We start from the raw sequence: 143,161 nt of genomic DNA on the forward strand, positions 1-143,161 counted from the left end.
AGAAGTGTTTTTTTTTAATGGTTTTTAAATGGTCTGTTTTGCTTGGACAATATAGATAGACATATAACATAGATAGATAGATAGATAGATAGATAGACTTGTGTGTGTGTGTGTGTGTGTGTGTGCGTGTGCGTGTCTTCGTGTGCGTGTCTGCGTGTATGTGTGTGTGTTGATAGTGTGTGAGGGGGAACAGTGGAGACCGATGTTGTATGAGGTGTCCTTGATCATGGTTTGCCTCCATTGAAATTACATGTGAGAATTCCTCTCATAGTTTTGGTTCCTCTCTCAAGGTTTCTTCCCACTTCAGCCAAAAGGAGTTTTTTCCTTTGTTGTCGTGACATTAGGTTAGTTCTCTCTGCAGGCCTACAGCCTGGAACACTGTAAAGCGGTATTGTGACTGCTGTTTCATATGAGAAGCACTGTAAAAATGAAACCGAATTGATTTGCGCTGAAGCGTAACAATGCGCCCTGATATTACATGTGATCAAAGAAAAAAAAAAAAAACAATGCGAATGACATTAATCGAGAACACGTAAACACGTGTTTCCTGAGCGTTTCTATCAACGCAGAGGGTTAAACTGAGTAAGTGAAACAAGACAAAGAACTTGAACCTGTTATAAACATTTGATTGTTGCTAGGCTCTCATCATTGTCACTTTACGGTCCCGTGGACGTTTGAAAACAAATCTTGAGAGGGTTGACATCAGTCTTAACCATTGATTGAACAGGGAATCACACAGTCTGGTTTTCTCAGAACAAGCTTTGCATTTAGAGATCTTATGATTGGTGAGGCCGTTTGTGAGTCGCACGCCTCTGCCTCTCTTTTCTTTTAAATTCCCAGTTTTGCGGGAACTGAAACCGAGCTGTTCCTGTTTCTTGAGTAATGTGTTTCTGACAACACGTCAAGTTTCAAGATGTGTCTGTCACAAGGGACGACAGGGGTGGGGGTGGGGGGGGCCCTCCAGGTGAGCAGACTGTTTTTTAGGGCGATGCATTTAATGCGCACGAGAGAGCAGCGCGGAAGTCTACTGTGGGGGAATTTCGACTTTTTTATTTTACCTTTATATTACCCCAGTAGGCACTCTCTTGTCCATGCAGTGGTTCAGACGTGAAGCGGGGAAGGGTAGAGGAGAGAAGGGTTTCCCGTTGACCCGTCTACTCCAGGAGGACTGAAAAGAGCTGAGATTGTCTTAGAGTTCTACGGAAAGGATGGCGACGTATATATACAGGAGTGCGTGGTCACAGTCACGTCACCTGTCCGTCTTGCCGAAAGCTCACCAGTTTGAATAATCGTTTGTTTGTTTGTTTGTTTGTTTGTTTACTTGTCAGCATTACGTCGTTCGACTCATGTTTGTTTTTGTCCTTCTCTCGCCATTGTTCTCTGTTCATTTAGTTTATAATGGCTCCCATTGCACTGAAGGAGGGCAGTCGGTATTTCGAAATAACGTATTTTATCTTTATTTTAGACCGTCAAACACTGCAAAACAATTAACATCCAACCGGTGGCTGCGTACAATAAATAGCACTGCATCTGAAATTACATTAAAAACTCTAATAATAAAAAACAAAATCTACTATCTGCACACAGTTCTTAAGAAATCAAACTCAAATTTACTCCTTTCCTAAGACATCAAGGCTTCCGTGGAATCAAACAACACCCATCTGTGCTATTTCACAGAATCTTTCCATAGTGTCACAATGGGCTTTTACATCATCTGAGAGAGAAGTGTGTACGTAACAGGGAAATAACAACACCAAATAAGGGAATAAGTTAAAAAAACAAAAAAAAAGCCTCTTCATGTAGTATAATATTTTCTTTTTTTTCCTCTTCAGATTCATCGTGGCTCTATTTCTTAAATAAAGTCAGTGTTCTGGAGTCGGGGTGTTGTTTCTGGGGCCGTGATCAGCGTGATGAAACGATTGTGATCCACCCACGCAGAATCCTCAGAAACCACCGGAAGGGCCAAAATGTCCCTCATGTTTATCTGAACAGGAAGCTCCTTCGACTGAGAGGACAACATGGCGGCCGGTGCTTTTGGTCTTTGTGCTGCAGGCCTGCCATGCGTTTACGACTCCCGCTGAGTCCGTCTGTTCGTTCCCATCCAAACTTACCCCCCCCGCCTCCCATCTGGAGGGTAGACCCTGATTCTCTTATCCTTTATAACAGCTGTGATATTCCACTGTGTGTTTTCAGTATTTTCAATTTTGAGTCCATCAGGGTGAAAGGTTTGGCGTAAATATTGGTCTCAATTTAAGCCCTCCGTTTTACAGCAGCTGGCTGGCAGCTTCGGTGGGGTTGCTTTTGGTTTTTTGGTCTTTTGTATGTGTGTTTCGTTTTTTGCTTTTAGTTTTTTTTTTTTTTCCTTGGGCTGTTCCGAATTTTCCAGTTTTTAGAGCTTATTGGAGATTCTTCCATTCTTCAGCCATGAGCGGCTTCTGCCGCCAGTGACTCCAGGAGGGTCCGGTACATTTCGGATCTCAAGAACCGGGGGTAGGAGTCTCGCTCCATCAGCCCGTAAACGATCTTTTGGGCTTCGTCAAAACACTGCACTGTCGGAGCCTTCACATTCTTCTTGATTTGCTCCCTTGTGTGATAGTCAATGTTTATCTTAAACAAAACGAGATACAGTCAGACATGGTCACATATTGACTCTCAGCCAAACAATGTCTGCTTACAAACACATAAATGTAAATGATAACTTGTATGTTAATTATGGGATATAGCACACAGTATCTTCACTGGGAGTTGTCTTGGTCTCTGCTGCTTACCTCTCTTGGAGCTTCTGCTCTGACAAACTGCTCGTAGATTTTCTTTGCCTTCGATGTCATCCTGAAAGAGGATTTGATTTTCTTGTAGTCTTCACACGTCAACCAAAACTCGATGTTCTCATCGCTGAATTCTGATTTCAAAAAGGTTCGGAATGTCGCTAGACCATCTGCAGGAACAAACAGAAAACAGAAAACACCAAACAATGCATCTTCAGTTCAGAGGCTGAAATGGGAAGTTGAAACCCTTTGGTTTGGCGAACTCTTACAAGTGCCCAGTCCAGAACAGAGACCGAAGCTAAATGAATTTTATGAAACAAAACAAACGAACAAACAAAAAAAGACTCACATTTTGATTCAAGGAGTCGCTCTAATGAGTCAGACCATTGTTGTGTTTCCTCTAAGCTTAACTTGCTGTGAAAAGAGAAGAAAAATCTTTCATTACAGTTGTAAGTAGTTGAAAGGTTGTAATGGTGACTGCAATGATACATGGACAGAGTCATGTGAAGACTTTGGATGTGATAGATACCTGGCAACAACAACTCAGAATAGAGGTCTGTTTGGACAAATTTGTCTCTTTCTTTCTTTCTTTCTTTCTTTCTTTCTTTCTTTCTTTTTTTTTTAATGGGAAAAAACATTAACATTCTGGAAATTCTCTAGCAGTCTCTGACCTGGCATGTCTCCAGGGGGTATCCAAAATTACTGTAACACTTATACGACTGTTGTTTATTCTCATATAATTCTCTCTCTCTCTCTCTCTCCCTCTCTCTCTCTCTCTCTCTCTCTCTCACACACACACACATACACACACACACACTAAAACTATGTACTCCAGAACCAAATACGAGAAAGGGCAGATTTGACCTTACCTCTCTGGGGTTGCGGAGGAGGAGAACATGCACTGTAGTCGACACATAAAGTTCTTTCCACTGTGGAGAAACAGGACAAACGCTTGTTTGAGAGTGTTGGCTCTTTTTAAAACAATCTTAACCCACCTCACACGAGGTCGTACACATACAGACCGCGCACGAGTTTATCATTGCCAGTTCCAAAAAAAAGGAGAGCAGTCCGCTTTCGCAGACGTACAGAGTAAAAAAAAAAAAAGAAAGAGTTCCACCTTTCAAACAGAAGTGGAGTGTTGAGAGGGAGAAAGATGTTTACGGTAACTTACATGTTCTGCTTCCTCTTCCGATCATCGCTGTCCATGCTGGGGTGTTTCACGGCGAGTGACTCCCTGATTAAACTGGGCATGTTAGTTTACGGAGGGCTAGCGTGTTGAAATCCACGGGTGACGTGCGGCTTGTTTTGTGGTCATAGTGCAACTGTTAGTCTGTCGATTCCTCCTCTCCATCCATGGCTGTTTTATAGGCTCTGCTGTCGTTGCTATAGGGGGGTGGGGGAGGGCGGTGGGGGGGGGGGGTTTGCTGGTGTCACTGGCTCTAATTCTGTAAACCACATTGCAAATAGGAAGAGTCCTGTCTCGCACCACACACACACACACCCTGTGGCACCTCTGCCCCTCCCCTTCCATTTGCCTGTTACCCTCCTAGTGACGCAACTCATGCTCTCAGAGTGATGTTGCGTTCGTCATATTTTCGGCCATGCAAACGAGCTCTGAGCACAGTGAACAGCAGATAAGCAAATGACATGACTTTACATGCTTTGTTTTTTTTTTGGTTTTGTTTTTTTTTTTGGTTTTTTGGAGTCTTCTGTTTTTAGAGAAAAGAGACATGGAGAAGATGCTGATATATAGATTTAAAAATATTTATTTGTTTGTCTTCAAAGAAGAATTTACAATGTTGTGGGATCATTTTTTGCATTGTCCTAGGTTCCACTGTTATGAACCAGTTTTGTTGTTGCTGTTGTTGTTGTTGTTGCTGTTGTTGTTGTTGTCGCTGTTGTTATTCGTTCCCATTTTATGCTTTTACAAGCAAAGCAAATCGAAAGAGGCATAACTGAATATGATATTTTTACTCTTCCAGTTAAACCTGGTACTTTTAAGTGAACAACCGTCAGACTGTAGCAGGGATTACCCATCTGCCCAGGGGTAGTGCAGGTCACCTCATTAGCTGATTGGTTTTTTTCCCCAAACCCATCCTAAAATGGACATGTGCAGTAAAGCGCTTCAACAGGACAGCCACTGACCCTCTCAAATCTACCACAAACGCCATACAATCCACTACAGCGACGAAAGAGGCCACGGCGCAGGGTCAGCTGACCGGTGAACTCAAAAAACCAAGCAATCAGTAGGCAGATTTACTTTTCCAGCATAAAGTGCTTGAGCAACTGTGCGTCTCAGACATGTCGGAGAGTACAGATCATTACTCATTTCCCCTGTGCTGCCATGGCAACAGTTGTGGTTGCTGGAAACTATAGCTGATTCTCTGACTGATAGACCTTTTTTTTTCTCAATGCAGCTGTGAGTTACGATATTCAAACCCTCCGTCAGTGCTGAGGTACATCCGCTTAACACACCACACACACTTTGGTAAGAACCTCGGTCAGATTATTTTTACTTTGACAGGGTTTTTTCTTTTTTTTTTTTTTTTGACACATTTCAGAACTGCTATTCATATTGCAACAAAACATTACACAAATCTCCATCCTGTGTCAGAGAAACTGGAAGCACAAAAATGACAGGACAGCACTAAGAACCATTTGCTAAAGGTTCCAGAGCTTGATTAGGAGCTTGACGTCCGTCTGTCCGTCGATCCGTGTGTCTATCCCAAACAAGGTCACGTTCAGGGTGATTTGTCACAGATCAGGGGCCAGATGACACCAGGCCTGTGGGTGGGTGTGTAAGGCCTGTCAGACACTTCTGCTAAATTGCCTTTTTAAGCCCGGGATTCGGACAAAAGGGCTATTTTCGGACGACGGGGCCAAGGGTGACACAGTTCGTTTCCTCGCTCACACACGTTTCTAGTTTAAGCAATGCCTCCCCATCAGATAACAGGGATACAGCAAATTATTAAAATGATAATATATCTATATATATATATATATATAGTGTATATTTATGATAAAATTATATATATATACATACATACACACACACTCACATGTGAGGAAAAACAGAGAGAATTTTTAAAAATTAGTTAGTGTTGCAGGGCACTGTTAAAGCCATGCATTTGCAGTTAGCCTTCTAGTCCTATGGCAGTTTTGTATCTGCTGTAAATTTGAATGATTGGCTTTGTTCCAATTGCTTTCCACTGCTCTCCCATTAATCTTATTTGAATGTGAAAGGGAAAGCGTGATAAAGATTCTGTAAGGCATTCATGTGAGGGATGGCACTGTCTCACTGCATTTGGTCCTGGTAAAACCGCAGTCAGCCTAAGCAGTTGCTAAACACAAGGTATATGAGTAGTATTTGATAAAGAGCCCAGTCATGAACAAACCTCATCTTTTTTTCCTTTTTTCCTGCACTTTAACCGTCATTTGTAGCCTATTCACACACACGCACGTACACACACGCGTACACACACACACACACACACACACACACACACCTACTCAGTTATCACCATCAACACACTCAAAAGATGATGAGTCAACATTCTGTCCATTGATCACCATTTTCTGTCACTCATAATTATTCAGAATTTTGGTTCATGAAGCTGATCATTAATAATAATATATTGATCTTTCCTTGTTGAAACACCTTTTTTTTAAAAAATGAAATGATTGGGGGTTGGGGGGGGGGGGGGGGGGCAAGTTGTGTGAAAGACAAACTATACACCGAATTGAATAAGCCACTAAAAACAATTATTGCTGTGTTCTGGGTATTTTTTTTAATCCGCTTTTATTTTTGTTCCAGACGCTGACGTAACACGTATAAGCTGTCTGTCCGTGTTGATGCATGTCTGAGTGTGAAGTTCCTTTCTTATTTCATGTCCCTGTCTACCACAAACGTTTCCTCTTAAACACAGGACAGGCTTTCGACTTTCAAACAACCAACCTTGTAGTCTTATTCTCATCAATCAGTGTTCACCTAATCACTCCAATCACTTAATTTGTGGAATATAAAACACAAAATCTGTCAAATATCTATATATCTCATGTCTATATATAATGTGGACCCTACACGCTTTGTCTTTTCAACACTTCCCTTTCCTCTTCCTGTCTGTGGACGTCAGTTCTGCCAACAGCCCGGAGGTCTATCAAACACGTTTTTCTCCCTCTCTTCCTTTTCTCTCCTCCAAGACTGGTAGCAGATGGTCAACAGGACAAGCTCCTGGGTTTGGTCTGGAGTTCCCTGTAGACCTGCGACTTAAGAAACCTGGGGCACGAATCCTTTTCCATCAGCCTGTACACGTGAATTTCCGCCTCGTCGAAGCAAGAGAGGTCAGGATCCAGCAGTGACCTCTTAATCTTCTCCCGAGTGTGGTAGTCGATGTTGACCTGTGAACCACACACACACACACACACGCATACATGCACACACACACACACATATACACATACATGTTCCACAGTCAATAAAAAGTCCTTGTAAACAACATGTAAAATGAATTGTAAACATTTTATGGTACAGGTAATTACATTGGTTACGTCATGTTTGTAAACAGTAAAACCCAAATCGAGAGTGTGTGCTTGTATATAGGACTTGCAGTCATAGACATCTGATGTAACGGTTGTCATTATTATATTGTGCCGTGTTACTGTAAAGACGTTGTTTACAGAAGTGTCTATACTCTATTTCACCTCGACTCTCTTATCAACATCATCAGAGACAGTTTCTGTTGTTCTGTGTGATTTCTGCCCACACAGGCATAGTCGTTCACCAACCTCTTTCTTTGACGCCGGGTGGAGAAACTCATCGTAGATTTCGGCCGCTTTGTGGGAAAGCTTGTTCGTTGAAGTAGCGTTCTTATATTCTCTGCAGGCCAACCAAAACTCGATGTTTTCCTCGCTATACTCTGACTGAAGAAACAGCCTAAAAGCAGACAAGCCCTCTGTGTGGGGGAGGAGGGAAGGGGGGGGAAGGAATTTTGAAAATCAAGCACGTGGGGCTAAGTGCATCCAAGATTCATCCAAAAGCGTAAACGCGGGGATTATCTTACGTTTGTCGTTTAGGAGATTCTCCAGAGTTGGCACAGATGTTTTATCTTGATGTCTGGAGAAAGGGAGAGAAATAAGCAGGTAGTTTCCAGATGGAGGGGGTCTTTTTTTTTTTTTTTTTGAGTGGGAATGAAAGGCCTGGACTTTTGCTGAATACGTCAAGTACTTACTCACCTGGAAACAGAGGAAACTGACACACAAGTAACATCCTGTACAAGAACACACTGAATATCACTTTTTTGCTTTTTCCTGCTCAGAAGAACATCCAGCCTACAGTAAAGAAAAAAAATAAAGAAAAGACAGAACAAATGTATGCCATAAGAAACTGGTATTTAAACAACCATGCTACGTTTTTAAAACGTCTAAAGCGACATTCTACAAATACACATTTTAAAGCTCTTTTTTTCTAGACGTGGAACATCAAGACAACAACATTTTTATTCACTACTCATTCATAAGGCCGCATAATTCAACATTTCTCGAAGTGTGATACCAAAACAGTTGTGCCTCAGAAGTTATCTTCTCTTCGTATTTTGGAATCCTATCACTTATCACAATCTGCAGTTAAAAAACTAGGCCTTGGCACAAAACACAATGGTTTACTTACGTTTTTGGTCTTTTCCTGCTTCGAATCAGGTCTTTAAACTCGTAAATCTTTATCTTTGAGAAAAGTATTTTTGGCATTGTAAAACTCCTGGTCTCCTGGTTGTCTTTTTTTTTTTGTCTTTACTCTGTGCGGGAGTCGAGATATTTGAACCATCCCTCTTCCCGTTCTGTTTTTTTTCTGGTATTTAGAAGCTTGGGTGAGGAGTGATGCTATGACGCTGAGGCGTGCATGTACAAGTATCAGATGCCATTGACACTACAGCATCAGACATTGGTATCTGTCCGCATGCACTCACTCCCTTGTCAGGTTTTTTTTTTTTCTTATGGAAAACTACAACAATTTATGCATTCATTCTGCATTAATTACTACTCAAATTAAATCCTTTTTTGTGATTAGCTCGTTCAAACTCTGTCATTCTGGTTGTCATTTACCAAAATGACGTTCATAATATTTCCAGCATACATGATATTACAAACACGACCATTAAAAAAAGAATTTGTGGCAAAAAAAAAAAAGTTGTTTTTTTTTTTTTTTTTTTAACATTTTCTCAAGACCCAAAACCAGCATTCTGGTTTTGTTAGTCTGATGCATGGATCCGTTGTTGCCATATTCTTCTTTGATGATGATTCATGTTGGTGTGGAGAAGTACACTGCAGCTCAGAGGTTCTCGTAGTCACCTGCGGGTGGGGCAGGCAATATTACGTTTACTCTCATGCCAAGTTTACATAATGAAATCATCCGTGTCTATAACCCGAACAATGGCTCCACTGATAGACACTGCTAAGACAAGAATTATTCATTCATTCATTCATTATCTAAACCGCTTATCCTGATTAGGGTCGCGGGGGGTGCTGGAGCCTATCCCAGCGCACATAGGGCGAAAGGCGGGGAAACACCCTGGGCAGGTCGCCAGTCCATCGCAGGGCAGACACACAGACAAACACACTCACATTCATACCTAAGGGCAATTTAGTGTCTCCAATTCACCTAACCTGCATGTCTTTGGACTGTGGGAGGAAACCGGAGCTCCCGGAGGAAACCCACGCAGACACGGGGAGAACATGCAAACTCCACACAGAAAGGACCCGGCCGGGAACCGAACCCGAAACCTTCATGCTGTGAGGCAACAGCGCTACCCACTGCGCCACCGTGCCGCAGACAAGAATTAGGAAAAAAAAAAAAAAACCTGAATCATGAGGTTTTGACATGTCTTACATGACTTTAACTATGCACCATCAAAAAAAAAAGGAAAGTATGAGAAAATGCCATTCAACAGCCAAATCTGTCAGGTGATATGAACACATATCGGCATTCGACTAAGCTTATCTTCTTAAGATAGCATCCACACCTCTTTCACGCACTTCCTCCTCCTGTTCCATTCTCTCTGTGTTTATCACTCGAATTGGGAGACATCTGAGCTGAGTGCTGAAAATAAATTGACAACGAGATGTCATCCCAGTCAGAAGATGATATTTCGCAGTATTTTATCAGACTTTAAAGCGGAACCATATTGGTGAGTCACAGAGGATTGTATCACATATGCTGATTCACCTGAAGATTTTTGTGTGTGTGTGTGTATGTGTGTGTGTGTGTGTGTCTGGGTCTTAGATGATGAGTGTTTGATTGAGATAGAGTTACATGTCTGTTACTCCACCAGGTGGCACCTGTGATGACAAGCCATTTCAGACTCACTGTTACAGAAACACACTATTTATTCACCATACAGGAGCACACTCTGTTTATTTCTGACATGCAGTGTTTACACACAAACAATTGCAAAGTAACTCCATCAGAATGGGAACCCATATACTTTTTTAAGTCTATATCCCCCCCCCCCCCCCCCCCCCCAAAAAAACCCCACCAAAAACACTTCAAACTAAAAAAAATTGTAATGCACAAATGCTTTGGGAAAACCTACATTATTCCACTGGTGATTATCCACAGAAATACACCTTATCTGATATATGTCTATTAATGTGTAACAACAATAAACTAAAATAACAATAAAATTATATAGTAGACAAAAGCTATTGAGCAAGCATTTTATGGCAGGATGTTAGTCAAAGCTGCAGCTCACATGATGACAACAACAGCAACAACACAAATAATGATGATGATAATAATAATAACAATACTACTACTACCACTACTACTGATACTACTACTAGTAATAGTCATAGTAATAATAATAGTAATAATAATAGCAACAACAGCAGAGCACAGGATCAATTGCTACAGTTTGTCATGGAACTTCTCCCATCTTCCATAAGTAATTTTTTGGTGTTTCAGTCTAGACAGAGTTCCCAGATTGCGCAACTCTTGGTCAAGACGGTACAGAGCATACAAGGTAGCCACAATCAAAACTACACCAGTGGCCACAAGGACAATGTGGAGGGCCATTAAGAGCCCACTGATGGTTCCCCTGGATGGCACCGTCCACAGATAAACCCAACCATTGTGATGATTGTTGTGAATGATATGAGACCTCCCCTCGTCAAGGACGACAACCTTGTCAAAGGCTTCAACGACTTCAACGATTTCAAAGATGTCCTCGGCAGTGCCATCCGAGGGGACATTTGTGGAGATGCTTGTACTGAGAGAGACCCTAGATGTGAAGGGAGTCGTAACAGATTTTGGTGTGCTTGCTGAGAGGGCTGTACTGAAAGGGACCGTAGAAGCAAAGGGAGTCGTAACAGATTTCGGTGTGGTTGTCAAGGGATCTGTACTCTTTGCTTTGAGAGACGGTGTGGTCAACATCTTGCGTCGTCCTTCAGTTGTAGCGATGGTCGTAGCAGGAGTTGACGGTGCTCTGATGGTGGTTGTCGAATCACAATTGAGAAAATCATAGGTTATTGATGACAGGGTGTGGTTTTGTAAGTTCAAGGGTTCGTGGCACAAGACCTCCGCATTGTCTTTAACCAGCTGTCGGTTCTCGCTGGTCCATTCCGCAATTCCAATTATGCTGCAGTTGCAATTCCATGGGTTTCCTCCCAGGGTGACATTCGCCAGTATGCTGCTGCCTGCAAAAACATCCCCCGGAAGATTTCGCAGAAGGTTGTTTTTAAGCTCAATTCTTTTCAATTTCGAGAGGTTATGAAAGATAGTCACTGGGAGAGAACGAAGTTTGTTGTCATGGAGCAGCAGATCTGTAAGGCTGGTCAGAGAGGAGAACACATCAGGATGCAGATCATCCAGGCTGTTTTGTTTCAGTGAAAGTGTCTGAAGGTTAGGCAGACAGCAGAAAACATCTTTCGGCAGGAAGCTCAGCCGATAGTTGAGATGAAAATTAAGTATCTTAAGCCCGGTCATGTTAGCAAACAGGTTCCAAGGTACGGTGGTAAGGTTAGTCTCGTACAGGTAGAACACCTCCATTTTTGGCATGTGGCCCATCAGTTGGTCAGGCAGAGAAAGTAATGGATTGTCGTAGATGGTGAGTTTGACCAAACTGGGCATGTAGTAGAAACTTTCTTCTGGGATGTACTGGAGCATGTTGCGGGAGAGGGTCAGAGTCGATAGGTTCGGAACATTCCAGAAGAGTCGTGGAGGGATAGATCTGATCTGGTTGTTGAACAGCTGCAGCTCTCTCAGCTTGTGCACTTGGTCAAAAGAGCCAGCCTCCAGAGTCTGTAGCTGGTTGTAGTGGAGATGAAGTTGGCGGAGTTCTTTGAGGTTGTGAAACACGTCACGTGGGAGATGCGTCAACATGTTCCTCGCCAAGTTTAGAAACCCCAGGTTGCCGAGGCTCCGGAAGGCATCTGAGTCAAGGTGAGCGATGCGGTTATGGCTAATGTCCAGTTCCGTTAGGTTCCCAAGACCCTCAAACATGCTGGAGCTGATTGACGTCAATTGGTTACCCCTCAGAAAGAGTTCTTGTAGGTTGGAGAGCTCGCCAAAGACTCTGGGCGGGAGATGTGAGAGGGCATCATAGGACAAGCTGAGAGACTTGAGCTGTGATGCGCCTTTGAAGGCTTCTGGTTGAATGAGGTCGAGAGGGCTGTAATGGAGCGCGAATCGCAGCGTCAGAACAAGAGACTCAAGGCATCTGTCCTTGAGGACGGTGATCTTGGTGTTCTGAAGAACCAGGTGGAATGTTGTCTCAGTTGCCAGAGGAGGGATCTCTGTAATGTCACCCATACATTTGACTTGCCCAGACGGCAAGCACACACAGGCTGTGGGGCAGACTGGATTCAGGTTCGCCTCAGACTCCAGGAGGAGTCGGAGGAGAACGCACGATAAGCACCAAACTGAGGAATAAACAGTAAGGCAGTCAGTATCTGCAGAGTATTGACATCCTACCACCCATACCCCCCCACAAAATCGGTAGGATTACCCCACCCCCAAATTAGCATATAAAGTTACAACCAGACCCGGGATCCTCAATGACGTTCAAACTTTATATTTAGTTTTACTGTGCTGTTACACTGCGTTACTGCTGTGCTCTGTCCGTTACATATTATATGGTTCCCATTTTAAAAACAAAGGAGGTACCAGCTTTCGTTAATTCTGCAGAACATAAAGCAAATCTTAGAGACACAGCAAAGATATGCACCCCTACAGGCAACCTCTGTATGTTATGGTAAAGTTACTTCTCATATGCCTAACATTTTTTTTTTAGAGAGACATGATGCTGTCTGTTTTTAATTATTATTGTCAGTACTGTCTCCGCCTTCGTTTATGGGAAGAGACGCTAAGACGTATAACATTTAATAAACCACCATAACAAGCTCAAAATGTGCTTACCTTTCAAAGACATTGTCCCACCGCTGTCTGACGGCAGAAATGAAAGCTACTGTTTGTAGTGGAAGATGTTTGGGAGGGGGTTCAATATTTGCTTCCGCATTATTTATCACAGCTGTCAGTGCCGGCCACATGGAAGCCCGTGTCCGGCGAGATTAGCATAGCGAAGAGACGATCGAAAGCACAACACGTTGTTCTAGGCTCCGTCAAAGCTCACAGAGTTCTGAGAGTAACCGTTATTGTTGAGTAACGGATTTTTCGGGCGTTTGGAAAATAATTTGGACACACTTGGTTATGACAGTCCTCAGTGACGAGGAGTAGCTTGTGTATTTTCATAAAACGCATGGGATACAGTGACCAGTGCAACAGTTGTGAATGCTGACACAAGAGCAGCGGTTCTCTTCATTCCCATTCACAGTGACGCTTTAGAATTGACAGGCCGTTCCAAATACATGTTTTAAGCTGATTTTTTGGTTCACGTCCACTTAAAACTGAATGCATTGTCACGGTTCTGTGCGTCAGTGATAGATCTTTTTTGACTGTGGCTTTGGTGTTGTGCCAGAGTGTCTGTTTGTTGGAGATAGAGATAGACACCCAGCTAAGAAACCGTCCAAACTTAGCCACAGGGAATGACTCAGATCCTATTCGATCTCACGCACATCAGCACAGCGACAGCAGTGTCAACAGCGCAACAAAGAATGTTTCCTCGAACAACAGAAATGGAAGGCGGTTTATTTCGGACTCAACTAAGCATCTCTTTAATTCACCCCACATCAGTGCGTCGCGAATAGTGTAATTGCCTCTTGAAGTGAAGTACGTTGTTAAATAAGACACCGTCTTCGTTCAGTATCTGTCTTTAAGAGTTAGTCCGACGTAGGATAGTTTAATGCATTGACTTTTATGCTTTTAATCATTTTATCAGAAATATTTTTCAATATGCCACGGAAGCCCTTGAGACAAGACAGGCCCTTATATTGTCCCTATACATAATATGCAAAAACCAAACACAAGTTCTTCAGTGCAAAACAAACATGATGTACCCTATACATCATGTGGAGATGAAAGAGAGCAGAATAACACAGGTGTAACCCCCTTAACGTTTCAGTGTCCTTGAAATGAACTTTCGGGGGGGAAACGGTATGTTGTCGTTCTCAAATTTTACCACCAGATGTCAGCAGTGCCAAATTTTTTTGCTGTCAAATTGTGGATGAATTCCATGGTCCTGTGTGTTCAGCGATTCTCAATCCCAAAAGCACAATCCACCTGTACCACTAACATTATTTTTAATCATTTAAATTTTAATGTATGCAAAAGCTGGACTTTTCGTTTGTTCAGGCTTCAGGTGATCTACGAAACTGTGAATCACTAAATCACGTACCTGTCCGTTTATAACTTTGATGGATTCCATGAGAGATTTTCAAGCATTGTTCTGTGATAAACTAAGAGAGAATAAAGAAAAGCAATGCCAGATTCACATCGAACTTTTCAAACGTAACATTTTTATTGATATTAAATATGCAAATACAGAGACGTGAGTGAACAGAATTGTCGTTGCTAGGATGACAAATGCATTGGACCGTCTGGTCCCTACCATTGGAAAATGCATTGGACCTTCGGGTACGCAAAGGTCTCAGTTCTACTACGTTTCTTTTCCACAGTGGATAAGGACTGCACCAGTATTGGCTTGTCTTCCTGCTGTCTCATTTTCTATCACACACAGTACTTCCAGAAACAGGCTGCAACAACAGAGAATGTTTTTTTTTTTTTTGTAAAAATCAATCCGTCAATGAATAAATTCACAAATAAAGAACATTTTCGTTTGCCCTTCTCAAATGAAAGTTTGAATATTCCTGAAACTGAATAAAGTAATCTTTGTCACTGAGAGGCAGTAATCCCTCAGTGGTAGCTACAAATTCAAGCGGTGTCCAGTTTTGGTGTCAATTTGCAAATACAGTTAGTGTAATTAGACTGACAAAAAAAGAAAAATTACATAAAAGAGACACACTCACAGTCCCCTCTTTTGCCAAGCAGAGCCACATCTTTGGTGAAAGCATTCATGGCAAGTTTTCCCTCCAGGCTAGGGTCTTCCTCTTGGGCCTCAAACTAAAAGAGTGTTTAATAGAATAAGGTTAGAACCCAGCACGTGCTGGGCGGAGTCAGGAAAATAAGTGTTGTTGACAACACAGAGTGTAATTAAGGGGTCTCCAACCTCAGTCATATTAAAATAGCATTTATGTGTGCAAAGCCATTTTTATATGTTTGAGATAATATGTATGTATACACACATAAATACATACATACATACATACATACATATATATATATATATATATATATATATATATATATATATATATATATATATACACATACATATATATATATATATATATATATATATATATACACACACACACACACACACATACATACATACATATAAATATATATATATATATATATATACACACACACATAAATACATACATACATATATCTATATCTATATCTATCTATATCTATATCTATATATATATGTGTGTGTGTGTGTGTGTGTGTGTGTGTGTGTGTGTGTGTGTGTGTGTGTGTGTGTGTGTATATATATATATATAAACACATACATACACACACACACACACACACACACACACATATATATATATATATGTGTGTGTTAGTTTGTCCATCTACTATAATTTTTGTCTGTCTGACTGTAATTCGTTTAATTCGTTTTGTTCTTTGGCCAGCTGTGCCGAGACAACGGCAGGAAGAATTCCAGATGATAAACTCGGGTCTGCGTTTTCTTACAAACCTTTAATTCACAGATTCTCACTGGGTAGCTTCCTTGTGTCTGATAAAAATAAAAAAAGATTACCCTGACGTAACCATACCTCTTCCATGTCAGCAATCTTGTTTGGCCATCCAAATCCTGTGGAAAATAAAAGAACTGTTGTAAGAATTGGTGTTTCAATTCGTATGTAATATGTATTAAAAGGCTTTTATAAAGGGCTTCTCGTAACAAATAGTTTATTTTACCCCCGTCATCAGCTCCATGGTCTGGCAGCATTCTGTTATGAAGCAAAAATGCCATAATTTTGTTCTGAATAGTTGAGTCATCCTTTCGAAAAATATGATTTCCTGCTAAATGAAAAAAAAAAGAAAAAAGAAATATAACAGTTTGTGTTCCATGATAACAACAGCGTCCATTCGATCGAGTAATTATCCTTAGAGTGACGCTCCTGAAGTATCTCAGTAACACTGAACACACCATTATACACTCACTGCAAATGCTAATAGAACAAAACTGAAATTCTCACAATTACTTCTGTTGTCTCTCTGTGTGTATTTGTTTATAAATGGAATTCAAGCAATGTGGTGGATATAAAATTAACTATATTACCAACCGAAGGTATGACGGTAAGAAAAAAAAAGTGATTTTCATTTATGGCTCGGGTCAAGCTCACCTCTCACTGTGTGCTCATTCCATCTTTCTTTTGCAGTGGGGAATGTTCTATGTCTATAAGTGTTGTTACGGAGAAGAACGTCTCACTCACCAGGATTCACGATGCTCCTTGCCTGGACGTCCAGGGCCTGATGCAGGAGAAGGAAACCCAGGAGTCCAAGCGCGAGGTTTGTATCAGGGAACCTGCCCATGACACCGGAGAAAAGGTCCCAACGAGCGTCTTTTGTATCTCAACTCAACCAAACACTCTTCTGCGACTGAACCATCACCTGCGACATTTTAGACCAAGGTGGTGGGGGTGGGGGGGCGGGGTCAGATGGACCTCACAGCTTTAAATCAGCAGACAGTTGTGATGCATTGTATTTCCTTCAGAGGGACAATATAACGGTACTGACTGACAAAAATATGCAACTTTTTTTCAGGGCCAACGGTTTCATATCAATCACAGTGGTATAAAAATAGCTGAGAGAAGACGCAGATAAATCAAGGCATACGAGTAGATGTTACTTACATTCTCGGTGTGCCGGTCCGCTTCCGTTAATCTTAATAAGTTCCCTTGCAGCCACAGTAAGTGTCTGTGGCTCGAGATGAACGAGAGAGAGAGAGAGACTTGTTTATGCAGGTTCGAAAGTTCTCCTAGCCTGGAGAACAACTCCACCTCACATTAAAATATTTGCCCAGCCTGGTATTGCCTGAGTGTACAAGTAAGTGCCAAAATAAAGAGAAAACATCTGAGTGAATGACAAAGGGATGACAAAGTACATTGAAAACAGGCGTCTCCATACAGATGTTGCTAATGAGTTCATTAAGCTATTAATACTCAGACACGTATCAGGCCCTGCTGAGTACGCCCAGTCGGTGATTACTTTGGCTAATGGGGATAGAGGAATAATCCTTTGGGAATGTTGGCTGTTCGGACATGTTTTGTCGGGATCTTCAGTGACGAAGACTCTTCAGACTCTTACGGATGTTCCACGTGGATCATCAGAGAGGGCAGAGGGATAAGCAGCGTCGGCTGCAGTCGACGGTGGTCATCTGTGGCCCAAAGCATATAGTGCGACTCAGCCGTGATGTCTGTGCCAAGTTCTGTACAAAGTTCTGTACAAAGCAAAACAGATGAGCAACTCTGAATCTAATGGCTGGGAATATAACGTCAGTCTCAGGCAGTTTCATGGAGGACAGTTTGTCTGGAACTTCACAGAGACTGTTGTATGTGGCCAGTTGCAATTTGTCATTGAGTTGTGTGTATTGCCTCAGCATTGTTTAGGCACCAATGCACACCAAGCCATTATGAGTGATCTCGGTCATCTGAAAGTGAAGCATTTCTACCCTACTGGAAATGATCTTGTCTAAAATGTCAATGCCCCTATCCACAGTGCTTCCACAATGGTTTCTGAGTGATTTGATGACGTAAATCGTTTTGCCCCGGCTGTCTTTGTCACCAGATCTCAACCGAACTAAACTCTCATGGAGGATTCTGGAACGGCGCCTGAGACATGGTTTCCACTACCATCAGCAAAACACAAAATGATGGAATCTCTTGTGGAAGAATGGTAACCTAACGTTCCAGCAGAGTTCCAGGATCTTGGGAAATGCATGCAAAGCATACCAAAGCTCTGGAGAGCAGCTCTGGTGGTTTGTGGCGCCCTAATAGCCTATTAAGACACATTAGGCTTGGCACTTACCGTCATCCCCCAAAATCAAGCCAACAACTTCAAACAGAATAGTCACAACATGACATAGCTTTTCTCATTCTTGCCAGGCAGGCTGATCTGTTGTCGAACAGGTTAGCGTCTGATTTCACCAAATTCCACAAAACTGCAGAAAAAAACTATTACATCTGAGATATTTAGACGCAGTGTTTTATTTTGTCTTGTTTAACCGATTTCAAACTCAGAGACTACTTTGGATAAATGATATATATTACGTTTATGACTCATGTCTCATTTCATCATTACAAAATCTGCAGTAAAAACATAGGCGTGCGCGTGAGAGGAATTTAAAGCCATCCATTACAGACAGCCTTGCCTTTGCTGTGGCGGTTAGGATTGCTTTGGGAACTCGTGCGCAGGCAAATACACAGATTTGCGGCTGTGGCGAAAAGAGGGAGGGACAGAGAGAGAAAGAAGGAGACAATCTGATCGCTTCCTGCGTTGAACACGGAAACCCAATCAAAGGGCCACCTAGTAGCAGAGGCATCAATCGGTAAACTTGACAGTAGCAGCTGTAAATCTGCCCTGCTGTAACCTTCCCTAAAAACCTGGAAATATTATTCAGAGGCTTTTTTTGAAATATAGCTGACAGCATGGAGGATCCTAGTAACGTTATCGATCAGAAAAAACTGCCCGGAGTCAGAGAGGGTGAGTAAGCTAGCCAGCTATGCTAACATTCGATATTTTGACAGGTGATTTCATTGAACGTGTAACGACCCACCGAAATTAAAAGATAGGCCTATATTTGCTACCTTCTCTATTACTGAGTCGGCTTTAGCTGTGTGAACGTATAGAGATTTCGTCACGCATGTCATGTGTTGGTTTGTTTGGCACATCGTTATTAAACCTTTTGGCAAATGTGCTGCCCTGTTTCGCATGCGTTTGTATTAACCTTGCTTTTGCCGAAATCGCCTTACCCCAACCACGCGTTCTAAGTCGCTTGGTTTTGACTTGGTTTTTATGTTTGCTTTAGAAAACGTAGATGTTTATCTTAACATCTAGTACGTTACTCTGAAATGTTCTTGATAGCAATATTGTCCAGCGAGGTACTGACCTAAACACAACAGAACCGTCATTTTTGTGTAGTACTGGCCCGTATGCTTAACGTCAGTATTTAGATACAATGAAATGGATGTAGTAACATAACGATTTTTATGAAAACCATTAGCAGGTTTGTTTGTGTCATTAGTAAGCATGGGGTAGCGAAGAAATGTTAGCTCTCTCTCTCAAGAGCTTCATTGTTAAATAACAGTAAACCCATTTTCAAGCATAACAGAGAACATATTGACGGACGTATCTTGAAAGGTTTACAGCTTTAAGACTAGATCCTAGTACATTGTATCTTCTAAACAGTCATTCGCTCGACCTTATAATGTACGAAGTCTAGCTTTTAAAATCGACACCCTAAGCTCGAACGCGTGTTCAGCTGGTTTGACGAATTATGCAGGGACAAAGCCGAAGTCTACCACGGTACAAGAGTCTTAATCTTAAGCGATATTAGACAGTGTGGACATGACCGTTTGTTCTGAATCTGCCCAAAATGTTGTCTTTTAAATTCCATTGAGTTAAATATACCGCAGTATTGCGTGTTAGCGACAGTAGTAAACAGTTTCTCAGAAGTCTTAAAGGTGACATGTTTAATGTAGGCTTACGTGTCCCTTGACCAATTCTAGAGGGACATTGTGAAGGAGGAAGTGTTTATAGACACTATCTGCATTTCTCTGTATAAGAGCCGTTGAGAAAATCTGCCCGGACTCCGTGAAACGCTGAATATACTGGCCTGGAAGAGAGCAAGCCTGGAAAATATGTAGCGTTTACTACTTAGCCCAGGTCCCTGGGAGATTGGATGTATCCGCTGAATCTGATACTAGCGCTGGAAATGCTTCAGTTTTTCCCATTTGCTTAATTTGTTTTGCACAGCAAAAAAAAGGCCACTCACTTGCCAAACTAAGCTTGTGGGACATCGCTGCACTGTACAAACAGTAGCCTGGATGTCTGTATCATCGGTGGATTAAATAATTCCCCTCGGGGCATCTGTACTGCAGAAATGATCAAACCGCAGCATTTTTTTGCGGTACCATTTGTAACAGCTGTGGGGGTTTTTTTTGGTCTGCCGCAGAAAATGTAGTCAGTAGATTGAAAGTATGAACAACCTTGTCAGTGAAGATTGCAACCGCCCCCCCCCCCTTCTCCTCCCCCACTAAAACCTAATCACAGGTTGCACTAGAAAGGCACGCTTGAAAAACGTTTTTTGCATTAACACGGGACTGGACGTTTTGCATTGGCTGGAAAGTCTGTTAAACATTACTGTCATTGTGTGCAAAGATTATTAATGACTCGATTTCATTTTAGTGTAACCTAAAGTAAACCACACACAGCACTGAATACAACAGTTTATAAAATCCCTGTCTTTCCGGGAAATGCCGTTTTGTGTAACCACATTGGTTTTCTCCACTGAGTAGCCTACTATTTTAGAGAAGATATAAATGCAATGGAAGTGAATGCAGAGTTGTGAAACGGTAAGGATTTTAAGGAGATTAGGTATGTCTGCATGGTCTGAAAATCCAGAGCAGCCTGTCCAGTCACAAGCAGGACTGTGCTATTGAACAACCTACATTTTCCATGCATCTGCTCCAACTCTTTGGCCTTGACCCAATCCTCTCTCTCTCTCTCTCTCTCTCTCTCTCTCTCTCTCTCTGTCTATAAGCTCCTCTATAGAGCTGCTTAACCCTGGTCTGTCTGCCTACACTGTCCACACGTTTCCCCCTCTCTGTCTGATCATGGGGGTGGGGGGTGGGGGGGGCAAACCCTTGTCTAGAAAGGGTTTAGGGTGTATCTTTTCTCTAGGCTGTATGAGTTTGTTCAGTAAGCTAGCCAATGCTCCATTGCACTTGCTAATTCACCACCTGTTAGTTTGAATGCACCTCAGGTAAAATCCCCTGCTGAAACTGATCTAAATATAGTCCTTTTTTTTCTCTCCATTTTAGCCTTCTCCATTTCAGATGCTTTTTCAGCCTAGCTGCTGGGGATTATTTTCATCTTCACTGATCAGTTTTGGGTTGTGAACATATAAATAAATAAATAAAGTGATTGATATAAGTTTTTAACAGTGACTGTCCTTCAGCCATGCGTTAGCACCGGTGGTGTCTAGCGTCTTTCCTGTAGCATTTTTAATTTTGCAAAAAAAAAAAAAAACCTCTTTATTTTGGGTTTTGGCTCCTTAAGCAGTTTCCCGTTGAGATGCTAGCAGAACCTATATAGCATTGTCCTGATGTGACAGTACAGTGGAAATGAGACACTGGCTAATACAGTGTTACAGGCAACAGGGTCAGATAAGTGTTTAATCATGGCTCTGTGAGCAGGGTTTGCTGTGGCTCACCTCTCACACCAGCCACAACAACAACAACAACAACAACAAAACCCCAGCATCGGTCACAGTAATATTTCTAACCTGAGGTTACAGAGCCGTGTTTTTGTAGCAATGACCGATTTCAGCGAAACATTAAAATTACAGACTCGCGCCCCAAGTCAGAATATAGCCATTGGCAATTGATTCAACCAACAAAGGAGGATTCAGTGCGGCTTAATCAGCTCTGTGAGCCAGACGCTCGTCAGCACGATGTTGAGGAAGCTGCCAAAACCAGGCGTAGTTCACACCCTTTGAGCGGTGCTGAAAATACGGCTATATTAAAGTGATAAAATATGCTTGGCAATCATCGCATGCTTCCCTTTACAAGAAGATCCACTTGCTGATGGAGGCTGAGCCCTAAGCTGGTTACCTTCATGATGTCATAATGCAGGTTCCTAAGTAACAAATATTCACCACGGCAACAGAATGAATTCTACCATATTGTGTCATAATGCCCAAATATGTCACAGTGCTTCGGGAGGTTTTTTTACATGGCTAAATTAACGTAAGTTGTGGCTTGGTTATGTTTGTTCCAGCAAGTGTGTGGGTTTGAGCAAGTCTCGCTTGTACTTCAAAACACACTTGTGCCTGAGTGATTCAGCTTTTACCTTATTTTTACCGAGTGCAAAACACATCCTGCCTTCCGTTGTTTCATTATCTGGGTAGCCACTTCATTTGACAGCCCACCTCAGATTTGAAAATATCGTACTGCATTCTGGTAATCAGTTTCACTCAAAGCTTCCTGTTTTCCAAAAACATGCTTTTTTTTTTTGTTTTTCTCCCATGTGCAAAACGTGTGCTCTGTCAGATCAGAAAGGCTCGGAAGATATGCTCGAAGTCGAAAAAGCAAAATTAATTTAGGCCCTTACTGGGCTGTGGTCGACAAAACAAAGAAGGCAACTGCAAGTTTTCTCCACAGCACTTTCAGTTCATAAATTCTAGGGGTATTTTTAGATGCAGACCAAGGAAACCACACTGCATTGACCAGAAGCTGGGCTGCTGCAGTCTTGTCTAGTCTGACACAGGCTTGTATCTTACTTAACGTATGGCACTGACAGGACCACCATAGCCCTAAGTAATGTTGTTTTGTATTCTGCCTGTCTTGGAAATCGCTTCGGATTGAAGCATCTGCTGAACATATAAATGTAAATGTAGAAATGGAAATGTTTTCCTTCTCTCAAATGGAAACCCAAGTTACTTTTGGGTGAATACAGATTTGAAAGGCAGGAAACCAAACAGGCTCCTAACTTTCCTCACCAAGTAGCGCATGTGATCGTAAAGTGATTAAATGTCTCCTGACACGAGTCGTTTAAACGCGGTGAATTTTTCATGTGCTACGCCACAGTCCCCACCTCAGTCAAAAGTGTTATCAGGGTTTCGTGCACAGCATGGGCGACAGATTCAGATCGGCCAAATAATATTAGTCATTGTCAGTAATGAGGGTTTGTCTCCTGGTTGCATTCATTCGCAGGCCTGCAGAGCAGATCTTGCCTGCGGTCTGTTTGCAAATAGATGCAAATACCACGTACCCAGACCACAAATAGTTCTACCGCTTTGTGTGCATACTTGGTGAAATTTCGGCCTGACCCTAATCAAAGGCGTTTGGTCGATTCCCCCATGCACCCCTCGGCAGGGCGAGCACCAGAGTCACATGTGTCTGTAGTGGGTTGATGCGAAGTTTGTTTATGCGACAGATTTCTTACACAAGGAATTGCATTTGTTTGGGGTTTTTTTTTTTTACCCTCAAAACAGTTAGTTTGAGCACATGTCTGTTCCACTGGCCTATGTAAGGGAAATCTGGGGTCTCCTGATGGAGAGTTTCTAAGTCTCAGAGACAACAGATTTCAGATGTGGTGAATCATGTACCTTTATTCCAGTAGCGTGATCATGGGAGAGAGCACTCTAGTCAGCTGTGAGCACAGTCTCTCCGCACAGAGAGAACGACAGAGTATTTGTACAGTGACACAGACAACTTTAGATGTGGCGTGATGTGGGAGCGGGACCAGTCCGTCCAGCCCCCGAATTTCAACATAACATGTTCCCGAAGGAGAACTGCAGAGTTAGCCCGAAACGCTCCCTCACAACTTCCCTTTGTCTGACATATGATTTTATCTTTAATACAGACGTAATTTTAGACTGTGACAGATGATCACGGCCCGACATCCCTTTAACAGTTTCACTTGTCTAATTTAAGATACTTTCACCCAAGGTTACAGACAGTTCAAGCAGTGACCAATACTTTTGATTATATAGATCAATACAACAGATCAATAATACTACTTCTTCTGGGCTTGCAGGCACATTCCTGCATACACTCAACCATCGCATTCTCACATAACTTCCTCTTTGTTCTTTTTCACTGTTCAACCTAAAATGACACTTAGTATTGCAGCTTAACATTGATTAGGCAGAATGTATGTTCAGGCAGTGTTAATGCTGAAATGTTTTCCACAACCAATAGCTTAACAATGTTAAAATGCAAAAATTAAGTGTTTTCTCAATGCTTTATGTGGTCATTTCTGCTTATCTGCTTTGGGGTTACCCTCCATTTAAAAAAAAAAAAAAACAAAAAAAAAACTCTCCCCTAACTAAAATTCACACATGGAAACAAAACTTTTTTTGCATGGAGGGGAAAGATTTAAAACTTTCCTGTCACGAGATTGCTTGCGTTTCGGGAAAAAAAAAAATTCTGACCACAGCGACTAGATGAGTGTATCTGAGAATTGAACATTTGTCTTCTCTCTGTCTGCCCACAGTTTGCCGGGATTTTGCCGTGTTGGAGGATCACTGTTTGGCCCACAACCTCCAGGAACAAGAAAGTAGGTGAACCCCATACCCTTTCCCTGTTCTCTGTGTCTGTAACAGCACCGTGCGTCGGCAGGAGCCAGCAGAAAGATGGATTAATTGCTCTTTAATCCTTAAGTGTTTTGTCTGTGGTGAACTAACTTTACCCCGCTCCGGAGTGACGGGGAGAAGACAGCTTCTGTTGAATGCTGCTCGAGCAGCAGCGAACGAACATGAGCAACTGTTTAGGGAAAAAAAAAAAAAAAGCTTCACTACAGTAAAAACGAAATCCTGTCAGATGTCAGTTATTGCTATGTCAGAGAAGGACACAAGGTGAAGGAGTCATGAGCGAATATTGGAAGAAGGCCAAGCCATTCAAATTAAGAGAGAATTCATTCAGAATGAAGCCCGATATTGCCACATTTTCTATACCGATGTTTAACTCAATATCTGTGACTGTTCATGTAAAAAAAAAAAAAAAACCCCAGACAGAGCGTGTTTTTTGTTTGTTTTTTTTTTTTTTTTCCCCCATGAAATTCAGAGAAATAAACTACAGTGTCAGCCACCTCAGAAAGTACCAACAGTGCTACTTTTGTGTGTGCGTAACGCAGAGAGGCCCAGAAGGTGGTTTGGCGGTCGGAAAACCACAGTGTTCCTCTGGAGCTGCTGTGAGGGTTTGGGCCATTGGTGCAGCAGCCTCAGCGTCTCACTGCGAGTCTGGATTACATTAGCCACTGTCTGCTTTCGGCCCCCCGCCGATGTGAATTTGATGGATGTAAGACTTCTGGACTTCGTTTTTGGTGGGGTGGGGGGGGGGGGGGGGGTTTCTTGTTGTCGTTGTTGTTGTTGTTTATTTGTTTTCGGGACGGTTCTACCGATGTTCTAAAAAAAAAAGACAATGAGGAACGGTGCACGAAAAGACTTTGTTGTGGTAACCTCCTGTCTCCCCCCCCCCCTGCCGAACGCACTGCTTTAAGGTTTCTCAGCTGTGCAGCGGTTTGCGGAGACCTGCGTTGTCGTGTATTTTAAAATTCCTTTAATCGAAAAAAACCCCAAAACCGTCGTATTCTGCAGCGAGAGGCGTGGCAGAGAAGTAACTGCGCTATAAACATCCTAAAAGTTAGAATGACTAAAAAAAAACAACCAACCATGTGGCAACCGTTTGTCTGAAAATGAACAAAACCCTCAAACACTTGAAGTCCGTATGAGAACAAAGCCGCGCTTTTTGAGAACGTTATGTATTTGTTTAGTGAACGTTCTGGCAGGTTCTTAGTGCGATCACAGTGGGTAAACTGGGTGTCAGTGGGAAAATCTCCGCGTTCACCGTGCGGCAACCTTTAGACCGTCCTTGCGTTCAAAACGTCAGACGGTCCCCTGGACTTTCTTTGTTTAGTATGTTTCCCTTTCCTCCTCAAGGTCACTGCAGCTTTTCTAGGCAGAAACAAAGACCATCTCAGACAAAAACAGCCTGCATGGACGAGCTGAAGACAAAGCATCCGTTACAGTATCCTTCACACATGTTTTAGACGGAAGCTCTGAGTCAACTTAGAAAGAGAACTTGTTTGAGGCACATGTTCATTCACCCCCTTCGAGATGGGAGTTTCCACACCAGCTGGTCTTTTTCCATAGCAGGTAGAGCAGGTAGTCTTCTCACAGAGGTTCAGAGTGTGGAAATTCAGTAGGATGGTGTAAAGACTGTATTGTCAGTACACTAACACAGGTTTTTGAAAATGTCAAACAAACGAACTGCTGGAAAGGTCAAACGGTAAAAAGCCTTTGGATGATGAGATATGGAGCTCACAGTCTGTCGTCCCTGGTATTTTGCAGCAAGATTCAAACTGAATGTATTTTACTGGTGTCAAGGGGTTTGATGTTATACGTCAAATAAACTTTGGTTGAGGGTCTTTTACTGGAGCATACTGGTGGATGCAGACAAAGAAGAAGAAGCTGTGTGTGTGCGTGTGTGTGTGTATATGTGTGTGTGTATGTGTATGTGTATGTGTGCGTGTGCGTGCGTGTGTGCGTGTGTGTGTGTGCGTGCGTGTGTGTATATGTGTGTGCGTGCGTGTGTGTGTGTGTGTGTGTGTGTGTTGCTCGAGGTGTTACAGGGTGCAGACAGTGTCTTGGGACAGAGATATGTTCATACTTCCATGACCTTGGTGCAGTAGATCCCAAATACCCTACATTCACACTCAGGCGTTCCATACTGAAAAAGTAAGTGTAACCTTACCTAACCCTCCAGTCTGTGCGTGTGTGTGTGTGTGTTTTTAACCCTACATATTCTACTTGGTTCGGCACTGGTATAAACTGGTAAAGACCAGGACTAAACATTGTTCACCACTCCTTCGTTGACCAGCCTCTTATTTCAGAGTTCCTCTGTATGTATTCTTCAGAGAACCATGAGCTTTGTTCCCAGGTTTTGTGTCGCCATGGAGTCTGCCAAGGCAGCAGAGTAAAGGAACTGGAGTTAGAGTCCAGAAAAAAAAAAAAAACACATTAAATCTTTAAAACAAATTACTAAACGTTTACGCCTCGTGATCTCAAAATCAGCAGATGTGATGTTTGTTCCTCACTGGTCAGGCCTCATTACCTCAGAGGGCTCTTGCCGGAACGAGAACGGTTAAACTGTGTAAGATATGATCTTCATTTCTTCATTCTCACCCCTGCAGGCTTTGCTTTTCATCCACGTTTATCTAGAAATTTCTTGTCATAGTCCACTCTGTTTGTAGCAGGGAGGCCTCTCCTACTGTAGTCATCCCTGTCAGAATATTAATTGTCTCGGATTAGGTGAAAGGTTCACAGGTGGTTGGCAGTTTGTAACCAGGAGGCCACACCCACCTCTCTGATTGGTTGGTCTTCTGTGCGCTGCATTGTGAGTGGGGAGGCAGATATGTGTTTCTGACGGAAATGTTGGCGACTGGGCAGCCGTGGTCTAAAGGGTAGAGAACCGGGCTTGTGACTGGAGGGTTGCCGGTTCCACGGCTGTGTGCCCTTGAGCAAGGCACTTAACCCCAGTGCTCCCCGGGCGCTCACCAAGGAAGGCTGCCCACTGCTCCTGCGTCTGGTGTGTGTTCACTACTGGTGTGTTGGATGGGTTAAATGCAGAGGACAAATTCACTGCTCGCTGTTCACAGTGTGTGTGTGCAATCACTGAAACTTAACTTAAAACTGAACTTCATCTTAACAGCAGCGCTGCCTTGGCCAAGCTCTGTGTGCGGTCTCTATAAAAATGTTTATAATTCCAGTCTACAGTCTTTTTAAACCTCTCTCGACATTAAGGGTTTCGTGCCTCTCTGCCACATACCGCATATCATATAGTAATGTTATCAGATGGGCTGCGAAATGCTCACTCATCAAGCGCTGATTCATCTCCCAGCAGCAGCTCCGTGACTGTCGAGACAGGATCTCATCTGTTGCTTTTTTGTGTTAAATATCTGTAAACATGGACCCGAAGAGATCCAAATCGCCGTAACCAAAAACGCATTAAAAGAAAGGTAGATATAAATGAACTTGCTGGTAGGGTTGGGTATTGTCTGTCGATTTTTCTTTTAAATGAACTGGGAGCAAGAGGTTCGATTTTACTAGAGCCAAATTATTTTACACATTTTGATGCCTTATTCCGACTCCCTGCCTGTATTTTACTACAGCCTGCTACGTGCTGTGTTGCTTCTGCGTCTGTCAGACAGTCCTCTGCATGCCCAAACGCCGAAAGCAAAGCGTTTTTTTTAAAGTTTGGGGCGTATTTCACTTCAGAAAAAGACGGCAGCGCGACGAGCCCTAAAGTAATATCACGCAGCGACTCTAATTAGAGTCCAAGAGACGGAAAAAAAAAACAAACAAAAAAAAAAAAAACCACGATTTCATCGTGCAGCTTGCGCTTGAGGGCAGAGAAACGTGACGTATTTGACTGTTTGAAACCGACTCTGCGTATTTGACTCCACGGAGCTGCTCTGCAGACAGCACAACAGCAATGACATCTGCTGCCGTGGGTAGAGATGAAGATGACACAAGCGTTGTTTATGACACGTTGTTCAAAGTGAAATGTTCCTTCTGACGGCTCATCACTGCTAGTTGTTTGTTTGGTCCTTTTTTTTTCTTTTTTTTCTGCTCCTGATCTTGAAATGCTCTAAAAGGAGTTTATGCTCTCTAAGGGTTTTTTTTATTGTTGTTGTTGTTTTTTTTCTGTTTCACTGTAATATGGAACAGTCGATGCTCTATTTTTCTCCTACTGCTTTTTTAATTTGTTTGTTTGTTTGTTTGTTTGTTTGTTTGTTTGTTTGTTTTGTTTTTTGTTTTGTTTTGTTAAAGCATCAGTTTAGGAACCATTTAAAATAAAATCGTCAGCGGTATCGGAATCAGCACATTTCAAACAACGCCCAGCCCTACCCCACCCGCTGGTCATTTCGGCCCTGAAGCTAGCTGGCCAATCTTCAAAACAAATAAGAGATGAGAAGATGTGGCATCAACAAAGCAACAGCCCAACCAGTCTTAGAGGGGTCTCTTTTCTTTTTCTTTTCTTTATTTCTTTTTTTTTTTTTTGCATGACAGTCTAATTTGTCTGATTTGTGTAATCTGCTTTTGGGAGGTTTTCCTGGTGCGCGCTGACACGATATGCCCAAAGTGCACTGATGCCATTGAGATATCGTCACCGTCACCAGTCAAGCGTAATCTGAAGCGCACGACTACACCAAACATGCACGCACACACACACACACACACACACACACACACTTGGACGACCACCAGCTCCCTGTGCCTTTACCCCATTTTGTAAAATCCCAGTTAGCTCACTATCAATCGCTGTCAGATTCAAGCATCAGAGGTTGTCCAGTGCACCCCCCCCCCCCCCCCCCCCCACACGCACACACACACACACACACGCACACACGCCAAAGTCCTGCTGTTGTATCTGTTTCCTCTGCCTTTCTGAGGCTTATCAAGATCCATTAGCATCTCGCGGTGTCTCTGCGGCCAGAGGAAACCCTTCTGGGATTTGAATTCCATCCAAACCCACTGAACAAGTCAGCCATCACGTCTCTCCCTGTCTCCTCAACGTAATGATTTATTTTATCAGCAATGACGACGGCTAATTGTTTTGTTTTTGTCGATTCCTAATAAGCTTTTAAGAGTGGCGTTGACTGAGGTGTTAAAAGCCTGTTTGGTTTTGGCGGGTTATTTACCAGCGGCCTGATAAAGGCAGGCTTGCGGTAATTCATCTCCTCTGTAGGTGATTTGTGACTTGAGTGTTTTTGTGAACGGTGGCCATGTCCTGGATCTGAGGGTTGATTTTTGTGTTTAACTGGTCACCGTAAGCAGCCTTCCCACTGGTCTGACTGGGTCATAACTCTGTGAATAATGGTGGTGATGAATGAAGTGCAATGCCAGTGTGTCATCGGCACTAGAATTTACTGCACGGTCAATTCTGCCGCGACCTTGAAACGGACGGATTTTTCAAATTCGTTAAGTTTGACTGCTTGGACATCTGTTTCAGAGTGATTCTGTCTGGCTCCATGCTACACAGTTAATCAGATTATATCTTATGCTCAGGAACAGCAGTATGGATTTGAGTTTTGCCCGATTAGTTTAAGCAATAGTACGTGTGTCCTCAGACTATAGGCTACGTTTTCTCAGTGACTTTACCTCAGTGGTGAGCGTTGATTTTCACCTGAGCCATAATATATCCATGAAAAAAAAAAAATACACACTAATATCTTTTTTTTTTTCTTTCTTTCTTTCGTTCTTGTTTTTGTTCTTCCCATCCAGTCGAGAGCCATTTGGCGTCCAACGTTCACAAAAGCAGGCTTGTGCAGCAGGACCTGAGGGTAGCCAAGCGTCTGCAGGAGGAAGAGGACTTAAGAGCCAAAGCACAGAACCAGAGGCAGAATCAGGACATGTAAGTCAACATAGCCGACCCCCCCCCCCCCCCCCCCCCCCCAAGGACTGTGGGTACAGCGGATAATTCCATTAAGCTTTGGGCTGAGGAAAGGAAGGTGTCTTTGCATCTCTGGTGCACTGTAAGCCATCCAAGTCACAGATTCCGTATAGAGTTATGTAACTTTGTTTGTTTTTTTGATGTTCTGTCTGATGAAAGAGAAAACCATTGAGCCAGCTATGCAGGTTGGTAGAGTTGAAACATGTGATCCAAGGATAAGAAAGCATTGACCATGGAAGACAGTCAAGAGCAGATGGCAGGCAAAAAAAAAACTGCTGAATACCAGAATACCAAGAGTGCTGCCAGTTCTGTAGTCCGTTGTAGCGAAGTCACAGAGTTCCTAGCACCGCTATGGTGTTGTTAGCAAAAAACAAAAACAGAAGTTTCCCCCTCTGTCCTCACCAACATTAATCCATAACTGTTATTCACACACCAAAAGTTCCAACAGGGGTACTTCCAAACTCAACAATGAATTGAAACAAAAATTTCAGTGAAGGAGTTAGCAAGTGTGGCTTGCTTACCAAGTAAGAAGTACGAAAGTACACAAGCGCTTTCCGGGCGGAGGTGGTCTAACCACAAACTGCGTGGTCGCTGTTAGCTTATTAGCAAAGTCCTGTTCAGTGTCTCAAAATTAGCCTAACGTCAACTTAGTCTGGTAATAATTAGCATAACTACTGCAACTGTGAGGTGAGGCTTTGCCCAGAGAGAAACTATAGTGTTGTGAGTCATGTGTGCAGTTGTGTTGTCTGATGCCGGGCTCAGACTACACAAATTCAGCCTGATTTTCACACGATTTTTCGTCACGGACAAACTTCCGGCATCGAGCCCGAATATGAATATCGGAAAAGTTGAACGGGCGTCTTTACCCCTTGTAGTGTGACATAATCTTAAGAACAGCGATGTGGCGTCTGGGACGCCCAACGAGACCCCGACGAAAAGTCTAGAATGTCAGAATGGTTTGTATTTTCCCCGCGTAGTTTGACATCTCCTACCACATGTTCCTTCACATTGACCAGTAGGATGAATGACAGATGCCCCCCAAGACACGGCAAGAATTTATGACACTATGCTTGCCTTATCTGGCATGGTGACTGTCGTGAGAGACAAAAATATCGCGTAGTCTGATCCCAGCGTTAGTTTGGTAATTGAGTACTTTCAGTGTGAAACGACCGTAGCTATTCAAACTGTTATGGATTGTTCCGTTTACATACTATACACAAACTTCAGTTTGTTTGGGGTTTTTCTACTTTGTTTTTTTTTTTTGTTTGTTTTCTGTTTTGGTTTATACTTCCTCCATGTGTTTTGAATGTACAATGAAGCTTCCAAGACCTTCGTAACTTTCCCTGTCAAGAAGGAAGAATTTTTCCAAATGCTAGCGAAACAAACAGTAAAGATGGCAGACAGATCCAGTCAGTGATAACTTCAGATGCTGTTTCCGGAACTCGAGGCACTCGGCGTGCGAGGAAATACAGGTGCTGATAATCGTTTAACTGTGGCGAGCCAGAAATCGCATGTCTCTGTTCGTTTCCTGTTCTGAAGCACAAGGATGTGACCTCGTCGTAGGGCTAGTTTTGCTCATGGGGCGCCTGCGGATCCAGAGAGGCTCTCTTAGATCTGTCTTTCAACCTTGTCGTTTTCTTATCGAGTGGAATTTCTTACAGCGCTATAGACGCGGTTTTACGTTACTTTGGTTTTTCGCTTTCAGAGTTCGTCGTGTGACTGTTAGGCTCTTGTTAGTAGGTCATTCACCGGTGAAAACACAACCGCAAGTGAAGCCAGGGTAAAGAAATTCAGTAGAGAGAGTTCCATTATTAATACATTAATCTCTTTCACCTGTTTGTTGTTCACTCACTCTGGCCCTTCTTCACTGAAACAGAACCGGATGTGCTGAGCTCTGGCTAGCGCCGCTGTGCTTTGGGGGAATTTGCTGAGTAAATGTGGGAAACACGTCCGTCAGCACTTCTCAAATAGGGCTTAGAGAGAGAGAGAGAGAGAGAGAGGAAGAAAGAGAATTGGGGGATACCCGATTGTGAGGCAGGAAACCGTATCATTGGAAGGCATTGTGGGGCGTGCCTTTTTTTTTTTTTAAATGTAAAATAATATTTAAAAACATTCTGCTGCAGCAGAAATAGTGTTGTTCACCCAGGGCCAGCTTCCGCTGTCGGAATAGCGTTGTAGCCAAACTAAGTGAAGACGTTGTCGGCTTCGGAAAAACATTATAATGACTTCGTAAACACCACTCTGCTCACTTTAGAAGTTTCAATGACTTTTGAAATCATTCAGACACACTCATGCTTTGAGTAGACGGTAATACCATACGCATTCAACCGAAACAGACGTTTCACTCTCTCTCTCTCTCTCTCTCTCAGAGCGTCCTTTGCGACGCGGTTTGACGGCATGAATGAATTCCAACGGCACTCCGTGTTCCCTGCTGGGTGACAGAAGCTGAAATATTTTGACATGGAAACCGTACAGCGTTTAGATAAAGTGTTTTCTCGCGTTGGGTGACGTCTCAGGGCTGTTTCTGTGGGGTAGGACCATCAGAGCTTTGACAGGGAGCAGAGCTAGACTGATGGCTACGTCGAGAGAACGGCGTCGCTCCGCTAACGGCTAAACGTCTCTCCGACACGTTCTCGGCTGGCGTTTTTACGGTCATCTTTGCGGGGAAGATCGATTGCCGCTGTTTCTGCTGCACGAATTTCAGAAACCCCACCACACGCTGTTTTTAAGACACACGCCAATGAAACATACACACGGTTGGACGTGATGTTTATGTAGACCGTTTGACTTAGAGTAGTTCACATGGAACTGGTTTTGAAATTCAAGCTATGTAGGAAGATGACACAAGACCAGCTTTAACCCCAACCAGCTGCACAATGGAAATTTTCTTTTTTTCTCTTCTTTTTTTTTTTGCCCTTTTTGCAGAGGTTAGGGTTAGGGTTAGGGTTAGCAGAACAGTTGCCTGACAAATGGCAAACATCTCTTCACATTACCACCTGCACTGCTGTTTTTGGGAAAACCTGAAAACTTTTCTTGTGTCAGTAGGCTGAGTGTGTTCAGACTGTGTGTGTGTGTGTGTGTGTGCGTGTGTGCGTGTGTGAGTAGTTTCTGTGGAACAGGTACTAAGATAATTTCAAACTGAGGTTATCATGAGTAACAGTAGAAGCCACATCAGTTATTCACAGTTACACACTCAGTATTTACAGAAACACGCTTTTAGCACAAGACTATAGTTAGTTCTTATCACAGACAGTAATATTGACAGACAGTAAGTCCCTGTCTGAATCCATAGTACACTCTTCAATACCTCTACTGTGACCTGTACCTGCTACCATTAGCATAGCTCATCAGTATTTGGACTCGTCGCCACTGTGTGTGTGTCTGTGTGTGTGTGCGCGATTGCGTGAATGTGTATGTGTGAGAGAGTGTGTGTGTGTGTGTGTGAGAGAGTGTGTGTGTGTAAATGATCCTCTCATTCATTTGATGCGTGTTTGTGCAGATTTGTTTTCATCTCTTGGTTTTTGTTTTTGTTTTTTTTTGGACTGTTGACAGAGAACGTACTGACAGCGAAATAGCTCAAGAGATACAAGAGCAACTGGTCAGGCTGGCAGAGCAACAGAGAATACAAGAGGAGAGAGATGAGGTAATACACACACACACACACACACACACCTGTTCGTATCAATGGATATGATTTACATACATTTCACACCTCATTGAAACTGTACCTGTTTCCACCTACGGTGGATGATGATGGCATTAGTGAGTTTCACTTGGAAATATTCACGTGGTTAACCAAACGATTTGGTGCGATTTGGAATCGTTGGACTTACGATCAAATCATTCTGCGAGTTAAATTCTAGTTTGAGTCACATGAATGACTGGAGTAAAAGTGGAGCTTCTGCTCTTTCCAAACATTCTGCATTCAGTCAGTTCAGCCGTTTTCCTTCCCTCAAGATGCAGCTCAGCTGACTGTGTGTTTGTCTTTTTTCTGTGTTTGTGTGTGCGTGTGCGTGCGTGTGTATGGGTGCGTGTGTGTGTATGTGTGCGTGTGTGTATGTGTGCGTGTGTGTATGTGTGCATGTGTGTATGTGTGCGTGTGTGTATGTGTGCGTGTGTGTATGTGTGCGTGTGTATATGTGTGTGTGTGTGTGTATATGTGTGTGTGTATATGTGTGTGTGTGTCTGTGTGTGTGTGGCTGTGTGTGTGTGTGCGTGTGCGTGCGTGTGTATATGTGTGCGTGTGCGTGCGTGTGTATATGGGTGCGTGTGTGTGCGTGTGTGCATGTGTGCATGTGTGTATGTGTGTGTGTGTGTGTGTGTGTGGCTGTGTGTGTGTTTGACCAGGCTATTGCCCGTAAGCTGCAGGAGCGAGAGATGAAGGAGGAGAGGAAGAGACAGAAGCAGTTGGAGGCTAACTTTGAGGATGAGCCCTATGAAGAAAAAGGAGGTGTGTATGGCGTCCCCTGACTGCAGAACAGAGTGTGAACTGGGATTGGTCGCAGATCCATACTGGTTTATGAGTCCCCTACCATTTTGTTACCCGTGTGTGTGTTTGTGTTCACTGTAATACTATATTGTTTTGCTAACAAACACCTGGCTCTTAGCAGAGCCTGCGGGTTTTGAAAGAAGTGATGTAAGCAGTTCTCACACACACACACACACACGTTCCTGCGTTAGGTGTGGTCACATGTAAAAGCCCCTCCTGTTGAAGGCCCATTTATCATGATAATGTGTAGGGGAGAGTGTTCCACATTGTCTTCTATAGACGGTGTCGTCATCTTTAACGGCCAGTCTGACACTTGTGAAGAGGTTACAGCTGCAGTGACGGGCTGTAACAGTATCCTGTCTGTCTACAGGAGTGTTTATCCTCTTATTACAAAGGGCCGCATCCTCAGACCTTTAACCCATCTCCACTGTCTCTGGCCTTCGGCCCACGACAGGTTCAGCTCTGTGACCCCGCTGACCTCTCAGCGTGTACCTGTGTGCCGTTCAGCCTGTCGGCACGCCGTCTAAAATCACCGTTCACGTCTCAGCGTTTCTCTGACTCCAGAGTCTCACAAATCAACAGGCGCTTGATCCGGCCGTCTCTGCCCCGAGCCCGCGTGACGCGCCGGTTCGCAGAAAACATTCCATCGCTCAGCGAAACGCTCGACTTTGTAAATACCTGTGCGAGAGCAGAATGCGTAATACCATCTGATAAGTCGCCGCTTTGGTCGGCGCAGAGGAACGTAACAGAGCTGGTGACACACCAAAAGTCGTTTTCTTTATCTGCTTTTTTGTGAGTTGTTATTGTGTCATTTAGACTCAGTCCTGTGCAGTTTTACCTCATTAGCCAAACACGAGAGGGCGAAATGGCATTGGCTGCCACGTGGTCACGTGACCTGACAGAGTCGCTGCTGTCTGTTAAGAGCCCTGGCCCAAGCTTCTAAAAAAAAAAAAGAACCTTAAAAGGCTGCGTGTCTCTGTCAAGGTCTAGCATGTGAAAGATTCAAATTCGGAGAAACAGGTAGGGCAGGATTTTTCGCTTGCTGTCTCTCTCTCTCTCTGCCCCTCATGACATGCCCTCAAGGCTCCTGTCCTGACTCCGCCCCCTCCACCCCACTTCACGCCCACCATCGTGACTGTATTTATTTAAAATGTTTGCTCTCTCTGTTACGTAACCGTTCCTCCATGTAGGGAATGAATAGACCTCCTGTGTGTGTGCCTGTGTGTGTGCCTGTGTGTGTGCCTGTGTGTGTGCCTGTGTGTGTGCCTGTGTGTGTGCCTGTGTGTGTGTGTTTCTGTGTGTGTTTCTGTGTGTGTTTCTGTGTGTGCCTGTGTGTGTGTGCCTGTGTGTGTGTGTCTGTGTGTGTGTGCCTGTGTGTGTGCCTGTGTGTGTGCCTGTGTGTGTGTCGTGTGTGTGTGTGTCTCTGTGTGTGTGTGTGTGCCTGTGGGTGTTGGTACTCCATCCATGCTGGCCCCGTGTGAAGTTTCGACCACTGGGCATTTCCTCAGTTTCGCCTACTCCTGCCCAGCTTCTGTAAACACAGCCCTGAGTCAAAGCGTCAGAGAACCCAACCAGCCTCCTCACTGCAGTTTTTTCCCTCTGTTTGTTCTGGTCCAAACCTGTCCGGTCCTCTGTTTGTGTGTATTATATATTAACTTAGAAATGATCTGTTCTCATTACACTCTGAGCTCATTAACATGCCTGTGGATAGTGTCTCCCCAGACCCGTGTGTCTGGAATAGATGTACGCAGAGACGGTAACAGTGGGCTCTTTTGTTTAGCGTTGTCATGAGTCAACCGTGTTTATATCTTTTGATGCCACTCTCGGTTGTAGAGCTGGTTTCGCTTTGCTTTAAGCTGGCGTGCGTGCCCGGCGTGGGCAAGTCCCTCGACAGCCTTCAGGAAAAGTCTTTAAATATTTACAAACACAGACACAAGTTTTCAACAGACTATTAATAGTTTGTAAGAAAAGCACTCTTTTTCTTTTTCTTTGTCTTTCTCTGCCTCTCTCTCTCTCTTTCTCTCTTTCTCTCTCTCTCTCTCTCTCTCTCTCTCTCTGTCTCTCCCTTCACTCCTCTCCCTCTTCTGTCTTTCTTCTTCATTTTTTGCTCTGTTCTTTTTTGCGCTCTCTCTCTCTCTCTTTTCTCCACCCTTGATCTCTCACTTCCTCTCTGTGTTTGACTCCTCACTGTGGTAACATATGCTTTGGCTAAGCCCCATTTACACTATAATACACACACACACACACACACACATACACACATACACACCACCCTTATCTCTCGTGTAGCATTTCCGCTGAGTTGTATATTTAGGTTGGGGGAGCCATTGTGTTTGAGTGAATTTCCAGCCTTTTCTTCTCTCAGAACTGAAGGAGAGGCGTGGGTGTGTGTTTCAGTGAATGTTTCGTGTGTTTCAGTGAGGCAGTGTTTCGTGTGTTTCAGTGAGGCAGTGTTTCGTGTGTTTGTGAGGCAGTGTTTCGTGTGTTTGTGAGGCAGGAGAGGAGAGCTTGTGCATCATTAACATATTCCCTTTGACATTAGAGAGACTGAAATGGAACCGTCTTGGCTAATTCCATCCTTTGATTTTTTTTGTGTGTGTCCGTGTGAGAATAAACAGGGACGCAGCACAGGCTGAACGTACCGTACCGGAATGGCCTAGACATTCCCGGCATTCCCGTTTAATGACATCAGATTGGACAGGACGGCACTGACGTGGGGTTTGCGATTTCGTATGCGTTAGTAATGTTACTGTTCTGTGGAGACGGGAGCTCCGTGTTCCCCTTTGGTTTCAGTAACTCGTCCTGTAAGCATGGTAATAAAAGTGTTACGTTATGCACAACACCAGTGACCTCACACAGGGTTGAATTGCGTCGATTTCGGATTGAGTTTCAGGGTTGTGTTGTGACAGAACTACGATCTTTTTCGTCTGTTCTATTTCTTCTCTTTTTCTTTTGTTTTAGTTTTGTTTTTGTAGAGAAAACTGTTGCCCTCCTTTTTGGTTGGTTTTTTTCGGGGGGGGGGGGGGGGGGGGGTGGTTTTGGTGTTGGTTTTCATTTCAGCGCCTGATGAAAAATATGTTTGCAAAATAACCATCTGGTCTTCTGACTCGTTCAGCATCACAGTCCTCTCATTAACCCCGTAGTGCATGTAGCTCTCTGGGCCTGCTCGCACTTAACCCTCGCCCTGTCCGTAGTGTCTGGAAGGTTCTGCCATAGTTTGTCACTTTGACCTCGGTGTTCTGGGTTAAAATGACAAAATGAGGTGCACAGGAGATTGCTCACAGATGACTAACACCCCCCCCCCCTTTTTGTTCATGTGTGCTAGTCCAGATCATCTTGTCTCTGTTAGATTGTTCACTGTGCTTCCTCTCCTCGTCCCATACTCTTCCTCTTGACACCCCCCCCCCCCCCCAAAACCTCCGCTTCTCAGCCTGCCGCCCCCCCTCGGACCCCCAAGAGAAGTTCCCGCGCTCCGACTCTCCCAAGCAGGAAGGGCGCCTCAAGGGTTCCGGTTCCCTATCTCCGGAACCCGGCCAGAGAAAACCCCCGGACTATCACCACGCCACTCAGAGGAGATACCCGGAACACGAGCTGCCCCCTCCCGCGGAGCCCGGGCGCTCCAGGTACCCGGAGCCTCACGTTTCGGAGCAGACGACCAGGCCGAGACGGGAGGGGAAGGGAGGGAACGCCGAGCCGTATCCGCCAGACGCCCGACCGAAATACCCGGAGGAGCAGCTGACGGAGAGGAGCAGGCAGCGCGGGGGAGAGGGCGCAGAACGTCGCAGAGGGAAGGAGCATCAGAGTTTGGAGTGGTGGGAGAACCTGCAGGGACCTCCGCACGATGAGCAGGAGCCCGTGGTGCGCAGAAAGGAGAGACCTCCCAAAGGACCTCCGAAAGACTACGACCTGGATGAAGACAGGACCTGGGAGAAAGGGAGGGACAGGGATAGGAGGAGAGACAGAGACAGAGACAGGGACAGAGACAGAGAAAGGGACAGAGAAGGAAGGAGAAACAAAGAGAAGACCAGAGACAGAAGCCAGGACCAACTGCTGAGCAGAGAAGCTGAACGGGACGCAGAGAGACGACAGCACCAAAGCCGAGACAGAGACCTGGACGCAGACAGACACAGGCACAGGACGAGAGACAGAGACCTGGACGCAGAGAGACATGGACACAGGACGAGAGACAGAGAGTTTGACACAGACAGACACAGGCACAGGAGCAGGGACAGAGATCTAGACTTGGACAGAAACAAATACAGACTTGGCAGTGGTGACACGAGGGACAGGGCAAAGAGCAGAGACCGGGAACTGGCAGACCCCGGAGGAGTCTGGGCAGGAGAAGAGGAGGACCACCGGAGCCAGCAAAGGCTGCTTCTAGGCCCTGACGAGGTCTTTGAGGAGTCAGGCTCCAGGAGCCACAAGAGAGGAGGGGACAGGAGAGAACCTTTGGATCTCTCCGAGGAAACTTTCGGTGGCCGAACTCTTTCGGGTGAACCCAGTTCCCCGGCTCAGTCACCCAGGGACAGAGGTATGGAGTCTGACCCTGGCGTGTTCCTCTCCGTGCGCGTGTGTGTGTGTGTGTGTGTGTTTTGGGTTTTCGCTTTCCCGCCGGGGTCTCCTGAGACGTAATCGCCGCAAACGATTCTTCTCCGATTCTTCTCCGATTCTCCTTCCTCCTCTTCCTCCTCTTCCTCATACCTCTGTAACATGGTGATCAGGGTTTCAGTGTAAATTCTGTCTAATTAAGAGCATGCAAACTTTCACTCTCTCTCTCTCTCTCTCACTCTCTCTCTCTCTCTCGCTCTCTCTTTGGTGTGAATCTGTGGGACGTGACACCGGAATCGGCCGAATCGGGCAGGTGTTTGTGGTCCAGGTGTGCAGTGGGCTGATTTTGGAGCTTGCGTGTGATCTGAAAAGGGTGAACAGAGGCAAAGCTTGGTCCAGCAGGGTTGCGGTAGCTTCGGCTGTTTTTCCCGTTCCTCACGTAGTCTTGCCTGTTTACTGATGTGTCTCTGGCGCCCCCTGCAGGACGGATTCCTCGAGGAGAGTACGGGGTGAGAGAGGCCACGCAAGGCATGGCTCAGATGGACATGCGAGAACAGGAACTCAGAGATATGGAGGTGGCACGCAGACTACAGGAGGAAGAAATGAAGGTTTGTTGTTTTGTTTTGTTTTGTTTTTATTTAATATCCAAAACTCCACAGGGTTGTGAGTCTTAAGCCACAGACATGCTTATTAAGAATACCGTACACAGAGTTTAATCAGATTTCAATGAATTTACCTTTAATAATGTCACATATTTAATAATGTCACATATTAGAACAAAAAAGCTTGTATTGATGCTGTCAGTCACTTATATTTCATTTTTTTTTGGGGGGGGGGGCGTGATTGTAAGACAGCTTCATTTATTTATTTGTGCATTGATTTATTTGGTGATTTGTTTGTTTGTTTATTTATCTTCTTGTTCATTTATATTGTTGTCTCTCTCTCTCTCTGAAGGCGGGTCACGTGGACAGAAGGGCTGCCCAGGTGGCCCAGGATGAGGTGAGTCCTGCTCTACGCTCTCCACTCTCTTACCAGGAACATCAACATTCATTTAACATCACCACCCTGCTTACTCACTTTCCTTTGAGTTTTCACTGAGGGGAAGTGTGTGTGTGTGTGTGTGTGTGTGTGTGCGCGCGCACGCGCTTTAAGTCTGAGGTGTACCATGTGAATGAATGCAATGCAGTGAATGCAATGACTGTTTTGGTTTGTGTGTGTGTTTGTGTTTGTGTTTATTTAGAGATATGCAGCTTGACCAAGGCTGATGGAGTGTGTGTGTGTGTGTGTGTTTAGTCAAAGGTGTGCTGTGTGAGTGAGTATGTAATTGTGTGTGAAAGTCGGCATTGACTCAGATGTATATCGCGTGACTGAGGCTAGTCTTGTGAATTCATATGTGTGTTTAGTCAGATGAATACGATATGTGTGTGTGTGTATAGTCAGAGGTCCATGGTGTGTGTTTTGTGCGTGTGTGTTTGTGTGTGTTTGTGTATAAGTGAGGTCCGTGGCATGGGGTTTTTGAAATGGCGGCATTTTGATCATGCAGCAGAAGGCCTCCCAGTGCCTGACGGAGTCTGTGTTTTGTTTGTGTTTGTTTGTTTGTTTGTGTTGTAGGAGATTGCCCGGCGTCTGATGGAAGAGGAGAAGAGGGAATATAAGAGGGCCAAAGAAAAAGAAAGGATGGCGATGGAGAGGAAGAGAGCTGAGGTGGAGTGGAAGGACACACACACACACACACACACACACACACACACACACAAACACACACACACTCACACACACACACACACATACACTCACACACACACACACACACACAAAACCACACACTCACACACACCCCCGCACACACACCCCCACACATACACACAACCACACACACACCCCCACACACACAACCACAACCACACACACACAACCACAACCACACACACACACAAGTATTCATTCCCTGTGTTTTGTGTTATGGACAGTCTCTTTTCTCTTTCTGATAAAGTGTGTATGACAGTGTATATTTCATAGTGAAATATCTGAACGCTGGATCAGTGCAGCCGTTGGTGCAGGTTGTTTTGTGTGTTCACAGATAGGAAAAGCTAACACACTGTCTTGTGCGTCTCTGCTCCACAGGGGGCGCCAGAGGAGGTGGTGCGGCCAAGAACGCGAGAGGAGTACGATCAACAGAAGGCCCGGAACCACAAAGCAGCCAGGTACCAACTCACATACACAAAACACGCCTCACCACGACTGTTTTTCCTTGTCCACTTTGGCCTCACGAAAGAGTCAAGTTTAGCTTTTTTTTTTTTACTCTCTCATGAATCCAATGGATGTTGGTCACTCTATTTTTTTATGTCTTTTATTTGCATCCATATTTTAATGTTACAAAAACCTCTACCTCACCTCTACCTGCTCCTAACACACCAGATTCACCTGATTCACCTCTCATTGCACCTGACACACCTGATTCACCTCTACCTGCTCCTAACACACCTGATTCACCTCTACCTGCTCCTAACACACCTGACTCATCTCAGCAGCTAATAATCAAACCCCTTGACTGGCTGAACCAGGTGTGGGATTTAGGATCAACACTGATGGAAAAATCGGGTTAACTCCTTAAACACAAGGGTCGAGAACTTATATATAATATTACGGCAGACATGTTTGTTTTTCTCTCCTGTCATGAGATGTGGCAACCCTGTAGTTCATTTCATGAAAACACACAGCTGCCCAATGTCCTTGTCTACATGTTCATCTTCGGTTTCTCTCTCCCCCCCCTCCCGCAGGCCTCCTCCTCCTCGCGGGCACGACTACGAGAACGTGGAGCCGAGATACCCTTACTCAGAGAGCCCGTACGCTGCTCGTCCCACGTCCCGACCCGAGGCCGCTTACAAAGGCAGGTTGACCTACGGTTCACCCTTTTCAAAACCACTGGCCCCCCTGGGTGACCCCTCCATGTTTACTGCGGTTAACTTATTTATTTAGCGATTAAGACGTACGTGATGGCAAATCTGGGCCGGCGGTTTGGGCGCGAGGACAGGTCCTACGACTCAAACGCAGATCCGGCAGGTCTGTTCCCACTGAAGGGAGTGTGAGACCGGATTAGAGTTTCTCGCCTACAGCCTCGGTGGCCTCCGTGGGCCACAGGACGATTCAACGGGCTTCAGCGGGGACTTGATGGGGCTCGAGATTAAACGAACGCGCGACGCCGCTGCGGTGGCGGTGACGGTGACGCCGTTTCTCCTCCACCGCGCGGCTGAAACTGAACATTGTCACAGTCCTGATTGGCCCAGCGTTTTTCACTCCTCTCTGTTTTGACTCCCTCTCTTTCTGAGAAAAACAGAGGACCTGCTATTTTATCGGGTAATGTGACATTCTGGAATGTTCCTCCAGTGAAATGTAATAATCTCTCTCTCTCTCTCTCTCACAGGTGCCTACTACAGACAGTGACTCAGGGCCCTTTTCTGTTACCATCCAATGTTCCCCCCTGTTTTGTTTTTTTTTCTTTTTTTTGTCTCTACTTTTTTAAGAGCATCATTCCCACATTGACCAAGGGCCAGTTTAAATGGACTGACTGTTTGACTCGACCAGTAAACTCATGAAGCTTTCGGGGGAAAAAAAAAAAAAATCTAAACTGACATTTTATTGTTTTTCTGTGTTTATTTGATTAAACACCAAAACAACAAAAAAAGATTTAAAAAAAAAAAAAGAAATTGAGCTACGAAGACTCCTGTCTCCTGTCAGCGAAGACGGTCTCTTTTCCTGGGACGGACAAAGACCTGTGGGAAGTGGATCGTTCCGTCGCTTTGCTGTTGTTCACGTCCTCTTTCTTTGGACTGTGTAAGGAGAAGGATGAATAGTATTGTTAAATTGTCCTCTGTCTCTCTCTCTCTGTCTCTCTCTCCGTCTCTCTCTCTCTGGACCTGTCTCTCTCTCTGTCTCTCTGGACCTGTCTCTCTGGACCTGTCTCTCTCTCTCCGTCTCTCTCTCTCCGTCTCTCTCTCTGGACCTGTCTCTCTCTCTCTGTCTCCGTCTGTCTGGACCTGTCTCTCTGTCTGTCTCTCTGGACCTGTCTCCCTCTCTCTCTGTCTCTCTCTCTCTGGACCTCTCTGTCTCTCTGGACCTGTCTCTCTGGACCTGTCTTCTTTCTCTGCGTTGTTGTGTATGCCTCGTGTCTCTCTCTCTCTCTCTCTCTCCCTCTCTCTCTCTTCATCGCTCTTCTCACGTCACTGCTAAGGGAAATTCTCTGTCGTTTTCTCACCTCTGCTGGTGTTTTGGGCTGGTTTTTTTGTTGTTGTTCTCTTTTCGTAAGGACAACTTTTAGCTCTTAACCACGGCAGAAGAAGAAAAAGTTAAATGTACATGCTGGAATTTCAGCCATAATTTTTGCTTAATGGTATTTATTGATTTGTCTTGAGGAGACGGTTGTGTCAATTCTCAAGTCACTTTCCAAAAAAAAAAAAAAAGAAAAAAACCTGTAAAGTCGTAACGTCCCCGACGTGATTTCGACCAGACAAATGATTGATTGGCCGTATAACCAATCATCTTGTTTGGCTGAGCTGTCAATCATTCTTATCAAGCCAATTCAAATTCACAAAGAGAGGGTGTAAGGAGGATACTTAGATGAACTGAATTGTTCTAGCAGATTCCTCAGGCTTCTGCTCTCTTTCTCTCTCTCTCTCTCTCTCTCTCTCTCTCTCTCTCTCTCTCTCTCGTTCTCTCCGTGCTGCGGCTATACTTGATGCTGTCGTTTTTTGTTTTTTGTTTTTTTTTCACTGCGTGCTATGGGATGCACTGCTATGTCTCACTGTTTCAGTATGCATGCTGGCTAAAACAGATATCCCTACTGTCAAATAACTGACGTTTTCTGGATATATATTATATATATATATATATATATAGATATACACATACACACGTGCATATTTTTAACCTTCTTATCTCTCTTAAAATCAACTTGAAACGATCACAGTATAAAAATCTTTTGAAACATCACTTTCTTTAAAGGGATCCATATTAGAAGTGTCATATCAGTATTCATATCGGACATGAATTACACAACTACAGCATTGATCAGATTGATACATGTGCCAAGCTCTTGCGTATCGCTGTATTTTGCCAAAAAACTCTACCAACACAGTCACTGGTTTCTGACAGGTTAGGCTGTAATTGCACCTTAGTCTCCGCAACTGTTGACTTAATCTGGATTAATCTCTACGTTGCTTGGCATTTTATTATTTGTCTAAACTGTCGATATAGATAAACGCGGCAAAGAATGAAAAATCAAGAGAGGGAACTGTATGGTTTTGGTCGCGTTTTATCATGAATCCCTCTTAAAGGGGCATTCCTTTTTTTTTTTTTTCTTTTTCTTTTTAACGTACATTCCATTTAGTCTGAACTACAGTCTCCGAAAGGGATTGTCCACGCCCGTAAACTAGACTGACTGGCCGTTGTCAGGGAGGACACCACGACACACACACACACACACACACACACACACACAAAAACAGGATTTGCAAACAAGCTTTATGTGAAAAGACGCCAGGGTTTTTAAAGAAGGTATCACAGTCTGAGTCAGGGTAAGCGGCTCGCCTTCCTGTGTCACCCAGCAGACCGGGGGGGGGGGGCGTGTTTTGTCTTTCCGTGGATGAAACACGAGTCTTCGGTACTGGGGGAGACTGAACAATCAGCTCCCGATTAACAAAACATCAGCTTAGCACTTCACTGAAATTTCTCTCTTTCTTTGTTAAGTCCCTGTTTCCCCTGACACGGCCGCGTTACCGCATACACGGAGATTCAGTCTTTGCTTTTGGGAACAGTGAGTGTGTGTGTGTGTGTGTGTGTGTGTGTGTGTGTGTACACATATAGCATCATTCACAGATTCAGCAGTTTTTTTGTTGGTGGTGTTGTTCTTGTTTTTTTGTTATTTAATGGCCAGTACTGAATAGCATCTGTGTAAGACCATGAAGCTGATGATGAACAACACAACTGCATTTTTTTTCTCACTATCATGGGCAGGATGAACAGTCAATACTATTATTATAAAATTTAATGCTGTATTCTCAAAATTCTGTCCCTACTACTAGGCTAGGCTGAAATATAAGGTTTTTAAAACTCTACACAGATCTGCCAGCCCCTGGAACTGTTCTTACAATCAAACATTGCCCTGTGTGTGTGTGTGTGTGTGTGTGAGTGTGTGTGCGCGCGCGCGTGTGTGTGTGTGCAGTGACATGTTATATATGTATATGTATTTGAGGTTTATGGTGTCTCTGAAGCCTGCTGACATAATATTTCTGAAAGCTTTTGCTGTGGGGGGGGGGGGGGGGCTGAGGTCTTGGTTGCGTTTTTCCACGGAGATCTTTAAATGAAACCTGTGGGACAGAGGTTCCCATTCTGATTGGCTGGTTGGGACTCGGGCCAAACATTCAGTTTTCAGGGACCTTAGAAAACATCTATCTCTCAGTGTTGGTTGGAGGGGGGGGGGGAGGTTGTGTGGGGTAACTTTTCAGCCTCTCTCTGATATGTGGAGTGTACAATGTATCATGTTTACTGGCTTTTTTTTTTTTTTTTTTTTTTTTTTTTTTTTACACAAACGCTTTATTCTAGAGGGTGAATCTGTACCCTGATCTGCTGGTGCGTCTTCATGGTTTCTGTCAGCTTGTTTTTTTCTTTTGGTTTTGTTTTATTTGTTTGTTTTGTTTTGTTTTTTTAAGACTTTTAGGTAAAACTGAAGAAAAATTGATCCTAGCTCCAGCTGTTGTCTTCGCGTCATCTAAAAGACAGTTGTGTCAAACATTTGTCATTTTGTTTTCATTTCGTGAATTTTATGTTCAGCTGCTGTCTGGGGATGTCTGTGAGTTTACAAGTGGGTTTTTTTTTTGATGTTGTTATTTGTTTGTTTGGTTGTTTTCATTTTTGTATCTTGCACATTCTCTCGTAGCCTCTATAAAGCCATTGGCGAAATGATGTGAATATGTAATTAATTACTGACTTTAAAGAATAGTGTTTTTTTCTTGAGCGTTATATATTCACTAGCCATCTGTAAGGCCAGTGTACCTCTGAAACTGACTTAAAGTGACACCTTTAAAAAACAAAATGGGCTTCATATAGACGTCATAAAGCCTTAACAGAAGTTATGCGAGTATTGTACGTGTTTTGGGAAGGCTTTTATACGCTTAGATTATGCAGTTTCCAGTTTGTGTCTGGTCGTCAGAGACTAGAGCAAGAATTATAAGCCAGACAAGTAGAGAATTGTCGGTTAAATGTCCTTCTTAACGTCAGTCCAGAAATGAAACTGTTTGTCGTTCTTGAACCCATGTCCATTTTTCTGATGAGGTGTTTTTTTTTTAATTCATCCTCCTATCAGCTATTCTGGTACCCTGTAAACCAGGTTTTCCCTAGATCCAGTCTTGGAAGGCCGTAATCCTGCTGGTTTTGACATTAGCCACACATACCTGAGCAAACACGGAGCCCACGTACCTGTCTACCAGGTAAAACATTTTACATATATATCAGCCTTGACTCATGGGGTAGGAAGAGGAAGCAGCAGGACCTCGGCCGTCCACGTTTGGATTTGGGCAGCTGTGCTGTTGACCGTCAGAATCACGTGGAGATGATGGAGAACATCAGTTCTTTACTCTTTACTTACTGGTTCATTCTGGTTTGGTGGGAGTGTGTCCAGTTAAAACGCATGTGTTTACGTGCTTTGAACAAATCTTCCTCGCTCTTTGTTCTGTCTGTTCCATATCTCTGATCGTGGTAGCTCTGTGACAGCTTTGAGACATGTCATCGGAAAAAAATAAGCAGTTTTATTCTAATCTCTCTGATGAATGAAACATCAACCAAATGACTGCAGTGTCAAACTTAACAAGTGCTTCAGCAAGTTCTGTCCCAAAGGGTTCATCAAACTCCACAGCACTTACCAGAAATCTGATGATGTTTTGAGGAATGGCTTTGAACCTCTTTGAAAGAATATATATACACACACACACATATATATATATATAAATACACACATACAATGTCTCGATTTGTCAGATATCTTTTCAGATATTCTTTTTTTAGTTTTCTGCCGCTTTTTTTTTTTCATTCCCATAATTTATTGTCATAATAAAAATGGATCAAAACCACAATTTTTGCAATGTGTCACGGTTGTAGTCACGTGTGTGTTGTCTTTTCGCTCATCTCGTTTGAATTACCGTGAGCGACCCAACACCAGGAATAACGACCAAACGCTGACGGACTTTGTTGAGGGATATACCTTTACTTTTCAACCTGCCCGTACACTCAGCCCTGCTTCTCGTGCCGTCTTGACATAAAGTTGGGTCCTATACCGTCCTGTTCGCACAGTACCTAACACAATGAGTCCATTCTCCGTTTGCACAGGTGCATCTAATCCACTGTGAGAACTCCTGTTTCCGTTCTCCGCCGCCAGAAACAGTGTACGAAGGTGCTATCTGATTCTCGTGATGTTGTGTCATTCATGTTAAATGTAAAAAAAAAAAAAAAAAAGCTCTTTATTTCTTGTCAAAGGTTTTGTCCGTATTTATTTTGTACATAGGTGCAATGGTGTACAGAGGATAGTGGTGACAGATAAACAGCACGAGGGGAAAAAATACTCTTCACAGTTTGAAAGCGCTAAAGCTATGCTGTCCGGCATAGACACTGAAGCCAAATTGAAAAAAAAAGGCACTACTGTATTTTCCTTTTTTTATGAACAAGGAAGTGGTAGGCCCAATCAGAAGAGCGCTTCTGCTGAGCTGGTTCACCTACATAGTTCAGATTTTAATGGTTCCCTGCAGGTGGTGACACTTTTCCAGAGCCTCTCTGGTATGTTACGTCACACGTTTTTTTTTTTTAAAGTTATTAGTTCTTTTTAATGAGTGTTCTCTGGAGTTCATTCAGTTCAGTTTACTATAGTATCATGTTTTAATACACAGCGTTTCCGAGTTGAATGTATCTTCTGGTATAAGAGGGAAAGCGTACAATTTGGCCTTGTGGATGACATTCGCTGATAAGTCTGTCGCACACACTACTAGAAACAATGACTGAAATTCATGCGCACATCTCAGGCAAAGTTCCTAGCAGCGAGGGCTGCAGCATCGAGCCGTGGAGCTGAAGAAGCCGAGGTCTGCTGAAATAAAAGGGTTTTTTTTTGGAAATACTCGTAGCGGTTTTAATTCGTACTGAGGAACATTAAACTATAAACGTTTGTCATTGCTGTAACACACTGAACAAGTTAATAACATGCCATGTAATTTAGTGTCCATTTATATATATGTGCTTAAACACATGTTTAAGGTCGAAAACGCTGCATGCAACATTAAACGTTATTAACGTATTTAACTTAAGATAATTTCAAACAAACAAGAACTGATACCTGACTGCTTGTTCGACGTGAGCACAGCACTGCGCACAAATTATAGATTTGCGTCTCAGAGTAGTGCATCCCAAATTATTCTCAACGTAACCTACTTATGCACGTTACTGGTGGACCAGTTCAGAGATTCGAACAGTTTGATTAAAGTTCTCCTCCTTACTTTAAAGTGTTTTACTCCGCGAAAAATTGCAACAATATAAAAAAGGTTCTCACCGTGCATTGCTTCCAAGTCACCCCACTCGCCGGTTTAACTAAAAAAAAAAATTTCTTTAAATGCATGAGTCTGGAGCGGCTGCCTTGGCGGTTGCTTACCCCTGGAACATGACAAGTAGGTAGGAGCTGTCAGGAGTTCTCCACTCAAAGAGCGCTTCATGTTGAAACACGGAACGACACACACCCCAAACGAACATAGCTTCAGGTTTACTCCGACTGTACGCATTTGATAACCGTTCTCTAAAACTTTTTGACGAAAGCAATACCTTCTGTTCAAAGAGCAGTTCTTCAGCCTAGTGTTGCCTGGCCGCAGTTGTGGGCCGGCACTGCCATATGGTTCGCTTTAATTCGCGCGATTTTACATGTGTGTTTTTCATGGGCCGATAACCCTGGGGCACATCTTCAGGAAAAACCGGTAGAGGTGGTCACGAGGGTGTGTCGAGAAAGTTTTAATTAAACCTCACACTAGTTTAGAAACACAGGCTTGATGTGGAGGGAGTTAAAAAAAAAAAAACTATTAGGAGTTATGAATGTGTAATCCACCAACAACATTAAAAAAGATTATGCCATTTTTGTATATTGTTCTTGAGTCTCAGGAACAACTGGGCCGTGCAACCAAAGTAAACAGTATTTGTTCACAGGGATTCAGAACGTTTCCGCGCGAATAGAGCGTGCGTTTTGCCTCGTCGCGCAGCACACCTTTTTTTTTATCATTATTATTATTCTGAAGATGATTTGAAAACAAGTTCTTGATGATTCACCTTCACTTGGTCGGAGGCATTTTCACTTGGCTTTAGATTAAGGTGTGATTAGGTACTGACATTCTGTCGCGCGTATCCCTTCTCTCGTGGTGTGTTATCGGTCCTCTCTAACCAGCCTGCTGCGAAAACTTACGGCGGATAGACGTTAGATGACTCTGCGCAGGCGAGGTGGCAAAACCTATAGCCATTTATGTAGCGTCATTTACAGTTGTGTTTTCAGCACACACTTGACTAAAGGTATGCGGGTTCGATAAAAAGCAAACATTCCCATAGTTCAGTGTAAAAATAGGCCAGCCGTTGCGCCTGGGGCTCTTTACCAAGCCAAGGAATGACATCAGACAGGTTTCCCGCTGGCAATCGGCAAACGCACTGGGACTCACCCATATTAAGCCCGTAGCTAAGACTGTTCCGCATTTCAACACCGGTCCAAATCCTCTTCCAGGCCTAGCACAGGCCCGCATGGTACAGTAGAAAGTACTGGATGGGTGTCGGTGCAATAACGACGCAGCGCTCCACCTTTTTTGCTTCACAATGCATCGGAGCATTCTATAGAACACTTAGAACCGATCTCATTCCAATCTAGAATGTCTGGGAGCCAGAGCGTGTATAAGAGACAGTCATGCTTCTAGTCTGTCTTTAGAATGAATCCCTCCCCAATTGCACATTGTGTTGTATTATTACACTGCACTGTAGTTAATTGTATAGTTTTCTCAATACTTGTTCTGCAGTTCTTAGAATAGTTGTTTTTTTTCTCTCTTTTTGTTTGTTTGTTTTGTTTGTTATGCAATTTATCATCATATGTGAAATGTCAGCTTCTTGTGAGAGTGTGACAAGCAATTCATTTTACAGTGTACAAGTATGAGCAACAGCAAACCCAAAAGGAATTGAATTGAACTGAACTGAATTGAACTGAACTGAGCAGATCCAAATTTAATTGGTCTGAATGACAGCGAATGGGTCAGCGAAGGGATCCTGAGATACTGTCATTTCTACCCACAAATTGACATATAAATGAATAACACTGTGGCAAACCTGACATCCGTCTGTGTCATACGCGGATTAGACTTGTGTCTGTGAAGAGTCCTTTCATTTGTAAAACATAAAATGTTAAATTAGTTTTAAGTTTTAAGTTACTACATAACTTCATTTGGCAAACCTCACTTTTCGGACCAACTTGTGAGTCGGGTTTGTCTAAAAAGCTGTCAAGTCAGTTGCCATGTGATGTAAAGTTAATGAGTCAAGTTAAAAAAAAAAAAGAAAGAAAGAAAGAAAGAAAGAAAGAAAAAAGAAAGAACGAAAGAAAGAAGAATGAGCAGTTTCCTTCATACAACTCTGTAATTTAATCCTAATCTTTCGAGAATACCTGCAGGCAGCTCTTCCACACCGTTACAGCGTTTGATTTTCAGCGCAGGTTCAGAACAGCGAGAGATTTTTTCCAGAACACGGGATGCGTATCCAGTCCTTTCAGTGGGAGGGGAACGGACTGTCCACATTCCTTCAGGTTTTACGTTCTAATTAATTCAGATCGCAGGTGTGTAATTACTAAAACTCGACACTAGATGGCATTCTGTGACTCGGGAATGAAGCACTCGTCCTCCCGTCACAGAATCGGAGTCAACTCGGGGTCAGTCTATTCAGAAAATTCACTTTACGGAATCCTCTACGTCACTTTACTATTTTTGGAAGTATTTTTTCCCGCAAAGATTATTTAAGGAGTGAATTGCCGAAGAAATTAAGGAGTGGCTTGTATCTTAAAATAAATATTTGTAAGTAGTTGTACTGAATATTATTTTTATATCGGAATTTGTTCATTATATATTATGTGTATTTGAAAATTCATTTATATTTTAATATATTTTGCAATGCATTAATGGCATACTTGCATGTCTTAATATTAATGAAATTATTTATTGACCCCAAATTTCATTAAGTGAGTGGAAGAGCTCAGAAGGAGTTTTATTTCCATTTCCTATTTGTGTGTGTGTGTGTGTGTGTGTGTAAGAAAGAGAGAGTGAGAGAGACAGACCCAGCTTTGAACAGACCCAGAAATTCCGTTTGATTAAATCAGAGGCGAATTTGGAGCTATTTCACAGACGACTGTGAATGAGAATAAAGTGGGTTTTACAGAGAGTGAGAGGCCGGGTCGGGCCGGAGCGGCTCTGTTCGGCCAGAGAGGAGAGATGATGATGATGATGATGATGATGATGATGATGATGATGGGGGAGCTGCGAGGGATGGAGGAAGACCAGGGTGTGCAGACATAATTGCTCACTCAGGGAGGGGTCTGGGCCACCGGTGGCCCCTCTTCAAACTGCCGAGGTGTCAGGGCAGCATGATGAAACTCCGCGTGGCCCCCGGACTTTGCTCCGAGACCGCCTCTGCCAAAAGGCACATCAATTTCCACTTTATAAATCTGAAACTGATGAAACATGAGGGCGCTCTCTTTGTGAATGACTCTGTGTGTGTGTGTGTGAGTGTGAGTGTGAGTGTGTGTGTGTGTATCCGTGTGTGTAAGAGTGTGTGTGTGGGTTTTTTTCTTAAACATTTGATGAACTTTCTTTGTTTATGGATTCTTGGGTAGTTGTCTGATAAATTGTCCACCAGTTATCTCCGCTTTCCATAATTTTGTGATTGATTTAAGAAGCCGACGCCTTTTACCAGCAGTCATCCACAACGTTACCAGAGAATCTACTAATAAACATTAATTTCTCGGGAAGTTCTCTTTCACAGGTGGAGTAATAATTCAGGAAATCTATTGTAGACATTACACTGGAATTGGCATATGGCCCTCCATTCTTGTGCTCATTGCTTTTTATTGTGTACTCTGCACAGTTTCCCCAGCAACCTGATTCAACCTTCCTTCCAAAAAAAAGTCAGTGTTCGACCCCAAGGAAAGAATGGAGGTTGCGTTTCAGTGGTAGCGCGAGATGCCGGGTCCATATCCTGGTACCAGTGCTTCCAGGTCAGCCAGGTGTCCAAAAGGACACAGCTGGCGGCGCTCCCGGGTGGGAAGACTTGTAGGGGATCGTCTCCCGGTTGCACCAGTAGCGACTCCCACTGGTTGGTCGGGGGCACTAGATTAACGGTGACAGGGATTAAGGGAGTGGGGCTTGCACTTTCACATGCATGCACCGCAGCTTTCCGGAAGAGTCCTCCACGGTCAGGTGAGAAGTCGTGGTTCACGGCTCCAGATGTTGCAGAGAAGGATGTGGTAATCTGTGCCCGTCTCAGCCCACGTGGGTGTCCACTGCAAGCCACGGGAACTAGATATATAAGGCATTTAACCATGATTAGATTGGGAGAGAAGGTGACGAAGAGAGAGAGAGAGAGAGAGAGAGAGAGAGAGAGAGAGGAATAGCTGACCTGGGAAAGAAGAGGGAAGTGTCCGGATTTCCAGAGAATTAAGCGCACGTTGGTTTCCACAGGATACGAGCGCATTGTCTGTCCCGAGTCTGAGTGAGCGCGTTAAGGCTGAGAACCGACGCAGGGGCGATGTTTCTCAGGCCGAATGGAACACGTAACCCAATGTATGTGAAACCTCTGGACATACTGCAGAGTGTCCTCCCGCACTCCGCCCCTGCTGATACCACTGTCCGCCCCTCAGGCCGTAACCCACGGCAACCACAAACTCCCACACCTCTCAGAATCAAAATCACCTTCAGTGCTTACTCACAGCTCTGTGGAAAATATCAGAAAGTTCTAGATAACGTTATGGGACCTGACCAGGGGTACTCAAGAAGCAGGTTATACAACCTACACGTTGTGTTCTACATAACGTAAAAAAAAAAAAATTATACGTTTAAACATAGTGAACATAATGTGTATAACTATTAAACATGGTAAATAATATGTTATTTTCCTCCAAACCTAAAATGTGATGGGAAGAACTCATACTATTTACGCTGAGCTGAATAAGGATACTGGTGATCTTTCTTATTAAATTAACTCAGTGTTGCGTTACAGAGAGTGTCTCTGAGAATGTTATATTGGGGGGGGTCTTTTAACACCCCCCCCCCCCCCCCAAACTGTCTGTTCACACTCAGGTCTCACTGGGGGATTACATCAGTTCACCAGCTGCACCAGCAGGCCCCGCTGGAGTTAAGTGCCTCATGTATGGTGGTCAGTTTTACTGTGAGGAGCTGATGACCAGTCACTGGTTTTGGGGATTGGGGTGAGGCTGGGTCGACAGGAGTACGGGGGGGGGGGGGGGGGGGGGGGGGGGGGGTCGGGGGATGGGGGTGGCTGGGTAAAAGGGGCTTCGGCAACTGCATTTGTTTTGAGATGACGTTCATTCAGTGACGTTCACTCTGTGAACAGCAGTGACAGGCTGAAGTTCATCAGATAAACGTGCCTTCTTCTTCTTTTTTTTTTTTTTTTTCTTCATCTCTCACAGTTCTCAGGAGTCAATTAAAATCTGGTTTCAGCCAGAATTTGGTTTCATATGAGTTACGAAGTCACAAGACGATGGCCATCGCTCTACAGTGAGCAGTCACAGTGAGCAGTCAACACAACTCAGCTGTTTTTTTCTCTCTCTCTCTCTCTCTTACCCAGACAGTCATTCATCTCTGAATCCAGGAATACAGAGCACAAAAAAAGGAACAGGGAGGAGTGTGTTTCAAAACTGGTGGATTTTTTTTTTTTTTTTTTAACCACACACAGATAATCTGCTGACTATCACTAACTTTATTCAGCGCCTCTGAATAGACAGGATAAGATAATGCCTCTAATACTACTACCAGTCGCCATAACACCGATACTCTTTATATTACTCCTTTTCTGTGATGTGTCCACACAAAGACTTTCTCAGTTTTCCCTATGTGGACTGTTACATGGCTTTCAGGTTTAGATTTACACATTCAGATTGTGCATTTCAGGAACAAGTTATTTTTCTATTTTTTGGAAAAGACTTGATGTCAGAATAAGCAGTAAGTAATGGGTAACAATGTGAATCACAATAAGAATTAAAAATAAATTACAAGGCATGTGAAATACAGCATATGTATGAAATCATATAAAGGCTACAAGAGATACTGATGTCTAAATTAGTTATAGATGTTCTGTAAAAAAAAAAAAATCAGTTATATATGTCCATGTTTTAGCTGTTTTACAGCTCACTCCCTGTGCTCTAATGCAGGACCTCTCGCAAGCAGCAGCATGAAGAGTATCGGAAACCCAGGTGTTAACCACCCTTGGATTACTGTACTTCAGACTGTTACATGGATCACTGTATTTTAAACTGTCACATGGATTATTGTAGATTAAACTGTTGCATGAATTACTGTAGTTTAAACTGTTACATGGATCATTGTACTTAAACTGTTGCATGGAATGCTGTGGATTAAACTGTCACATGGAGCACTGTAGATTAAACTGTTGCATGGATTACTGTAGTTTAAACTTCAGCCCCATACAGTTGACAAAGATCATATCCAAACTGTAACAGCTCTTATAACACGGAATAGGGGAAAGCGCTTTATCCTGAAAAAGCTTTGTGCCTTTAGTCCAGAGCATGTGTTGTTACATGTGTTACAACCACAAAATGAGGCGTGGCCTGAGCACAACGTGAACATATCAGAGGAACACTCATTGCATCCAAGGTCAAAACAATGTCTTCACATGCACGTCCTCCATTGTGACTCAGTAACTTCTGATTCTGATTCTAATTCTGAACCTTTTGTGAGTTGCTGGGGGTGGAATGAATAGACAAAATTCCGTAACACACCAAATGATGTGTTATCCTATCCGGTCTGTGTTCAAACCACGCGTCCCAGGGTGCCTGCTCAGGACTGCATCCGCAAGACATACAGCGGCACCGGCTTGGCCTGGGTGGTTAAGGTCTCAAACTTGAATCTTTTCACACTTAGCTCCAAAACACTGGGATGTGTCACCTCTCTCCATCAGACACGCTGGACACATTGAAAAAAAAAAAAAAACACCCCAAAACTTCATTTTTTCAAATCTGTCCTGACCTCTTAACCATTATGTTCTCTTTGCCTGTCTGTGTTTTAGTTGCAAATTGTACATTAACAGCAAAAAACCATTTGGGACCCAGTGAAGCGTTAAATCCATACATGTTGGTTTAAGTCCATTCACCATGTTCTTCTCTAAGTCGCTCTGGATAACAGCACTTGTGAAATGACTGAATGTACACGTATATTCAAGATTTGAGAACTTTATTTGTCACATAGACCGTTATATACTGTATACAACTTGTAGTGAAATGTAAACCTGGTCCAACTCCTTACATATATGTGTATGTGTATATATGTATATGTGTGTGTATGTATGTATGTATGTATATGTATATGTGTGTGTGTATGTATGTATGTATATGTATGGGTGTGTGTGTGTATGTATGTATGTATGTATGTATATGTATATGTGTGTGTATGTATGTATGTATGTATATGTATATGTATATGTATATGTGTGTGTGTATGTATGTCTGTATATGTATGGGTGTGTGTATGTATGTATGTATGTATATGTATGGGTGTGTATGTGTATATATGTATATGTGTGTGTATGTATGTATGTATGTATATGTATATGTGTGTGTATGTATGTATGTATGTATGTATGTATATGTATGGGTGTGTATGTGTATATATGTACATTCGCTCATATATTCACGCACATTCGGGGTCACGGTCTACGGTTCGTGGGGGGGGGGGGGGGGGGGGGGGTTGTCTCACCCTAAGGCACATTCCTGGGGATTTAGTCAGCCTGTGGTCCGCACACCAGCTTCCCCTCAGAGTTCTGCAGACTGATAAGCTACCACCGAAAAATGCCTCCCTCCCGTAACTCAAGGGCTTTTATAGGACAGCATTTGCCCTGCATCCACCACTGCCTCACTTTTGAATCTGAATGTGTTGACTGTGTGTGTGTGTTTTTTTTTTTTTTTTTTGTTATTATTTTTGTTTTGTTTTTTTTGTCTTTGAGTTTCTTAAACTCTGTTATTGTTACTATGTGCCAGTAAATCTTTATCTTTTTTTTAACGCCGGCTCCATCACCAGTAAACAAAACCAGGAAAGGGAGTAAACGCGGTTCTTGGATGATTTTCAGGGTGAGAGCGGTAATAGTGAATGCAGTTGTAAATGGGTTCCAGGGAGACGAACACTGATAGTGAGGGAAATCCGCGGAGGGATTGAATCTGTCTGTGAGCGAGAGCGCCCAGTGTGGGGACCCGGTTCAAATACTACCTTCCTCATTTTATCCAGAGCAAGTCCGAGAAACAGACCTAACATTTCTGGGAAATGCCTTAAGAAAAGTTTGGACTGTATGTTAACCCTCAGTCATCATCATCATCATCTTCATCATCGGTGTCATCATCGGCATTATGAGATAAGCATTGGAACTCATTTTGCAAAGATACTTTTTTGATCTGTAAACATATTCAGGCCTGCTGATTTAACTAATGAAATCAGTAGGCCTGAACTAATTAAATTGGTTAACTAATGAAATCAGTACGCCTGAACAACTTAAATCAGTTAACTAACTGAATCAGTTGGCCTGAATGTGGTGAGTGACAGAAGTGATTTTGGAGCCGTAATGTAAAATATCACAACTGATTCTCTCATGAGTCAGTTCCCTATTACAGTTTTTCTCAGTTGCTTAGACACAATTCCTGGGACAATTCACCATTATCTCAAATCTCCACACACAATTTTAAAAACGCACACCCGACGGTACAAACATCGCAGTTCTGACAAAATCACAGTTCTGACGATCCAGATCACCCTTTCAGGAACACCCTGGTGGGAGAAATTCAGAACAGTACTGTAATAACTATCTCTTACATTAGTGGATAAGGGAATACTACTGTATGTGCTGTTTGGGTCAAAAACCTGGACGCCACAATTGCTGATGGCTGCACATAGGGTGACGTTACCTCCCCTCTGGCCAGAGACTTGTGTGATGGCACAGTGACCAATGATGTCGCACCCCCCTTTTGCGCCTTTTTGTTGGGCTGAACCCTTCCCTGTCAATGAAGACATACACATGTGGGTCAGCAGTGGCATCCAGCTCAAAGACAAAGACAAGTCAAAAAAACTATTTATTAAGCCTGCAATTCTGATTGGTATGTTAACAACTGCGAGGCTTAGTGTTTACACTCGGAGAAAGGTGTGCTCTTTGAGTTTAGGCTGTGATGACTTGAGTTAATTAGACTGAGAGCGTGTGTTTGCTTAATGGACATATAGTGCAATGAATGATTTATTTGGGCACTTTCGTGTAAGGTTTTGCAGAAAGAGTTTTGAATATTGAAACATGTACGGAAACAAGTGAGTAGTGTTTACAGTTATGGGAAATTTGTGTGTGTGTGTGTGTGTGTGTATGTGTGTGTGTGTGTGTGTGTGTGTGTTTGGGAATGACGTAAGGGTATGGGATTTTGTGCTACAGGAGCCAGTTTTTGTGTTTAAGCAATCGGGGAAAAACTGTGCGATTCTCCTGGTCTTCACGCCCCCCTACTTAGCCGCTAGGGGACGTCAGTCAGCGCTTTCTCAACACCTTTAAATACCAACAGGCGTCGCAGTTTGCTCACAGTCTGAGTCGCAGATCAAGAGCTGGACACCTCAGTGCCTTCTGTAGATTTCAAAAGTACTGCTGCACAAACGCAAACAACTTCGAACGTCTTCGTTGTCGTCATAAAAGGGTGTTCGTTATACATTGTAAAAAATTTTCACCTTTGAATTGTTCGCGCGTTGACAATGGCAAATTCAGTGATTCAGCTTTTCGGTTACACCTTATCGTTTTTGGGACTTGTTGGTTTGATTATAGCCACTTTAATGGATGAGTGGAAATCTAATGCCTACGCGAACAATGAGGCGGTGAGGACGAACGAAATATACACTGGACTGTGGAAGGACTGTTCAAAGGGAAGCACAGATAATGAAAACTGTAAACGTTTCTCTTCCATCTTCCACGCGCCTGGTAAGAAGTAACGGTATCAGAAAAGTGACGGGATTCTTGTCATTCATTCCATTCACGGAGCTATTATTCACTTATCGCATATGTGCTAAATTTGTCTTTGAACTGTGTTTAAGTGAGTGTTTTTTGTTAGTGACTCACTCACCCTCATATTACCATGTTGACATGTCAACACATTAAACCACTATTTTTGATTGACGCACTCGTTCGTTAATTAATTCATTCATTTATGAGGTTAGTCGCTTAACTGATTAATAGATTTGCCGGACTACTGAGTTGCATTCGTTTAATTTTGTTCTAACAATGAGGGAATGTCTCTTTGACACAGCGGATATCCAGGTGGCCCGAGTCGGGATGATTACCGGTCTCCTACTCTGTGGCACCGCTGCTCTGGTTTCTCTCGCGGGGCTCGGGTGCACCACTTGCCTTGAGGATAACCGCCAGCTGAAGACCAAGGTGGCGGTCGCCGGTGGTGTCCTCTTCATTCTCGGTGGTGAGGATTGATCGCGCGTAATTTGACGCGCGTGCAGTGGGTTAAGGTTTATTCGACGAATCATTAAAACCAGAATTTGCACATAATGCATAAAGACAAAGGTACAGCGCTGTTTGTTAACGTGTAACGAAGAGACTGCGCACTACAGTAACTGACATGCATTAAAGCTCGCAGATGTAACAGAGGTAACTCGCCTGCGGTAACATCAGCCTGTACCGCTCGTTCCACAGTTGCCAACCACATAAAGTAATGTGACGTGTAATGAAAATGCAGACAGCTTGAAGAAAAGATGCTGTGCACTGTTACAGTTAGTGTTACTACAGGGTTGTTTCCCTTCGCAGATATTTTAACTTCACATACACACTTGTCCGGAATGACTGACGACAAACCCAAATTTTGTGGGTTTTGAATTATTGCCTTTTTTTTTTTGAAGTGACAATTTCTATCAGTTGCTTAGAAGACTAATTCTCAGAAGACCCATAAATATGATCTCTCTCTCTCTCTCTCTCCCTCTCCCTCTCTCTCTCTCTCTCCCTCTCTCCCTCTCTGACTTGAAGGTCTTTGCGCATTTGCCATAGTCTCTTGGTTTGCCGGTGAAATTGCAAGAACCTTTCGTTTCGCGTCCAAGGCGGACGGCAGGTAAATGTTCAGGATTATCATTTTTCAACGCCTTCATTTCCTGATTGATTACCAACAAACCGGAAGAAATGACATCTCTTAGAGTCAGTTCTTTTACCGAGGATGGTATGGAGACTTATTTTTAACTGAATTCTCTTTGTTTGTGTAGGTTTGTGTTTGGTACTGCTGTCTACGTAGGATGGAGTGCAGGGTTTCTCTGCGTAGCTGGTGGGGCATTCCTGTGCTGCTGTAGCGGTCCACTTGTTAAACTCAACAAGTTCCCTAACCGATCTCCGACTCCCACAAAGCCAGCAAGCGACTACGTTTAAACGTCTCCCATTCCTGATATCGTCTGGGACACCTTCACGTCTTACTGTCTGGTGCCAAACATACTGTAAATCTTTTTTTTTTTTTTTTTACTCGTTTAACTATTAAACGTGGTCACATTTTTTTAAATATATTGTACTGATTGTGAACGTCAGTAATATGGTAGTTTTGATATGTTTTTACTTAAAGCAACGAAACATTGTAAATTTGCATGTGATATCTGAAATAAAAATGTCTTTCTTGCTTTTCTTCCATTTTTCAGTAGAAACTAATCAAGCTGTATGTCTTCAACCACTGTGCTGATTTTCTTGGTATTTTAAAACACTCAACATATTGCATCCGTCATATCGTATTTAAAGAACTGATCGTTTTTTATATTGTGTATATCCTGTGTATAGCACTTTATTTGTGTTGTGTGATAACAGTCGAAAAGAAATGTTTTCCTAATAAATCAGTCATATCAACCCTACTTAAATATAACAGAGAATGAATTATTATTATTATTATTATTATTATTATTATTATTATTATTATTATTATTATTATTATTATTATTTCTCTATTATAGACAAGCCAGGATTTGCATCGTCATCACATTTAGTCGTGCCTCAAACAAATTATAGGCTCACTAAAGTGAATTAGACCCCTAAACCGTACTGAACAGTCGTTTTCAAGACTGTATACGGTGATGTCAGACATTCACATCAAACCAACAATTTTATTCCTTCTGTCACGGGGATGATATAGTTCACCAACTGACAAACAAGTTTTATCATTTCAGTTCCTGCGGCTAGATGAGGCCAAGAGCGGGATCACAGTAAAGAAAAAGATTCAGCAGTGAAAAACTCTTTCTCTTTTTGGGTTTACAGGTCTTTGACATTCGTTATTCTGGTCCTTTTGGTAGAAATGAATGTGTACTTAAAAGCCTTTTCAGTTTTTCGTTTTTTTTTTGTTTGTTTTGTTTTTTAATGAGTGAGGAGTTTGTACAAAACAAAACACCGGTCCATGCAGACACGTCTGTCAACCACTTGTGTCTCCACCTTTTCCTTTTTATATTAAAACTCGATAAACTGTTGCGTTCTGAAAACGATCAACACTTACACATTTAATCCGTCTCAGCTCGGTGTACAGATGACCAATACGGTTTTTCTAAGTGACACAGTTTTACCTGTACCTCTGGGTATGAAACGTCACTTCAGAGTTGTCTCTAAATGAGACATGCGCAGGCTACGTGCTTAAGAACACAGTTTGCTTGACGAATTGCCCTTTGCCTTGCCCTAATCAAACACACTGAAAACTGTGAGAGAGGACAACACGACAGGTCATGGACACTCACGGACCGACAGCGAAGAGCCACGCGCTTTCTGCACTTATTCTGGAAAGTAATTAGAACCTGGAGAACAATGATGCACGTTCTCATTCCATTTCTCATCCTGTGTTCTCAAATCTTTTGTGATTCCTACGTCGGGAGACAGACTCGTTCCTCAATGTTTCCTTAAAATACAAACACGTAACCTTACATTAAGTTAAATAATATATGCCATTTTTATTTAAAAAGGCTTGCAATAATTCCTTTATTTACTTACTAACTTACTTGCTTTAATATAACAGTTATTCGTATTAATATGCTGACACTGCAGTTTGAGTGATAGGCCTATTGAAGGATAACAGACATAAAAAAATGAGAGTTGTTATGGTAGAATACGACTGTAACAGTTTAGGTACTGAAAACATTAGACTCTGGGATAGAATGTTTCCTTATAGTGACAGTGTGACGTTAGTTGTTTGCTGTATGTTAACGACGGAAGCCTGTAAAACATAATTGCAGTGCGTTTTGATCCATTTGATGTTGGAGATGGATCTGATCCAGCTGATGTTGGAGTACGGTAGTGTTCTTTGACATTAGGCAGATCAGGCACTTATGATGGACTGCAGGTATTTCGCATCTTCTGACTAATTAAAACACGAAAGTTGAGACAGAATCGGAGGAGCCTCGGCCCTGTTTTTCAGTCCTGTTTCAGCTATGAGATAGAACAGCGTTTTGTCTTTTGTTTTGTTTTGTTTTGTTTTGTTTTTTGTTAGTTCTTTCCCTTGTAGCATTTCCTCATAAGGGTGAGACTGTTGGTCTAATGGTGTTACATGAACACGGCTGCATTCAGTACATTAAAAGCTAAACAGACGTCAGATTGAATCGTAACATACAAAAGAACTCATCCGTTATTTTTAAGCACGTCTGTTACCTAAGAGTTCATCTCCAAGCGTTTTACTATCTCCTCAAAACGATGGGCATTATGAATCAAGAGTTTGGGCGGGTTATTCTATAAACAGAGATGAGAACCTATCAGCTCGGTTACATCAGCCCACACACATTAGCTCTAACGGACAATATCAAACTAAAAGCCAAATAAATTACTATATGGTTTCAAACATACGTTATGGGTTGTTGTTTTTTTTAAACTCTTCAAGTATTTCATCTAAGCCATTTACAACACGTTTGAATTATTTTGTATGGTTTTAACGAGAAATTCTGGGATGTCACTGCCCGCCGCCGTGTCTGTAGGAAACGTCAAGTCCACAGATAAGCTCTTGTAGGGCGCGAAGAAAGTCTTGGCACCTACACACAGATCTGTATCGGTCAGACCCTCAGAGATAAGAACGCACAAAGTGTTCGACCAACCCCATACTGCTTTATGCCCTTTGGGGTAACAAACCATAAGTTTCTCTCTCTCTCTCTCTGTTTTTCTTCTTCTTCTTTTCGCTGCCTCAGCAAGTTTTGTATCTGCCCCGGTGCCAGACAAGACCTCCCTATGCATTGTCTCAACCTTCATATTTCAAGATACAATTATCTCATTATGGGAACGATTGGAGTACGGTGACAATCTAGTAGCGTTTGCGTATTTACATTCAGTTGTCGGTCCCTGTTATAACGCACCATCAGAAATTACATATTAATTACCCGTTAATCCATTTCCCCTCTGTTAAACTTACTGAATTAATACAACGGTATTTGACGAGTCAGTGCAAACTCGGTTTAAAGCAAGCCACGAAAATGATGCCAGGCACCAAAAATGTGTTAGATAAGTGCAGTTAACAAAGTGTGCTATGCACAGTGGTTTCTGAGAGTTTGAGACAATTGGTCTTTCCAAATCAGGGGAGTAATGGGTGGGGTTATGTGTAGGTCACGGCTGTCTGGAGAGAAAAGAGAACGTGTCTCGGACTAATTTAACTGAGAGGACAGGACTACTGTGTGCTGAGCGCGAAGCACTCACTCACTCACTCACTCAATATCTAAGCCGCTTATCCCAATTAGGCTCACGGGCGTGCTGCAGCCTATCCCAGCATTCATTGGGCGAAAGGCGGGGAAACACCCTGGACAGGTCGCCAGTCCATCACAGGAGGGTGAAGCACCTCACACAAAATCTCTCTCTCTCTCCCTCTCTCTATCTTTCTTTTTTTGACAACGAAACTAAACTGAGTAATTGATAGGGGCTGATTTATCAAACTTATTGCAGATACGCAGTCACCCAACTGAAAATATAGTTTGTACCAAGATTAATATGCCCTCTGTGCAAAAATCCAAAGGAAGTAAATGCTGGAAGCTAACCCCGTGAGATGCTAGGCTAGGCTGAACTCTTCAGAGCGTAAGTATTTTATTTCCTTGTCCACATCTGAGTCCACCTTGCTGGTAAATTTTCCTAACAGTTTTTCCGTGCATTTCACGCTGACACTTACTGGGGCTTAGTTTCTAGGCTTTACTTCTAACTTCTCCTCAGGTTTAGTTTGTTACATGAACTGATAAAAGTTTTTTCAGGCTTAGCTCTCAGAATAAGTTCAAGCTTAGAATACTATGCCACTGAAAAACGAAATTAAGCCGTAGATTCCATATTAGCTTCCAGTTTACTGTATACTGCGAGTTCCCAAGGCAAATGACATGTCCCAAGGCGTCATTCTTGATAAGACCTCTAGAGGGAGACATTGTTGCACAATTGGACGAAACTTGGTCAGCAACTTCTGACATTCTTGACTGTTAAGACAGTCAAGAATGTATCGACAGGCTGTAATGGTTTATATTATTTTGAGCTGCTGAACCACTAATAGCAGTAACACTACTGCTATAACTGTTATAATAACTTACATTTATTTAATTAGGTTTTCTTTAAATAATCAAGGTGAGACAGACTCACAAATGAGGGTTTGTATAAACTTTACTATAAAATGTTGCATTTTCACAATACGCTAAAACTGAGCTAACTTTCATTTAACCATAAAACTGTGTTCGGGTCTTTGTGTATCAAAGCTACGTAAGAGCCGGGGTCGCTCTCCGAGCATTTCTATTTTGTTTCCATGCCTGCTTGAATGAGAGGGGGTGGAGCTATCGGGGGGGCGGGGCCGGCTGCTGCGGCGGCGAGGGGGGGGGGTCACTATAGAAATGTCCCTGGCCAGCGTCACTCAGAATGACCGACAGTGACACTGCTTTCGGCGCTGAAATAACAGAAGAACACTCGACAACATTCGGTTTTCCTCACGATTACCCCGCTCTCTCCTCAATATTGTATCTGACTCCTTTGGATAAACTCGAGTTGAAGTCTGAATTGGATAGCACGCAGTGGGCAGAGTGACAGAGTGAGAGCTGATTTACGTCCTGGGCTGAAGATGGATGTAAACAGTTTAATCTTTGGCATTTTGACTTTTATCTCGCACATACCGCTGTTGACAACAGCCGTCTTGGAACCGTACGACTTGCTCTATGACAATGGGGTAGAGGCTTTCTACAGAGGAGACTATAAAGAAGTCGTGAAGTACATGGAGAAAGCGCTGAGCAGTTTCACAGAACTGCGTCAAACCAAAACCCGGTGCCGGCTGAAATGTAAGGACCGGCATCGTTTCGACGGCTACAAATCTGACCTGCAGTTCTTTGACACTCTACTCCGGAGAGCTTCGTGCCTGAATAAATGCATTGAAAGCAAAATTGGACCCCAGTCTATGCACAAAGTTAGCGAGGATGTCATCCAAGACTTCCACAGAAGAATCCCATACAACTATCTCCAGATGGCGTACTACAAGGTAAATGATGAACTTAGTTGGAGTGACTGGTCACACAATATATGACCTAGGTAAATGAACTGTGACTGGGAGATCTTTTCAACGAGTTACCCTCCCGTGTATTTGCCAGAAAAATAGCCGAATTCTTTAACAGCTAATCAGTCCATCGGTCCAGCCTCCTGTTGTTATGTTGAAAGTAAGCTCGCACTGATTGTCAACAATGCCCATCACATTTTGACACTGCGATGCATATTTAGCCAAAGACAGATCGAAAAGTCCTATGGTATGGCGCAGTCGGTTTGTTCCAGTTGAAGAATTCATTCATCTCTCACCAGTTCAAAGTTTAAACTAGTTTGGGGCAGTTTGGCAGGTCAAGCTGGAGCAGAGGTCAGCATGATTAACGAGCATTGCAGGACGGTGCAGGTCCAGTTAGAGGGTATTGAAACGGATATAGCTTGAGCAGAGATGCGAAAGACGGGACAACACAATGCGTTTAACCTCACTTAACCCTCCAAAGGCTCCCGCAAATGGCTCTAAATCCCACATGGTTTGCCGCATTTTCACTGTACATAGAAACACAGTTCAGCATCAAAAACAACACACTACAGTTATCCACAATTTATAACATGTATCGTGTATGACAAAATGAACACATAATTTACATTCAATCGTGTGAACGTCCTATGTAAGTCCAAGGATGTCGTACTGTCACTTTCGACACCTTTAGCATTGCGTTAAATGAGTCACTCTAAATGTAACAGAAGGCAACTGAAAAAAACATGCGTCGACTGATTTAAGGTCAGAGTCAGCACAAGGTCACGCAGAGTAATTGCTGGATTTTCGTTGTCTCCTAAACTTTCTGAGATGTGTCTGGAGACGGCTCTGTTCGTATGAGTCACAGGTTAACGCGAGTCAGAAGACGCGCCTTGCATGAACAATACGTCTCTTCGAGCTAACAACCGTTTAATAAAAAAAGGGGAAAAAAAACCTTTGGAAACAGAACAGTCTCCAGTGAGGGTGGTCCTGCTGTTTGACAGGGTTTGCTATTCAGTGGAACAAATTCTGAAACTAGCCTGTGAATGTTTTACTTTTCTGTGAACCCTGTTGCGTGGGGTTTATGAAAAATGACGCGTCTGATGGAAAGAACACCACCAGTCCGATCATGACCCATATAAGAGACAGCGCAGACTTCAGAAACCTGCATTCCATTCAGTCACTGATCTTGTCTGAACAGACAAAGCAAAATGACTAAAGAGGACACTTTTTTTTTTCATTTGGACGTTTTGTTGTGAAATAAACAAAGGGTGCAAACGGCGCCTTATGGTTTTTTAAAAAAAAACAAACAAAACTAGACGCTAAACCTGTCTGTCACACACACAAACACACACACACACACACACGCACACACACGGTGCAGTGACACTGTGGGGGTCATTGCAAAACCACATCAGGGAACGAAGATGTAGACCGTGAAATATTCGATGGGTTGTCATGGTTATGGAGTAATTCCTCCTCTACCTCAGATAAAGCGTTTTTACAACTTGGCTGGATGTTTTAATGAACCGACGAGATGACAGCAGGGGAACTGCCTTGACCTCGCTGTGTAAAGAGAGAGGGATCTGACGCATTCCTGCTTCCCTAATGAGGCAACATCAGAAAGAGCCGTCTGTGCATGTGCATGTGCATGTGCCTGCGCGTGTGTGTGCGCGCGCGCGCGTATGTGTGTTAAGGGAGGGATATTTATGAAAATAAATAACATTCCAGCTCTAGTTAACATTCCAGCCTTTAGACACCCTTCTCTGATCTTGGGCCCTGGCATAAGGACGTCTTTGGGCCTGATGGAGACGTCCACAGTCTAAGACTGTTCCACCATGATCCACTCGTGTGTGTGTGTGCGTGTGTGTGCGTGTCCCCAGTTCACTCTCCATTTATTCAGGCAAATATTTTGCTTTCTTCTCGCGGCCTGTTTGCTGTTCTAAAGGGAAGAACACCGTCCGTCTTGTTTCAGCGTGAATGGGTCTTTTTTGTTGTTGTTGTTGTTGTTGTTGTTGTTGTTTGTTTTTTGTGTTTTTTTTCTGTGATTGCCAATGGCAGCGGTCCAGGTCAGGCCGCTCACCGTCACACTGTCGCTGATTGGTTGTTTCTGGATCCGTGTGCCAAAACCACTGCAGGATCAAAACCTTTACTTGGCCTCAGTTCAGGTGCCCGTTTCACACACTGCACCTGAGGGCATCATTTCGGAAAAGTTTTTAAAGCGCGTAAACACTTGCGAGTCGTAACGGGAATGAATCCAGGTCCTTTTTTCTTCTTTTTTTTTTCCCCCATTTTTCAACCATATCATGCATATATGCCCTCTTACATATCTTGTTGATGATTAATTGACAAATTAAAAAAAAAAAAACTTAAGCCTTTTTGTTTTTGAAGACCTGTTTTCAACTCTTTTTTTTTTGGATCCACAGTGGCGATGGGAACATTGTGATATGTTGGAACCGACCGTAATAGTTTCTTTGAGAGTCACCCGATAACCGAGATTCCAGACTGAACCCGCCTCTCTGGTGCTTTTGCATTGTTCAAAGGCAGATGGTGCGGATTGCTTCAGATAGCCAGAGGCCGCACCCTTTTTGCTAGACTTATGCGACAAATTGGACCATCTTGTCTTGTTCAAATTACCCATCACGCTGATACAATTAGCCTACCATAATACAACTGACTGGGGACCTGGAGATGTCTGTTTCTAGTTTGCAGTCCCAAACGAAAGTTGGATCGCAGGCAAAGAATCTTGGACGTTTTTCAGCTCAACTTTTTTTTTTCTCTTTCCGTCTCTCTTGATAATCTCAGCCCCCCCCCCCCACCTCCCCCGTATCTGGTCCAAGACTGAGGACTGTTACTTCCATCTGTTGTTGATGGTGTAAATTGTACTGTCGGTATACATAGGATGGTGGAATGGTATTCACTCACAGTGTGACAGTATCTTAAGTCGAGAGGAAAGTTCTGGCATATTGAAGTTTTGCTCCTGATTTACCTTTGGGCTGTTTTTGATGATGTTGGATTATACGGGCGAAAAAGACAACAAGACAAACTGCTCTTTGCCCCCATCGGGCTGTCTTCAGTTGAGTTAACAAACACTAATAATAAAAAAGTGAAACATTTACAACACTGAATGACAGAACAGACACACAGAAGGGGGTTGTGTTGTTTTCTTCCTACTCTGATACACACACACACACACACACACTTGCACACACAGAGTTCAGAGGCCCAACATCTATGGCAAACAGGAATCGCTAATTGGTCAATCAGTTACGCCGCTTCGGGGGGGGGGGGGGGGGGGGGGGGGGTTCGGAGGTGCCAGTGCACCTGCACTATGTGTGGTGTGTTGTGGGTTTCCGCTCAGAAAATGTGCCCAGACCCCAGATTCCGCCAGAGCCCAGACAGCATGGCACTGCCTCACTGCCAGGCATTTTCTGGATGACTGGTTTAGAGTGGATAACAGCCCAGCAGGAATGCAGGACACGGAATCTCTTATTTCATCGCGTTTGAAACCGGGACCGACCAGGAATAAACGCTACGCAGAGTTTTCTGCTGCCCTGGCAGAGGATTGAGTTTATTTGTTTGTTTTATTTACTGAACTCAGATGTGGAAAAATTGTGATTTTTTTTTTTGTTGTTGTTGCTGTTCTTGTAGTTTAATGCATTTTTAGGAGGTCAGCGTCGTTCCAGGTCATTTGTCTCGGGGAAGGAGCTGCCAGGGGTTTGACAGGGCCAGGAGACGCTGACGTTGGTTTTGATGGTATATCCAGCTGCCAGTCCTCCAGATCTGTGAGGGGGCGGAGAGAGATTAGCTCCTACGACAATCACTGCATTCTTGTTAAATCCTGATTTACACTCCCTCTGTCTGAGAGAGAGAGAGAGAGAGAGAGAGATGTTGGATCCAGATCAGTTGATCAGAATGTTTTTGACCACTGTTCACAGCACGGTCGTCAGAAACGAAAAGACGTTCCATTGTAGAGATCTGAGGAGAGCCGCGGGGGGGGGGGGCTTGAGCAGGTTTCTTAGGTGGGGGGGGCCACTGGACTCAGGGGCAGACTCCCAGGGAGGAGGAAGGTCTCCTGGGTCATTTTGGCAAAGCCTGGGAAAGATCCTGTTTTAGTGGAAAAAGACGACTTCTCTGCCAAACTCCCATCTGGCATGTCCTGACGAACGACTGTCTGGAGCTGGGAGCCCTGTTATGGTGTCACTGGTTGACTCTCTTTATTTTTGGAATAAGATTAGCTGTCCTGTCCTTTTTTTCTCTTGCGCCCGCTGACAGTGTCTGAAAAACGTTGTTTTGGCCCTGTGTAAGTGTATGGATCCAATCCCCCTTTTTCATGACTCTCCCAGATTCTCTGCTGCTCTCTCTCTCTCTCTTCCCTGCTCTCTCTCTGTGTGTGTGTGTGTGTGTGTGTCTTTGTACGACCAGAACAAAGCAATGCAATTAAGTTTGTCATGGATAACATCTCTCTCTCTCTCTTCTCTTTCTCTGTTTTATTGCTTTATCTCTCTCCCTTTCTCACTTTCTGGGCACATGAATGTCTTAATGCAACCAGAACAAAGACAGGACAGTTGGGTTTGTGTATTGTTCTCAGAGAGATTCAGGGTCTCTTGGTGTTTTGCAGCTGAACTCAGAGCAGCAGGTGGAGGCTCATTGTCTCCCTTGCCCTGTGGAGGTATGTGTCACAGACTGAGGGTTTTTTTTTTTTGACTGATTATCTCCACACCAGCGTGTTGGCCACAGCGGGCTGTTTTTGTGAGTGTGTGTGAAGGCTCGGTCAGCTAGTCAGCAAACTGACAAACTTCCACCAACGTGAGTTCTGACGGTCAACTGTACGTCCCCCTCTGCTGTTTGGAGAACATAAAATCGGACAGGTCCGACATAAAATTGGACGTTGTACTCCAAAACTCCAAAAGCATTGAAGCTAAATTTTTGCTCAAAACAGACCATCACAACATAACTTTTCTACAAAATTCAGTTTTTCCCCCATTGCTCACGGTTCAGCCTTGTTTTACTCATTCCTACTGCAGGCCAGGGCTTCCACAGGTATCGCAACGCAGTTCAGTCAGCAACATCCACTTCTACTGCCCCCCCCTCCACCTGACCCCCTCACCCCCCAACCCCCCGACCCCCCAGTGTGAAGTTCCAGGAAGTCGGATGGAGAGGACAGACTCATGGGTGGATTAAGATTGGAAGGGGGGTGGGGCAGAGGAGGGGGGGGGGGGGGGGGGGGGGGGGGGGGGTTTACAGGAAGTTGTTTCTATTTTGGGTGTTTGAGGGAAGGGGGTATGAAAAACATGTCTTTGCTTTTTCTTTCATGCGCAACGCTGAGCAATTTGTGCTCTTTCCTGTTCCCTGATCTGAACTGAAATTCTTCACAAAGTCAGCTGAGGTATTGTGAGACAGCTGGACGACATTTTCAGTCACACGCTCTTTGCACCATGTACTTTAAGACTTTGTGGTGAGGTTTTTTTTTCGTTTTTTTTTTTTTTTTTCATTACATTTGTTTAAGTGTTTGTGAAATCCCTTCCTGTCGTTGTAGTGTTGTGTGTATTGTAAGGACCATGTGGCTCAGCTAATCCCGTGCACATGTCTCTGATTATATGAGGCAATTCAACACAACCCACAAGACTGTGTGTCCCAACAGCGCACGGGTTGAGTCGGGGCTGTTTAAAACAACACCTTCACCTCTGACACTCATTCCGCAGGCCACACAGGGAAGAGTCAGCCCCCCCACGCCCACCGCACAGACACACGGGGAACAGTCAGCCCCCCACCGCACAGACACACACAGGGAACAGTCAGCCCCCCACCGCACAGACACACAGAGAACAGTCAACCCCCCCCCCCCCCACCGCACAGACACACAGAGAACAGTCAACCCCCCCCCCCCCACTGCACAGACACACAGAGAACAGTCAACCCCCCCCCCCCACTGCACAGACACACACAGGGAACAGTCAGCCCCCCACCGCACAGACACACACAGAGAACAGTCAGCCCCCCACTATATACAGACACACACAGAGAACAGTCAGCCCCCCACTGCACAGACACACAGAGAACAGTCAACCCCCCCCACCGCCCACTGCACAGACACACAGGGAACAGTCAGGCCCCCCACCGCCCACTGCACAGACACACAGGGAACAGTCAGCCCCCCCCCACTATATACAGACTCACAGAGAACAGTCAGGCCCCCCCACCGCCCACTGCACAGACACACAGGGAACAGTCAGCCCCCCCCACTGCACAGACACACAGAGAACAGTCAGGCCCCCCACTATATACAGACACACAGAGAACAGTCAGCCCCCCCCCCCCCACTGCACAGACACACAGAGAACAGTCAGGCCCCCCACTATATACAGACACACAGAGAACAGTCAGCCCCCCCCCCCCCACTGCACAGACACACAGGGAACAGTCAGCCCCCCCCCACTGCACAGACACACAGAGAACAGTCAGCCCCCCCCCCCACTATATACAGACACACAGAGAACAGTCAACCCCCCCCACCGCCCACTGCACAGACACACAGGGAACAGTCAGGCCCCCCCCCCACTGCACAGACACACAGAGAACAGTCAGGCCACCCACTATATACAGACACACAGAGAACAGTCAGCCCCCCCCCCCACTGCACAGACACACAGAGAACAGTCAGCCCCCCCCCCCACTATATACAGACTCACAGAGAACAGTCAGTCCCCCCCCCCCACACACAGACACACACAGGGAACAGTCAGACACAGAGCTGCGAATGAAATGGGGAGATCTGGAGTCTTACTGTACCCAGTGCAGTTACTCTCGGTGTACATAATTCAGCAGTGCTCACTTGGTGTGTGTGTGTGCGTGGGCTTTTGAGAGGGAGTAACTAGATTTTCTGTGACGTGTCCTGAGTAGACCTGTACATTGCTTTTCTTGTGCCAGTGACACGTCAGAACTGATTCATATGAAGACAAACCATTAAGATTTATTCTATACATATGGCAGCCATTATAAGAAATAATCAAAAGCTTCTTGGATCTCTCAGATATCGCGTTCTGACCTCAGCTTATCCTTAGCAGGAGTTCTCCTTATTGCATCAAGAGAAGGTTCTAGAATCAAATGGGATGGGGGTCCTTCCTCACACACAGACCAAACAGAGCACCCCCCCCCCCCCCCACAAACTCCATCACCCACACATGCCCACATCTGTTTCTAATAGCGCCCCTTCTCTGTAAATTATCACTAGCATTGGCGTCAACAAGCGATCCGCTGCCCACCCCCCTGGACTCTTCCTCCCCTCTCAGTCTCAGCGGCAGGCTGCTCTGCGGAATGTATCCCACACAGCGACAGAGAGGCCCATTGTCTTCCTCACCGTGACGCATAACCCCCCCAAACCCCCCCCCCCCCCCCCCCCCCCCCCGCCCCGCCCCATTTGCGTCCCAAACACGCGACACTTAAATTAAACTGGTTTTTGATTCATGAAGACTTTAAAGCCACTGAATTTATGGTGTGAACCATCTGCATCATCTTTTTTTTTTTTTTTTTTTTTTGTGGGTATTCATTTGTTTACACTTATAATGTATTGCAAAACCGCGCCACTGTTTGGAAGATGGTTCTCATTTCTCTGGTGGAAGAGTGCGGTTGAGTGAATGTAAACCTCAGCTGGGAAGATGCTTCAGTTCCTTCTTCTTTTCTGTTCGACATGAATACTTCCCTCTGACATTTTCTCTCCTGTGCAGCCAGGTGCCACCCCCCCCCCCCAACCCTTACAAATTGATGCAGGGGGAGAGCCGACCCCACCCTGAGACACTTAGCAGTTTTACCTAAGAAAAGGGCTTATTGGCTCAAAGTACATTGCTCCATTGTCTGTAGAGCATTACAGCTGACTGATTAGAATCCCTACCCTCGTGTTCTCTCCTGTTTCCGGTCTGGGTGGATATCTCAGTGTACGAACACATTAAAACAGCGCAACAGTTATGACACAGAAGAGTCTGTGTGCAGCCCAGCGAGTGCTGTTCATTAAAAGTTGTTCAAAAAGAATCTGTATTAGTAGATGCACTGTCTTTTGTCTAAACCATGTCGCTGCGTTTTTTTTTTGGGACTACACCGCGATGAGAAGTCTAATGACTTTGAATTTAAATCAAGTTCTAGAACACTTTGTTCTAGGGTCCTGCTACTCCCACAGACACTAAACAGAACTCTGTCACTTGTCAATGAGTTGGAACTTTTCCTATTTCATTCATAACGCAATGCTAAATAGCAGCAAATGCTCAGATTCTGGGACCCCAATGGGGAAAAGCGAATAATTGCATGGAAGGACAAAAAAAAAAAAAGAAAAGAAAATCGTATTAATGGCACTGTTAGCCTGAAATGGCCTCACAGTCCAGAGTCGTCCTGCTGGGAGCACATGCACCGCGGGAGGGGACATTCCAACACTCTGGAGGAAGGAGGCTTCGCACGGAGAGCCAAAGCTGGTGTCGATTCCAGAGACAATGAGCATTCTTTTGGCTCCTATATAAAGTTCTGGAATCTTAGTTCTGTGACATCACTGCCTCCTGTTTCAGTCTGTTTCCACTGTTTCCAAAGGAGGTCTGGCTATTTGTAGAATATTCCAGTGAGTCGTCTGTGGGTTGCTTCCCAAAGCAATGGTGGACGGTATGTTTATAATTGGTCCAAATTCCTGAGTAGGAGGCACATAGTATGTATACACCACAGGAGTGGAGGTGTATGTAGACTTCATTATGTAGAGTGAACCAAATATTCAGTCAGTCTGGAAGCAATGTTAAGAATAATGTAAACACAGCCTTATTAAGATGTAATTATTGGGCTCCTGTTTACGATAATGAGAAATAATGACGCCCAAATACAGCAATCAAACCCCTCCTGGAAATGAGTCATGTCTCAGCCTCCTGTGGTAACTGAAAATCTGGGCCACATACCAGCTTGCTATGACACATTTAGAATGATAACAGTAACTAACGCTAAATTCACCGGTGTTCAATGAACTCAGACGAAGCTAGATCAAGTGTGAGAGAGTCTGTCACTGGACCATTCTGGGCCATGTTAACTCTCCCAGACTACAGTTTAACATCAGAACATTTCCAGTGCATGTTTCCATTCATTCACATTTGAGATGCTAGAAGCTTCGAGTCAACGGGAAGTCATTTGATTGCTTGACTGGAGTAAGCGGTGCCTGTGTTGAAAATTCGGACTAGTTTTTGATGTTTTGAGGACAGCCCTGATTGCTTGAATTTGTTGAGTCCAATTTCCCAGTAATTTCTTTCCTTGCACCTTGCTCAGTGGGAAATGTAGTTTTTTTTTTTTTTGCCCTGTGGGAACAACCTTGAGAATACATAACAATGTCATTTGAGGAATTTGAAGAACTTTTTGACGCCCTAGAACATTCTGTGGCAACAACCCTATAAATCGCGGTCTGTACTCACAAAAGAGGGTAGAGTGAATGATGCGAAGGAAATTTGGCAGCCTGCTATTTTCTGTGTGGTACACACACACATATGGTACAAGCATCGTACAAAAAAAGCATCTAATTCTAATTCTTACTCCACCATCATAACAACTTTTTGTGGGTTCCCCCCCCTGCCCGAAAATAATTGGCCTCTCACACCTCCAGCTGTTTTCTTGTTGTTTTCCTGGTTAAAGTCTCTCTGTCTCATCTCACAGCTGCACTGTAACGTGCAAATGGGGTTTTGTTTTTTTTTTTCAGCTAAATGTTTTTTTGTAATTTTGTAAAAAGAGCACCCAGTGAGTTCACGCGAATGCTTTAGCATTTTGTCATAATTGACACAGTAAGACCACGTAGCACACTGCATTTAAGCGCTGTCATTCATTTAATTTTAAAATGAAAAGATAAGTTCTATATACTCATATTTCTCCTCTACCGTATCCTTTGACAGAAGTCGATTTGTTTTCTTTCGGTTGTTCTGCCATTAGGAGATTGAGAGTTTTCCTTGTTTTTCTTGGTCCGAGGCGTTCAGAATTGTCTTGAGTTTTAAGCATGCTCAATCAGTCATAAATTGTCCTTGACGATAATGCAAGAATATGATTCATCTCCCAGCACAGGCTGTTTGCTTCTCTCAATCAGCTTTGTTCGGTCTTGACTGACTGCAACATGTCAAGTGTAATGACATATCGAAGCATGACAAGGATGTGCTTAGGCAGCTAATAATCAACCAATTTGTAACGGCTGAACCTTGCTCTGTATACAAGTATAATTCTGCAAGTAATGTTAACAGCTCGGTTTCAATGGTTGGATTTACTTCGGTAATTCTTATTTTGTGTCTGTTTTGATAAGTAGGACTGGAAGTTTTGGTTTCTTGACGTTAAATGTTCACAGTCATCTTTGGCTTGTCTTCGAGTGAACTGCAGTTCATTTAAACTGCTGATGGAAGCCTCATGCCAACAGAGATGCTTTGCATAGTTCACTGTCAGATATCTCGTTATGGCGCGTAGTTTAACACACGCTGGGCGGCTTCTAACCAAGTATTACTCCAATTTCACATTTTCAGCGAGTCATTCTGAGGGGTTTTTTTTTCCTCCCTCTATGTCACACGAACAAAAGGGAAATATTTATGATTGCTGACTTGTAAAAAAACAAACAAACAAACAAACAAACAAAACACAGGCCATTTTAATATGCTGCCATTTTTCTTTTTATTTCTTTTTTTTTTTTCTTTTTTGAGCGGCATCCTTGACCTCATTAAGGTTTTCACTTGTCATAAACATCCTCAAGCTCTTCCTCCTGACATCATCCCCGCCACCGTCGGACAGGCCACTCCCTGGAGAGTCCTCGCTGGGGAAGCCATATCCATCACCAGGAAACGCTCATGACACGAATTCGCTCTCTCTCTCTCTATCTCTCTCTCTCTCTCTCTCTCGCTCTCTCTCTCTCTCTCTCTCTCTCGCGCTCATTGGAGTTTGACAAGGCTGTGATGAGTGAGGTCATGAGTAAAAATGTTCATAGCGTCGTCGACCAAGCCGTTTCCTGAATCGGGCCTGTGTGTCATCACGCGCCGTACAGAGATCAGAGGAAAACCGTTCTGTGGAAAGACTTTCATTTTTTTTTTTTTGTATTGGTTTTCAGCAGAGGTTTTTTCACTCGTCCTTATTTAAAGCGGAGCCATGTAAATCTTTAGAGGGGTTTTTAGCTTTCAGTTCAGTGTACCAGCCTGGGAATATAGGCCTGTTTATTTAATAAGGGAAGCTGACAACATGTGCATGCAATATGCGTTCTGCTCACTGATTTCACTAGCACACTGAATACAGCCACATAAAGCTTCTTTTTTTTTAAACTCTGGGCAGCCACATAATTATTACATGAGATATTCTGCTACACATGTGTCTCATTTGGTAATTAAAGCATAACGGCGTATTGTCAGAACAGTTTGTCGTGGACAAACATCGGATTAGCTCAATTTTACATCGACGCTGACGTGTGGTGTGGTAGGATGATTCTCCCGACTAATAATTAGGTTGTACAATTTTTTTATTTTTTTACCTCATACGCTATCCACCACAAGTTTTTAACCGTCTCAGGCTGTTGCTAGGTAACCGTTACACAAACAGAGAAGCCAATGAGTCGTTGGTTTTGCCCTGTGGGATGACTCCCCGCGTATCTTCATCAAGGAGGTATTTTAACGTGGCTGCGCCGTGTATAAGCGCACGGTTTTCGGGGAGCTTCTGGTGTTTGCTGGGAAAATACGAGTTAACCCAGTGGAGATGTAAACCGCGGTACGCTACCGTCCCTCACATTTGGTGTTCATTAGAGAGACTAGCGAAGTTTTATGAAATTGTCAGGAGTTTTTAGGATGAGGTCATTTCACTTCAACTCAGCCTCTTGTAATTAAGCCAACTGATGATATCATTACTAACAGTGAAGCCCTTCAGTCTGCATCCTGCTCAGATTTAGCAGATACTTACACAAATCAAACCGGCAACCACATATTGCCTTTGGAAGACGAGAAGATACATACCTGAAAATAAAACATATTTATTATATGACATCGTTTTCAATAACTGTCTTTTTTTGTTGTTGTTGTTGTTGTTGTTTCAAGTCAGTAAGAATAATTTCTCGAACAAAACAAAATAAGCACGTTAGATTTATGATGATTTAAAATGTTGCCGTTTTGGACGCCTCTTACAGTAGTTTCCTCCAGAAAGTGGTGAAGCTGAACGTGAAGATTGATGAACAGGCACGGCCAACAGCAACTGTACAGCCAGTTTCTGCTCCCTGCCAGCCTGGTGTGGCTTACTGAGTGTGTGGGCCTATACAGTCCTGTGAGATTTTTTCCTTGAGATATATAGCAGCGTTCTGAAAAGCCATGAAGGTGGCCAACCACTTTAAAAAGAAAACACACACACACACACACACACTGCAATCAGACTCTTTTTCTTGTCTGTGGTTTTTGGATATTTGCGGAGATGCTTTGTCATGCTGTCACAGGCCCCCCCCCCCGCCAAAGATCAGACACAAGATCTGGTGTGATTTGCCCTCATCTCGGACTGCTGCCAAACAGCCGTAAGCAGAGGAGGGAGGGCAGGAGTTCTGACTAGAGCTGTGGAAAAACTGAAAAAAAATTGGGGATGTTCCCTTCCCAGCATCCCTTTGGGGAGCTCGGGGGAGGAAGGGGAGCTCCGGGGGGGGGGGGGGGGGGGGGGGGGGGGGGGGGGGGGGGGGGGGGGGGGGGGGGGGGGGGGGGGGGGGGGGGGGGGGGGGGGGGGGGGCGCGGGGGGTATGGGGGAGGACATACCATTTCTATGTGAATCAGCAGTTTCTCACTTTTTCCAGCTCTGCGGGGGAGGATAAAAAGAAAAAAGAAAAAAAAAAAAAAAGGAAAGAAACTTCCCCTGTCTAGACATCACTGGATTTATGTTCGGGTTTAATTAATCAAGTCTACAACCTCTTCTACACGGCCACTGGCTTCCTCGTGTGACTACCATTACCTGGTCAGTTTGTCATTTTGGTAGCACAGTGATGGACTGATGCAGCTTCTGTGGTTTTGGATTTGATTGTATATTTATTTGTTTGTTTGTTTGTTTGTTTATTTATTTATTTTAATTGCAACTTTTTTTTTCCAGCACTAACTGCTCAGTGACTCTGCTTCCTTCGGCCGTGGGGCCGTTTTCGATAAGCATAAAGGACAGAGGAGAGTTATAGCCCAGGGTTTGTAACGTGTGTTTTCACGCTGCCAGAGAGAGAAAAGAGGCGTTTTGGAAAGCTATGGGGTGATTTATGTCCTGTGCGTTTTCAGTCCGCGAGGGCTGCTCTTCAGCATAGTAATAGCTTTCACCTTAAACTCACCTGAGCCCAAAGGATTTAGGCCTGGAAGAACTCAATAGGGTTTGACATGTTGTAGTAACCAATACCACCACCAGCCCCCCCCCCCCCCCCCATCCCACCCCACTCCCCCAGCTAAGATTTTGTGAGTTGGGGCCTGACATGTAATGTTTCTATGAGGTCGTGTCCCAGGAGACTTTCGTTACGTGCGAACAGAACAAATGCTACGGCTGCGGGGGAAGGCTCCTTGTTTTCCGATATAGCGTTTCTGTTGACACAGACAGACAGGACAAACAGTTAGACACACATTGCTCCCCCGAATAAAATTACAAGGGCGGAGCACGGATGCCTGTAGCTTTTTTAGAGATACTGAAACCCCCAGGTGAGGCGTCTTTGTACGGGCTTTTTACAGCTGTCACGGCTGACTGGGAAGAATTCGAAACTCTCAAAACAAACACCTTTAGGCGCTCCGAGGCCGCAAACAGAAGTCAGGCGATACCTCTCCCGTTTTAACTGCTGCTCCCCTTTAACAAGTCTGTTTCTGAGTGAAAGTTGAGCCTGGGTAGCAGTGCACTTAGCTGTTGTCTGCTCTGTCATTAAGACTCTGCTGGAATTACCCACCGCTGAAGAGGTCCCCTCTGCCCCGTGGGGCTTCTCCCCACCTACCATTCAAGTCTTTTTAACAAAGCGCTTTTATTGTCGTCTCAAACGACACTCTGAGTGTCTTTTTTTCCGTTTAAAGCAGATCTCTGAAGCTGCCTCTTTGTAAGGTGGCGTTACCTTCTAGGATCTTCCGTGGACTGAACACCACACGGCATTGCCACCCAGGAGACTTGACGGAGCAAGCTCTCCATCTACTGATGGTGCTGTCATTACTGACGTGTGCTCCTCCGGCATGGAAAGTTAATGCGGCTCTAATGGGAGAAGCAGTTGAGTCTGTGTCCGGAGAGTTGAACCGAGGTCACCTCCCCTGTCATTAGGGAGGGCTGGGTCTCTGTTAGGGAAGGCTTTGAATCCGTCTTCTATATTAGGAAAGGACAAGCTTAATTATATCCCAGGGAATTATGGGAAAGTAACTTTCTTCCCCGGAGGGGGGGGTGGGGGTGGGGGGGGGGGGGGGGCAAGGGCCATTCCCAGGTCATTCACCATACAAGCGATCTCTACACGCACATACATATACACACTCGCTCACACACACACACGCACACACACAATTCAGTAACCCAAATACACACACACACACACACACACTCACACATCATCACCAATCCAAAACACACTTCTGTTTCCAGTACAACGGGCACATCAGAGCCCTTTTTGCACTGTAAGCTAAATGCCAGGTGTTAGCCTTTGCCCTGCCAAACACTCCTGCACGGCTTTGTGAAAGGAAAAGTCTTTTTAACCATCACCTCCAGTTTTTTTTTTCTTTTTCTTTTGCCTCACAAGATGGATGGGCAGCGCAGAGACGACTCTGTCAGCTCTCTGACGAAATGGAAAGACATTTTCGAGTGTGTTCAGAGGTTCAGAGCTTTGCGGTTGGCACGCCGCAGATCATTCCGTCATCCCCGCAGTCGACCGAAACCCAATCCCAGCCATCTGTCCTCACACGCTCCTTACATGGACACAGACTTCCTCTTCGAATCGCCAGACCTCTTCTCCGGGGTCGTCCCGCTAACCCCTAGACAGGGAGCCGTGTAGACAGAGGTGAAACAGAGTTTTACGAGATAATCTACACTGGTTTAGTGAGACAGAGGTCACCAGTGAACAGTGATCTTTGAGAACTTTAAGGCAGTTTTTTTTCTCAGCCCAGTACTCCCTTGTAAGAGACGTTTTTGGTTTGTAGGAAACATGTGCAAGCACATGCCCAGGCTCAGACGGCGAGCTAATTATCAGCCCATTGTTTGAATAAGGTGTGGTAGTGCACAGCAGGGAAGCTAGGAGGACTGGCTTTGAGAAAAACTGTTTTTTTTTTTTTTTTGGTTGGTTGGTTTTTTTTTTGGACCTCGGATGTAATCTTGGTGTGAACGTATTATTATTATATTTTAAATCCCTCGGTTAACCAAATCATAGGGAAGATAAACATCGTTTCAGGGAGGTAATGAAGGACAGGTACACATATGCACAGTGGAGATATGTTTTAAAGTATTGCACATTCCCGTAAATATTTACCTGTGTGAAGAGAACGACTGGAAATGTTTCTCAGGCAACGTCCAGCTTCCACCTCCACTAGCAGCAGCCTGCTGGGCCGTTAGCGGAAGTTCGTCACAGAGTCGACTTGATTTGTGATGACTCCTCTGTGAGGTGAAATGCAGGGTCAGTGACCTCCGGCCCGTGTCCCCGGAGCGGGTTTCCTCCTCCTCATGTGCTGAAACAAAGGGAGGCGTTTGTAAAACCGTGTGGATTTTTTTCCCCCTTTACATCTCGTGTCTAAAAATAAGAGCCCGTGACCTCGCGTCTCGGTTCACGAGGCCGTGCCGAACTCGTCCTCATTATCCGGAACTCGCTCCGACACACCGAGACTCACTCCGACACGCCGGGACTCACTCCGACACACCGGGACTCACTCCGACACGCTGGGACTCACTCCGACATGACGGGACTCACTCCGACACACCGGGACTCACTCCGACACACCGGGACTCCCCAGCCTCCCGCCGAGCCGCCACAGCTGTTTCCACACGCCACAGGTTATTCATACTCAGTCGCTTGGACCTCGTTAGACCGTTCAGAAGCAAGTGATCAAGATCATCTGGACAACTCGGTCCCGTGACGAACTTAACAAACAAAGCTGAGGTCACCTGAGGGTTGTGCAAGCTCCCTGCTCGTGTTTTGTTTGGGTCACGTGTGACGACCCCCCCCCCCCCCCCCGCTGGTCTAATCTCAGAGGCTCCTCCTGCTTCAACCCCTCGTTAAGAGTCACTGAGGGCGAGTCGTCGTTTTTAGGTCAGGATGAATGTCGTATTTTGGGGTTTGTTCATTAAAGCGGTTACGGTACGCCCAGCAAGTTCTGTTTTGCCTCACTGCCCAGTCATTCATGAGTAATGGACTTTTACTGGCCGCGCTACCAAGAGCTCAGCACCCAGAGCAGAGTGGTCACCTTGAGCGATCTGACCACTCCAAGACCCCGGTGGGGGGGGGGGGGGGCAGCTTAGAAACACAATATTTTCATAACCGTCGGGAGAGATTCCTAGATATCTGATAGATTCCGGTTGTTGATAATGCCGTTTATGTTTCTGTATGCCCCAGTGGTCACTCTGGTTTTGGACAGTGAACTTAGTCTCTCGCTGGCTTCGGCCAAAGCGTCGTGAATTGGTACCGGTGACCTCATAGACATGAGTCCCATTCACAGATGTTCCGGGAATGTGCTCGCTCAGCGGAATGTTCCAGGAAAGCCTCAAAAGACATCGGGAACGAACGTCGCGATGTCTGGCATATCTCGGGCCATCACGTCACTCGGACGCTTTACGCGGTCGTCCCTTCTCTTCATCCTCGTCCAGGTTCTTTCCTCTCCACATATTACCTCATGTTCAGGGGCAGCTGGCTGCGCTACCTTAGACTCAAGCTAAGATTAGAATCCCAGAGGGCAGCTCTCCAGACACAGAATCAGACTGCGCCAGGGGAATTGTTAACCTTTACTGCCGTTCATCGAGGGCCAGACCGCACCGAGGAGAGAGATTCCACTTCACCTCAGTGCAACTTGTGTCTGGAAAAACTTTGCCTGGCTCTAATAACTTCAAAAGCTTTAGGAGGTTTCAAGTAGACAGTTTTAGAATGCTGAAAGACAGCAAACATTCTTTCAGCTCCTATGTAACATTCAGAGGTTGTTTTTTTTTGTTGTTTTTTTGTTTCCATTATGACATCACTGACATTATGACTTCATTTCGTTCCGTGTCTGAGCCTTCCGTCTGCCCGACAGGGCCAGGAAGTGGCAAGGGCATGAGAGCAGACTCATCTGCCTGGCACCTTCCAGTCAGGACCGGCCCTGAAAAATGCAAACACACACGCCGTTCTGTCTCTGCAACCACAGACGCGTGTGTGTGTGTGTGTTTTCTCCATTCGTTTTTCTCGTCTGGCGTACCAAAAACCCACGCCTTGCACACCCTACTAACATGTGGTCAGCATCTAAGAGTTACTGTTCCAGAGGTTGGACAGGACATGAATTGTGTTCGGATAGAGGAGGAGTGTATGAAAAGGGATTTTTCTGTTGGACTCCTCTGTTTGTTTAAGCCATGTATGCCTGGTGTAGAGATTAAAATCTCTGAGAGAGATCAGTTTTGGATGAGGTGAGGGAGTTACTCAGAGGGGACTAGTGTCTACGGAGCCTCTCTTAAAGCACTCCTCCAGTGCGGAGGAGGATGTACAGTGTCCGAATTCCCGGGAACTTTCTAGAATGTTTCAGTCATGGGACGTGGCAGGCAGACCTTGGAGATATATGTATTCACTTTATTTAAATGGCTGGTTCTGTCCCAGTACTTTTCAGTGTTCCCTTTCACTGTGGCCTCGCTCCCTTGCTCACTGATCCCGTTCGACTGCGTAAGAGAAAACGTGATAACGTCTTTGTAATGCATTTGAGTGATGTCTGTTTGGTGTCGCTTCAACACACTCAGTCCTGTTAGAATTCTGTTAACTTAAGTAGGAAAGGACATGAGGTAATAGGGCTGCCTAAGAGTAGAGGAACAAGGCCCAATCATTCAGCTACTTCAAACACATTTTCACCCAGGTCTAGCAGTACGTGTATGTTCTACATGTATGTAACAGCTGCATGAGGTAAGTGTAACTTATTACAGTGCAGTCAGCGGTATAACTGTCACCTCTTTGTGCAGACCAAACATTCAGGAACATTAAGGGAATTTCGATGGATGGTTAATGAACGCTTTTGCTTGAGGTTCAAACGTCTGGTCTTCACAGTGGAGTTTAGGGGGGGGGATTGGAGTTTACTTCTCTACACAGTTCCCTGAATCACATATTCCACCTTTCATCACCAGACGTGTTATCAGCGTTACACGATCTCGACGCGAGAAGAGCGTTTTGGGCAACGCGGGGACGAGACCCGCGTGGGAGGAGATGAAATTTTAACGATGGAGAACTCTCGGAGGTTCAGCGCCCTTCTGATGGCTGATGTTGATTTTAAAAGCAGTTCTTTCGCTCTCAGTGTTTCCCCCCGCCGTGCAGACATTCCCTCCTGGTCTTAAACGACCTTTTAAAACAGCTCTGGCAACAGTTGTTAATGTTTTCAGTGGTTTACATTTACATTTAAAACTTTTATTAGACCTGTTTGCATTTCATAGTTTTTTTTTTTGTTTTTGTTTTTTTTAAGCCAGGTTGAACAAATTCTCTGATTGAATGCTTTTTATAAACTCCATAAAACTATTGAGCATGTAAACTCATAGCTCAGAGGGTTGTTTTTTTTTTGGTTTGTTTGCTTGTTCTTTCCCACCCCCCCCCCTTTCCAAGGTGTGCATTCTGGGACTTTGTGTGCGCTCTGGTCAAAACAGATGCATTTTTAAACCCATAGATGATGATTAATGGTGCGTTCTATGTCTGTTTTTAACTAGTTTTCGGAATTCAGGGGGGTTAGAACCACCCCATCCAACGCCACTGCCTCAGGAAACGGCCTTTGAGAGTTTTGTCGTCTGTGGCTACATATAAACGTATTTAAAGGTGTTGCTAAAATATATTGCGTTATTTAAACGCGTTTTAAATGCATTGCTGAACAGACTCCAGACGAAAGGGGATGTTACGCCAAGGCGTCGTCGGCTACTCTGGGATTGCTCTCCCCTCCGAAAAATGAAAAGGAATGCTGTTTTTTCTTTTCAGCAGGTTTGTTTTTCGGAGAACTCCTCTCTGCTTACCATTGCCATACGCCTCATAAGTCTGTGTGTATTAAAGGGTTCCTACCCAGGACATGTTTCGCTCTACAGATCAAAGTATGACAAATATTTGTGGGGGGGGCGGGGGGGGGAGGGGGGGGGGGGGGGGGGGGGGGGGGGGGGGGGGGGGGGGGGGGGGGGGGGGGGGGGGGGGGGGGGGGGGGGGGGGGGGGGGGGGGGGGGGGCTATAAAATGACTTGCCCTGAATATACATTCTGTAACATTCTCTCTATAATGTGCTACTTTCCAAACATCTCCGTTATAGAAGAATTTATAGTCGGCCATCCGGTGTTTGGACCTAAATATGAGGGTGTTCACAAATATAGCTCGCCAAGACAGAGGCCAGATGGCAGAAATCCATCGACGGACTTGACAACTAGATCTTGTTGGGTACTGAAAAAAAATGTGGCTGAGGTCCGCTTTGTACGGTTCCACCTTTCAATTCCACTTTACAGGCTTTGGCATCAGAGCCAGAGTCGATTCTAGAACAATCTTTCACGACATTTAGCCTTGTTTGGGTCCAGTCTGTTTTCTTTTTTTTTTTTTCCTGTTTTAAACTTTTCTCAGTAATACAGTGTTTGTTCTGTGACAATTTTACCAAGCTCAATGTAGTGAGAGCGAGAAGGTTTGCGGATGACATCTGAACCAAAGGAAAACAGACACAAGGTTTGTGAGGATCTGGTAGGGGGACTGACGGGAGTTGTTACCATGGAGATGGGGTTGACATTTTGAGGGGGGGGGGGGTGTCCAAATATTTATGAAGCATCATTGGAGTGTGCAAGGGGTCAGTGCTAATGCTATTTATTCTTCCTGCCCAATTAACAAGAACAGTCTGTAAACTCCCCAAACACACTTTGAGCTCTGTGTGTGTGTCTGCGTCTGTGTCTGTTTGTCTTTGTGCGTGTGTGTGTGTGTGTGTGTGTGTGTGTGCGTGCATGCGTGTGTCTGTGTGTTTTTGTGTGTGTGTCTGCATGTGTGTCTGTGTGTGTGTTTGGGCATCTGTATGTGTGTGATGGTCCTCCTCTGTTTTGGCATTTCCGTCTGCGAAGACGAACGCCGCATTATGCTGAGTTTTTACACAAACCACTCTCTCGCGAGGCATGTTTATTCCTGCTAACATAATCATGGTGTTTTTCAAACTTTTAGACCCTTCTAGAAAACAGCCCCCCCCCCCCAAAAAAACCCCAGCCCTATAACAGCCCTCCTCTCAGTTACATATTTGCTTATACAGTCTCTGCTGAGCAGGCGGTGCCAATCTCATCATATCTCAGCCATAAACAGCCTATAGGAAACTATTACCAGATGCCCAGGGCCTGATCCAGCTCTACCGAGAGCGTAATTCACACAGATGAATATCACATGCTGGATTATTCCAGGCCGCCGCAGGGAGCACAGCGGCAGGCTCAGTATGTGGGATACAGTATACCAACAACATGTCAGTCCCTTACAGTGACTTACTTACTGAACGGACGCAGAAATTAAAATTTTAAAATGTTTGATATAGAGGGAGAGACAGAGAAAGAGAGAGAGAGAGAGGGAGGGTCGGGGCACCGTTCTGTCAAAACCGAGATTTTCAGGTGATCAGGTGATCAGGTGATCAAAAAGCGGATAGGAGAACTACCCACACTGTTGTTGTTGTTTCCCATTTTTGAACTAGGTCAAGTGAAGGCTTGAAGTCTTGGGCCGCGTCCCAATACCCTTCAGAGCTCCCTTTTCCCTGTTTCCTCGCTCCCTTAATGAACAGAACCAGTGACAGTTCGGATGAAGGCTCATTTGTGTAAATCATTTGTGTGATTAATGTGCGATTCTGTGTGGTTATTTGTTATTACTTACACACACTCAGTCCTGTTAGTAACATATAAAAAACAAGGTAAATGAATCGTGTAATAGTATTGGGATGTGGCCCAGTAATTCAAATACTTCAGTTGTCCCTTTGACCCGGGTCTGATGTAGATAGCCAATCAGAGTGAAGCCTACGCAGGACTGATTGAGTAGATTACTGGCCCTCCCAGGAGTCTGTGTGCTCAAGAAATTGTTGTTTCCACCTAATTAATCTGATTGCTCGTCGGAAATAAAAAGTCTGAGTTGATTCCTGAATTCCCTCAGACACTCAAAGCAGAGAAGCCAAAGGCTTTGGGAGCAGGCCAGGTGTACAGTCAGCCTCACTACGCTGGAGAGTTCTTTAAACACCCAAAGCACAGTTAAGGTCCCCTAATCTTTTCATTGGCTGCTGCGAGAGCACTGAGTTGATCAGCCAATCCCAGAGCAGAGAACTTTCCAGAGGTTCTCTGAATCTGAGGACGGCAGCGGATGAGCTCTTTAATACAGAGGAGGACAGGCGGACTCTAATGACCCGTGCCCTCCCGTTGGCGTTAGACGTTAGGGTAGTTTTTGGCCTGGGTGCTGCTGAGGTTACCTGTGTGTTGAGCTTAAGTGCCCAATTTTCTCATGGAAATGTCTTTAATCATTGCGGCGTAGACCTCATCTCTGTTTTCCACTAAAACCTCAGAATGAAAACCAAATGCGCAGCCTTAGACCATGGCGAATTAACTTCTGCAGCACAAGGGAAAGTCTGCAGTGTGCCCCCCCCCCCCACCCCCCCCCCTCCACACACACACACACACACACACACACACACCCCACCCCCGACCCCTCGGCCGATGCAGCATCCCCAGTCCCTGTCTCTTCTTTATAAAAACGTCTGTTTCTCTCAAGGATTGTCAGTATGAAAACAAACTATGCCAAACATATGTATTGAAAATTAGAAACAGGCATTTACAGCGTGTGTGTGTGTGTGTGTGTGAGTGTGTGCGTGTGTGCGTGTATGTGTGTGATGTGGGGGGAATGAAATAAGACATTTTTCCATGTTTCGGTAACTGAGCAGTGCTGTGAGAATTTGGTGATTTCCACACCCTGAAAAGAACTGTACGAAAAAATCTTGATTTCAAGCTACCTAGGTTATTGAAATGGTATATAAACCCTTTACGAATGTGCTAAAGAGAGAAATATATATTTTCTATTCATACCCACAGTTGTAATGACGTACTTTTTGACATTTGAAAACACTGTGGGGGTTTTTTTTGGTTTTTTTTTTGTTACTGGAGCATCTAATACAGTCAACACATCACAACATAAAACAAAAGTGTGATTGTGTTTGAAGAACAAAACTCCTATTCATTTTTCTGACCGACCGTAACATTGCTTTACAACCTGGAACCCTTCAGTTACAGTCGGCTTTGAACCATGGAAAGAGTGACGGCCGACAGGAATACTCGCATCGCGAGACGGCCCAGATTTACCCGGTTTACTACGGCCGTGCGCTTTTCTGATGCGTACGGGTTCTACAAAACCGCAGCTTAATTACAGAGCTTTTCCTCCCCTCGATTGAACTCCTGACTATATTCGGAAGAATGAAGAGAAAAGTATGTCGGTTCAAGTTTAGAAAGTGTTATTTTATTGTTTCAAAGGGACATAATGATCAATTAAAAACCCTTCATCAAAGGAGAAGTCGTGCCTACACACACACACACACACACACAGACACACACACAGACACACACACATGCACGCACACAGTCAATCAAAAAGCCCTGAGCTACAATTAAGAGGCTGTTTAGGAGTTTTCTGATGTGTTTGGACACTGGCCTCTCATGCTGGTTTTTAAATGGTGAGTTTGGAGACTGTGGAGTACAGAGGGTGCATGTATTAGACAGAGAGGTTGGTGAGGTCAGAGGCAGATATGTTTCCAGTCGTCACCAGAGCAACACGTGTTTCTTCTAAGAGAAGAGAGTGACCACAGGATTAATGATCTCAGTTTACACCTCTGCAGCTGCATTTTTCTGTTTGTTTTGTTGTTCTTTTTTTTTTTTTGCTGAGACTTCAAGAAATAATTAAATCTACTCTTTTTGTTAACTTTCTTTCTTTCTTTCTTTCTTTCTTTCTTTCTTTCTGTGCAGTAGCTTTTTAACTTACGCTGCTATATTCCACAGCTACAATTGCTGTGAGCTGATGTTTTTAGAGCAGCTCGTTAAAACTACCGTGCAATTAGAAAGCATAACAGAAACAAGTGGTCGTTATGAATGGGCACATTTTTGTTGTGAGTGGATGCAAGAGCCCCCCCCCCCCCCCCCCCCCCCAATGTTCCCTCAGCCCTCAGGTTAACGCCACCGGTAACAAATGGATTCAGACAAAAACACCTTTAAAAAACAGCTATGCCTTACTCCACCCTTTTCTAGCTGATGTAGCGCGGGGGGGGGGGGGGGGCAATTTGGAAAATTTAGTAAACCATACCTTTGAATATTTGGAACATGTAAATACAGGTTTTATCGATTTTTACAAACCTTGTGTTTTGCATATTACGTAAACGCTCGTGTTCTCTGGGAAAGACACAGTTAATCGAGCTCCGAGAGTGTTGTGAGAGTTTTTCTGTGGGGAGATGATCATCTTTCCTCCTCTGCTGTAGGGGCGGTGGGTGCAGGGGGGGGGGGATTACTGTTCCCTGGGTGGGCTGGGGGGATGCCAGCAACTCCAGGCGTGTTTTTGTAAGAGAAGTGCACCAGATCCCCTAGGACTTGACCTCTGAACTCTGACACACACACCAACCCCCACCCCCACCCCCCGGAGCCTCTGTTTATCAGTAATCCCAGAAATCCCAGCTACTGCAGCATCGCAGAGACGGCCAGGGTCAGCCTGCTGGGCAGGGGTCGCGACCTCCTGACACAGCCAGAGTAACCAAAGAAGAGAGGAGTGAGATCATTTCCTTTACACACACACGCACACACACACACACACACACACACACACACAAACTCATTCCTTGGCTTTCTACATGTTGGCACTTTTCAGACGTGTGAAGTAGTCCCTGTGGTTGTGATTCTGGAGGTCTGACGACCTTTGCTCTGCATCGTTTCCTGTCTTGTGTAAGTCGGTGTGGGACGTAAGTTTGGCTTGTGGTCGTCGCTCCTACCGTGGGCCTTTTCTGTAATCTCTTAATAACCATACAAAACCACCACCACCACCCCCCCCCCCCCCCTCTCTCTGGCGAACAAAGCTTTGTGTTTGATTGATGAAACTCCTCTTTTCTCTTGGCTTTAGTTCGGAGAAAAGCCCCCCCCCCCCTTACAGCAGTGAGGTTTGATTTACTAACCCACCGGACTGTGTTTGCAGTGCGAACGGGGGCTGGCTCTGGAAGGGCTTCCCCCCGTCGACCCTGAGTCAGGCACGTACATGCCATTTGACGTGACAAGAGAAACAATCCAGGCTTAGAGATAGTCCAGAAAGGCTTCTGCCAAAACCAGAGAAAAATTCCAGGTTATCAGTGTGTGTGTGTGTGTGTGTGTGTGTGTGTGTGTGTATGTGTGTTTGTAAAGGCTGTTTGCAAAGTATGTAAAGATAACAGCCTCGTAATTTCACGAGGAGTCCCGTGGCTGTGTTGTTTTAAGTCGGACGTTGTGTTTCTGTTTACACTGACCAGCTGCCTCTCCCTCATCCAATTTGCCCCCCCCCCCCACCCCCCCCCCCCCTTTTTTTTTGGGCCTTTTCTTTCCCTTTTTTTTTTTTTTTTTTCCAAAGTTAGTCCAAATTTTCCAGTTAGCTCATGCTCTTATCCAGAGCAGGCATGCCAGAGGTCAGACATTTCTAGAGCGATTTTAGATTTAAATGCCTTTTTCAAGAGCTATCGTGCTCTCAAGTCAAGTTCTCAACCCTGCATTATTTACGCACTTGATTTTCACGCCACTAAACCACTACACCGCCCTGATACCAGATTGGTTCTTTGGGATCCTTTTCTCCTTAAATGTATGGAAATCAAACCTTTTGATACATTATCGTTATTGTTTTCATTACGGTAAGTATTGTTGTGACTCCTGCGGTGTAATTTTCATTTAATTATCCTCTACATTGTAGTTATTTCGCAGGATCATGAATCAATTGCGTTGCCAGGTTTCTGTTGTCTGGTTTGGCAAGTTGTAAGCCTTGTGGTTGAGTTTCCGAAAACATGTGTTCTGAATTGGAAGGAACGCCACAGGGGCGGCAACCATCGCTGGCTTTGTCGTGTGATTCGCTCCCTGTGCTGTCCGTCTCTCTTCTGACCCAGACAATCACGTTCTGCTTTGCGTTCACTCCCTGGGCCGCAATGCCTCTGTAACGACAGTACCCAGCCGTGGAAATGACTGAGGTGCCATTCAGAGAGAATCCCATCTTGAGTTTTGCTGGCTTTGTTTTTGCTGCGGTTCAAAGGTGTTATTGTTTGGAACAATTTTCATGTAGTGAATCTGGATTTCAGCCGAGCGTGTGTGTGTATGTGTGTGCGTGTGTGTGTCTGTGTGTATATGTGTGTGTGTGAATGTGTGTGTGCGTGTGTGTGTGGTGTGTGTTAAACAGAGAGACGAAACGCGTAACCGCGATGACCCCGCCGGCTTTACAACGACAGCGTCCCGTCAGTCAAGGAGCTCCTTCAGAGGAGAACCGGAGAACCGCCCACATATGGGCCGCGGCGGTTCGCCCCGTGAAGAGTTACGAGCAGCACTTTTTCCGGCGCTTCTCCCAGTCACCCCGTACGTGCCGGGAGTCGTGCCGTCCTCCTGCTCGCCCCCCCGAAAGTTCGAGCCAACCGCTCGATCGCCAGTCAGTTCGCACTGCCAGTCGTTTAGAACTATGAGATGTGACGTTGGCCTGACATGTGTTTTACGGGCTTTCCAGGAGTTGGATAGCACATATGATTCCTTTTGGACCGCTGGTAGCGGCAGCTGAAGATCTTCATTAGTGATGCGGTCAGTCCAAAAAGCGGTCCTTTAAGGACAATGGCAAGCATAAATCCAAAACCGTTTTCTTTTTTTTTTTTTACCATTTTTGATTTTACAGGAAACTAAAGGAATGCGGTCCAAGGGGGAAACTTGAGAGGGGCAGGAGACCAGTTGCAATACTGGGAAGTGGAATGTTGCTGTACCGAACTTACCCGTGGCTGAGAGAGGATGAAAAGACGTTCTTAGTTCTTAGAAATATTACCATTTGTTTGTTCACCCATCCATCTATCCATCCATCCATCCATCCATTTACTCAGAGTATATGCTCTCCTCTCTTGGAATCTTCCAGAAATCAAAGGTCTCTGAGCCAGTCGGTCCTTCCTCTATAGAAAAACAAATAAATGAAAATGGGATCAGGTCAACCTCTTAAACTGTCATTTTGCTGAAAAGCCCTTACCTCCACCGGTTCATCTCCAAAAACAATCCTGTTTTTCTCCGACAATTTTCCATGCTTGCGCTGTCCGTCTGTGGGGGAGCTGCGCTACGCTCCGGGGGGAGATCGGATCTGGCAGTGATGGCTTCTGGATCCTCCCTGCCATCTTTTTTCTTTTTTTTTCTTTTTTGGTGTTCGGTCCAGCTGCGTCTCCCACCAGAAGTGCTGTCTGCCAGGCTACTGTCAAAAGTCAGGCACTTTCACCCTGTCCAGAAATAACAGCCCCCCACCCCCCCCCCCCCCCCCAACACACACACACACACACACACACCTCCACCTCCACCACCATCAACACTCTTTTTCAGCTAAATAACCGTTCTGGATGTGTCCTGAAAGGAGGGCAACGTCTCAGCACACGTCCAAGGCGATACACTTGGGATTCATTAAGAGTTGGCCCGCTGTCGGTCTGCAAGAGACTCCACTGTGATGATTAACCCTGCCAAATTTCACAAGGTCTCTCTCTCTCTCTTTCTCTCTCTCTCTCTCTCTCTCTTTTTCTCTCTCCCTCTTTCTGTCTCTGTTTCTTTGTTTCTTTCTGTCTCTGACAGACTTAAAGGCTTAGGAAAGGCTTTTTAGACTTTCAAGGCTTCCTTATCTCTCTCTGTCATTCATACTCCTTCACTGTCACTCTCTCACACTTTCAAAAAGTGCTTTTTTTGTTACTGTTACCTTAGTTGAGGCCCTGTTCCAGTTGCTCAACTGACAGTTTTTTCCTTAATCAGAGCAGGTTAAGGACAGGGCTCAGGGGCATAGCGTAAGCCCTGGTCGGATTCGCCAGTTTTGACCTCTTCTCAGGGATGTGAATGATTCATGTTTCCGTAGTGACAGCCTCCGCAAGCCTGCAGCAGAAGAAAAACAACTAATACAAAGCAACCCAGTAGCCTCAGGACTAAAGTGACCTTTTGAGTTTGGCTTCAGCTTCAAGAAAAACTTAACTTACGTGTAATTCTCTCTGTTAAGGACAAAGAACGGTCAGTTTAGAGAGTTCTTCTTGCAATATGTCTGACCACCATTTGCAGCAGGTGGTTGGGCCCTCTGTGACAGTGAACGTTATATTCTAAATGTTTAAGATTCTCACAGCCCCCCCGAAGAGCCTCTGCATTCTTTTCTGACAGCCTTCCTGTGTATAAGATATTGACCATGATTTAAAGACCCCCAAAGCAGAAAGAAGGGAAAAAAAAAACAAGAAGAAGAAGAAGAAAAACATATACATCTACACGTTAAGAGTGTTGCAATTCCTCTGTCCTGCAGAACTCAAGAGCTGCCTACAGGTGGTTATTTGTGATGTCAGCACTGTCACTGTTCAGTCACGGGGAACGGGGGGGGGGGGGGAGATGCTGTTTAACTTCTGCACTTGCGACGTTGTAATCACTCGGCTTCTGGTTCTTAACCGCTGGTGATTCGGCAAGGTCCAATTAAGGTTCTGGTACTTGTAGACGGCTGTTTAAGAGAGGCTGTGTTAAAATGTCCTGTGGTCTGATCAGCTCTGACGTCGAGGTTTTTCTTAGAAATTTGGCCCATTTCCTGGAAAACGCCTCTCTCTCTCTCTCTCTCTCTCTCTCTCTCTCTTTTCATTTTCTTCAGAACCAGAAGTTTCGGACGTCTTGCCGGAGACAGGCTTTGTTAATGAGTCGGTCGTTCAACGTCTCCTTGAGATTCCTGGTGTGTTTTTGAATGTGGCACCTCATCCGGAAAGTTTCAAAAGTTTTTTTTTTTTAACTTTTTCTTTAAAGTTGGCTGTATGAGCTGTATGAATAGTAGCATTGTGCTGTCTCAGTTATACGACCAGCCGTCTCCTAAGGGCTGTGTTTTGTGTGAACAGAACACAGAACTTGCTTTACATTTAAAGCTGCAATGAATCCAGCTCCCCTCTCTGCCCCCCCGCCCCCCCCCCCCCCCGGCAGTTTACAGGCAGTGTGGAGAGCCAGACAGCAGCCATGGTTCAGAAACCCCACCCGAAAGCATCAGTCCAATCCGTGGCCTGTCTCAGGGGACATTCTGACAAAGCCTCAGTTGCTGTGAATCCGTGAAGAATGACATAATGCCAAAATATATGTGTAGGAATTCATATTTAAAAAGGACGGACAGGAAAAACTCATACGAGAGGCCAGCTGTTCTAGAAAATTCCCTCGTAGTAGAAGAAGAGTGGCAGTTTCGTGTCGTGTTGTGCCAGATCCCCCCCCCCCCCCTTTTTTTTGGGCCGACGTCTCCCTGGCGTTTGCCAGTGGGAGAGTTATTAGGGTCTCAGCATGAGGCCAAAATTTTTGGATGAACTGACCTGGAAGGGACTTGACTTGCCCATTCCCTGGGATTGAAGGAATGTGGAAAGGGCTATGGAGGGGGGGCAGGGGGGAGCGGGGGGTAGCGGTTAAGATTTAGGCTATGTATAGCTCCTGTCACATTCAGCCAAGAAAGCCCTCAGGGTGACAGGGAAAGAGAGCAGATTAAAAGAAAGTGGAAAGGAAAAGGAAAAAAAAAAAAAAAACGCTGTTGGACGCATGTACAAAGTGAATAACTAATTGGACGTTTTTCAGGTGGTACAGAAAGGGGCCTTTATATCACCCGAAAACCACAGATATTTTGAAACTGAAGTGTTTTAAAATATCCCACCGTCTCTGGGACAGGTTCTCAGAGACTCCTCCAGAGAGGGAGAGAGTGTGTTTTAGATGGAGAGTAGCACACCAGCAAGTGGAAAGGTCATTTTTTTAAATATCTTTGAACCTCTTTTTTTTTGCATGACACATCAGCCTTGCTTATTTCATCCAGTTTAAATAAGCAATTTTTTTTTTTTTTTTGATGAAGCCAGTGGCTCGTTCAGAATGTACCGCTTGAATACCAGAGACTGATAATGATCCTTTGGGTCAGATTCAAGGGGGCAGATATGGTCTTTATGCCTAACATGTAAGGGAGATAGTCCAGAAACCAGTGGGCTATGGGTTCAAGTCCCAGGCAACAGGGACTCGTCGCTGAGAAACCTGTGAGAGATCTGACGCAGAAATGACTAAATGTAAGATGCTACTAAATGTAAGCTGAACAAAATAAACGAAACTGTTCCTCTTCTCTTACTTTCTTTCTTTCGTTTGTTTCTCTCTGAGGGCTTCAAACCACAACACAGCAATGCTACTTGGTGTCAGACTTTCCGTTCAGTTCGCTCTGTACTCTACCTGCAGTCACGTTCACTCGAACTTGCACTGACCAAAACCAACATCCCACGCGCATCAAAAAACAAGAACCGACAAGGAACTGATGGAGAACCTCAACCTCACTCACAGAGGAACCCCTGTTTAACTGCTCTTTCCAGCCCCGCCCCGCATACAGTAAGAAGACTATTCCAGGACTGTTTGGATTTTCGGCTTTTTCTAGCGTTTTCCACCTTCAACACCCCCCCCCCCCCCCCTCGCCCCAACACACACCCAACCTTCTCCACCCACCACCTCACGCCATCCTGTGTCCTCACATGGTGTCTTCATGAAAGAGGCTGTGTCTGCCATGGGGCATTAAAGGCATTCCTAAGACATTACCTTATTGGATCAACATGCGTGATGGGCGGGTGCGGTTGGGGGTGTGTATGTGTGTGTGGGGGGGGGTTAGAAAGAAGCCAGTGTGTTGCCCCTCTCAGCAGACGGAGGAGAGACTTGAAGAAGCTCCGCCCCCTTTTCCCCTGGTGACATCATCCTCAGATGCCCAGGTGTTGCCACTGAAAACAGCCTTGTGTTCTAAAGCGCGCGTGAGCCACTGCTGTTTTCCATTCTCTTTCACAGCTGTTAGCCCTCAGTGTTCTGAATATGTTAGGAAACAGCCAACAACTTGTGAAATAGTATTTGTCATTGACGTTTGCAGATAATAAAAAAAAAAATTACAGCTCTGAAATGAAGTCAGTCAACTCCAAAAAAATGTAAAAAAAAAAAAAAAAAAAAACCCAAAAAAAACAAAAAACAGAGTATATGAAATCTCCTTTCAGTGCCTGAAACAGTGCTTTCTTTGCCCAGCCAACTTAGCTCAATGACCGATCCACTTTCCCAAGTATTTAATCTGATTCTTTGTGTCACATTGGCAGTTAACAGTTGGCTTTCGATTAGCCCTCCAACACACGCCAGAGAACTAGGGACACGTGTGTCATAGTCCAAATGAGAGCCTTGAGTAAATGAATTCAGGCTTAACTTCCCCAAATTCCCAAACACATATGGCCAGATCGTCCTCATTTCAGGATTTTTCTCCCCCTCTCTCTCTCTCTCTCTCTCTCTCTCTCTCTCTCTCTCTCTCTCTCTCTCTTTCTTTCTCTGTTAGTTGGTCTGATGGACTGATTGCTTTGAAACACACAGAGCCACATTTTGCGAAAGTTTGTTTCCAAGTTCAGTGAAAGGAGGCGCGGCTGTTTGTTTGCTGTTCATTGTCATTTCAGCAAAGCCCTTGAATACCCTACTCAGAGCATGCAAAGGAACATTAACTCTGACTGTACCTCTGTTGATTTCCTGCATTCTTTTGACTCCCCTGCCCAAAAATACGCAACATTTTCGTTTTCGTTAACGTTGTGAGATTCAGTCGGTATTCGTACGGTTTATTTTCCACGCAAACGGTAAATGCTGTGTGACGCTTTTTTTTTTCTTTTTTTTTTAATCCGCTTTTTCATTGACTCAGTGAGCACAAAGTTTGTCTTTAGCAAACTATCCCAAACAGTGATTAGCTGGTGATGTAGCTTTTAACAGCCTTTTTAAAATGAATTTTCTTTATTATTTTTTTTTTTAACTCTGGAGGTTGCACCCAAACCTTCATCAAGATCTATGGGTTTTTAATGGTAGTTTCTGAGAGGCTTGTGTGCAGAAATTAGTTTATCTTAACAAGAGGAAAAGAAGACAGGGCACAGATGGGAGGCCATTAATACCAGTTCAAATTGACCACAGTTCTCATTAGTGCATTTGGCATCAGTTAAAGGGAGTTTAAGAGACACTTTGCCCCCACCAAAGAGAGAGTAATCATTTATTTTTCCCTCAAATCTGCTCGGCGCTTTGGAGCTAATTCGTGCTGTAGAAGTGGATGTTTTGAGTCAGACGTCGTTGTCTTGATTGAGTACGCGTACGGGTCATTTGTTACCGAGAGATCCCAAACAGCGCTCAAAAGAGGTGCTATATATCACAGATATGTTTATAAGCATGCTGTATAATGATGTGGTGGATGGCTGGCCTGATCTGCTCCCCCCTTGTCCCTGTGGGTTGTCTCCCCCGTGGTGTTGATTACAGCAACGTGAGAAAAAAAAAAACACGGCGAAAGAAACGTTTGACTTGTTATAGTTAGCGTGGTTGGAGCACGCGGTGCTTCTGCCGTGCGCGGTAATGACTCACAGACAGCGTTGACTTCAGACCACTCCAGCTCTAACCCCAAGATTTTTTCTCCTCCAAAAGCTTTAAGTGTCTGAAATGTTGAGATTTTTTTTTATATTTTTTTTGTCAGGAAAGCTTCTTTAAAGCAGTGGACTTGAAATGTTTCCAAAGAGCTTCTTTATGGTTTTATCCTCATGATCTTGGAGTGATCTGAACTCGATAGTCCCCCAAGAAAATTAAAGAAAGAAAAACAAAAAGTCAAAAGTCTTCCTAGGTCCGGAGAGTGTGCTAAGTGAAGTTTGTCTAGCGCCTGTTACGCTACTTTGAATTACACCAAATAATGAAACACGAATAATAATGTATTTTTACTACGCGGCAAAGAATGAAGTGTGTTTACACCTTGATGCACGCTTCTTAATCTCCTTAAAGATGTTGATAATGGCTTTTTCACGGAGCCATGTCTATGTGTGTGTGCGTAACCATGTCTCAGATAGCTGCCTGACTGAATATCACAGCCGCAAATACCTTCAGATCATTACTGGCTTTGGCACCAGAGCCAAACAACTCCTGTAATAAGTGGAACATGCCTGCTGCCGAGTGCCAAAAAAAAAAAGCGCTAAGCACGTCTTACACGACGGCTCGTAAACTCTGTTTTCGTTGCGGGGGAAAAGGGTTTTGCGCGTGCAGATGTCGTCTGATATGAGTTCCATCATCTGGATGAGTTCAGACCCTTCTTGTTTTTCATCCCGCGATAATCGAGAAAACGGCGATACCTCTGAGCAGTCTGACCCAGTTTCTGCCTCCTGTCTAGTTTCATTACAATACTGCCTCAAAGTGCACGACTCAACACAATGATTTGCTCCAGAGCAAAAGAGTCTAATAGATTTCCTCCGCTCGGATACCTGCTGTGTTACAGCGCTGTGCACAGATTCTGTACACTAAAGGTACAATACCTGGAACTTTGGTTGGCGTCACACTGAACTATTCCTTCAGTAGCAAGAGTGAGCATGTGATGGTACATAAGGAGCGAGTATTACTGATACAGAGAATTAACAGATGTGAGAGGCACAAATGTTCACCCAGTCAGGGTGTTGCTATCCACAGCAGAAGTTAAGAAACTGTTAAATTAACAATCTCAGCTTTTCAGGCCTGAGTAACACTTTGGCATTTTCTGTGATCTTATCCTTTTTAAAGGTACCAACAGATATTTGACTTTATGTCACCCATATTTAAGTGGTATGAAGGTTAAGGCTTGTGTCACGGGGAAATTGCTGTTTTGGGTTTTTTTTTCAGCGGTTGAGGGTTGAAAGTCCTCCCACCTTGAACTTTGAAGGACACGACACTGTACACACCCTTGTCTGAGCCTTTAGATGATTAGTGGGAGCATCTGACAGACTCCCCTGTCAGAGGGTGGCTGTTAGAGTCCGACTCTTGGATTAGACTGACATTTTGAAGGGCACACAGAGAAACTGAGTTCATCAAGGCCAGTGATGCGATGTGTACAAACTCTTGTTGAGCCTCAGATAATGAACAGGAGGCTTTTCTTGCAGCTGGAGCCTTGAGCCCACTCGCTTTGGCGTCTCCGGACGAAAGCCGTCCCACGTTTCTTTGTAGGCTTGCGCTGGAACGTTCGATGAGTCGGTCGGAAGCGCTCACGGTACATGAGCATACAGAACATCTGGTTAAGTCGTTTCTACATGTATGTGAAAAAAACACAAGTCTGTCCTCCTCTGCTCCTGTGTGTCCTCAGAGTTCCTCTTCCCCTCAGTCACTGGGTCACCTCCTTTATTTAGGAAACCGTAACCATGGCATCCGGAACACAGCTGCATTCCCTGTATAGGAAATGAAAAGATATTACCGCGAGGTAATTGAAATTCAATGCTAAAAAGGAACGGATGAAAAACCATGTTCAGTTAAAGAGTGGTTGAAAAACCAGAGATGATCTCTGTCACACTAAAGACTTCCTGTCAACACTTACTATAAATAAATGAGTCATATATCAGTCGGGATTTCTTTGACTTTACTTAAACCTCTTTATGTGTTTTCTCCAGTTTTACTGTTGCAAAATTGCATGTTGTCGAATTTACACGTTCATTATTGCCTTCTGGATTTAACTCATTAACTTTACCAGAATTTTTCAAGAGAATTTCATCCCTGTTTCGATCCCTTCTAAACCTGACCTCCCAGTAGGAATTGGCCCATCTGAGAAAAGTCATGGACTTCCACTTTAAAACGTCACACGACTAAATGCTTTTGTTTTCTATTTGCTCTTTGGATATTTTCTTACATTACCACACCACACAGAAAACCGTCTTCACACAGCACAATGTGGAATCAATCCTGTTTTGTGACCCTGTCATGATTTAACGAAGCCGCGGAGCAGTCTCGTATTAAAATCCAGACAGTTCACCACATCACACACCACAGGCCTGGCTGTGGAGAGTCCCAGCTGTGGCTGTCTTTGTGTGGTTTTCTGGAACTGCTCTGTCCTCGCTCACCCTCCTCGACCGGGGGCCGTTCCTGGGGGGAACCGGACAGCGTAGCAGAGAGGCAGGTGTAGTTTTCGACGAAACACGCCGCCGCGCACCTCGGCTTCGACTGCCCGAGTTTCGTGGTGTTTATAAGAGAACCGGAGCTCTCGGGGTGTGAGACGGGTTCTCCTGAGGTCGGTGAATGGAGGTGGAAGGGAGGTGCATAGGAATGTGGTAGATGCCAGCATGCTGTTTTCCCTTTTTGGAGGTAATCAACCCCCCCCCCCCCCCCACCCCCCCCGATTGTCACCCCCTCTGCTCTTCCCGCTAGAGATTAAAGAGCAAAACCTTGTCTGTGTTGGGAAGAAAAAGGGAGGAGGAGAAGACAACGGGGGTTGAGAGAGAGAGAGAGAGAGAGAGAGAGGATTTTAAATCACCCCAGTTTCCCTGCTGTGGAGGCACACAGTGAGTGGAACAGACAAAAACCTTCACGCTCAGGACTTCTGTTGTTATCAGGACATTCAGTGAAAACCACTCTACGTGACTCTGGAACACTTCTTTTTTCGGCAGATTTTCCTGTGACAGTGTGTGTGACTGCGTCTGCATTCAGTATGGGTTTGATAAGAGGTTTGTTCGTTCTTTACTCTTGGCATGCTTGTCATCAGGCCGCGGTCTGATATACAAATCAAGGAATCGTTATCTCTGGAACGAAATCAACTTTTCCATGTTGGGACTTGACCATTATTTTCATACCACCCTTAGATTCCCTTAGTGGAAATTTTGCTGACTGGCGCTTCAGTTCAAGGGAAAGATTTTCACTTTCTCCTCACAGGTGAACTGTCCTTCCATTCATCCAGTAGTCCACAATACCTCAAGATTAATTGCCATATCACAGAGTTCACCTTTCATTGAAATGGGCCCAGTGGCTTTTCTAAAGAGGAAAATTGAAAAGGTTGAGGTCTATACAGGTCGGGGTGTGAAGAATGCATGCAACCACAAGCATAAAGGTTCATTTTGAGTTTAGTTTGTGCTTAAACTCAAGTAGGACATTGGACATTGCCTTTCAAGTCAAGCAACAATTCTGCTCTCACAGGCGCACATGCAAAAACCTGCCTATACCGTCAAATGCTTTCCTTTAAACACGTTTCATAATGAGAAAGAAACAAAGAAAGGTTTCTTCCCCGCAAACTCTCATTGCGTGAATGGTCATCCTCTGAGAATGATTTAGAATGCCAAATGTTCTAGAATCCGATCGGTTCTCAGAATTCTTTATACTCCAATAACAGCAAGAGAGAAAGCTCTCAGAGAGATGAAGAGGAACATCTCCACAGGCAGAGCAGATAATGGCTGAGACACACACACACTCTCTCTCTCACACACTCACACACACACACTCATGCACACACACACACACGCACACACACACGCACAGGCACGCACACGCACACACACACGCACAGGCACGCACACACACACACACACACTCACACACACACACACACACACACACATCTCTTTTTCCTGCATGTGAGTAGCACAGATGGAATAAAAACAGCAGGATATTTCATTTGTATTTTGATTAACAATCGTAACAGTAGGGAATCCAAAAGTAAATTCACTCAGTATAAAATAATACACAGGTATTATTGGACACCAACCAGATTACATAGGATGGGCCTATTAACGAGTAACTCATGTTGGAAATGTCAGGAAGAAATTGGCACATTCTTACACTGTATTTGGGAATGCCCAACGATTCAGCCCTTTTGGAGGAATATTTTAAGACATATGAGTAAATGGCTGGGTAAGGCGCTGCCAGTATCTCCAAGAGTATGTTTATTAGGAGACAGATCACAAGTACATAACCTATCAACAGAGGAATTTTCGGTCGTTATGGCTGGTATTATTACGGCTTTCAGAATAATACTCGGGCATTGGAAAACGCCTAGACCCCCAGAACTGAAAGAATGGGTCAACTATATGACAAAGACCGCCTCATATGAATCCATGCTGAGCAGGATGACCGGTAAAAGCCATGAAAGGGGACCACGTTGGGATCACTTTTGGAATTATATTACACTGTCTGATGGTCCTGAAATATGATTGTTGTGTTTGCCTGCCTGAGTAGTCGATTTTTTCATTTTTTATCTTTTTGAATTCATTTACTCTATTTTCTTTCTTTATTGTATTTTGGCCTTTTTCTTTTTTTGTACCCTTCTCTTTGGACTATGACTAATGCTGTATCCTCTTTTGTATGGATCTTTTATTTTATAGCCATTTTATTTCTATTGATGATGTCATTGGAGCAGTGTCTCAGTTCAAATGTTGAGTTGTAATGTGCCAACCTTTTTCAAAATCAATAAAAAAAATTTGTATTACAAAAAAAAAACAATCGTAACAGTAATTGCAGTTTTGTCAGGTTTCTGCTGAAGAGATTTGGAATCATGCTGTTCACCGGCCTGAAAGAAACAAGTAGAAAAAGGTCAAGACACCCCACTGCATGAGTCAGAATCAGGGAAGAAAAAATCCTCCCCCCCCCTCCGGCCCCCCCCCCCGCCCCCCCCCCCCCCCCCCCCCCCCCCCCCCCCCCCCACTTATGAATAGCACAGTTCACTTGGTTAAAAAAAAACTGAAGGGTATTTTAATTAGCATGTTTTTCTGAAGGAGGAAAAATGATTTAGAATGATTAAGGTTCTTGAGGTTTCTGCTGAACACATTTGGACTTGGCCTAGAAAAAAACAGCTGCGGGAATTTCAAGTCGGCCGTGACTTTATTTTTTAACAGGATCCCTCCATTGTTACCCTGCGTCTATATCCAGTGCGTTCAGATGCATCTCCTTGCTTACTTAAATCAGCAAACGCCATCTTAGGTCAGAGATGCTTGGCAGGCTGACCAAAGAACACTTTTTCTCTCTTTCTTTTCTCAAAATATTTCTTTTAGAAGTTGACGCTCCTTTATTGATATGCTTAAGCACACACATCTTACTCCCAAATGTTTTCTTTGAGGGATTTAGTCTGGCGGTGCATATAAATTATTCCACCCACATTAACAAAAAAAAAAGCAACATAACAACTTTCAACCCTTGATCCATTTTTTTATAAGTGGGAACAAGAGCAAGGGTATGGCAAGCTTTGGAATGTTAGGATAACTTTGGAAAAAATGTTACATTTTTTTAAATCAAAATGATGCAGAATGTTACAAATATGTTACAAAATGTCGCAGGAAATGTTACAAAAGTGAAAAGTCTGAGTAGGTAATACACAAAAAAGTTTTTTGTTTGTCTGGGTTTTTTTTTTTGGTTTTTTTCAGCAATCAGTTGCACTAATTATTATGAGATTTTTTAGGGGGGGGGGTGGTGCACGGGTCTACACGAATTGTGCCAAAGCTGTTAGGGACATTATCAGAAGATTTTTTTTTCCCGTTGATGCTGTGAAATGAGGATCGTTGAATCGTTTCTTTCCGGAGCAGCGGGCTTTTCCATTCCGTTTGCGTTGTTTTCTCTTCCCTTCTGGGGAGAGCGATGGACGCCGTGGCCCAGTTCCAAGCGTTTTCTACTCTACTCTCCCCAGTAGGGACTGGGGCGGGCAGAACAGCTCCCTTTCCATTTGCACTGTGTTTGTGACAGCCAGTTCTACCGAGGAGAAAGGAAGAGAGGGGATTAAGCTCTTTGTCAGAGAGCTGGAACCGAGCCTGCCTTAAATTGACTGTCCCGCGTTCCCCCCCCACCCCCCACCCCCCACCCCCGCCCTCCCAATTCGCAGAGAGCCGGCTCCCATTTTCCAGTCAAAGGTTCACGGGTCGAGAGTCCACTAGGCCTTCCTCCTGCCAGCAGCAGCATCTCCTGCTGTTACCCTCCTGTTTTCATCCACGTTCTCATTCTCTCTCTCTCTCTTTCTCTCTCTCTTTTTTTCAGTCCCCCTCTCTCTCTCCCTGTTGTATCTTTACACAACGGAGCTCGTGTTACAGTGTAAGAAATGAATGGGATGGTTACGTCCTCAGAAATCTTTCCAGAGGGAATTTGTGCTCACATTTTTCATCCTTCCTGAATGAACTTAACGAGGTCGGGGGGGGGGGGGGAGGTATTTTTCCGTTGGTTAAAAACACAGATATTTATCGGCAAGAATTTACATTGCACCCATACACAGTGTAATAACTCAGTGAATGTCTGTACTAATCTACCTCTCTCTCTCTTTCTCTCTCTCTCTTTCTCTCTCTCTCTCTCTCTCTCTCTCTCTCTCTCCTGCGCAGCTGAAGCAGGTGGATAAAGCTGCAGCTGCAGCTCACACCTATTTCCAGGCGAACCCCGAGCACGTGGAGATGGGGCAGGACCTGGAGCAGTACAAGGCCCTGGACGGGGTGAGGGAGGAGCACTTCGTCGACAGAGAGGCCCGCCCACATCAGGTGACCGATGACCTCATCGCCTCTCACTTATAAAAGGGACAGAGAGAGAGAGAGAGAGGCGGTCTTGGCTTTATTACAGAGTAGGGCAAACAGCGCGCCATTGGTCTCCTGCCTTTGCCACGGTGATGGTTCACCAAGCATTTAGACAGATGCACTTTGAGTTCAGATGAAAGTAACCGCGTCTGAATAGACCCTGTGTTTGGTGTTAATTTTTTAAATGGCCGTGGGCGGCATCCCGGCTCTCGTAAGAGTGGAGAGCTGGCGGCAGCTATAGAGGAAGGCTTCATGCCAGAGAGCATCAGACATTTTCATTCAGTGTTGATTGCTCTGCAAGTCAGTGAGACAGTTAAGTCAGTTTGTGGTTAGGTCATTATTCTTGCATCTGATTTAAAGCATTAGCTGTTAATTAATTATCAATTAATGTCAGTGCCAGTGATTAAATTTAAAACCCATGGTTTACATTAGTGTGGCCCCTTTGTGTCTCCGTGGCAAAGTTGTGAAGGTGATGCTGATAAAAAAAAAGATAAATGGAGACTGTTCATCATTATGATAAATGATCCTCTGGACCTTTTCAGGAACCCAGTCCAAGCACAGATTCCCTTAGTAATGAAATGTCTTTTTAATGTCAGCCTGGTTTCTTTCCAAATCAATCACTATTTAGGGAACACAAATGCTTTGCAGATTTCTCTTTTGTTTTCCCATTCCTCAAAATCAGTCCAGCATCTGTTGACTGCAAAAAAAAGAAAAGGAGTAACGATAATATGATGGATGTGAGTACGACAGTTAGTTCTGCATGGTGAAACTCAGCGCTGTTTTAAAGGGGGGGGGGGGTCCTGTTTATGAAGAGGGGGGTGTTGACTCATTGATATATACTCTGCTCTTTGTTTTTTTGTTTTGTTTTGTTTTGTTTTGTTTGCAGAGGGCTTTTTCCGAGGCGGTGAAGTTTTACGATAAAGGCGACTATGGCAGAGCCATCGAGCTGTTTGAGGAGGCCCTGACCGAGTACTACAGCGCGGACGTGGAGTGTCGGGCGCTGTGCGAGGGACCGCAGCGGTTTGAGGAACAGGACCACGTCCTGTATCGGTACAGCCTTTACGAACTCATATCGGGTGAGGCCTCTCGCTCTTCCTCCCGCCTCAAACACGATACGATGTAGTCTGTTCAAAATAAAATGCTGGGTCAGCTTAAAAAAAAACAGCTTTTGAACCAGAAGTTCAATTTACTAAAAAAAAAAAAGACAGATCAGATAGAAGAACTTATGGGTGAAACAACACAATATGGGTGAAACAACACTTTTGAGTGAAACCTCAAGTAGATTTCCACCAATTCTCATTCACGTAGACTAGATTTTTTGTAGTACAGTAATCCACCCTTGTGCGAACAACACACTGATGTTATGTCTGCAGTCTTTCGCTGTAGAATGTTACACTGGCTTTATGATCCGGTTCAGCCCACATTCGGCTCCAATGCGTCCACTACTCAAACAACACAACAGCTGCGATGTGGAGAATGGAAAGTTTGATCAGCACAAATCTGTTCCCAGCTTCTTCTTTTTTTTTTTTAGGTAAAATACGCTCAAAAAATTGGACTCAGTGATCACAGAGACCCAATAATTACATGCAGTTGCTCAAAAAAAAGGGGGGGGGGTGGGGGTTGAAGATAGAAACCATCATCATTTTAAGATGAGGTAACTTTTTTAAAGTGTGTGGACTCAAGGATCTTGTTGACTCAGCTCGGAGGGGGAAAAAAAAAAGAAAACAGATTTTTCTCTCTAGTTTACAAGCTGATGACAAAACTGGCTCTCACTCAAAATAAATATTAGCCATTATAAAAACTCTGAGAGAAGTGCAGGCGGAATCATCTTGTGATGAAGTTAAGACGTGAGTGCCTCAGCAAGGAGAATGTTCTGGAAGTTGTTTTTTTTGTTTGTTTTTTTTTCCCAAGACTTGAAAATCAATGAGTACTTCAGCAGCAGGGGGTTCTTAATGAACCAGCTGTTTTTTGTTGGTAATTTTTTTTTTATGACCTCAGTCCAGAAAAAATGGATGACCAGGACTTACTGAACGATGCAGCATACATGACTTTCCCGTGTCAAATTCTGTTATTGTCGTTTCAAAGTGTTCCTTCAGAAGCAATTCCACTAAGTGACTTACCATCCGTCAGAATGCTGTGGAAACTCAAGATGTAACTGGATGTAACTTTTATTCTGTTGTTTATCACTGAATATTTAGCAAAGGATTAAAAAATATCCGGGAATATGCAATGTCTAATCTAAACACTGACATTAATTATGTCTTGAAAGATAGTTTAAAGCAGCTCGATTCATTACGACATTATGCAATGTCATCATCAGTCAGTTACTTTAAGGAGCGTTCCCAGCTGGCATTTCAACGTATACTCACGGTTGAGTCAACGTCATGGATCAAGGTTGAATGACCGCTGAATTTTGTTTCGATTTTGAAAATCGAACCAACGTTGATATCACAACATTGTTTCGTTGTCTTGCTTTTCAACATTGGTGAATATAAGGTCTTGCGTCGACGTTGAATTAACATTGAATTAAGTATGAATTAAGTCAATTTGAATTAAGTCAAGGTTGAATGACCGCTGAATTTTGTTTCGATTTTGAAAATCGAGTCAGCGTTGATATCGCGACGCTGTTTCAACGTCTTACTTTTCAACATGGATGAAGGTGTTGCGTCGATATTTAATTAAGTATTGATATTGAAAATAGAAACATCAGTATTGCGACAACGTCTTTCTGTAATGCATTAATTATACAAGTGCCTTCTTTATGTTTTCACTTTGAATTCTGCTGATTTAAACATCGAACCTAACTCGATCGTAGTGTGATATTGTGCGGTGATAATCACCTACGCAAAACAACCGCAAAAGGTCTATACAAACTAAATAATTTACAGTCACCTTCAAAACTTGCCCATATGATTAGAAAGTAGAACAACCATCCTGATACCTCTGGCTACACTTCACCACAATGGTGACATCCCAACTTACTACCTGCAACATAAAAGCTTAAGACTGCGTTGTGATGTTATAATCAGTTACTTTGAGGAACCATGTGATGTCATAATCAGCCACTGCCTCTTAGGAACCATATGATGTCATAATCAGTGAGAGATGCATGTTTCTCACAGAATGGGGCTCCCTGGGGCTTTGACACACTCACTTGCCCCTTCTCTCAGTACTGTGAAGAGTCAGGCCAGTGCACTGCCTGAGCTGAAGTGTATGAGGACACGCACACACACACACACTCTCACACACACACACTGCAAGCCGGGGGCCAGTAAAGGGCACTCTACATGCTCTATGTCGTAACACTCCCCCTCGTAAACTAGTTCCATAAAATTCAAACAGAGTGAAGACTGCTTAATCCCCCAGTGGTCAGCCTTTTGACCCCACCAAAGCAGACCGTTACGGCTGCGTGTGTTCAGCACGCTCTATGTAAGTGTTGCCCTGGGAACTGCCATACTTCAGCGGTCCAGGGTTTTAATAAGGTGTTCTGAATCTCTTGGGTGCAACTCACCGATGCAAACGGCCCACTAAACAAGGCGTGTAGAGCCCCGAAAAGCATGTTGTCTTTAGGTCTCTTGTAGTATTGCGTCAGGTCAGCTGTGGCTTATTGCACACTCGAGTGAAGATGTATTTTACAATATCTGAATGATTGGGCCTCATTCTTTACATTGTGGTCACTAAAGTTTATTGTGTGTTGACATAACACCAAACGGACATAACACAAATGCCTTATAGAGATATTATCATGGCCTCCCTTACATAGTCAAACGAGATCAGTGACAAAGGGAGCGAGGTTACGAGGAAAGGGAGCAGTGTATTGGAACAGGGCCAATCAGTCAAATACAGCAAATACATATCAGGTCTCAGGTCTGGTATGTTGGTGGTGGAGGGTGTCACATGGAAGATCCAAGCAAAAAATCTTGTCTCTGCCATGCTGTTTTGAAAGAAAACCGTTTTTTTTTGTTTGTTTGTTTGTTTTTTAAACCGCTAAAGTGCCTGTGTATTTCATTCAGGCTTTTTATCAAACTGTGATTGTTCCAGAATTGCTCATTCAGACTTTTTCCAGTTGTAGGAACCCGTTGTCAGTGCGGTACAAGCTGCCAAGCCCCAAACCCATTTCCAGTGATTTGCTTAAAGTGCGTGTTTAAGACCTAGGAGGAGTTTCTCCCCTTGTTTTCCAGAGTTTGACAGCAGCAGAAAAAGCATCTCTCAAAAATTTTGGCCTGAGATGTTGTGTCAGATATATGCTTCCCTTAGGAATCAATGGAAAATGTTAGTGTGGTCAATTAGTCATTGATATTTTTTTTCTTTCTTTCCTTTGGCGTTATGGCCCCAGGGACTGAGAGTATGTTTGTGTGTGTGTGTGTGTATGTGTGTGTGTGTGTGTGTGTGTGAGGGAGAGAAAGTATGCACAAGAGACTCTGTGTGTGTGTGTGCACGTGCGCCTGTGTGTGTGTGTGTGTGTGTGTGTGTGTGTGTGGGGGGGGGGGGGGAGGGGGGGGTACGTATGCACATGCGCCTGTGTGTGTGTTTGTGTGTGTGTGTGTGTGTGTGTCTGTGTTCCTTGAGGTGCTGTAAATAGCCAAGTCCTGTTTTTTTTTCTCCAAACTGAAGTCCATTCTCACATTCTCATTCCATTCTCACATTCAAACAGAGAGGTGCTGTTTTTTGTTGTTGTTGGTCTGTTTTTGTTTTTGTTTTTGTTTTTGTTTTTGGCACCTCTGCTTCAGGAATAATGCTCTGTGAAATCACCAGCACTGTGCACATCCAAAACAAAGTTTTCCTGTGAATTATGATTCAGCAATGAGGGTTCGTATCCCATACGAGATTTCCACATCATCACAGACTGATTAACAAATAACATAGTAACCATAGTGAATTATTACAAAATAGAAGAGACTCTGCAAAGCTTTTTATTTATTTATTTATTTTTTCAAAGCGGCAAATCAAATGGCCTGAGAGGGAAAAAAAACCATTGGTATAAATAAAAGGCAACATTAAAGGAAGTGGAACACATATCATTAAATCTAGGACCGTTTTCCAACGTCACGCCTTTCATCGTTTCAAAGGAAAGCACTTGTCTGAAACGGAGAGCTGTTGAAATAATGGCAGTATCACGTGGACTCATAAGGTGTGTAATGTGTCAGATCCTTTATCTCTCCTTGCTTTCACGTCTGCCATCCTCACGGCTCACTTATCAAAAGGTCTGAGATGCTTTCAGGGGCCTTGTGCTGTCAGGGGCAAAACACAGAGAGATTTCCAGCCCTCTTTAATTTAGCCCTGGTCAAAACTGCAAAAAAAGAGCCTGAGCTGAGCCACATGAAACAAAAACACAAGTCTCTCCCAGGCCCCTGCGAAACGACGCGGCCTCACATTCACTCGCGGCGGTGATGTCATCGGAGTCAGTGCCACGGGGGCCGCGGAGCAGCCGCGCCGGAATTTTCTTTCGTTTCCCCTGTGCTTCACAGTAATGAAAAGACCAATAAAACTAAATAAACTACACTAATTGCCGTTTAAATCGTTAAAACTGGTGTGTCGGTCCCAAATAAACACGGCCGGAGGTGTCACAAACGGGGAGTGAGCACACTGTGGATCTGTATGCATGTGAAAGGCATACATTACTGTGTCGTGATATTATTATTATTGTTGTTGTTGTTATGAAAGGAGAGTCATCACTCTCGCTGTTTGGAGCTGCAAACCTGTCACAGTGAGATTTTTACTAACTGGACATGTAAATATTTTATGTTTCAGATCACTACACGCAGGTTCTGCACTGTGAGCACGAGTGTGTCCGTGACCTGGCCACCCGCCCTGGGCGCCTGTCCCCCATGGAGAACTACCTCCCCCTGCACTATGACTACCTGCAGTTTGCCTATTTCCATGGTAAAGCTCCCCATTCATCCACAGAGGTTTATCTGTAACAAGCTATCAATAGCTCATGAATTTGAGTGTGTGCATGTGCGTGCATGATTGAAAGAGAGAGAGAGACGGACAGAGACAGAGAGAGAGAGAGAGAGAGAGTGTGTGCGTGTTCAGTGTGGGCATGTCACTGAGACAAAGACAGAGAGAGAGAGGGAGAGAGAGAGAGGGAGAGAGAGAGAGAGAGAAAGGCGGGGGGGGGGGTTGTTAAAAAACAGTCCCCAGCATGCTGTCAGTCTCGTAAACATTCTACTGTGTGATTCCTTAAGCTGCTTCTTTGTGGTGGCGAGTGTTTCCACTATCTCAGCTTCTCAGTGCGAGTTCCACTCCGGTCACTGATCTGGAATGTTCTTCGTCACATACTTCCAGTGTGTTCAGGCCCATTTACTCACAGCTTGGCCTCCCGTGCAGTCAGATAACTTTTCTAACAAAGGAAGAGTGGAAGTTTATCTGTCTGTACCTATATCGGTCGAACTCACTCTCTCTCTCTCTTGCTCTCTCTATCTCTCTCTCTCTCTCTCTCTCTCTTCAGTGGACCGAATCGAAGAGGCACTGGCTTGTGCCCAGTCCTATCTGCTGTTTCATAAGGGAAAGGACTTTATGACGGATAATGTGGAATATTACAGAGAGGTCCTAGGATATGACGTTGAACCACGTGAGGTGAGATCAGACGACCTTTCTAAGAACCCTGAGCACCATTGCTGAAAAATATCTACAGTGTTTTGGAGACTTGTTTTAAGCATGACAGAGTCAAACAGTTACATTTAATAATTACACACAAATAATGCGCATTTTCTCAAAATGGCTGTTTTAAATCTGTATTGTGCAAAGAACAGAAAACAAGAGACTTATTTAGCCGAAACTCCCTGATTGCTACTTGTTTAGAAATTGTTTCTGATGAACGTTTTAATTATTTATTTATTAAATGGTAAAACTATCTGTGAGAAATTTTGAGTTATCAAACCGTGATGTAACCAGCGGACAGAAACCAGATGTGAACCAGAAGACGCTGTTTATTGTTTGGGCAAATTGCCAGTGTAACGCACAGACACCCCCCCCCCCCCCCCCACTCCCCCGTGGTTAATTCTGCTATAGCCTTAAGCCACATACTGGATTCCTGTCTGTTTCGTAAGGCAGATTTCATAGGTCTTAATCATTCATTAACTTGGTATGACGGCGTTGTATCCAGTCCTCTCTGACTCCAGATCTTTCTTCCAATTTTCTTTGATTGAGGGTATTTAGTCATTACAACCAAATGAGCGTTTCTAATAATGCATTTTAGTCTGTTCCGAACTTCAATGTAGAATTAATCGAGAGCAGAACTTCTCAATCAAAAACCACATGACAACGCCACACACAAAATATAAGACTTTCAATCACACATTAAAATCTACTGTTAAAAAAAACAGTAAAAAAAATCTGTTTATTCAACATCTCTTTCAAAGCACTTTTATAATCTCGAACTGAGCGCGAACGTCTCTCGTAACTATGACTGAAGGCCACTTTGAAGGTTAACAAGCAGAGATTTCCACTACTCAGTTAACTTCTGTGAACTCTACATAAAATTGCAATACAGTGTCTCATCTATAACCCACGGCGGTTTTGTTGGAAAATCCTGGAAACCATTAAGGCTTAGGGAGGCACGCGAATTCCCTCGCTCGGAACGGGCACTGCGAGGCGGATGTCTGAGACATTACGGACCGGGGCTCGCGGCTCGTAGCTCTCTAGAGCACGTTTTTCACTTACTCTCCGTCTCTGGCTGGCCGCTCCAACCACACCGCCTTGTTTCCAGGGCCACAGGGACCTCATTTACCCGAGACGAAGGCAAGTCGTGCCAAAAAAAGGGGAAAAAATCCGGAGCATTTCAGGAACAGGCAGAGGAAAAATCATGTCAAAGTGCCCCGGCAGCTTGCTGAAACAATCTGGGAGCCGTCTAAACGGCAGTCGCGTTTTAAATGTTTCTGTAGCCGCAAACGCTACTGACAGCTCCGGTTTCAGTTATGTTCACAATGGCTGATTTTTCCCGTTTCTCACTACCACACATGCGGTCAGCGGCAGGCCTTTCATTTTTTACCCTTCTACATATAAAGAGCAACGGGCATCTCTCCAGTTACAACAGCCGCTTTTAGCCAGAGCCAGAGCCAGGAACGACTAATAAAAAGTGGTTGTAGAAAAATGCCAGACGAAGGATAACACACTTCATTGGGCGTTGTAGTGAGGCGAGAGAGGATACGGTTTCGCTGGTGGTTGGAGACTACGTCTACATCAGTCGAGACACGGATCGTCTTCCAAATTTGAAACAGGAATTTTGCTAAATGAAAGAATAACGAAAGACGTAGGCTACGTCTGCAAGACTCAAGATCGCGGGATTGCCACTTTGGTGTCAGTACACCATAGTTGTGTAAGGTCATGGGAAATGTCGTCAGCTTTTCATCATCTGAACATGTAGGCCAGTTTGTGACAAATTGCTGAAAGATTATTTCTGTTTTTGTCTGCTTGCAGGAAGCTGTATTTTACATCAGACGGCACAAACAGGAGTTAGACCTTCTCTTACTTGGCAGCGAGAATCTAGGGGTGACCTACGCTGAATCGGTGGGTCTTACTAACTGAGGTTTAACTCGCCTCTTTGCTGAAGTGCAACATGAAGTTAAGATATAAAAAGTACAGAATTTGTGTCCGTCAACAGATTTTGCAACTCTTTTCAAGTGAGTTGAGTGTTTCAAACTGAGTAAGTATGAAATGTATACAAAGTTAGAAATCGAGGCCCATAATTAAATGGAAACCAAAGAAATCAACAGGTGCTTCAACACGCCTCGTAAACAGTGTTGTGGAATAGCCCCACCTAGAGGACATCGCAGGTTTTTTTGTGTCGTTTGAGTTGCTAATTGTTTTCTAAAGCTTTCATGTGTGTCAGTCTCTTCTCTCTGTGTTTAGCCTGACAAATTTTTATGTCAAAATTGCGCTAACAAATTTCATAACTTTCCTTACAAGTCCTTACAATGCACAGTGTTGTTGTCGTTGTTATTGTTGTTGTTGTTGTTGTTGTTGTTTATGGTTCAGGGGGTGTTCCAGAAAGCGGGTTTAGTCAGTCATTTAACTCAGAGTAAGTAGTAAACCTCTTAATAGAAGAGTCCTAAAGCTTTGTTTTGCTAGGAGAATTAAGCCAGAGGGCTCTTCTATTAGGAGGTTTACTACTTACTCTGAGTTAAATAACTCTGAGTTTTCACTACACCCGCTCTCTGGAATACCCCCCAGATAAATGTGACAATACTAACTCTACGGTTTACCTCTTCATAGAACTATTGGAGCAGCACAGGTGGGAGAGAGGATGCTAACAGGTAGGAACTCATCAAAAACGACCGTGACACACAGCAACACAGCAAAATAACACTGATACAGTAAAGTAATGTTCACCACTGCAGAAATGTATTGTGTGCTTCAGAAATTGTGTGCTGTGTGGATGATCCATGTCAGCGTTAACAAACATTGTGTAATTTTTCCCTATGATATGAGCACTGAAGATGCTTGGCCTTATTTGGTTTCATTGGTATCTTGCATTTTTGCTGACACCTGCAGGACAGTTTTAGTATGACAGCCATAACAGTCTCTAATGTTGTAGGACGCCCCATTCAACTGCATTAACAAATAAACAACACAACAACCAATGTCTGTTTTACAAAAGACTGAGAGGGAGAGACTGCTTTTAAAGAAACTGGTGTCACCCCCTCTGTCCCAGTTTGGCATGAGTTTTCACCCAGTTTAACTGTCTCCTCAGGACGCCGTCTGGCACAGATGGCTGGTTGGAGTATGTTCCTATATCGGAGAAGAGAAACGTGTCCACAGTGGGTGCACAGGAGCTGAGAGAAGGTGAGCTGTCTGTTCTCATGAGTAAGTTTATCTCGTTAGATATGACATGAAAGAGGGGGTGACGACTCATACGATGGGGGTAAATTCTCATTTTTCAGTGATCATATAGATACACGGATATTTATCCTTCACTGAAGGATAGGCCACAAAGCAGGATTTCTCAGTCGGCTGAAACAAATCAAGTCAAAAGTCGGCTCTGAGTAGAGAGGGGTTTTCCTCACTGCAGAGTTTGGAATTTTGGCTCGACATACCCAGCGAACTGAGAAATCCAAGTTCATTCAGATATAAACATTTGGATCATCCTAATAAAGAGTGTGTTTGTTTATGTGTGTGCTTGTGTGTGTGTGTGTTCGTGTGTGTGTGTGTGTGTGTGTGTTCGTGTGTGTGTGTGTGTGCGCGTGTGTGTGCGTGCAGGAGGGCCACTGCTGTATGATGGTGTCCAGCTGGTTCAGAATTCTGAGGCTCTTAACGGAACTCAGAGAGTTCTCCTTGATGATGTCATTTCTGAAGAAGAGTGTTCTGAGCTAAGGGACTTGGCACATGTGAGCTCCACATCTCCTAATACACTCTTTGTGTGTGTGTGTGTGTGTGTGTCTGTGTGTGTGTGTCTGTGTGTGTGTTTACACTCTGGTGTTTGCGTGAGTATGAAAACAACAGCAGAAAATATATACTTTTTTACTGATAAGTACATTCCATTAAGCAATATGCGGTGTTACAACTGGACACTAGTAACTGTGCCATATTATTGACCAGCTTGGTGATTGGTGTATTAAATTATAAAGCTGATCTCTCACTGGCCACAGACTGTTACCATGGCTGGAGATGGTTACCGTGGAAAAATGTCTCCTCATACGCCCAATGAGAAATTTGAAGGAGCAACTGTCCTGAAAACACTTCAGGTAATCACAAATGTGCATATTTTAAACATTTCGCTCATGCTTTCTTAAAACCCTCCTCTGAGAGATGTTGTCAGTCACATGAATGAAACCTTATGAATCAGTTCTCTCTCAACCAGCTCATCTTCAATCTCTCCCAGTCTGTATTACACTGTGTTGGATTTTATGTCTCAACACTGTTACTGTCTGACTGTACCATTTCACGGCTCCACCACCATTATTTTTCAATGTACTGACCTTGAGTGTCTTACAAGGTACAAATCCAAATACAATGAATTCTTCTTCTTCTTCTTCTTCTTCTTCTTTTTTCTTCCTTCTGCCCCCCTCCTCTTCTTTTTCTTTTTCTGGACCTTGTCTGTTTTTGTTATTGTTGTTGTTGTTGTTGTTTATATATGTGCCCCTCTGTTGTAACAGTTTGACGTGCTCTCTTGTGATTGCAGTACGGGTATGAGGGGCGTGTCCCTTTGAGAAGTGCCCGCCTCTTTTATGACGTCAGCGAGAAAGCCAGGCGAATCATCGAGTCATACTTCATGCTCAACTCCACCCTGCATTTCTCTTACACTCACCTGGTCTGCAGAACAGCTATCACAGGTAGAACCGACACATACTCGGAGTTTCCCTGCCCCCCAAGGTTCAGTCTGTCACTGTTTTAGCTTAGCACAGACATGTCTGATTCAACACGTTACATGTCCACAGCATGTTAAATTAGGCATGTTAGCATGGGGTCAGAACACAAGTACGTCGTCCAGTGAGTGTTGAGGACCTCAGCCGAGAACGTCCACCCCTGGCACCACTGACCGTCAGTACCAGAGTGCCTGCACTGTTAAAGACGTGCTTTATCGCTGTGGAGAACATGCTTTATCGCTGTGGAGAACATGCTTTAGGGCTGTGGAGAACATGCTTTAGGGCTGTGGAGAACATGCTTTAGGGCTGTGGAGAACATGCTTTAGGGCTATGGAGAACATGCTTTAGGGCTGTGGAGAACATGCTTTAGAGCTATGGAGAACATGCTTTAGGGCTATGGAGAACATGCTTTAGGGCTATGGAGAAACACACACGTTTTCTCACGACGAATATGACTTTTAAGTAAGAGTACAGATTAATCACAAAGATTATCTAAGCATGTGGCCAAAGATGAGTTAACCTTTCTCTCTCTTGCTCTCTGTGTACATGTGTGTGTGTGTGTGTGTGTGTGTGTGCATGTGCCTGTGTGCGTGTGTGTGTGTTTGTGTGTGTGTCTGTGTCTCTGTGTGTGTATGTATGTGTATGTGCGCGTGTGTGTATGTGTGTGTGTCCAGGTCAGCAGGATCATAGGAACGACCTGAGTCACCCCATCCATGCAGATAACTGTCTGCTGGACCCTGAGGCCAATGAGTGCTGGAAAGAGCCTCCTGCTTACACCTACAGAGACTACAGGTGAGAGGGTACACACACACACGCATACACACACACACACACACATACACATTCCCTCTCAAAGAGAGGCTGTGACATGCAATGCACATGTACACACACACACACACGCACACAAACAATGCATTGAAAATGTGTGTGTGTGTGTGTTTGTGTAATAGCACGCACAGACAGATATTCATTTGCTTTGCAAATTTGAGGTGACGCCTACAATTCAAATAGCGATTTGTCACGGTCCAGTTGAGTTGCTGACTTTGCTATGCAAAGCATCTGACCGTCTTTAGTACACATTACTGTGCTCAGCGCTCATGTGACTTACTGACGGATGGATCCCAGGGGCTTGTGTCGTGTTATTTTCCGAAACTGTTAGAAATAATTGAGTTATACAGCGTGCTTGCTTTCCTGTGTTTCAGCGCTCTGTTATATCTGAATGGGGACTTTGAAGGGGGAGAGTTTATTTTCACTGAAATGGACGCCAAAACAGTAACAGTAAGTATATGTAATAGGTTTATTTTTTCTGTGTCATGCCTTCAAGCATGCCAGTGCAGTTAAGCTTGTCTTTCCTTGTTTGATTTTTTTTTACTCTGGTCTGTGGTGGTTTTCTGTTCTGATCTGGAGTATATTTTCTCGTTTAAAGGCGTCGGTGAAACCCAGGTGCGGCCGGATGGTGGGGTTTTCGTCCGGAGGGGAGAACCCGCATGGCGTCCGTGCCGTCACTAGGGGTCAGCGTTGTGCCGTGGCACTCTGGTTCACTCTGGATCCTCTCTACAGAGAGCTGGTGAGTGAGACAGGGTCAAATCCAAACCAAAACTTCACACATGAACTGGAAAAAAAAAAAAAAAAATTTCAAACCTTTAACACGGTCTTCTACTTGTTTTAATGTGACCTTTCTTTAAATGGTCAACGGTTTGCCACTGAGGTCAAAGGTAGCAGCATATCGTGCCAACAGTGGCAGAATACCCTGTAAAGACATTAATGTTTTACAAGGCTGTGAGGTCTAAGTGGCAGTTTCATCGACACATGCGTCTGTATATTTAATACAGCCCTCTTCAGGTGAAAAGTGCACGTGCAGCTGAGAACTTAATAGACAAGAGGTCATTTGTTTTAAATATCCCACAATAAAGCTACTGATCTAGGATCAGGTTTTTTTTTTTTTTTTTTTGTCACACCTAAATCCAGTAAATGCAGTAACATGGACAGAAGCGAGTCAACACAAGTGGAGGCATTTCAGTGGGAGGTTACTGTTTGTTTTGTTATTTACAGGGTAGTCTAAGGATAAGTGAGACACACCCTTTTCATCCTCTGTTAAACGTGTTATGTTTGTGTCCCTGTAGGAGCGACTCCAAGCCGACGAGGTGATGCAGGCACTTGACAATCAGGACCAGTGGAATCAGGGACTCCAGATAAACCCGAAAGATGAGCTGTAGTGAGAGAGAGAGAGAGAGAGAGAGAGAAAGAGAGAGAGGGGGCGAGAGAGAGCGAGACAGAGAGAGATCGAATCTATTTCAGAAACCTAAGTATTTATTTAATGATGTGTGATCAGAACAAATTTATTTTTGTACGGTTTGATGTGAACATCTGTTTCCTTTTTAGTTTTCTTCCTGTTTTTTTTTTTTTCTTCTGTTTGTTATGTGAAAAGAATAGAAGTTACTGTACACACTGCACCAAAAACTAAAGCAGTTTTAGAATCTGTATCTGCATTCCCAGATTAGAACGTAAGCCAACAGCGTCTCCTCAGACTCAACAGGACAGGACTGGGATGTTGTTATGATAAATTAACATGTTCATTCCCATCTTAAACAATCATAGGGTCTTATACAGTCTCCAGGCTGCATAGCTTGATCGAGCAGAGAGGACTTTCAGCCTAACTCTGCAAGCTGTTTTCACGAGACATTAACTCAGCTCTGGCCCAGAAATCTAAACCCAGTCCTGACTTTTCTGGAATTGCAGGGAGTCAACTAAACAACCAGCCTCAGTGTCACTCCAGGTTAGGCGGCATATGGAAACTCTGTAGAAGTCAGTCCTCAGTAGGCAGTCCTCAGTGGCCACTCTTCAGTAGTTAGTCTTCAGTAGTCAGTCTTCAGTAGTAGGGAGTTGTGTAACCCTGGATTAAAACAAACTGCAAAAAAAAGACACTCCCTCGCTCACACAACCTGATAGACGGAAATGTGTATCAGCGGCACTTCCCACTTGAGTTCATGTCATTTTTTTGTTTGTTTGTTTGTTTGTTTGTTATTTTTCAGACACTGTAACACACATACTCACCCCTGAGCCATAGAGAAATAGGTTGTTTGCGGGGTAGTTTTTTTTTATTTTATTTATTTTTGGGGGGGAGGGGGGTAATATTACAGTATCTTTCACTGGGTGACATTCAGTTTTGTCCATAGTAAAATGTAGCAGGTATTCTAGTGTGTGTGTGTGTGTGTGTGTGTGTGTGTGTGTGGACTGCACATGAAACAAGCAAGAGGACTGACTGAAATGCTCCCTCAGGAGAGTCAGAGAGAAGCGACATCATCATCAAACCATCATCAAAAAAACAAAAAAACAAAAACAAATCGCCAGTTAGGCATTTCTTCTCGTACGTTCGGGGGGAATCCAGAGAGAACACTGTACTGTGTTGTTGTTGTTGTAGTTTTAGCATGGTCCAGTGGAGCTGCGTTTGTTCTCACTGTTGTGCAGAAACTAAAGGAGAGAGAGAGAGAGAGAGAGAGGGGAGAAAACTTGTTTACAACATAGCCGACACAAAGCTATGATTACATTCTGAATATCGACAACTGCTCCAGGCAATTGTCAGCCTTACTCTTTTTTTTTTATCTTTTTTCTTTTTTTTTTTTTAATTTTTATTAGAAACTTTTTTAATAAAAGATGTAATTTTATTCCTGTTTCAAGGAATTTATGCTTTATAATAATGTGGCATATAATTGTCCTATCCCGTCAAACTCTGTATTTACTCTGTAGTCATGTTCTTATGCTCCTACACGCTGCAGAATGATTATTCCACATCTGAAATCATTTCTCTCCTAAAGTTTAAACTTGCTGTGACTCATATATCATGTTTGAGGAGGATTGCCACTTTTTTTTTTTTTTTAATCTCACAAATATTTATGTACAACTATTTAAACATGTCTTATCGATGAAAATTGATGTTTGTGATGGGAACATATTTTAAATTAAAGATTTCAGTCTGACTATAAGGAGACTTTTTTTTTTTTTTTTACTCCCTAAAACGGTTCACGGGTCGCAGCAGCATGTCCAGCAGAGCAGACGTATGCTGAAACTTTCTGTTTTTCCGAGGCCTATTCTTGTGCTGTGAAGAATGTGGGGTTGTTTGGTTTTTTTTTTTCATCCTCTGGTACATGCCAACAGTCATGCCACTGTCAGACACAACTGGTTAAGACTGAAGACGGTCCTCACTTGACTTTAAGTCTATATGCATTCTTCACCTTAAGACTATATTTACGCACATTCTAAGCATATGCGTCTTTGATGGCGGGTTAGGTCCCATAGTGATAGGTCCAAATATAGAAGTCACAAACATTCACACCTTGGTTTCAACAAACACACATCATACATCAACTCTTTCTCTTTGTTTCTCTCTCTCTCTCTCTCTCTCTCTCTCTCTCTCTCTCTGTCTCTCACTCACTCTGGTGTGCGTGGGCTTCTTAAGAACAGAGTTGTCTAAGATCAGATATCCATTGCACACCTGGTGAAGATCAAACAAACAGTTGTAGGAGTGTTCAGATGTTGAAGCTGTTTCCACACTGTCTATTTATAACACATTTATGTCCTTAACAAGGTTAGTACCACTGAGACGACCTTGACTGTAACATGAAACCATTGTAAGGCATAAAATTACAAGCTGAATTCTGTTTGCACTGAGAAAGAGTTAGAAATGAAAGAAAAGAACTCGTTTGGTTTTTAGTGTGGGTGTGGGAGACAACCGAGGGGGGGGGGGGTAATGGTAAAAACACAGGCGTGATACCAAGACTATGCTAAAACACGTAAATGACATATTTGTCTGCCAGTTTTCATTGTTCAGCAAGCGTAAGATAGACAAGATGTAGTAAAATGGCATAGGCGAGATCATGCGTATTAAATTACATTACTACACGCGCACAACGTGAAGACATTTGTGTGGGACACCAGCGTGTTTCTCTGAAAGTCAGACACGAGCACTTTGTGGTTCTGTTTCTCGTTGGCCCTACTGTGGTTGACCCCTTTTTCGTAGCGTTTCCTACCTCACCAAATGACTCTACCGTTAGCAGCTAGATCTGGGGGGGGGAGTATCATATGTAACGTTCACAAACTGCTCTAAGAGTTGTAAAGGTTACTGTTTAACTTTGGAAACATGATTGTTTCAATTAGTTAAACGCTGTTACAGAGTAAATTCATATAGAATGTAGTTATTGAGTGTCGTTTTCTGGGATCATCTGCGTATGTCAGGTCACTTTAGAATTATTAAGCAACTTACTCCACATATCTCGTCTCCAAAGATGATCCTGAAAGTTGATTTTACTCCAGATATCTGTGTGTGTGATAACATAACATGATTTTTGGTTAGCCAGCGTTTTAAAAGCTTGACTGACATGTTTGTTTATACTGCATATTTACTTACATGTGTGTTTATTATTATTTTATTGCAGTTAAAATTGTCGATTAAACACAAGAAACAAACCAGGGTAAACGCGTGTCTGTTCAACATTTTTTTCAGAATTTCAAAATTTTGGTTGTTCACCTACGAGAGACCAAACAAAATACGATAGAAGATTCGACCCCAGATTTTATTTCTTTTTCTCAGACAGCGAGAGAGAGAGAGATGTGGATTTATAGACAAAAAATGATCATGTCGGCGTCTTGTACCTCCATCAAAGTCCACCTCTTCATATTCTTTAACAGCCTGGGCGCCTCTACATCTCTCACCAGTCCTCTTTATAAAAAGGAGAAGCTGACAGCAAATATGGTCTTAAAATACATAAGCTCTATTTTTCTCTTTCTCACTTCGAATACTTCTTTGTATTTATTTGTTTACTTACCACTACAATACATTTCTGATGTTATGTGTTATCCGCTAGCATAGGCCTATAAGTAAATTAGCTTTATCACAGGTTTACAGAGAAGCATGCCCATTGAACACATGCCTCCCTCGGCGTATTGGAGAAAGCTTGCCAAGGTGGAAGTAGGCTATATGCACTGATCTGGTATCAGTTTTTTGTAGTTTGCACCATTAAAGTAATGCTAAGGATTTCGATAGGTGGAACTGCTCCTGGATCAGCGTTAAAGGCCAACAGCCACCGTGATGGCTTGCAAATCACACACCACATTGCCCACGAGAAAGCACGAGTGTCTGAGGAGTGGCTTTTCCGCGAGACTTTTTTTTTTTCACAGACCGCTCACTCACTCACGCACTCGCCAGTCTGCAAGAGACGCGTTTGTGTTGTACCGGCCATTGGATAGCTGCAGTCATGTCTACGTCTCAGTATTTTTAATGTGGTCGATGAACCCCTCCTCATCTGAACCTATACAGTAGCCTGTTCTTTTTAACCGTGCTGCCTTTGAAAGGGAGTATATTCTATCGTTTCCAGTGTAGGTTCTCCGTTGACACCGATGGAGAAAGTATACGGATGCATCCTGCCGTTCACGATAACAGGTGGGAATGCTTTCCTTAAGGAAAAAGAAATTAAGTTCCGTTGTGAAAATAGCCTACTGCACGCGTTTGAGCATGTCTGCGCCTAAACAAACTCTAGGATTAAAAAACGAAAGGTTTTGAAAGATTCTTTAAGAACTTTTAAATTTTGTGTGTTGGCTGGTTATTACATAGTAATGAACCAACGTTTGTGAAAGTAGTTGAATGGCTCTTAATGCCGCTTTGTAGGATAACTAGGCTACTGGCTACACGTTAAGCGTGTACTAGGCTAATACCGCACTTTTGCTGTTTTTAGCACATAACTTCTATGTAATGTTTTGTGTCCCCCCTACACATAATAACGATAGATTTTAAGACCTGTATGTTGTGCAAAACTATCTTCAAAACATTGTTGTGTGATGCTGTGGCCGTTATAGGATAATCTTATAAAAGTCTTATGAAATGCCCCTTAACGTATCGTAGCTGTGATAACATGAATTCATTTCGCTGACGCTCTTATCCAAAGCGACTTCCGAAGCGATCCCCAAGACAGACGGAATGCAATCCAAGCATGTATTAAGACTCGTACTTTGTATTCATCGCAGAGAATTACATAACTAACTACCACAGAAAGCTCTGTTGCTCTGACTGACGAGAAAGACATTCGCACATCCCTGAAGTCTCCCTGCAATATTCCTCTTTTCTAAGTTGCTACGGATGTTTGTGTTCCTCTGTTTTCTTTCAGTATAATGTTGTCAAAACCACCGGATTATTAACATAACATGGAAAAACTGTTCAAATAACCAAACAAACGCTAGATTTGTTACCAATATGCAAAGTTGAAGCCGGTTACTTTTGGAACAGAGTTAAACTGTTGCTATCAGTGGCCAGATCACTGTCTGTATTCTTGTGGGAAGATGTTATGCCTTGTCTATAGATAAGAAACAGTCTAGAGATGGTCCGTCTGGTCGTATTTTACCGTTTATTACGTCACTGTTTCATTTTTAACCTGTTTAAAATGATAAACCTCTTCTTGTTTAATCCGGATTCTGTCTCTTTCACTGAACACTCTCATTTCTTTCCTTTTTAACAGCTGTATGGATTTGCATGGCGGCAAATTCTACCGAGTCGGAGATGATAAAACCCACTGTCCCGAGCGCTGTGAAGACTTGTGTTGGTCGCTCATTCAACATCAGTTGCACATTTCAGAGCGATTCAAAGATAAGGGTGAACTGGTATTTCAGTGAAAGACCTGGCGCCACTTGCCACAGCAGTAAAAGGCTGATGACCCGCAAGCTACCCGGAGACGTAATAGAGACTCGTTACTTTCAGAAAAACAATGAGACTTGTTCCACGCTTACTGTGAAAAATGTTACTGTTGATGATAGCGGGTTGTATTTTTGCCAAGTTATAAAGGACATCCCCGTTCTTAGTACGGTGTGCAGCGAAGGAGCACATGTTACCGTAACAAGTAAGTTCTGCCTACGACACAGTTACGACGAACATGTCACTGCATCTGAACCATCTGAAAGTTAACGTTAACGTTCATTCACATTAAAAATTCTTCTGTTTACAACCCCCCCTCCCCCTCCCCAAACATCTTTAACATATTAAGTAATGCAGAACCAACATGCTTATATAGTCAGAAAAGTACAGCTGGACCTATAATCAGTGATAATAAACTCCAAATAACATTGGAGTACAGCATCAACAATAATAGTATAGACAGATATGTTTCTCCCATTCCATGTTTTGTTTACAACCAAGAATTTGCACATGTGAATACATCAGACTTTACTCTGGCCCCTTTTTAGACCTGCTCGACTGTTCATCATTCTCTAATTTGTTTGGGAATTTAATGCTGTTACCTAGTACCTTCCAAAAGTACTCAGAGAGAGTGCATTCAAGAGTACTAAATTTGGCTGGATTATTCCTCAAAATTTAGCTGTGATATATTCACGTGTCTTTAAGGATTGCATTTAAAAAAAAACTGAATCTAAAGGCAGAATTCTGTTGTTCAAATTGAACCTAAAAGCACAACTATATTTACAAATAAGTTACAACTAAGTATACACTGCTCTCGCCTTACTTTTTAGTGTAGGCACCTCTAACAAGTTTTTCTCTGTCTTTTTTTATTTTGGGGGGGGGGGGGGGGGGTAATACCAACCAATTTCTTATACTGTTTTGAGGTGACTTTCACACCTTTTTCCGGGAAGAGCTGTGTAGATTATCTGTAGTTGCTTGGACATCCTGGACGATTTCTTATCGATTTGAACTGTTAGGCCGTACCTCAGGTCCCTGATGGACGTTGTGATCAGGAGTTTGATTGGCCGCATTAAGCCCGTTTGTCTCCCTTATCCGCTCGCGTGTGACCCCTTCCGAAAGCAGCATTTTCTACCCACTTCAGCTTTTCGAAGAGAACCGAGAGGCGTATTCTCGTGAACTGTGTCTGTGGTCGGTCAGTCTCTGTGGAAGAGCAATATCTCCTCTGTTTACAATGCTTCATCATAGAGACGCAGTTATGAGGAGCATCAGTAGCATTATGTTAGCACTTATGCATAATATATAACAACACATGCTACAAAAACATAACAAATATCAAGCTCAAGTTTTATTGGTCACATACACAATGTTAAGACAATGGCAGTGAAATGTTTTCCCGCTGTGCCCCCCCCCCCCCAGTTTGTGCAAGAATATACAGTACATGGTGCAAAAAGTTTTAGAAAGTGTTCCAGAGGTAGTAAGGCATGTTATATAAGCACACAATGTAAATGTGATATAAACATGTATTGTAGTATAAATTAAAATATAAATAAGTGTATTATGTGTTATATATGTGTTATGTATATGTATGTATTATTATGTATTCGTTAAATAGTGTTATGTAATGTAAATAATATAGTTATAGATGAATGAGTTATGTAATGCAATAATAAATGTAATGCAAACATAATATAATATAAATGTAACACAAGCAAGTACTATAAACACACGTATAGTAAATGTAGATATAAACGTAATATAAATATAATGTAATATACACGTCTGTAACTGATTTACGTATCTGTACCCCTCTGAACCATAAACATATAAACATATGGACAGGATGTGTATGACATCATATATCATACCTAGCCCATATATTCACACTTAACATGTCTGTATTCACAGTTAAAATAATGTAAATAATATATTTTGACCAAATGTAGCCTGATTGCGGTCCATACGTGAGGTCCAAGCAACTTTTCAGACTCGGGCGGCGTGAAATGTTGGCGGGTGCTCATCCAAAGTGACTTTAATTTTATTGCAGGAAACGTGTTTTTATATTTTTCGTTAATATGTTAGCTTACATACGGCTGTGTTTGAGCTTGTGAATTATAAATTTATTTATTTGCTTAATTCACAAAAATTTGAAGATGTTCCGTAGGCCTGCATGCTTCTCCTGTAACCCCCTTGCATAAGTGTGAATTTATCGCTTATTTAAGGTAAGAATCCTGCAATCAAATGATTAATAATTCTCTCACCTGTCTCTTACACAGATAGGAGTTCTACAGATACCCCAACTTCTACGACTTGTGGTAAATATTTTTATATATGTGCCGTAAATATTTTTATATAGGTTTGCCAGGTTTTTTGTTTTATGTCATTTTACTGTGTGTGTGTTTGCGTGTCCCCAATGGCCAGTACTCTATCACAAGCACAGAGAGGTAAAATACCGTGACAGAACGGATTCTGACAGAGAGCCCAAAGCAGAACAATACACGTTGTCTCTTTATGACGGACACATAATACGCCTGAGAGGAGTGTCAGGAAATTAATGTCCACTCTCTTCATCAGTGTACACTTTAGTCTTAAAACACGCGCCGTCTTCCTCTCGGTCTTACATTTCTTATCGTACAAACGATATCTTACGCTTTTTTCTTATCATACGTTCTTCGTGTATCGTCGATGCTTAATGCCACCGAGACCCAAACATTTTGTCCCGCCATTTGGAGGTACTTACCCATACCCCACATGGCAGTTACTCTCACGGGTGTCTGTGTGCTTATAAGTACTATACCGCTACACGGCTACAATACGCTGAGGCCCTGGTTTACGTTGTTAACAATTGGCGTAAACATTCCCATAGCTCTTCACGATGACGGAGAGGTGGTTGTGAGATTCCTCTTTGAAAACCGTTCCCCTTTTTTGTTGGTTAACCTCTGACGCTTTTCCGAATTCCCCTGAATAAGACTGCCTTTCAAAACAAAAGAAATGTTGTGTTTGCAGAAGGAACAGTTTTGTGAAGCCACACGCACAAGTTCAGCGAGCCCTGAGTCATTGTTTAGCGATTTACCTGATTTAGGTTTCAATGAACCACAGATAATCACAGGTTGAACAGAAATTGTCCGGGGCCAAGGCCGCAGTGCCAAAAACAAGTTCCACTGTAAACTGTAGCTTTATAAACAGACAAAAATCAAACACAGCACATTTGTAAATCTCATTAGGAAATCAAAGCATGTCCCACAGGCCATGAAACGTTTGTATTGGAGACTGAAGGTCATGTGGAATAACATTTCCCTCCAAGGGTTTGATTCTAGGCCTTTAAAAGTGTTACATTCAAGGAGTTAAACAAAGCTTTATGTCTTTTGCATGCAAGAATTGGAAATATTTCACGGTTTTGCTGAAAAAAAAAGGCTCTTTGTATCATTATTGTAATCAATAAATATCCTTTATTCTCCTGTTTTCAATATAGCACAAACAACGCCTTCCTCTCAAAATACCTCAAGCTGGTGGATCTGGGTGTCTTTGGGAGTTGGCTGCTTTGTGTTCGTGTCGGCCATTTCGATTTGCGGTGCCTTATACTGGCAGAAGAAACGCCAAGAGACAGGTAATCAATAAAAAAAAAAAAAATCGAGATAGTGTGATATTAGAAAGATATGAGAAATTTACTTGATATTAGAAAAAGAGATGCTATGTGGGTGATACACTGACAGAGCTGAAGATGAAACTGGTAAATAAATTATGATCACAAGGGGTAAGTGAAGTGAGAATGTGACAAAAGGGTTTGTGCATGATGCTCTGAGACAGACAAGCATGCACCCTGACAGACATGCATTTGATCAGGGTCATATCTGCTCTCTCTCTCTCTCTCTCTCTCTCTCTCCTTTTCCTGGGTCACAGCGGCCTACTGAATAAGACTGCAGGTGGTATGTGGTTAAGATTCATATGTAGCTGCAGATTACATGCACCTAACAGCATCCGGCTTAAGTATTAACCTCCTGCGTGTGTACAGGATGTGACTGTCTCCTCTGATTTCCGTGTGAACCTAGACTCAGTACAGCCCCCCCCCCCCCTCCCCCTTTTTTTCTTCTTTATGTTGTAATAGTTTGAATTTATCGACCAGCGTTTCTCACTTCCAGTCCTAAGGAGCAATAGAAACACGCGTTTTCACTTCAACCAATGACCTCACTTGACTTATGTCTTGATTCCTAGGTTCTTTGGGAATCAGTCACAGTTGTGTAGTTTGGTGGATCCTCTGCACTGGTGTTGAGAAACGCAGTGTTGAAAACCATTCAATCTGAGGTGCATACTAAAGCCCCTGACCTTTTTTTTTTGGATTGTTTCCAGAACCAGTTTACGTCAACATGTACCAAGCACAGGGCAGAGCAAAGATGCAGCCTTCCCCCTGTCCTAGAGAACGCACGGACAACTCAAAGACCACATCGTCGTCGTCGTCGTCGAAAGAACAAATGGACACTTTAAAAATGCAAAAGATTCAAAATGCTAAAAAAAAATGTGAACGTTAGAGCCTGACATTTAATTTTAATTTGTGCCAAATTCTGTTCTGTGAAGCAACGGCCATTTGCATGGTGTTCTTTTGATTTTTTTTTTTTTTGTCTTTCGTTGTGTCTTTTTGTGTTTTCAAGCACTTTATTGACGTTAGTGGACTCCTGCACAGTATTAAATGTAATTGTTGTTCGCGTTATAAATGTTTGTTCCACTAGATGGCACACAATAGGTTTAAGAAATAAAACAGGCTAGGTTGCTACTGTGTACCTTTTCAATACAAAATGTACATTAATAAAGTACGCTGTGTTATAATATGCACCGCAAATGTTTATTTAAAGAATAAAAATAATGAGAATAAAACAGAAGGGAATTTCTCTGATTTGCTGATCACTCTATCAGACTGCGTGCGTAGAGCGCGCTCAGAAGCAGCAACTGGATTTGCCGCCTTGATTCAGGTTTATTGGAAAGAAAATGGAACAAATATGTACAGGATATTTCAGAGAAAAGAAATCTTCCGCGGACAATAGTTTTTGAAAGGATGAGACTTAATGATTTATCACGTACAGGTTCTGCGCTTCATTTCAGTGATAACACAGTGCTATGTAGTTTTTTTTTTGTACACAATACATCACTATCGAACCGAATTAGTGATAAAACCCAAAACAAAACAACACAAAAGGTGGTGCAGGGTTTCCCAGGCTCGACAACGCCGTGCGCGGTACGCGCGCGCCAGGCAAGGTAACGTTCAAATAGTAAACAGCACCTGGGAGGCGTGATCAACAGCCTTAACCGTCCTTCAGGATCTTCGAGTATTCCTCAGGTGTTTGTGTCCATGGCAAACAACTCCCAATTACATGCCTGGTATACACAGAAGTGAACTCAATAATTTGTTCCAAAGTGTTCTTGGACTGTTTTTTAGCATAGCCACGACATGTTGGAAGATTTAGGGAACAATTGGGATCACAAGTCCAAATGAGTGCACGGCTGCCATCACAGGTAAGTTAAGAGTAGACCAACTTGGTTACTGTTTCGTTAAGTAAACTTTGTCAACATGTTTCAGTAAATAGCCTATACCTCGGTGTTGGTGGTCAGGTATAGTAGGCTATTAGTCATCTCTGTTAACCGGATAGTTTTAACCTACCGCTTTAACTAGCGGGATAGCTTAGTTCGCAAATCCAATATACCTCACGGTTAGATTAACTAACATTAGCTTCAATGACTTTTGCTTTGCCCCCTGATCGACAAGCGCGCCAACGGGACCTTAAATATCGATAATTTATTTATTTCGGCGTTTTGTCTTTAAGTAGTCCCCGTGATGTTATTTGTAACGTTACACATAACTCGATAAAGAACAAATTAGTTGTTTTCCCGAACATTTAAAAAATCTGTTTTGAACGCGCTGTCGGTGTTCAGGTGATCCTGTTATTTAACATAACACGATACCTCAATCGCTAAATTACACGTTGGTCGTGTCATTGATTCATTCTGCTCTACTCAATGTTTCAGATAGAGAGCGGTAATCGTCGTATATAAATAAATCGCACGTCTCATGCGCGGTTTGTGTCGTTCGGGTTACTATTTCGAAGGGTTCTCCCCTTTGATGAATTGGCTTACGCTTCTATTTTAGAATAGAAGTAACCTAACCTTCGTGAAATAAACTTGTACAGGCTGTGTAAGATACGTTTTGCTGCAGGGTTTTCAGCCGTGTGAGAGCCGAGTGCAGACGTAGCATACTCGAAGTCAGTAGTAGGGCAACGCTTACCTCATATCTGTGAAGTACTTGGTATTTAAATGGATGGATGATACAAATGGCTACGGAACTTAATGAGTTTTTTTCCTGATTGTTTTTTTCCCCCCAAAAAAACTGCGAATAGTTCTGTACGAACTATTTCTGCCTATCTGTGTTTGTATCTGACAGGTTTCTTCCTGAAATGAAAGTTTTATGGATTTATGTAAAATGTACAAATAATGATTGCAAGTGTCTAAACAGTCGGAATCAGTGTTTCTTGTATAAAGTCAGTGATGGCCTCGTTAGCGGAGGTTTTCGCAAACCTGTGTCATGCATTGCTCCTCCTTACGACCGAGTTGTCGAGCAATATACATTTAGAATACATGTATCTCCCTGGATCAGATTAAATATCACTGGTAATATGTTCAGTTATGCCTGTGGGATGCAAACCTACCATACACTTATGTTTTCATATGTTCTATGATCCAGCCAGTGTTTGTTTTCATTAATTCCTGGACCTCTGTAATGCTGTATTTAATATCAGAGTGTGTCAGCGGGATGAATTTTGACGTGTATGTGTGTTATGAAAGAGATACGCTGCAAAGAGTTTTTGCAGCGTATGTATGTTATGTAATGAACTCTCTCTTTTTTTTTCGTAAAGGGAAAGGGCTTAATGGATAACAATGGCTAATGAACGTTTTCCACCAGTTTGATTTTTATCGGAGCCGTCAGCGCCTCAGGGAATGTCATTTATGAAAATAAAGAGACCGCATAGCTACATATGGCCGAGCCTTTCCCCAGGAATAGAACATTCGGCATCTGATAAAGATGGGTTCACAGTTCAGTAAAACACCCTTCCCCTCCACTTGTCTGTCTGTGCCTGTTTCTGGGCCGTGCAGAAGAAGCTGTTCAGACGGAACTCGCGACTGAAGTTGCTTGTGTTTTATAATCTTATTTCTCTCCTGCTCTGACTTGCCCCGCTGCACTTGAAAAGAGAGTTCAGTTCCTTTTTCTCTCTCTCTCTCTTTCTTTTTTTTTGCACTCTTCCGTTTGTGTCTGCCAACTACAGCAAGTCAGTCCTATTTCACTTGACGCAAAAACACATGCGCGCACGCACACACGTACTGAAAATCACAGTGTCTGAATTGTGCATTAAAAACTTTAAGTCAGTTGCACCTTCTTTTAAGTCACTCTGTCACGTCAGAGTCCGTTGTTTCTGAGTCTTAATGATGATGAAGTGATTTGTTTGCACTCCCTGTACTCACAGAAGGACAACCTCATCCTGAACTGGGCGTGTTTTTTCTTTTTTCCAGCCAAAGCTATCACAACACTGGCTGACACACACACACACACACACACATACACACACACAGAGTGTCAGAGGTTAACTCCCTCCCAGATCCGACTTCCTCCTCTGCGTCCAACACACACACGCGCGCGCGCACACACACACACACACACACACACACTCACGCACATTGTCCCAGCCTCAGTGTCCAGGGGTTTGTAGGACATGTTAATGACTAACTGTAACATTTACGGTGTGTTACCTTCGACTTTGACATTTTAAGAGCCCCTCTTGCCTCAAGATCAAAGGAGTTGGATTGAGTCAGCAGCGGCAAGCCGATCACCTTTGCACACGCTGTTATTCAGGGCAGAGCAGGCAACCGAAAACCGCTACCCTCGTCTGTGACACTGTCTGGCTACCGAGGCTCCAGAAAACCTTATGTCACAAACCTTACGTGTGCTGTTGCCTCAGGACTGATTACGTTTTTAAAAGTGAGGGGAAACGACGTGGTTATGAATGGAAAGCGTATGAATTTCATACGTGACGGAGCTTGGGGTGGAGGCTCCAGTTTCTTGCATGGTGAAATGACTTTGAATCTGTGGCGTGAAAGGTTCGTCTGGTTTTTGCCGGCAGCATGGCTGGGGGAACCCACGCAGGTAATACAGCTGGATGATCCTGCAGGTTTTTAAAAAGGGGTGGATGAGCTTATGGTTTTCTTCCTCGTGGCTGATCATTTCGGCACCACGCCCATAAAGCATGATCTTCAATAGTTCAGCTGTGTTACGAGCCAACCAACCGCAGTTCAACCATGTTTTGTACTGTCTCTGAATCCCTAGAGGCCTGGATCCAAACAGTGGAAAAAAAAAATTTCTCAGCTTCTTTTCTTCTGCTGAGGAAATAATATGTAGCGGATCAAATGGCATCATATTTCTGCATCTCTCTCTCTCTCCCTCCCTCTCTCTCTCTCTCTCTCTCTCTATCTCTCTCTCTCTCTCTCTCTCCCTCTCTCTCTCTCTCTCTCTCTCTCTCTCTCTCTCTCTCGCTCTCTCTCTCTCTCTCTCTCTCTCTCTCTCTCTCTCTCTATATATATATATATATATATATATATATATATATATATTATTGGTCCATACAAATAAGTTATTAATCATGTGATATTATGGATCAGGAAGGATGGACAATATTCACACTGCTGTTGTTCATGTTTCCAGCTAGAGCTCAGCATCGAGGGGGAGAAAAAAATGCCGTTGTTTTGTATTCTTTGTGTTAAGCTGTTTGATGTCGGATTTTATGACATGTAGAGTCATTGTACAAAACACCATGCCCCACCCCCCACCCCCCCAGGGTGGATGACATCACTCTTTGTGAGGTCACAGTGGACTGTGCCGTGTCAGGTTGGTCACTCAACACAGGCGCACAGACCTTAATGACTATGTTCAGTTTCCCTTGTAGTAGGTTGTAGAAACATCAGGATGTGGCATTGTGGTTGTATACCTGCCTGATGATTTCAAACCATATTGAGATTTTAAAAAAAAGAGAGACGGATAGAGAGACAACTCTCTGCTGTTGTATCACAGTGTGACAGTCTGTCTCTCTAGCAGCGTTGGGGTGAGATTTTTAGGCTTAAGAGAATTAGGGGCAGGGCCTGGAACACGTTATATTACAGACAAATAGTGTTGCTGATGGGGTTTTTGTTGTTGTTATTCTCTCTCTCTCTCTCTCTCTCTTTTTTTTTTGTTCCAGCTGAGAGATCGTAGGTTATCAGGTTTGTTCCACTGTTTTCTCTCTGCCCTGTGCTGCACCGCTGCACTTCAGTGGTCAGGAAGCACCTCAGTGGGTGCCGGAGCTGCTCCAGAATGAACTGATGTATGAAGTGTGTACTGTGACAAAGATGTGACACGTGCTGCTTCATTTCAGCCCGGCTCAAAAAGCATGTACTCTCCTGTTTATTGACACACAATAGACCCAGCTCTGTCTTACTATAGCCAGTTTCAGCCGTAGTACCGTGCTAATTGTTTTGGTTCTGAGTTCACAGGAGTTCGTCAACCGTTTGTAAATAGGTGGCCACACCTTCTGCCTTGACTGGTCTTTTATACGCTGCATTCTGACTGAGAAGTAGGGGAACGATATGTACTGGAAAAGAATGGCCTCTTCGTTTTTATAGAATCATCATATTCACAGCAAGTGTATGAATCAGGCTCTGTTGCAGCCGATTTCTTTGCTTGTCTGTTTGTTTGTTGGTAAGTTAATTTTGTTGAATTCCAGTTCTTAAAAGTTTTTACCTTTTTCAAAGTGCTGGGTAACAGGCAGCCAGGCAAGCCTGTCACATACAGTACGCAGAAGGCAAAAGCTTTTCTTGGTGGGTTACATAAAGAGGAGAACAGCCAAACCTCATTGTCTCTGTATGTATTGCAACAGTTTTTTTTTTCCCAATACAGCCACAGAGATTCTCTGATCCATACAGAGAACACTGACCCAGACCCAGAGAGATACCTCTGTTGTTGAGCCAAGCATAGCAACCAGCTCATGTTATTAGGAACTGTCTGTCAAACAGACTGACTAACATACTGTGGTTTTAGGTTTTTGTTTTGTTTTGTTTTGTGGGGTTTTTTTGTAAGTCTAGCTTTACCACTTCACGTGTGTGAGTTATCTGGGTGTATGCACGGACCTGTCTTCCCCTGACTTGTTCCAGCCTGTACCTCTGTTTTAGGTAATAATACAGAACGTGTGTGTGGTGATGAGAGCTGCTCTGACTCTGTCAGCGAAGGCTTGTTTTGTTTTTTAGCTTTGGAGAGAGAGAGAGAGAGAGAGAGAGAGAGAGAGAGAGGGAGAGAGAGGGAGAGAGAGAGAGAGAGAGGGAGAGAGAGAGAGAGAGAGAGAGAGAGAGAGAGAGAGAGCGCGTGTTTGAACAGCACGAGAGTCTCCCACCAAACACTCCCGCTCCAAACTGTGACTCATCCTTTACGTTCCAGGGGGGGAAAAAACAACAAAAAAAAACTTTTTTGTGTTTCTTTCACCCAGTAACACACTGTTACTATAGATGTGTGTGTGAGAGAGAGAGAGAGAGAGAGAGAGAGAGAGAGAATTCACAATCACTGAGTGTGTGGAAGGGCCAGTGTCAGTAGTTTTAATATTTATTACAGAATTGAATTCAAAATTAAAAAAAAAAAAAAAGGAAATCACATGACCACGCTGGACGGCCAGGACAGGTGATGGAAGAACAGCCAGTATGTTTGTCTCTGTCGTCAAGTGCACTCAGCACTCGGCTTTTCCCTACAAATGACGTCCAAACCTTCTCTGGTGCACGGCGCACTCTCTGTTCACTCTGTAATTTCTGTTTGTGAGAGGTTCTTTGGGGAGACTGGGTTATTGTCACTCAGAGGAATGGTGTTATGAAGCATACCTGCCACACTGAGGGGCGGGCAGGGACCCGATCTTCTCATCTGATCCTCTTTTTTTCTTTTTTTCTCCCCCCCCCATCCCCCCCCCACAGCGAGACTGACTGATCCACCGTCTCTTCCTCTCCTCCCCAGGCGGAGACGGGACGGCACGCGTCGTGCGGAGCGTGAGGACGTGCGTGCTGCCTTCTCTCCTCTTCTCTTCGCCAGCACGAGACCGAGCCGTAACTCTGCGTCGCCATGGTACCCAATCAGAGCCACCGGCGGTGGGACGGCAGGCGCAAGCTCTCGTCCTGGAGGCTCACGCCCACATAGCCCGATGGACCACACAGGATAACACATCTTACACCTACACATCCTCTCCCACTGTAAACACCAGGGACAAAGACACCAAAATGCTCTAAGCCATCCAAACTGTTTTTGTTTGTTTGTTTTGTTTCGGAGATCTTTTCCTATTTTTTTTTTTGGTGCGTGGACTTGACAAACGCGAGCTTGAATCTCTCGAAGCCATGTCTCTGCCGTTTTTCCTCGTCCTGCTGTGTTGTGTCTGCAGCTGCCTGGTAACGAGCACGCTCAACGATCTGGACCGCGTCCCGAGGAAAACCATCCTCTATCCGCGTAAGAGGATTCACGCCCACCCCCCCCCGGACAACGCTAGTCCATCACGTTAGCGTCAACAAAATAAAAGTCCTTAACGTCATCTCACAACTTTAAAAACAAAACAATGGCCACAAATATGCAGTAAATGAAACCATATACAGAGTTGTAAAAGTATTTGTAAAAGAGGGAAAAAGCAGAATTATATTTAAACTTAGTTGGAATATTCCAGTAGTTTCTGGTAGTGTGTAAATGCAACTCTTTGTCAAATTGCATTTTCAATTTGTTTTTAAACACCTTGTTACCAGTGTAACCAGTCCTGAATGTGGACGCCCTCCCGGTGTATTCATACTCAAATAATAATGTTTATTTCGTTTTTTCATGAAGCTTGTTGTGTTTTGTTTGTTTGTTTTTGTTATTGGTAACAGGTGGTACACACATACAGTACCAGTGAATGTTTGTCTAGCTGACACTGTGGTTTTTTGTGGTTTACGTTCCCTGGTTTTCTTGGTTTGTTTCCCAGATGCTCATGTGAAACGGTTTAAAGATGAGGGGACGTGGAATTACTCCAGCATGTTACTGAGAGAAGATCTCGGCCTTTTGATTCTGGGGGCGAGAGAGGCCGTCTACGCCCTTGACATCGGCGACATCTCCGTCCAAAAGTCAAAGGTCAGGCAAGCAGGTCGCCCCGAGCTCAATGTTTCACGCTCTCTCTTTTTCAAACTGGTTCTGGAACTTTCTCTGCCTGACGGTGTCTGTGAACCTGTCCTGTCTGGTAGGTTCCCTGGGAGGTGACAGAAGATAAACGGAGGGAGTGCACATACAAAGGAAAGCACTTTGATGTGAGCCGCTTCTCGGTTTTGAATTATCTGAGTTTTCACCGCTGTATTTTCACATCATGGCGCTTGGGGTGGGGGTGAACATAACAGACACTCTGCCGTGACGTAGGTCTGTACTCTGACACGTCTGAACCCAACACTTGCCTTTTTTTTTTTTCTCCTAGTACGAATGTCGTAACCACATAAGGACCCTTCACCAGATGGACGATGGGACCATGTACGTGTGTGGTACAAACGCTTACAGCCCCACCTGTGACTATATGGCAAGTATTCAGCAGGGGAACCCTTTAGGGTTCTTTGTTTTTTAAGCACGACCATCGGACCATCACTAATATATGTCAGCACAATCATCTCACGGCAAGTTAGCGCAGTGAGAACATTCTAATGCCAATGTTTTTGTGTGTGCGTGTGTGTGTGTGTGCGTGTGTGTGTGCGTGTGTGTGTGTGCGTGCGTGTGTGTGTGCGTACGTTTGTGCGTGTGTGTGTGTGTGGGAACAGACCTATGAAGACGGAGAGATGAGACTGGAGAATGTGCAGATCAACGGAAAAGGGAAATGTCCCTTTGATCCTTTTCAGAGATACTCCTCTGTTATGGTTGGTAAGTATTGAGATATCTGGGCCCTAGTGTGGAAATGCTGCGGCAGGTGAGGTTAGGTGTAGACATAGCCCTTAACCTTCGCCCGTTGTGTTGGTCAGAGGTGTTGAAGCCATGAGCACCTGTTTCATCCTGTTTACATACACTAGTGTCACTAATGTGGTTTGGCTAGTCACCTACCTCTGGTTTTACATGAGCTGAAATTTCAATCCTGTTGTACCCACCGAGGTTAATCAGACTCTTTGTAAGAGGAAGTGAATTAAGCAGAGATTGGATTCACGTTGTAGAAACTGAATCGTATTAAATTCAAGAGGATGAAATGCAACCATGTAGGGTTCAGGATTCACATGTGCTGGTATCCCTGTCTGTTTTCTTTCTTTCTTTCTTTCTTTCTTTCTTTCTTTCTTTCTTTGTCTGTCCATTCTCTCTCTGTCTCTTACGTAGGGGATGACCTCTACTCTGCCACCTCCATGAACTTCCTTGGCTCTGAGCCGGTCATCCTCCGCAGTTCTCCTACGGTTTTACGGACGGAGTTCAAAAGCTCCTGGCTCAACGGTCTGTTCACAGCATCTTTATTACCTACAGATGTGTGTTCTCCTCATGTTTGCTCTGCTCTACAAATAAATTTGTCCTCGTAAAATCCATCGTCGACAGCGCGTGTTGACTTTCGTAATCAAGCTTGACATGACAAGAGACACACTTTAAAAAAAAAAAAACTGTGCCCTTCGATGGACTGGCAACCTTTTTTTTTTTTTAATCCAAGGGTTTCAAGTGCTCACATGACATTCATTTTAGCATAAAATAACAAACAGAATTTAACAGAAGTAATAATACCAAAAAAAAAGTGACATTAGTTCCTGATATTGCTATTTGATTGCAATTACTGAAGCAGGTAAACCTGTTTTTTTTTTGTTTGTTTGTTTTTTTGCATTCCAGAGCCCAGTTTTATCTTCATGGATCTGGTGCGAGAGGGCGAGGGCAGTGCTGAGGGAGACGATGACAAAGTGTATCTGTTCTTCAGCGAGAGCGCGGTGGAGTACGACTTCCACAGTAAACTGACGGTTTCACGGGTCGCTCGCGTCTGCAAGGTCATCCGAAAAAACCCCCCCAAAAAACGCTTCTCTCCTCGTTCACTGTGTCAAAAAAAAAAAAACAACCCTCAAAAAAAAAAAAAACAAAAGGTCTCAGCGCCACCTCAGTGCTGCTAATTTATTACTGTGGTTGTACATTAGCTCTCTGACTTCCTCATATCTTTGTTTTCTATTCGCACTTTGTGTGTGTGTGTGTGTGTGTGTGTGTGTGTGTGTGTGTGTGAGAACCTCTGATTGTGGTAAATGTTAAGGATGCTCTGTCTTTATTTTCTTTTGTGGGTGGATTTCAGTTCTGCCTTTCTCACACTAACAGGAACGTGATGTTGTGTTTGATTGACAGGGGGACTTGGGAGGACAGAGGACCCTGCAGAAGAAATGGACGTCGTTTCTGAAAGCTCGTCTGGACTGTTCTGTATCAGAACCAAGCCTGCCGTACGTTGTACAAGACGTCTACCACTTACAGCACAGCGACTGGAGAGAGAGCGTCTTCTATGCAGTATTCACTCCTCAATCGTGAGTCAAGCTTTGAACAGTATGTGTGTATGTGTGTGTGTGAGAATGTGTGTGTTTCTGTTAGTGTTACTGTATATGTAAAGGGAACTTAATAACTGGGTTTCCAACCCTTAAATTTTTATAGACATGTCGTAAAGAGTTATTGATTAAGCCTTCTTTGAGTGAATGTAAAAGCTGGTTGCAGGAGCAGAGAGTACAGGTAGATCAGGTAAGTTAAGTGTCAGGTAAGTGCCCAACAATCAAAAATGTTAGAACACAGTGATGCAAATTGTTACAGGTTTTGTCACGGCTGTAGGTAGAACTCCAGAATGTCAGTAACAACAGCCAAACTTTGGAAATCCAATCAGTAAAAATAAATAAATAAATAAAATTTTGCAGCTTTATGAGGATGCAGTAATGAGAGAGGTGAGACACTGTGAGTGTGTGTGTGTGTGTGTTTTTATGTTATGTCCAAAGTACCTCTTTAAACCTGTTTGAAGATTGTGCATACGCTGATCAAATGTGACCTGTGTATATATGTCTTCTTGTGTGGGCGTGTCTGTGTACGGGCATGTATACAGGAGTTCTGCAAACCTGTCCACTGTGTGTGCATACAAAGCATCAGACATCAGCGGCATGTTTTCTCACGGGAGGTTCAAGACGCCGGTCACCGTGGAGACGTCCCACGTGAAATGGGTGATGTACAGCGGAGAGCTGCCCGTCCCTCGCCCTGGAGCTGTGAGTGACATACTGTAACTTTGCCCAAGAGAAAAAGGACCTAAGAGCTACCAGCACTCACCACTGACAGTGACACAAAGTAACATTATAAGTCCAAAACCAGGGCCCGGAGCAAATATTCAGTTCTGTCAACTAGTCTGAAACGGGCTCTCATCTTGTGTCAGACATGTATGAAACAGTGATGAATGAAACAGGACACTGCTAAATGCAGATTAGGCTTTACGCTGTTGTAAAGATCAGTTTGTTTTTTTGCTGCCTCCTGGCATGTTGTTTCCAAGCGGAAGGATTCCGATCAGGAATCTAAGGCGGAAAAAAATTGAATTTGGAAACTGGTTTAAATCTGATGAGAGTTTTGATAGGTCGTGTCAGCCCCACTGTGACCATGTTGTGTTGCTGTGCTGTGCTCTTTCAGTGCATTGACAATGTTGCGAGGAGCATGAATATGGAGCGCTCGTTGGACCTGCCTGATAAGACGCTTCAGTTCATCCGTGACCGCCCCCTGATGGACGAAACCGTGAGGCCTCTGACCGGGGGGCCGCTGCTGATCAAGAGTGGGGCCGCGTTCACCCGACTGGTCGTCGACAGCGTTTCCGCGCTTGACGGACACGCTTACCCCGTCATGTTCATAGGCACAGGTGTGGCAACCCTCAAAGGTTAAAGGTCAAACACGGTGTGTGTTATGGTTTCTTGGTTTAAGACCCTGATTTAGATAAATCCATGTTGACATCAACAATAGGGAGTGAGGAACGCAGAGACCACAGAAATGCTGACACCAGAAAAGCTGACTCGCTGTTTGACTCCGAGGCGCATGTCTTGCCTGACTTATTTAGCCTCGTTGGTGCAATAATCTGTCATTTCTTTCGGCTGGAAACATATCAAAAGCTCTGTAAAGCGTGGTTCCTCAGAATTGGTCCTGAATGGCTGGTGTCCTGTCGGTTTTTGCATCAGCCAAACATTAAGGTCTGTGATTGGCTGAAGAGAGGACACACTTGTTTCTCATGTACAACTCAGCCTCTCTTTCTCTCTCAACAGATAATGGCTTTATACAGAAAGCTGTGAACTATGATGGGGAGATGTACTTCATTGAAGAAGTGCAAGTGCTCCAAGAACCTGAGCCAATCAAAATTCTTCGTCTCTCATCAGCCACGGTACTGAGACCTTGCACAGCCAATCAGCTCACAGTTTCATCCATCAGAGTCAGCGATACCTACTGTGGCTACAGTCAAACCAGCTGTATTAGTATTCATTTTGTTTTGGCAAATGATCACATCCATGATTTTGACTATTGCTTCACACTTAAAACATTTTAATGTATACATTGCTTTGAAGGGAAAAGGGGCTTGAATTCTGGGGGTGCTTATAGAACTGTAGTGGCATGCATCATATTCCTCAAAGTGACAGTGCTGATCTGGGATCAGTTTTCTGTCTTTCATAATCCTCATCAATATAGTTCAGAACACCAAGGATTGTTGATCCCAAATAAGCATTCTTAAATGTACACTATTTATATTTACAGTCTGTGTTTGTCAGTTTTCCAGGAGTTACGTATTTGTAATATGGTATAGGTTATCCAAAGTGTTGTAGGAGTTGTATGTGACCATGAATGTGTGTGGGTGTATGTGTATGCGTGTGTGCGCTTGCATGCGTGCGTGGGCGTGTACATGTGCATACGCACGCGCGCGCGCGTGTGTGTGTGTGTGTGTGTGTGTATTTTAGGGTCATTTGTTTGCGGGCTCTGACTCTGCAGCAGTCCAGATGCCTCTGAGTAACTGTGGTCGCTATCACTCCTGTCTGGACTGTGTGTTGGCCAGAGATCCGTACTGCGCCTGGGATCTCACAGTCGGCAACTGCTCTACGGTTCCCAACCCTCCCACGCACGCGTATGTGTATGACCCCCTCGCACTCCAGCTACACACACACACACACACACACACACACACACAGAGGTATATCCCCACTCATACTCCAGTTACACACACAGAGACACACACACACACACACAGAGGTATATCCCCACTCATACTCCAGTTACACACACAGAGACACACACACACACAGAGGTATATCCCCACTCATACTCCAGTTACACACACAGAGACACACACACACAGAGGTATATCCCCACTCATACTCCAGTTACACACACAGAGAGACACACACACACACACACACACACAGAGGTATATCCCCACTCATACTCCAGTTACACACACAGAGACACACACACACACAGAGGTATATCCCCACTCACACTCCAGTTACACACACACACAGAGGTATATCCCCACTCACACTCCAGTTACACACACAGAGAGACACACACACACACACTTACCTATAGACAGGTATGTATCCTGTAATACTCCAATTACACACTGACACACACACACAGAGACAGATTTCCACATGGTGCACTGTGATGTCTTTTGATGCAGGGATGTTCTTTTTGTCGTCAAAGTTAGAGTGAATGTAATAGAGCATATGGAGTTTTGTGTTTGAATTTCTTTTTTTCCCCAAATTTTATATAGGAATATGGTACAGAGTTTGAAAGACCCAGATACAACCGTCTGTCCAGCTTCACGTAAGAATCCTTCAGATTATTTTTACATTAAAAAATAATCTTTCTATTAAATGCTGTTTATTCTAGCGAGTTGAGGTTGACTATTAACAATAAATTTTAAGGGAAAAAACAGTCTGTCCTGTGAATAATCTCAGTGTGTATTTGGATGTGTATGTGTTCCAGACTCACTGAGGGAGGAGTCTTATTCACTAGCCCTGGGCAGTAACATTAAACTGGGCTGTCGGCCGGATTCCAACTTGGCCCGGATTCTCTGGCTGTTCTCCAGGGAGCCGCTCCTCCCGTCCGACAGCAGATACATCTCCGACGAGGGCATCCTCATCCTGAACTTCTCCTCTGCCGACGCGGGCCAGTACACCTGCGACTCCGTGGAGCGGGTGAACGGTAAAGAGTACCACAGGACGCTAGCCCTATTCTACCTGGAGCTTAAGGAGACCACCACGGAGCAGCCGGAGTTAAATACAGAGGGAGCGACCACCAAGCCTGCCCTTCCGTGTCTGCCTGGAACACAAGTGGGCGATAACAGCTCGGTGGCTCTCAAAGTGGCCGTGGCTTTTCTGGCCATAACGTTGGTGGCTTTTCTGCTGTGGAACCTCATCAAAGGCCACTTGCGTCTTCCGGGCTGCTTTGGAAAACGGACAGCAGTGGCCACCAACGGAGAGATCGCACACAGAGATTTCTCGCCCTGTCCTGGCTTCTCCCTGTCCAGCAGCTACAGCAGGAATAGCAATCACAACAGCAGCGTCGTCGCCAAGGACGGCGGAATGATCATCTCCCCCAGACTGGAGAAGCCAAAAATCACGGACGTGTTTTTGTACATTGATGAGGAGTCTGAGATCTGAACTCTGTGACCTCTTCATGACCAGTACTTTAGAAAAATGAATAAACATGAGCATGGCATTGTCCTGCTGATGTTCTGTCAGGAGGGCAACTCTCTGGAAATTCTGTAGCGTCTTTTTTTTTTTATTATTTACTGTTTCTACTATTTTTTTAAATCTACATCATTTGTTCAAAACAACATTTCTTATAGATTGAAGATTATTCTGGTGTGGACTGTCGATTATTTAATTGTCTGTTGATTTTGGTCGAACGTGCATTTACATTTTAGACTATCTGCAGCTGTTCAAACCACAAACAACTGTCAACACTAAACTAATTTAAATATAAGAAACAAATTATCACTGAAACCTTTTTTTTCTCTTCTTGTTAACCTATTCTCAGAGCATCCAGAGTCATTTTTTTATTTGATATTGGGATGGAGGTTAGCGGTTCTGCTGCCAGTGTGTGATGATGAAAGAAGATGATTCTGTAATGTCTGATACGCTTTGTGAACACTGATCTAAACTTCCTCCAGCTGTGAATGTCAGTGTAAGAAAGCTGTGCGTGTGAACGGAACACACGGAATTCTGAAGACAATGGAAAAAGAATTTTAACAGATTTAATAAACAGTGTTATTAACATCAGTGACAAGGATATAGGACCTGTACTATACTGATAAGAGTCAGACAAAAGGTAGCCGTCAATGAACAATGTTTACTCTGTCAATGTGTCAAGTACATAAACAGTCATATAATTCTTGCAGTGTCGCTCTGGACACTCCAGACTTATAAAAAAAAAAAAAAAAAACTAGAAATTTTACCATTGTATTCATAATTATCTACAATCTCTGATTTACTCATCAGTAAAAAGCTACATTTAAGGCAGGCAACGATGTTTTGTGATAATACAGCAATGAGAGAGTTGAGAGTCGACATGTGTGTTTGTTTCTGTTATTTTAAAGGCCATTCAAACCTGAAGTCTGACACCACAGCTGACTCACAATTTGACTTATAGGTACGATATCTGTCGACTTCTTTTGGTCGAAAAGACATCAAGAGGTCTGTAAAGTGTGGTTCCTCAGACCAGCCCCTAAGGGTTGAATTCCTACTGGTTTTTGTATCAGCCAACCATTTAAGACTGTGATTGGCTGAAGAGCGCACACACCTGTCTGTCAGGTAAAATTCATACTCTAATTATGAAGTGAAGACAAGAACAGCCGGACTGAAGCCTGATTACTTTACTGAGAAAAGTGCTGTTAGCTACACTTTGTAACCTGATCTCACTCATGACTCATGACTCATGACTCAGCTCAACTAGTTAACCACTGTGGTTGTTCATATCTTTTTTCCTGTTTGCTCGCGCGTGTGTGTGTGCGCGTGCATGCACACGTGTGTCTGTGTTTGAACCAGTGGTTGTGGTAAATGTTAAGAATCCACCATTTTCCTTCTCTTTTGTAGGTGGATTTCAGTTCTGCCTTTCTCACACTAGCAGGAACGTGATGTTACATTTGATTGACAGGGGGACATGGGAGGACAGAGGACCCTGCAGAAGAAATGGACGTCGTTTCTGAAAGCTTTGCGTTGTACAAGAAGTCTACCACTTA

General features: G+C 43.8%; 6 protein-coding genes across 6 annotated transcripts; 3 read left to right on the forward strand and 3 right to left on the reverse strand.

Annotated features, from left to right (window-relative positions):
* Positions 1–2,418: 2,418 nt before the first annotated feature.
* Positions 2,419–4,069, reverse strand: LOC115820318 (regulator of G-protein signaling 13-like). Its single transcript, XM_030783846.1, has 5 exons — positions 3,937–4,069; positions 3,635–3,694; positions 3,115–3,179; positions 2,769–2,935; positions 2,419–2,607 (listed from the first exon to the last, which is right to left on the reverse strand). Exons 1-5 carry the CDS (start codon positions 4,014–4,016, stop codon positions 2,419–2,421), a joined length of 561 nt encoding a protein of 186 aa, XP_030639706.1. The 5' UTR covers positions 4,017–4,069.
* Positions 4,070–6,980: 2,911 nt separating this feature from the next.
* On the reverse strand, positions 6,981–8,507 carry LOC115820615 (regulator of G-protein signaling 21). The gene is made up of 5 exons (XM_030784242.1): positions 8,431–8,507; positions 7,998–8,093; positions 7,826–7,878; positions 7,551–7,717; positions 6,981–7,163 (listed from the first exon to the last, which is right to left on the reverse strand). The coding sequence occupies exons 1-5, from the start codon at positions 8,505–8,507 to the stop codon at positions 6,981–6,983; spliced, it is 576 nt and encodes a 191-aa protein (XP_030640102.1).
* A 2,155-nt stretch (positions 8,508–10,662) lies between these two features.
* Positions 10,663–17,681, reverse strand: LOC115820616 (platelet glycoprotein V). Its single transcript, XM_030784245.1, has 5 exons — positions 17,596–17,681; positions 16,722–16,813; positions 16,059–16,096; positions 15,177–15,270; positions 10,663–12,674 (listed from the first exon to the last, which is right to left on the reverse strand). Exons 1-5 carry the CDS (start codon positions 17,679–17,681, stop codon positions 10,663–10,665), a joined length of 2,322 nt encoding a protein of 773 aa, XP_030640105.1.
* A 1,192-nt stretch (positions 17,682–18,873) lies between these two features.
* On the forward strand, positions 18,874–42,948 carry ccdc50a (coiled-coil domain containing 50a). The gene is made up of 11 exons (XM_030784736.1): positions 18,874–18,990; positions 24,508–24,570; positions 30,299–30,428; positions 34,020–34,110; positions 34,815–34,917; positions 39,988–40,112; positions 40,459–40,503; positions 41,116–41,228; positions 41,637–41,708; positions 42,285–42,394; positions 42,929–42,948. Exons 1-11 carry the CDS (start codon positions 18,936–18,938, stop codon positions 42,946–42,948), a joined length of 927 nt encoding a protein of 308 aa, XP_030640596.1. The 5' UTR covers positions 18,874–18,935.
* Positions 42,949–64,870: 21,922 nt separating this feature from the next.
* Positions 64,871–117,516, forward strand: p3h2 (prolyl 3-hydroxylase 2). Its single transcript, XM_030784623.1, has 15 exons — positions 64,871–65,281; positions 103,719–103,871; positions 104,791–104,980; positions 109,656–109,787; positions 110,356–110,483; positions 112,326–112,415; positions 113,121–113,161; positions 113,599–113,690; positions 114,105–114,232; positions 114,494–114,589; positions 115,027–115,177; positions 115,885–116,002; positions 116,413–116,488; positions 116,637–116,777; positions 117,334–117,516. Exons 1-15 carry the CDS (start codon positions 64,871–64,873, stop codon positions 117,424–117,426), a joined length of 2,040 nt encoding a protein of 679 aa, XP_030640483.1. The 3' UTR covers positions 117,427–117,516.
* A 16,800-nt stretch (positions 117,517–134,316) lies between these two features.
* Positions 134,317–141,607, forward strand: LOC115820734 (semaphorin-4E). The gene is made up of 14 exons (XM_030784389.1): positions 134,317–134,427; positions 134,930–135,075; positions 135,186–135,248; positions 135,410–135,508; positions 135,744–135,843; positions 136,285–136,395; positions 136,777–136,928; positions 137,272–137,444; positions 138,005–138,161; positions 138,574–138,796; positions 139,194–139,309; positions 139,878–140,041; positions 140,690–140,742; positions 140,905–141,607. Exons 1-14 carry the CDS (start codon positions 134,319–134,321, stop codon positions 141,579–141,581), a joined length of 2,343 nt encoding a protein of 780 aa, XP_030640249.1. The 5' UTR covers positions 134,317–134,318; the 3' UTR covers positions 141,582–141,607.
* Positions 141,608–143,161: the final 1,554 nt, after the last annotated feature.

The sequence above is a fragment of the Chanos chanos genome, chromosome 9, assembly GCF_902362185.1.
Source record: "Chanos chanos chromosome 9, fChaCha1.1, whole genome shotgun sequence".
NCBI lineage: Eukaryota > Metazoa > Chordata > Actinopteri > Gonorynchiformes > Chanidae > Chanos > Chanos chanos.

Bases quoted from the DNA above. Each gene is read 5' to 3' on its own strand.
- ccdc50a (XM_030784736.1), top strand. From the start codon at position 18,936: ATGGAGGATCCTAGTAACGTTATCGATCAGAAAAAACTGCCCGGAGTC. The intron at 24,571-30,298 runs GTAGGTGAACCC...CTTCCCATCCAG, and splicing joins CAACCTCCAGGAACAAGAAA to TCGAGAGCCATTTGGCGTCC. The intron at 34,918-39,987 runs GTGTGTATGGCG...CGCCCCCTGCAG, and splicing joins GCCCTATGAAGAAAAAGGAG to GACGGATTCCTCGAGGAGAG.
- LOC115820318 (XM_030783846.1), bottom strand. From the start codon at position 4,016: ATGCCCAGTTTAATCAGGGAGTCACTCGCCGTGAAACACCCCAGCATG. The intron at 3,695-3,936 runs GTAAGTTACCGT...GTTTCTCCACAG, and splicing joins CGGAAGAGGAAGCAGAACAT to TGGAAAGAACTTTATGTGTC. The intron at 2,936-3,114 runs GTGAGTCTTTTT...TTGTTCCTGCAG, and splicing joins GCGACTCCTTGAATCAAAAT to ATGGTCTAGCGACATTCCGA.
- LOC115820615 (XM_030784242.1), bottom strand. From the start codon at position 8,507: ATGCCAAAAATACTTTTCTCAAAGATAAAGATTTACGAGTTTAAAGAC. The intron at 7,879-7,997 runs GTGAGTAAGTAC...CCCTTTCTCCAG, and splicing joins TCAGTTTCCTCTGTTTCCAG to ACATCAAGATAAAACATCTG. The intron at 7,718-7,825 runs GTAAGATAATCC...TCCCCCACACAG, and splicing joins GAATCTCCTAAACGACAAAC to AGGGCTTGTCTGCTTTTAGG.
- LOC115820734 (XM_030784389.1), top strand. From the start codon at position 134,319: ATGTCTCTGCCGTTTTTCCTCGTCCTGCTGTGTTGTGTCTGCAGCTGC. The intron at 136,396-136,776 runs GTCTGTTCACAG...TTTGCATTCCAG, and splicing joins CAAAAGCTCCTGGCTCAACG to AGCCCAGTTTTATCTTCATG. The intron at 140,743-140,904 runs GTAAGAATCCTT...TATGTGTTCCAG, and splicing joins AACCGTCTGTCCAGCTTCAC to ACTCACTGAGGGAGGAGTCT.
- p3h2 (XM_030784623.1), top strand. From the start codon at position 64,871: ATGGATGTAAACAGTTTAATCTTTGGCATTTTGACTTTTATCTCGCAC. The intron at 113,691-114,104 runs GTGAGCTGTCTG...GTGTGCGTGCAG, and splicing joins TGCACAGGAGCTGAGAGAAG to GAGGGCCACTGCTGTATGAT. The intron at 116,489-116,636 runs GTAAGTATATGT...TCTCGTTTAAAG, and splicing joins TGGACGCCAAAACAGTAACA to GCGTCGGTGAAACCCAGGTG.
- LOC115820616 (XM_030784245.1), bottom strand. From the start codon at position 17,681: ATGCTTTGGGCCACAGATGACCACCGTCGACTGCAGCCGACGCTGCTT. The intron at 15,271-16,058 runs GTATGGTTACGT...ACACTCTTTTAG, and splicing joins AGATTGCTGACATGGAAGAG to TTTGAGGCCCAAGAGGAAGA. The intron at 12,675-15,176 runs GTGAGTGTGTCT...TTTATTCCTCAG, and splicing joins GCTTGGCAAAAGAGGGGACT to TTTGGTGCTTATCGTGCGTT.